At 39.9% G+C, this 125,601-nt stretch overlaps 6 protein-coding genes, 1 long non-coding RNA gene and 1 pseudogene across 24 annotated transcripts in view; 5 read left to right on the plus strand and 3 right to left on the minus strand.

Moving 5' to 3' along the window:
* celsr3 (cadherin, EGF LAG seven-pass G-type receptor 3) overlaps window positions 1–16,977 on the plus strand; it is a 143,429-nt gene extending 126,452 nt beyond the window's left edge. For both annotated transcript variants that reach the window (XM_088331916.1, XM_088331918.1), the window contains 6 exons: window positions 4,105–4,202; window positions 4,581–4,672; window positions 6,193–6,366; window positions 8,930–9,124; window positions 11,784–12,804; window positions 15,144–16,977. In XM_088331916.1, the coding sequence (XP_088188042.1) occupies window positions 4,105–4,202; window positions 4,581–4,672; window positions 6,193–6,366; window positions 8,930–9,124; window positions 11,784–12,804; window positions 15,144–15,171 (1,608 nt within the window). In that variant the 3' untranslated portion in view covers window positions 15,172–16,977. The remainder of the gene's footprint in view (window positions 1–4,104; window positions 4,203–4,580; window positions 4,673–6,192; window positions 6,367–8,929; window positions 9,125–11,783; window positions 12,805–15,143) is intronic.
* Window positions 7,922–8,051, minus strand: LOC148369754 (U2 spliceosomal RNA; annotated as a pseudogene).
* A 4,001-nt stretch (window positions 16,978–20,978) lies between the features above and the next one.
* On the minus strand, window positions 20,979–33,509 carry LOC148369755 (uncharacterized). Its single transcript, XM_088331927.1, has 4 exons — window positions 33,231–33,509; window positions 26,350–26,402; window positions 26,111–26,279; window positions 20,979–22,982 (listed from the first exon to the last, which is right to left on the minus strand). Exons 1-4 carry the CDS (start codon window positions 33,433–33,435, stop codon window positions 22,660–22,662), a joined length of 750 nt encoding a protein of 249 aa, XP_088188053.1. The 5' UTR covers window positions 33,436–33,509; the 3' UTR covers window positions 20,979–22,659.
* A 2,009-nt stretch (window positions 33,510–35,518) lies between these two features.
* On the plus strand, window positions 35,519–44,959 carry wdr6 (WD repeat domain 6). Its single transcript, XM_088331919.1, has 6 exons — window positions 35,519–35,726; window positions 37,028–37,189; window positions 37,293–39,924; window positions 40,014–40,091; window positions 41,069–41,185; window positions 43,964–44,959. The coding sequence occupies exons 1-6, from the start codon at window positions 35,657–35,659 to the stop codon at window positions 44,853–44,855; spliced, it is 3,951 nt and encodes a 1,316-aa protein (XP_088188045.1). The 5' UTR covers window positions 35,519–35,656; the 3' UTR covers window positions 44,856–44,959.
* A 1,296-nt stretch (window positions 44,960–46,255) lies between these two features.
* LOC148369757 (uncharacterized) lies at window positions 46,256–52,235 on the plus strand. Of its 2 annotated transcripts, XM_088331929.1 has the most exons (4): window positions 46,362–46,475; window positions 49,205–49,265; window positions 51,098–51,343; window positions 52,030–52,235. In XM_088331929.1, the coding sequence occupies exons 2-4, from the start codon at window positions 49,217–49,219 to the stop codon at window positions 52,233–52,235; spliced, it is 501 nt and encodes a 166-aa protein (XP_088188055.1). In that variant the 5' UTR covers window positions 46,362–46,475; window positions 49,205–49,216. The 2 variants fall into 2 exon arrangements, with proteins under 2 accessions (XP_088188054.1, XP_088188055.1); XM_088331928.1 differs by lacking the exon at window positions 49,205–49,265 and having other exon boundaries at window positions 46,256–46,475.
* Window positions 52,236–55,116: 2,881 nt separating this feature from the next.
* On the plus strand, window positions 55,117–85,313 carry slc26a6.1 (solute carrier family 26 member 6, tandem duplicate 1). 6 transcript variants are annotated; one of them, XM_088331921.1, is made up of 19 exons: window positions 55,117–55,209; window positions 55,286–55,443; window positions 57,472–57,611; window positions 59,100–59,210; window positions 60,992–61,125; window positions 62,278–62,442; window positions 67,288–67,440; window positions 67,577–67,659; window positions 72,513–72,660; window positions 72,886–72,999; window positions 73,092–73,169; window positions 73,287–73,382; window positions 73,497–73,603; window positions 73,869–73,938; window positions 75,389–75,478; window positions 75,549–75,701; window positions 81,655–81,709; window positions 83,226–83,350; window positions 85,159–85,313. In XM_088331921.1, the coding sequence occupies exons 2-19, from the start codon at window positions 55,304–55,306 to the stop codon at window positions 85,180–85,182; spliced, it is 1,986 nt and encodes a 661-aa protein (XP_088188047.1). In that variant the 5' UTR covers window positions 55,117–55,209; window positions 55,286–55,303; the 3' UTR covers window positions 85,183–85,313. The 6 variants fall into 6 exon arrangements, with proteins under 6 accessions (XP_088188047.1, XP_088188046.1, XP_088188049.1 ...); XM_088331920.1 differs by having other exon boundaries at window positions 55,130–55,209; window positions 55,304–55,443; XM_088331923.1 differs by lacking the exon at window positions 83,226–83,350 and having other exon boundaries at window positions 55,130–55,209; window positions 55,304–55,443.
* Window positions 85,314–86,683: 1,370 nt separating this feature from the next.
* Window positions 86,684–116,437, plus strand: LOC148369759 (solute carrier family 26 member 6-like). 3 transcript variants are annotated; one of them, XM_088331930.1, is made up of 19 exons: window positions 86,684–87,154; window positions 90,131–90,288; window positions 92,621–92,731; window positions 93,064–93,239; window positions 94,321–94,485; window positions 97,039–97,191; window positions 97,277–97,359; window positions 97,437–97,584; window positions 98,936–99,049; window positions 99,684–99,761; window positions 102,026–102,121; window positions 104,592–104,698; window positions 104,804–104,873; window positions 105,873–105,965; window positions 109,939–110,052; window positions 110,140–110,280; window positions 112,652–112,706; window positions 112,854–112,975; window positions 115,939–116,437. In XM_088331930.1, exons 1-19 carry the CDS (start codon window positions 87,027–87,029, stop codon window positions 115,960–115,962), a joined length of 2,136 nt encoding a protein of 711 aa, XP_088188056.1. In that variant the 5' UTR covers window positions 86,684–87,026; the 3' UTR covers window positions 115,963–116,437. The 3 variants fall into 3 exon arrangements, with proteins under 3 accessions (XP_088188056.1, XP_088188058.1, XP_088188057.1); XM_088331931.1 differs by lacking the exons at window positions 86,684–87,154; window positions 90,131–90,288 and adding an exon at window positions 91,344–91,529; XM_088331932.1 differs by lacking the exons at window positions 86,684–87,154; window positions 90,131–90,288; window positions 92,621–92,731; window positions 93,064–93,239 and adding an exon at window positions 91,286–91,529.
* On the minus strand, window positions 110,128–121,659 carry LOC148369760 (uncharacterized). Of its 9 annotated transcripts, none has more exons than XR_015850044.1 (6): window positions 121,547–121,659; window positions 116,437–116,484; window positions 116,038–116,087; window positions 112,817–112,970; window positions 112,635–112,732; window positions 110,128–110,270 (listed from the first exon to the last, which is right to left on the minus strand). It is a non-coding gene; the product is annotated as an uncharacterized LOC148369760 (long non-coding RNA). The 9 variants fall into 9 exon arrangements; XR_015850042.1 differs by having other exon boundaries at window positions 112,635–112,748; XR_015850046.1 differs by having other exon boundaries at window positions 112,635–112,722; window positions 112,788–112,970.
* Window positions 121,660–125,601: the final 3,942 nt, after the last annotated feature.

The raw sequence follows: 125,601 nt of genomic DNA on the forward strand, positions 1-125,601 counted from the left end.
CTCCAAGGAGGTTATTTACTATTCTGATATCTGTGTTGGCTAATCTCATCATCTGCACTGGCTTTACTGTGCTAATTCTCTCCATCAAATCTCCCATCCATCTCCCCTGTCCTCTCATTCTCCTTTTGCCTCTGGGATTCGGCACTGACCCAAATACAATAATATAGGGTTCGTGGTGCATTGTGCGTTTTTGCACGCATGCACACACATAAGTGCATGTTAGCAACAGTGAAGTTCACCCAACCTTTTAACCTCCATTCCCATCACATTTCTTCTCGTTAGATTTAAAACGACGATACAGTACCTCTCCAAAGCTATTATTGGATCCACAAAACTGACCGTGAATGAAGCGCTCCTCTGTCCTACAGTGTGTGTGCATTATAAATGATCTGCTAGCGCTCCGGCTCATTAAATATGAAGGAGGAGTATGATGTATGAATAACTGAGGTCATGTCAAGATTTATTCTGTCTTACTTTCAACAGCTTCAGTCGTAGCAACTGACAACTAAAAAGGGATTTGTTTAAAGGGAAGTGGAAATACAGTATAGGTATTGCGGTTTAAGGGTACCAGAACAGCCCGCAAAAAGTGAAAATCCACGAATTAGTAATAAAATACTGAAAGTCTACAGATAAAAACACAGGTCACAAGATTGCAGTTGAATTAATGGACTTTATTGTAACTGCACAAAATACTGTAGGAGGGCTTCCCCTTTCAGCGCAAGAAAACATTGTAGAGAGTGACTGTCTGGTGCCTCAGGTATCCTCGGATTGAGCCAGGTCTCCGTGATGATTAAAATCCAACTGTCCCCAAAGGTAGCAGTTTCCCATGACTTGTAGCTACAAATCGTGCGTTTCAGGGGTAATTGATCTGGCGTTGGTGAGTTACAGGCTTGGGAGGGGTGGCTTATGAGGGTTGTCACTTAACTTAGCTGTAGCAATAGGCTGGACCTGCAGCCTCACTATTGCCTTTTCTTTGGACCTGATAACAACCCATGGAGCACCCACTGGTGATCACCATTTATTTGCCCTCTTCAGATTTTCTTATAGTCCAATTTATTTAAAATTTAATTTCAACGTAACAAGTTGTTAAAATACTAGCTCAGCTGGAGCTGTGCTCTGCAGTCTTGGGGGCTTGGGTGGGGGGTGTTTTGGACACAATGACTTATGCGCCAGCCCCGCTGTTTGACTGTTAATATAAACTAGCCTATAACAGTTGCTCACAGCCAGTGATCCCCACCCAACTCACAAAACCTACCCTAACTTGCCTCCTTGCTATCCACAGTGCAGTGTACGATGACATCAATGACAATGAAGACAATTATATCAAAATCGGCAAAGCAGTGAAAACCGAAAAGCAAGTACTAAATCAGGTTCATTCAAATAAACACTTCTTGTTCAACTTGGACTCCAGTCACAATAACATGAATCACATTCCAATCACAGATACTTGAAATGTAGTTATACAATGCGTAAACCTATGTCATGTTATGTTATTGCTACAGTACAACCCCTTATATTTTTGCTTCTTGAGCAGAGATAGGGTGAAAGGCGTAGCCACGGGCCGATTCAGTTCCATGGGAGCCCTGGCTGCGGCTTTCTTTGTCCCCATTGTTCAGAAGCAAAGGCCAGCCAGGGCAATCCAAGTTAGTGAGCCCGCTTTGGGCCCTCAGTCCTGGAGAGAAGAAGGAGATGTTCGAGCCTGACTTTTGAATGCGGTGATGTCATCGGTCACTAGAGGCATGTCCTGTGACCTGTTGAAAGTTCCTGTTGATGCTTTTCAAAATAACATCCTCCAATTGATTGAATTATAGGAAAACATAATTCGGACACGCAACAAATGACTCTTTAGCATTAATCATGACGACACACATAGGAAAATCATGAATCTTCTGATTCCAAGTTAACACTTTGTGGGCTCAACTCTTGACTATACAGCTGATGAGTCTGGTCACTTCCTGTAGATGAAAGAAACGTCTTTGTCTGTGATCACAGGTGGACCCTTCTGTGCATCAGTGTGTGAGTTTGTGGGTCTTTGAAGGTTCCTGCTTGTTTTGGCAGTCTGTGACTGAAACAGGTTGGGGGAATGTGTTTTCAGCTAGGTATTTCCCCAATGCCAGTTTGTTGTTTTGACTATTATTTCGCACTGTTGTTCTTTGTTTTGGCTACTACATCATTGTTGCTATTGCCCGATCATGTTGCTGATCTTTTATTCCAAAATTCTTCAGGGTGGATCTGCCTTTGTAACCTAGAAGATGTAATAATAAGAAAGGGTTCAGGGGAAGGCCTTTAGAACAGGTTAGACTTTCTTATCTGAAAGTTTCTCTTCCTGTCCTCCTTGCAAGTTCAAAACTCATTGATGTCGTCTCTCCTTATTTCGAGTATGTGCTAAACTTTAATTTTAAACAAGTGACCATACCTGAATCTAGAAAATGCAAATCTCCACTTCTTCTTTCTGCGCATGGACTCCTGCATTTCAATTTTCTGAAATAATGATGTCAATCCATCAGATTTAAATGGTAATTTGAATACTCACACAATGCAAGTCTCAATGTTGTATAGCAAATTTCGCAGTACATTTACCTTCTCACTAATCCGAAACTTCAATTGTAAATAAATCCTTTATTTAATGAGCACAGTGAGTACTATCGCAAGAAGAAGTGTTGGGAATGATTTCCTAAAAAAATGGTGTGTATTGTATAACTTGAGATTTTATAAATATAATAAAAGGTGTGCTTTGGCTTAAAAAAGTGGAGGAACACTAGTTTAGTAGACGCTGAAACTATGGAGACAAATCATCAATTCATTTTAAGGTTGCAATAAAAAAACAGGAGAAGACTCAAGACTCAAGATGTAAAAATCAAGGTCCTCCTCTAAGCACTCTCTTTTGCATAAAATCATCTGGGTCACAAAATGCAGATCAACACTTATAGGTGTGGAGATCAAACCACTGCCACATAATTGTCAGACAGTGACAATGCTGAAAATAGTGCACAAGTGCTCAATAATTGTAAAAAAAAAAAAACTGGCATTCTAGGCAGTCTTCTTTGTATCTATTCAATAGTCAAAATAGAGATCAGTAGTCGAAATAGAACCACCCTGGCATCATAAACAATCTTCCTTGCAAGTGTTTAATTGTCAAAATGGAACCACTTTGGTATTAGAAGTATTTTTTATTCAAAGCATATAGACCAAAAACAAATGTACTGTATTTTCCGCACTACAAGGCACACAAGATTATAAGGTGCAACCCTCAAAATAGTGGACTAAACTGTAAGGCGCATAAAATTTAAGTAAGAGCTTCCATATGTACAGGTTCATATTAACACGTGCTGTTGACCAAATCGCAAACAATTGTTTGAAATGGGAATCAAACTGGAATAGTAGCGGTGAGATTGACAACACATCACCACGAGACCACCATTGGTACAAATGTCATATGACACATATCACACTATTTTTATTCTAGGGCCACAACATTTATTTGCATGGTTCATTCTGTGTACGTAAATAAAAGAGCTTATGCAGTATCTTGGTAAAAGATGTTGTTTTCTCCATTCTCTAACATTTGTTGGTGAAGAAGTGGAGCGACTCTTTAACCTATCTCGTTGCTATATGGCATAAAGTATATGCGAATAAGCGTTCCTGGCACTGTAAATAAAAAAAGTGTGACCATGGGATGAGATCTAATGCCTTGTTAAATGTTATTTATACTACTGTTGACCTAGTGGAGAAGTGTAGGCGCTCTTAAAGCCACTGCTGAGGTTCAATTCCCAACGCGTATAAATTAAGGCTGCAATGCTTAGCGACTTGATTAATCATTGCACAATCATTTGCTCAAATGTATTCTTGTAAACCCTTGATTTATAATGCATACCTTCAAATACTATATATATTTTCAGTCTTACACCCTGTATTCTGCGGTATATTAGGCATAATCACAATTTTCTTGCCGAATTGTTGTTTTACGGCACGCCTTACATTCTGAAAATTAAAGTAACTCTAATTTCAAATGAAAATTAAATGATGATCTTCTCATAATGTATGATAGAATTAAGAATCGGCTGAATTTCTTGGGTACATTAATTATTCGCTTTCAATTTGCAGACACCGAATCCCTATCACAACGCTTCCCTGCTGGAGCAGAGCGGGTTGCATCGCATCACCCTGGGAGCATCCACCATTTCCTCTGTTAGTTCAGCCAGGTACGCAAGCACATCATGCAGCGTAAATACAGAAATACAATGCATCAATCATTCATGTGGAGCTAGGCCTGGTTCCAAAATGTGAGGCAGTATTGCTTAAGGGAGTATATACAGTAAATTGCATCCATTAAAAGCCTGTTGTCCGTTTTGTGGGTCAGTGGGGTAAAGTGAATACATGTTGGATAAAACGGTGAATTGTATCGAATGTAGAGCGTCACTAATGTTGCCCGGAGTGCCTTTTCTTTTGTAGCTCGCTGTATGTCTCCTTGTTTGTAAATTATTTGTTATATCGGTGCAGATGCCCTCTATTAGTCAGCATGAGTAAACATGCAGTGCATGTATCACAGTGTCCAGTCATGCTCCTTGTTTACCTTTTAGAGAGAATCTTTTAGCGCGTCAAACTCTGGAACAAAACGTCGGTCAAACTGGGGCAACGGACCTGGACGTAGCCATGTTCCACAGAGATGGAGGTGAGTGACCCCAACCCCAACGCATACCTGTCAACCTCAGCCAATTGCTCCCCTCATTGATGATATGAATCCCCCTTATTAAGCAATGATGAACTTTTCAAGCATAACGCGGCACCTGTTTACTCACAGCATGACAGACTATGACAAATAAAAACAAAGTCAATTTGTGTAAAGCAAGTTTTTTAAGTACCAGATAAACATCAGAAACAAATATTTCAGCAACTCTCCAATTTCCCCAAAAGCAGTGGATTTCGTTTTTCTTATTATATATAGATGTATATTTAAAGAAAGAAAAATCTTTGTTCAAAATCCCTGTTCTGGTGGCAAGGATGTCTCTCAGCAGCTTCTGTCCCCTGTCCCGACTGGAATGAGGTCCCTTGGTCGCTTCTCTTTCCTTTACCGGTGGTGAAGGTCCCTCGGTCGCTTCTTGTCCATGTCCTGGTTCCCTGGAGCTTGGAAGGTCACTTGGCCACTCTTGGCCCTGTTTTGGCAGGGACAGACAAGAACCTTCGGCCGCCTGTTCCGGCAGAGGACTGTCTGCTGCAGCCTATGTTCTGGCTTCCCTGCATTTTGGTCCACCCTTAAAACGTGACCAGAATAACATTTGTATTAATAGCAATAACAATAATGATAATGCAAATAACAATTAGAATAAGCCTTAATCAACTGTTTAATGTCTAGACCACTAGGAGTGTAAATAACATGGGGAAACAATAGATTTTATCTCACCATCACACCATTTTTATACACGTATCATGTTGAACCATGTTGTTTTGGCTGGAATCTTTCCTAAAATGTTCCATTACAACTCGGAACAATGCGGCAAGTCAATGATATTTGTCGACTGATCAATCATTGCTCAATTACTGTTATATATTACCGTTATATACAATCGTTAATCCTCAGTGTAAACCGGACCCAGACTGAGAGGTTTCTTTGAGTTGAATAAATCAGATGAAAGTAATTATTTTTTTCTTTCCGCGCGGCTTGTTACCAAAGGGCTCACGTCCCGGTACCCCTGAATATGATATTCTAAAATTATTGTATCGCAGCAAGGCTTTAGGGCAAGGACCTTAGCTTGGCCTTTTGGCTAAGAGTAAGTGTCCCGGCTCCTAGGCTTTGTAGCGTATTATGAACTGACCGATAACGGATAATGGATAATGAATAACGAAGATAGAACAATAACCCTTAAAAACCCCTTAAAACCCCTCTGCGGCCTGGTGGTCGCAATTTGAAATAACCCAAAAGAAGTTTGAAATATAACTTGACAGGTATGCCAACGTGTTTCAATAGTTGCATCAACAAGTTGCATTCATTAATGTAGTCAAGTCATGTTTATTTGTATAGCCCTTAATCACAAGGAGTCTCAAAGGGCTGCACAGACCACAGACTATTATGACACCATCCCTGATCTAAAGCCTACATGAGGGCAAATAATACATATATATTGTCAACAACAGAAACATTTTAAGACAGCGGGATTCTAAATAAGGTATTTTCTCTGTTTCTCTCCTGAAAAGGTGAGGATTCTGACTCAGATTCAGACCTCTCAATGGAGGAAGAGCGCAGTCTATCCATCCCGTCTTCAGAGAGCGAGGACAATGTCCGTCTACGCGGGCGAATCCAGCGACGTTTCAAGAGATCAAACCAAGGCGAGCGCCTTCTCACTGAGCCTGCCAACAACGGTACCAAGGGTGAGTAAATTGCTTACTTTTATAATTATCCTATCCTTTATTTTCTCTACATTTAGCCTACAATCTCTTAGAAGAGAAGATTCCATCATATTTTCCTTTCCTTTCCGACCATGATAAGGTTAACCTGTACATACAGGATAACCCTGCAGGTTAACAGGTTAGCCACCGTGACCACAAATGATAGGAAAAACTCATACTGTCAATTCAGGCCACATGATCAGTCAAAGGGGCTCTGTAGAATGTAAAACTACTCTCTACAGCCCTCTTCTGGCTTGTGTCATAATTGCAGCCTCAGTTAGCTTGTTTATGATGCGTGTGAAAGTATGTGCAATTCTTAATGCTAGATTAAACTTATTTGTTCATCTTTTTGGGGGTTTGGTTTGGCTTTGGACTTCCTGGAATGAGCATTGCGTCACTCTTCATAACATGCCTCAGCCACCGTTCCTCGAACCTTATGTGCTGTCTAGTCATCATGGAAGGAGGATTACCCCATGTGTGCCCCTTTTTCAAGATTTTCCTTGCCCTCGTGTAGGTTTCAGATCAGGGGATGGTGTGTGCAGCCTTTGAGACATTTTGTGATTGAGGGCTATAAAAATAAACATGTTCTGATCGAACAGCTTTTTTTAAAAGTAATATAAAAGCAGATGGGCACAGTGGAAAATGCAGCATTAGGGCTCTTTGATCTCAGTTGAGCATCCATCCATCCATTATCGTCACCGCTTATCCTCAGTAGGGTCGCGGGGGTGCTGGGGCCCATCCCAGCTATCTTCAGGCAGTGGGCAGGGGACACCCTGAAATGACTGTCAGCCAGTCGCATGGCACACAGAGGCGGACAACTAATTCAGACCTAGGGACAATTTGGACTGGCCAATTAGCCTGACATGCATGTTTTTGGAATGTAAGGGAAACCGAAGTGCCCGGAGGAAACCCACGCAAGCAAACGCACCCTACTTTAAGTATTATGTTAGTTATTTTTCTAAAAAACAAGATACATATTTTGCAAAACTTGAAAAAAAGGTTAAAATAAAGCAAAATCTACAATTACAGATACATTATTAACTAAAATGGGTAACCTGTATCACCTCCTGAGCCACAGGTCACCACATATGATGAGAACAACTTTATACTGTCAATTCAGGCAACATGATTATTTGTGTGGTGGTGGCAAGAATTAACAATTTTTAATAGATAGTGTGCCTCAAGATTTTTAAATGACTCAAAAAAGTTTGAGAAACACTGCTAGAAACCATTCAACACTTACACCAGCTCTTTTTTGTCTCACTTAACCCTTTTCGTAGCAAACAAATTTTACATACAAATTTTAAGTGTGGTAATTAAGATATTTAAGAGGTAATATATTTTTATTACTTTAAGTCACTTAAAATGTTTAGTGGGGGGGGGGGGGGTTAGGGTTATTATTCTATCTTCGTTATTCATTATCCATTATCCGTTATCGGTCAGTTCATAATACGCTACAAAGCCTAGGAGCCGGGACACTTACTCTCAGCCAAAAGGCCAAGCTAAGGTCCTAGCCCTAAAGCCTTGCTGCGATCATTGCGAATGCACCGTTCCCGGAGGTACTGCAATACCGGGCCGATGCGTGGAGTGGACAGAGCAAGCTCTTATTCCATCTCCGGATTGCAAAAATCAAAGATCATGGCTAAGTCAAAAACTATAGAAATGATCCCTAAGAGTATAGTCTCCTCATAAACATTGGCGTGTTGACGGTTGGCATCAGAGCTATCTTAATAAATATGTTTTTTAGCATCACAGACACTTGAAATTCCCACGACAACTCATGTTCTGACGTTTTCGAATCGTGTTAGGTGTCGGTTGCCAAAATTGCACGAAAGGCTTCTTTAGTTAAAAAAAAATTAAAAAATCCTAGCCATTTCTGCACTCTCCAGTTTCAAACTCATTCTGGTGGTTGCACAAATAGCTCAAGCACCATCACACGCCCGCCTTGAACAATTGCTGGCTTATCAATTCAAATTCAAACACAAAGTGTACCAACCACAAGTCTGGATTCAAAAACTGAACTCATGCACGTTTCGAGATTTTAGTCAATCCGTATGGGAAACATCCGTTTGAAATAAAGACGCTCACACATGCGTATTGCGTCAACGTGCAAAATTTAAAAGATAACGCTTTGTTTTCTGAAAACGAACTTGCGCAGTTATGTCTGTAGTTCTTCTACAAGCCCAGAAATTGTTTTACTGCAAAATGGGCAAAATCCCTTGCGAGCCTTTCCTCTCCAGGCCAACATGTTTCCAGCCGGTCTCGAACCGGGGAACTTTCGTGTGCTAACCACTGTAGTATCCCATTGCTTCAATGTCTTAGAATGGTCAGCAAGTATATTAAAATTCAGGACATTCTAGACACCCCATGGAAATGTCAACTCTGGTCTTTTTCTAAATGCATTGTTTCTGAATTGAAAATAACATATTCAAAAAATACAAAAAATCCAGACAATATAGCATGAGGGTTGATAAATTAAGTCAATCGTTGTTTTGTGTCCGATTATGTAAACAAATTGCGACTAGTCATGTATCGTGTTTGACAGATTTGGATGGCAACGACCTCCTGTCTTACTGGCCAGCGTTGGAGGGCTGCGAGAAGCATTCTCTGCAGAAGTGGGGCTCTGAGCGCCCTCTCGGGGCCGATTACAGCAAAGACGCGGCCAACAATAACCAAGCCGACGCGGCTCTCACTAGCGGGGACGAAAGCGGCCTCACACAGCCCCATAGGCACCGAAAGGGTGAGTTCATAACTCATCAAATAAATAACCCCTAAGGCTAATATAAAGAAATGATTTTTTTGGGGGGGCGCAATGGTATAGAATAAATTAAAATCAAAAAAATATGACGAAACGCTGTCCTACTTATGAACGATGTTCCAGACGATCGTTCGTAAGTTGAATTTGTTCCTAAGTTTCTTCAGTACTGTATTTTGTATGGAATGAATGTTTATAGTTTATATACATACCTATGTTTAAGACTTGTATTAGTAACCTGTATTGTTTTGTACTCAAAAATAATCATTTCATAAAGTAATATGCTCTATAAAGATGAATAAAGTTAAGTTTATCTTACTTCCTCCTCCGTGGTAAAAAGTGATTCAACTATTTCCTCAACCACATCAAGCTTTCTTATTCCACTTTTATTTCAAATGGAATGGCTCCTCTCTTCTTTAAGCTTTGCACCAACCATATTAAATGGATGCACGAGATATTAAACAATAAAAATGTCACATTTCTTAGCGCGCTGAACATTGTATAGATATAGACAGTATAGAATGTTTACACCCAAACTAAGAAGGGGAAGCGGGTGGATGTTGGGTGACCTCTCACGGCGCCACCACACGCGTTAGCGGCGGAAAGAAGCACTACAGTAATGTCCTGTACTCTGAAAAAGGTGCACACAATACAAAATCTAACTTACAGCAATGTCCGGATATTTTTAGACATTCCACATTTTTTTTCCGCATTTACCATTTTATGTAAGTCGAATGGTCGTAAGTAGGGGAGTGTCTGTATTACGTACCGTACTTATAAGTGTATAACCTTGTCAGGTTCAAAACGATGTCCAGATGAAAGAAGAGACTTTTGAGCTGCAATCAAACTTGTTTATTAAAGAAAAGCAAGCACATTGAAACAAGGCAATATTGCATTCTTGGATTGCTATGTAATAATCCCACAGACTGAAGCTTGAGCCTCTTTGTTATTGTGTTTCATAGATTTCTGATTGAAGGATTGAATAAAACATGTGCACGTAAGCACATTCTGATTGGTTTAGGCAGGAATCACATACTTAATTGCAGTGTATAATTTTGGTTGCTAGATGGCTTGAGAGTATAATAAATGATATATCACAGCAGTTTATTGTTTGCACATAGATACACATAAATTACCAGTGGCCTCCAAATTGTAGAGACAACGCTTCTTTGGCCTGGGAAGCTCGTGTTTCTGTCTTTGAGTGGTTTGGGTTAGCCGAAGGGAGTTCTGTGCACCTGTTTGATAACAGATCAGAAGCCCGCCAGTCACCTCCAAATTGTAGAGGCAAAGAACCTTTGGCTTCTGAAACCTACTCTCCTGACTCTCAAGGCGCTTGTGAAATCCTAAAACCACACACTTATTGAGCATGATAGAAATATAAATGTAAAAGTATATATTGGATAGAATATAGTATAAAGGCACATTTAGACCATAATTTCCCTTACAAATGTGCACCCCTATGTTTTGATTAGAAATTGGTCAAAAAATGTGTTTCATTTTTTTCCCAGTAGGAACTAAGCATTGAAAGTGACAAACGTTGTTGACTAGTGTGGCCGTCTTAAAATTATTCATTGACAATGTCAACCAAAAACATGATACCAAAATGTCATTTAGAATATTTATTTGATGTCCTTCATAGTCCGAATCAGCATCAGAGCTACAAAAGAGTTGTTTCCTTCGTCGTGTTTATATCTTTTGGGAAGACTTCCTGTTTTCTCCTTTCTCTAACATTTGTCACTGGCACAATTAATTTCTGGCAATCTGCTAGATCTCTGTGAATTTCAACATGATTTGCAACTTGGAGCTTAGACAAAAAGTGATATTCATAACGTTTCCTTTCGCAGCCCAAGATGCCATCTTTTAAAGTACAAATATATCATTAAAATTGTGAAGAATACTGACTTAACAGTTTGAACGTCTAGATATTAATGGCACAAAAGAGCAATGCTTGCATTGCTTTGTGGGCAAGGTGAGGAAAGAACTCAAGAAGTGTCTTGCCCCTGCGCACGAGCCATCAAAAAAATACTGTACTTATTAAAAAACGTCCACGCATTCATCTTTGATTTGAATATCATTACTAAAAATAGACTGTATGTGTCTTGTGGGTCGAAATATGTGGTTGCAGTTAATGTTTCGTGAATGTGGCGAGCAATGTTTTTGGCTGAATTATTGTTATAATTGCGCAAATGCGGTAACATACTGTAAAACCTTGTGGATATCGCGCAACCAAACTTTGAGTTCCTTTAAGGTAAAAAATAGATAAAAAGTAGGTTATACATGAATAATTCCGGTATATAGTGACGTTTTAATAAATGGTCATACAATATGGTTAAACTGGAACAAAAGAGTCACATGGTTCTGTTCATAAAATAAGTTAAGAATCAGATACAAGTGTTTACGGAACAAAGTTACCAATATGTTTTCACTTCAGGCTTCTAAACTTCTTCAAAACAGTTTGTATTTATATTAAAACCAGCAAAAGCTCCTTTCTTGCTCAGAATCCTTATTTTGTAAAAAGAAATTCAAAACATTAATCCAATAGATCCATTTACCTCCTCAAAAATTGTAGGACATTTCTAATTTATCAAGCACACCAATTTCAGAACTTGGACATTGACACCGAGCATATTAATTTTTTGTATAGGAATCCTCAAGAATCGCCTCGGCTGTCCACCCACCCTCCAGGGTCTTTCAGCAGTTGGCCGGGGGGCCAGCGAGCTCAATTGGTACCGCACCTCGACCCTGGGCCATCGAGGAGTTCCTGCAGCCTCCTACGGCCGCATGTATTCGGCCAGCGCGGGTACGGGTTCCCTCTCCCAGCCCGGTTCTCGCTATTCATCCAGGGAGCATCTGGACTCGCTGGCCAGGAGGCAGCTGTCCCGAGATCCTCTTGGGAGACAAACTGTCGGGGGCTCAAGGGACCGGTTGGACTCTCGGGGATCTAGGGATAATCTGGACCTCTTACCCAGGAGGAGAGAACTGGGCCAGGGAGCAGGGCTCGCGGGGTTGGCCCTGGATCACCAGCGAGTGTCGTCATCAAGGGAGAACCTGACCTTCTCCAGGGACAGACTGGACAACCATCATTCTGGCACAATTCACGCCTCGCAAGAGGACCTGAGAACCAACGGGGGTGGGACTACAGAGGGAACCCTGAGCGGGTCCAGATCTCAGTTGAACATGCAAAGTCGGCGACAGGCTTCTTCTAGGGAACACCTGGCATGTACAACAATGAGCAGTAAATCGAGGGAGCAGTTGGAAGCCAATGGTGTGGGAGGGCAGTCTCAACCCTGCAGGGAGTGGCTACGCTCCCTACCACCTCGCCAACCTTCGCACCCTGACAAACCACCACCGTCCTCCCCACCTCCACCCATCTCAGAGGAGCCCCAGCAAGACCACTTACCTCACTTACGAGGACGCCCAGACTCCGCATGTAGGTACCCCGGTCAGACGACCACGCCCGACTCGAGTACGAACCCTCTGGGGAGACACCATTCTAGTGAACACCTGGATATTCTCTCGTCTATCCTTGCATCTTTCAACCCTTCTGTCCTCACCCCTCCAAACACTGCCTCCCCCTCTGGGCCCAACGGCTCTGCCCGTTGCCCTTCACCATCCTTGCCACAGTCTACCACCACCCACAGCATATCTGAAGCTCCTGACTCAGAGTAAGTTGTCATTTTTTGGAATCCTTACACAAATCCTGAAAAAAGTTAACTTTATTATAAGTGGAGGGATTTTTTTGAATTGGGTATATGGGTAAAATTAATCGAAAGTCCTGCACAAAGCACTTCAAACTGTGGGGATGGACTGTGTTTTCAGTAGTTTTCAAGTCTGACGCAAACGTAGAGTGGATGTGGGTGTATGGACTGTTGAAGTCGGGGAAAGTCTGAAACAATAATTAGTTATTGTTCTTGATTTAAACAGTAAATCTGTTACCGCCCAGATTACTGACACCAAAAAGTAGCGCGTTACTCTGAAAGTAACTATCTAGTTAGAAATGACCCCACTAAAAATGTTTCAAATTAGCCACATAATAAAATAAATGGAAAAAGCGTACACCTAACCTGTAGTGAAGCTTGTGCAACCTTGACAGTTTGCAAACAAACACTTTGCTGAGACATCCCATATTCATCTCGTCTCTGGGCTTCAAACCACTCAAAGGTCTTTTCCTCCATTTTCTTGGTACTGTCCAAGACGTTTACTTTTTTTTCAAAGACGTGGTGTATTGCAAAAATAATATTACAAATAAAAAGACCACAGTTTAGCACTTTTACTGTATATTCTGTGCTCGTGTTTGCCCCGTTGATATCATTGTTCCTGTATAAACCACACCCCATGCGCTGCCTATTATTCACTACTGTTGACACCCAACTAAATATCCGCATGCAAACTGACCACTGATTTCTGTTTTTTCGACTCTTAGATGTGAGTATATGGTAAGGAGAATATCATGACATCAATGGAGAGAAATTCATTGCTCTCGTACTCTGTGCTTGAGAATGGCATACTCAGTTGTACTGTGTATGAAAATATCAACATGCCCAACCTTCACAAAAGTTGTTAAGAGTTTTTCGATCGTATGTAACATCGAGACTGAGGCAAGATCAGTTAGTGATTAGAAAATCTTGTAAATCATGCTCTGCTTTTATTAAGGGAGTAAGGCATTATGTTGTAATGACAGTTAAGTTGGGAGTATTTTTTAATTGCTATACTTTTTACTTTTACTTTAGTAGATTTGTGAAGAAATTATCATACGTTTACTTCGCTACATTAAGCTATATTGAAGCAGTTACATATATCACTGTACATCCCCTCCAGCGCACAACTAATGGATTAGTGATTATCCAAAACCTGAAGCTTAAGAAAATCAGATTCTCTTAAAAAATCCCGGCAGGGTTTTCTACTCCTTTGAGCTGCACCCACCTGCTCTTTGTTTATCTTATTTTATTTTTGATAAACATGTAGTGTATATATATATATATATATATATATATATATATATATATACACAGGCAGCGTGGTGGATAGCACGTGTGCGGCACAGTTCTGAGGTCATGGGTTCGACCCTGCGACCCTACTGCGGATAAGCGGTGCAGATAATTGATGGATATATATATATATATATATATATATATATATATATATCAGCGATTGGCTGGCAACCAGTTCATGGTGTCCCCTGCCCACTGCCCGGAGATGGCTGGGATGGGCACCAGCACCCCCCCCCCCCCCCCCCCCGCGACCCCAATAAGGATAAGCGGTACAGCTAATGAGATGAGATATATGTATATATATGAATAAAATGGCGTTATTTAATTTACGAATATCAACTTAAGAAAGTTCCAAAGTCAACAACTGTAAACTCTGTGTAGTTTCACTTTCATGTCACTATACATTATTTGGACGTGAAGTGTGATACCTCCGTCATTCATAAATATTTTTTGACTTCTAACCACTCCAAAAGTTCAGTGGCAACGAACCGAGCTACGCATATGTGTGCGATATCAGCAATCACCATCAAGCACCATGGAGCTGCAGTCAAACTGCATTCAGTCGTTTGCAGGTAAAATGATCGTTCGGGGTTTGTCGCCGCCTGGCGGTGTAGCGGTGTAAGAATTTAACAAAAATGTTAACTTTGCATACACTTGACTACTGAACTGAAGGGAAAAATACGGAAATCCTGGGAAATGCTTTATAGTATACCAGGATTATGATATATCAAAAATAATATCATGGACCCAAATAATGTACGTAGCATATTTTATGTATAGTATGTGGTTGGCTCCCACAAGCAATCACAGCGCACTGCTGTTTTTAACATGTTTTCACAACACGAGGGAAATATTTTTCAATGCACTCTCAGATTGAAAATAGAAAAAAACGAGGGTTAAACATGAATGTGTTTGTTTATCATAAGGATATATTACATGCATGTTTTTTTTCACAATGTAAAGAAAGTACGGATATTATTTGAGTTCATCTTTTATCTTTTTTCCTGTCTCAGAACCAACAGAAGCGAAGGCCAGTCTTGATGAAAGCCTCCGCTTTTTTCGATCCCATCCAAGGACGAAAAGAACCAACGAAGGCCTAAAAATACAACTGCGGACACAGATGACATCGAGATCCAGGACGCTGACTCTGAAGATCGAGCCTGACAAAAAACATGTTTACGAAATATCACAATTTCTCAAATGTATTATACGTAATCCATCCAAAGGAGGAATATACTGTACATAGTAAAACACTTTTATACATTTTGTATCTTTTTCATTGGAAACCAAGAAGTCTCTTGGGACGTTTTTTTTTTTGTAAGGTCCGTCTGTGTGAGTTTGGTACGAGAGAGATGTTATTATTCCACAAGGAAAGCGTTCCCCATCAAATGTCCGTGGTAAATGCAAATGGCGGAACGTCTTCTGAGGTTGTAAGACAAAGTTGGAGGGATATGGTCAAAATGTTAACGGCCGTCGTTCTCCCGAGCGAAGAGATTCAAACGCAATGAGATGATTGTAACGAAGACAACTATGTTGAAGGCGCCGCGAGGTTTCAGGGTTTAAACATTAAAGGTAATCCCAAATTCTTAAACGTGCATAATGTGAGTAATAGTACATCATTTTAGCATAAAATCTCTATAGGTTTCATCGGCATATTCCAGTTATTTTTCGAGGTAAAGCATTTTGAAGACATTATGTCTCGTTTTAGTCATCCTAAGCTGTGATGTCATCACAAGAACAACAGCACCCTAACAAGCCAGTCGCCATATTGTTTGAAGTGTCGAATAGGAAGTTTTTGTTAATTTTGCCAAGGCGTTGTGTTGCAGATGGATGCATAGTACAAGAAAGGGCAAGCATCCAAAAAGGGGCGAAAAACACACTGAGAGCCGCCAATGAGGGCTAAATCAGGACCAATTAACGAAAGGCGATCGCAGCCTCTGCGGAAAAATGCGAGCCTGGTTGACCACAAACATGCGGTGAGCAGCCAGCCAAACTGGGAACCAACAACAGAAAGCTGCTACAGCGAACAAACGCAAAGCCGACTGGGAATGAACCAAGGGCTATCTGGCGAATAGCACATTGTGTGCAGCCCACTAGTACAAACTGGAGGAAAACAAAACAGGAAAGCCCTTGGTAACCCCAACGCTAACGTAGAGCTAGCCAGACAAAATGACAAACAGTGACAAACGCGGTGAAAAAAACAAACGGAAATGAGCAACATGCAATCACTGTTCGCTAAAATCGCCGTCTGTTTCGGAGCTGGCCTCACATGTTGTGTTAACGGGATTCGCCATTTTGAAAGTGTTGTGTTCTTTCAATGACTTCACAGCCTTACCTCAAACAAGCCAAATAGGTCAACTTTGAGACTAAATGTCTTGAATATTTTGCAGCATATTAATGGGGAGGGACACTACACATTCTGTCGTTTGGGAATACCTTTAAAGCTTCGTCACAAGTTATGTTCTGTGATGTAAATTGCGCTGTTAAATGAATGTGATCATCTGTTTACCTTTGGTGCCTGGACCGTGTCCGTGTATGCACGGTTTTAAATCCTTAGCCTGTGAAAAGTGAGACCACTTGCCTCTCTGTAATGTTGAGCCACAGCAAAAGGGATGTCAGGTTAAAACACTTGTGGACAAATATGTGTTATTTTCATCTGCACTCGTTTGGACACGGTCTTTTGCTTCATTATGTGTTTGTAAAATATAAAGTATGCAACCCTTTTTTTTCATTTTTATCCACGCTTATAATTTACCTATCCAGATTCATATTGTGGATTACTTCGATGGAAATGAGGACATACCATTGTAATGGTTTGGGAATTAAATACTTTCGTTATTTAAGTCATCTCGTGTAGGCTTCTTGATTGCTTTCAAAAATCAGGTAAGTAGTTACCTTAGTTTCTATGCCACAAACTAGTGTTGCCCAAATTGCACCCTGGGGGCCACTAGCGGCTCTCCAACCACGTTTTAGCTGCCCGCAAATTGTGTAATGGTGGCCTGTGCAACCCTTTAGGACTTTGGGATTAGGAGCTTAACAAGTAAACAGGACTTGATAAAAATGTTGGGAAATATCCAAAGATGCAAATCACTACGTAGAATCTTAAAAGATTTTTTTAATATACAAAAGACATTTTTATCATATTCTAAACTAACTCGAAAATGCTATTTGGGGTTGTATTTTTTTTTTTTTTTTAAGTGAGTAAGAAATTCAAATATCAGCATTCTTTTTGCATCCTTAAACTTTTCCATGTGGCCATGGGAGGAAAATTCTTCGACATCTTTTTCTGACTTAAATGGACATTATGGACTCATCCGACAGGATGCCGAGGCGTTCCCAGGCCAGCATAGAGACAGTATCTCCAGCGTGTCCTGGGTCGCCCCCGGGGCCTCCTGCCGGTGGAACATGCCCAGAACACCTCCCAAGGGAGGCGTCCAGGAAGCATCCTTATCAGATGCCCGAGCCACCTCAACAGGCTCCTCTCAATGCGGAGGGGCAGTGGTTCCCTCCCGGATGAATGAGCTTCTCACCTTACCACCAAGGGAGAGCCAAGACACCCTGCGGAGGAAACTCATTTCAGCCACTTGTATCCGGGATCGTGTTCTTTCGGTCATAACCCACAGTTCATGACCATAGGTGAGGGTAGGAACGTAGATCGACCGGTAGATCGAGAGCTTTGCCTTTCGGCTCAGCTCCCTCTTCACCACGACGTACCGATACAGGGTCCGAATGACGGCAGACGCTGCACCGACCCGTCTGTCGATCTCCCGTTCCATCCTACCCTCACCCGTGAACAAGACCACAAGATACTTGAACTCCTCCACTTGGGGCAAGATCCCATCCCCAAACCGGAGGGAGCATGACACACTTTTCTGGCTGAGTACCAAGGTGATGTTCCTCATCCCTGCCGCTTCAGACTCCGCTGCGAATCGCTCCGGTGAGAGCTGAAGATCACGGCCTGAGGAAGCCAACAGCACCACGTCATCTGCAAAAAGCAGTGACGCAATGCTGAGGCCCCCAAACCGGACTCCCTCCCCACCAAGGCTATGCCTAGAAATTCTGTCCATAAAAGTTATAGACAGAATCGGTGACAAAGGGCAGCCGTGGCGGAGTACAACCCTCACCGGGAACGAATCCGACTTAATGTTGGCAATGCGGACCAGACTCTGACACCGGGCATAAGGGACCGCACAGCCCGGGTAAGACTTGCGGAACCCCATACTCCCGAAGCACCCCCCGCAGGGCCTCCCGAGGAACACGGCCGAATACCTTCTCCAAGTCCACAAAACACATGTAGACTGGATAGGCAAACTCCAGTACCCCTGAATAGACATTACCAGGGAGGCTGAGAAGTGTAATTCGATTCCCCTGTAGTTGGAACACACTCTCCGGTCCCCCTTAACTTAATTCATCAAACAATAATAGTCAAGTCAAGTCATTTTTATTTGTATAGCCCTTAATCACAAAGAGTCTCAAAGGGCTTCGCAGGTTATTACACAGACTATTTTTTTCAGACTATTATTACACCATCCCCTGATCTGGAACCAACATGCGGGCAAGGAAAAACTCAAAAACCTCAACATGAGGAAAATGAAGAAACCTTGAGAAGGAACCGCACATGTGGCATCCCCCTTTCAGGATGACCAGACAGCAAAGGATGTTGCAATCACAAATAATACAGAAATATTGTTCAAGAAAAGTATAGGTCATTCATATGCTATAGAGTAGAAGTGTGTTTTAAGCTTGGATACAAACATTTCCACTAAGGTTGCAGATCGAATCTCAGGGGGAAGAGCATTCCACAGCACCGGTGCCTGGATGGAGAACGCTCTCGAACCAGCGGAACACTTCTTGGCTCTTGGGATCAACAGAAGACCGGCGCTCTCAGAATGAAGGCTTCAGACCGGAACATAGGGGGAAATCAGATCTGAAAGATATGAGGGAGCAAGTCCATATATGATTTTGTATAATACTAAGAGAACCTTGAAATCACATCTTAAGCTAACAGGGAGCCAATGCAGGTTAGCCAAAATCGCGTGATGTGATAGGACTTTTTTGTCCTAGTTAAAAGCCTAGGAAAAATAAGCAAAAAACATGAATTATCAAATAAAGTAATCCCTTGCTGTATCGCTGTTTACTTATTGCGATTTCGCTACTCTTCAGATTTTCAGTGTGCATTGTGTTCTGCATTCTGATTGACTTAACAGGAAGATGCTTTCTATCGCCAACAAAACTGGACTTCTTAACACGGTAAAGTTGCTCCGGAGCCACATGCAGGTCTTTGGCGCTTCCTGCACATTTTCAAATGTTTGATAATGGGAAAATATATAGAACTGGAGCGGAATGGCAGATGGGTGGTTAGTGGGCAGCCTAACGGTGCAGAGGTTCAGGGTTCAAGTCCAGCTACCGCAACCTTTGCTTGTTGACTCCATACATGCGTTTGTTTCCTCCAACATTCCAAAAACATGCATCTCAGGTTAATTGGCCAGTCCATATTGTACCTAGGTGTGAACGAGCGAGTCTCTGTGTGCCCTGCGACTGGCTGGCAACCAGTTCAGGGTGTCCCCTGCCCACTGCCCAATGATGGCTGGGATGGGCTCCAGCACCCCCGCGACACAATTGAGGATAAGCAGTGCAGATAATGGATGGATGGAACAGAACTAGAAGGTAAACGCAGGTTTCCTAATGTCCACACGATGACAGCAAAGTATCATGTAAAGTGGATTGTGTTCTTGATTCATAAAGTTGTTTAATAAAAGGCAAGAACAGAAGTTATCTTTGGCTGGATTTTTTTTTTATAAAGTCGTTTTGTTTGTTAAATAAATACTTGAACGTGTAATTTTATTCTTTAGTAATAAATACATTATTAGATAAATAAGTAAATGAATTATGGTTTCTATTTTGCAGGTTTTGCGGGACATTTTATGCAAAAAAGAGGGTCCACTATAAACATGCATTTTTTCCCAATATTGGTAGGCCAACGCTTTTGTGTTTAGTTTACATCATTTGAGACTCACCTGCAGGCGGCCAACATGATTGTTTGACATCTTGCTCTTTAGTAGGTTGATTGTTCGGATTCCCTAACCACTCGGGTCACAGGGGCACCGTTTCCTGTGGTGTGTCCTGGGCAAGTTCAGCCTGGTCGCACCGATCCCTCTCCAGGCTAACATATGTTTCCACCCGGTCTTGAACCGGGGATCGTTCAAGTGTTAGGCCAATGTGCTAACCACTTACAGATCAAGGTACACCAAACCAATGAAAAACCTTGTGAAAGGGTGAGCGAAAAATGAGAATTAAAATGTTGCGGTTTGGTTACTGAGTCTTCATAGTTTGTAATCTTTGTGCTCTGTAGCACTTGTTTTTAGTTGTACTACACAATAATGTGACATGCAGTGGTCAAATATTACAGTGATCCTTTCGACATAAATATGCAAGTAAAGATCATTCGACACGGCAGATGAGTGGTCAGCATGTCAGTTCAGTGGTCTGGGGTTCAAATCCAAGTCCCTGTGTGGAGTTTGCATGTTCTCTTCATCCGTGGGTTTCGTCCCGGCACTTTGGTTACCTCCCACATTCTAAAAGACATGCATTTCGATTGACAGGTCCAAATCGTCTCCATAGTGCCCTGCAAACAGCTAAGGGCTTGCTCTGCCCACTGCCCGACGACAGCTGGTAGGACATGAAAATGGCTCAGGGCTCAAAAAGGTGAGAACGGTGTGGAGGAAATATCAGATTTATGTTCGTATAACGCGCACCCCTATTTTTTCTTCTCATCAAGTCTGTACAATTTTGTTCGACTTATTCTCAGCTCAAACTAACCAAAGTAAGTGACAAATGTTGAATACATGTTGCCATGATTCAAATCATTTATTGACAACTATGAACACAATAACAACATAAAATTTACAATGTATTCGGTTCATGCCCTTAAAAGTCCAATTCATCATCAGATACACCAAAGAGTTGTTTCCCTCGTGCTTTTTTATGTTATTTTATAACTTTCAGGACGACTTTCTCTTCTCTCCATTTTCTCACATTTGTCTCTGGTACGTGAATAAAAATAGTGTGACAAACAAAATATAATGTGCTTTACACACGAATAAATAAAGTACTCCTGCCAGGGCATACAACACTGATTTTAATCCAAACGCACCACCTAAAACACCCAATTCACTCAAAGAAAACTCTCAATAACCCCCTACCCGATTTAAAACATTTTCGCCTCGAATCTGTACAAGTCACGTGGGTCACCCTTTATGACTTTAAGACACTTAATTTCTCCTAAAGGTGAGAGATTCTCATATCTGTGGGACAGGAAAATCATTACTGCCTTTGTGGGTAGAATGTGATCCCTTCAGTCCATTACTTATAATAGTCTGAAGTTCATTAATGGGGGCTAAATTTCAAAGACAAACCTATAAATGTTATAATGTAGCCTTAAAATGCCTTTTAAATCCTCGACATTGACATAAACTCGTTTTGTAGGTCATACATCTACGTACAAGCTGCAATGTGGGATTGTAAATATATAGCCAGAAGCAAATACGACATGATGCTGCACTGTGCACTCACACATAACATTGACCCCGATGTAAACCGTGAAAAGCAGCTCAGTTAACGCTCAGGCCGTGCTAAGTCAGAAAAAATACCTCTTATGTCATTCTACTAGCTTGTTAAGACAGCATTAGTGCAAGCAGTTGGGTCCCTTTGTGCCTGTAAATTACCAATCCAAATCATATTTTTTAGGAAAATGAACCTACTGAAAGTTATTACTCTATTTTTTATCCTCTAAGAACTCCAATTTGAAAGTGTGTCTCTTAACCCAGGGTACTTTAGATACTGCACACTACGGTGGACAAGATTGGAATCGCATACAGTAATTATAGGTGTGCGTTACTACACAAGGTATTACAATTTATATACCTTAATATTGCAATGATTCATCAAACAATATACGTTGCGGCAGTGAGAGAGCAGACTTTGTCGCTAGACCAGCAGTGATACAGATGACTTAAAAAGGGCATTGGAGTTTCTCTCATTAGTAATCTAGTTCTCTTCGTGGTGCCAGAAACTAATGTTAGAGAATGGAGAAAACATTATTTTTTCCTTAAAGATATTAAAAAAAATTATAATGTCCAATTCATCACCTAAAACACCATCAAGTTGCTACTCTCGTAGTGCATTATCTGCATTCATTCATGTTTCAGGTCAGATTTTCTGCTTTTGCCGATCTCTAACATTCGTTCTCTAACACCCGTTTCTGGCCCTGTAATGAAAACAGTGTTATCATAAGATCAAATGCGTTGTCACCTGTATCACTAGTGGTAAAGTTTTGAGACTCACCCTGCGCAACCCGAGATTGATTCCATGCACCCTAGAGTTCGTAAAAATCAGTAATTTGCCGTCGAAAAGAAAAGAAACATTAAATTCATAAAAAAGGTAATCATTGTACCATGTTCTTATCTCGCAATCATTGTCTTTGTGCAGTTAGGTACAAGACAATGTTTTTTATTTACGGAATTAAGTAATTCATCCCGTAGGATCGGCGCCCCTCTCGTCGTCATCGCTGCTGCTGCAGGAAGACGGCGGCACGGGCTCCCCTAGCCGCTTTAGCTTGGCTTTGTAGTAGTTTTTCTTCATCCTGAAGGCTTTCACCTTCTGGCGAGTGGCTCGCGTCTTCTCCCTCATCAGTTCTTGCTCCCAGTCAAGCACCTTCATTCTGTTTTCCCACTCCAGCAGCCTCATGTCTTGCTGCTGCTCCAAGACTTCTGTTCTCTGCTGCTGTACCGCTGCTTCATGGGGACGGTTTCTGGCTGAAGGGACGAGACGCTGGGCAAGGAACCCGGACGTACCTGGGAGGGGAAAAGGACACTTATTCAGAATTTGACACAAGTCTTAGGAGCACTGAGAGAGTTGCCCATAGAAAATAAATGATTCACTCATTCAGTGCCATAATGTATAAATACATTTTTAGAAGCATTGTTCTTGAGTGGCAACACGGAGTTTTTTTAAATTGTTTGATTTAAAAATATATATATTATAAAGGGTTTGGGTTCATCAGTGTAGAGGAAATCCATTGCCCCAAAAACATTTGCTCTAACCTTTTCCAACCACAGACTCGGCCAAAACAGGGAGGAATTTTAATAGACCCACAATTCGTTCACAAGATGTTTCCTTAAGTGCAAACAAGAGCATGTTACCACGATGCTCACGGACAGACATGTCCTTCATTTACAGGAAGTGATCAGACTCTCCAGCTGTATAATAAAGATCAGAACCCCACAGTGTTCATTTGTAATCAAAAGATTAATAATTTGACTAAGTATGTCACCAGAGATTTATTTCGTTGTGCCCGAATGAAATTCACCTATTATCACTCAATCAACAGGAAACTAACAGGACATGGCTCCAGTGATGAATGACATCACCTGTATTTAAAAAGGCAGGTCGCCTGCTTTCTCTCTTTTTTCCTGGGACGGCGAGGCCAAAGCGGGACCCTGAATAGCCTTTTTTCCCTGGACAATTGGGACAAGGCTGAAGCCAGGGAAGCCAAGGACCGGGAGCAGCGAGTAGTTACCTCCTTCTCCCTCTGGCTAAATATGGAAAAGTCCAAAGTTCCATATAGGAATCTTCTCTCAAGTGATGCTTCCTCCGAGCAAAGGTAACCCAAGAAAAATATTTTTCAAAACAACATTTTTTCACTTGTCATAAATACCGTAAAATTCAGACTATAAGGCCGAGACTTTTGCCCCCAAGCTTTCAAGCCTGCCGCTTATGCAGTGATGCTGCAAAGTTATGGCAGTCAGAGGCGGAAGAGCAGTAAAGAGTGAAATGCATGGAATATATGTTTCGAGGAAAATGTAAGTTCGATGCAACTTCAGCTTTGTGCATAAGTAAAACCAGCATGGACAGACCCTCACCATGGAAAAGGTGTCAATTGAAAGAGGAGGGCTATCTACCATATTGGGAATAATTTTGCGAGTCTCTTTATTTGTAAACTAAGAAAATATAGCAAAACCAACAGATTATGAGAAGCAACGTCCAAAGAAGAAACAAATATTTAAAACGTTTTCTTATTTATCTGTCGGCACTTTCATGAGTAAATATTGTACATGGTTGGATTCCATGTAACAAAGCCCTTTTCGGGGACATTCAAAAAACTTGGACGGCCATGCGATGGACTGGTGAGTTACCTCGGCTTTATAGTTTTCGGGTATCTTGTTCCAGACTGATGGTGATATTTCTCTGATGAGTACATTTTGAAACCTTCCATGCCAAGAGTTGGCGTTTTCCAATGATATGTAATGTGACATATTTCAGTGACAGGTGACAACTTAAAAACATGAAGCTTTCTTTTGAGATATTCTATGTTTATATTTTCTGTAGGCCTTCAATGGGGCAAAATGGCAAAAATTGGCTGGCACTAGCTCTTCTCATTTGAAACATCTGGCATTGAATGTGAAAAACATAGATCCACGTAAAGTTTAAACCAAGAAGGACTATCTGCACACGGTGTCCGTGTAGTCGTGTGAGCTTAGTCTAGACTCACAGATTCTATTCAAATGTAAAGGAACTATATCACAGCAAAGATGTATGCTATTTGTATTAGCACTAAAGTTGAGAGTGTTTTTTTTTTTTTTTAAAGAGAATAATCTAATTATTTTATGTTTAGTTTGACAGTTTATATGCGATCTTCTGGTGCTAAAGAGTAGTTTAAATAATCAGTGACCCTCCTCTTTGTTGGTGAACCGAGTGAGTTAAAGAATTTCCCAAATTCTAAAACATGCTATATGTGAGGAAATAGAACATGGTTTTGCATAAAATCCCAAGAGAGAGAGAGAGAGAGAGAGAGAGAGAGAGAGAGAGAGAGAGAGAGAGAGAGAGAGAGAGAGAGAGAGAGAGAGAGAGAGAGAGAGAGAGAGAGAGAGAGAGAGAGCTTTATATCTATAAATATATGGCGAATTGGTGGTTAGTGCACAGCCCCACGGTGCAGAGCTTCAGGGTTCAAGTCAAGCGACAGCAACCTCCCCATGTGGAGTTTGCATGTTCTCCCCGTGTCCGTGTGGGTTTCCTCCAGGCACTCTGGTTTCCTCCCACATTCCCAAAAACATGCATTCCAGGTTTATTGGCCGGTTACTATTGTCCGTAAGTGTGAATGAGCGAGTGAGTTGTCTGTCTATGTGTACCCTGCGACCGGCTGGCAACCAGTTTAGGGTGTCTCCTTCCCACTGGCCGAGGATGGCTGGGATGGGCTCCAGCACTCCCGCGACCACTGAGGCTAAGCCGTGCAGATGATGGATAGATATTTATATACATTATATAATATATATTTTTTTTTTTTTAAATATATATAATTATTTTCCGAAAAAATGCATTCTGAAGACAGCATGTCCTAACTTTGGCTTCCTGAGCTGTGATATTATGTTAGGAACAGCGGCACCCTAGCAATCGGGAACCAACAACGATAAATGACAACAGCAACAAAAGCAAACCTGGCTGAGAATGAACCAATGAACACAGCAGGCTGGCCAGCTAACCAGTCAAAAGACACACTCTGCAGCTTTTGCAGGTTGAAGCACGCAACTCGGACAAAACAGCGAAAGGGTAAGCAAACTCCCAATGTATTCAAGCAAAAAATAGCTCTATACAATTGCTGTTCACTGATCACCGTCAGTTTCAGAGCTAACTCGTATGTATTGTTAATAGGATTCGCTATTTCCAAGGTGATGTATTCCTTCGATGATGTCAAAGCTCTACAGCAAACGAGCTAGATGGGTCAAATTTGAGACCAAATTACTTGAGTCCCCTGGTGCATTAAGTATTTTGCAACATATTTAGAAAATTGTGGGGAGGAACACTACTTTTTCTGTGCCCAAATAAAAAACAAGTTTTTTTGTGAATAACTTTAGATCCACATTTTCAAAATCTGCTCGCAATGGAATTAAAATCGTATTTGGGCGGAAGAGACTCGTTTTCTAACCTGCAGCTGTGGAGTGGGCAGCAGGGTAAACTGGATCCTGCATCCCTGTTATGTGAAGACTGGGGTTTGATGCGGGGCTATGTAGCAGATCTGACCAGTCTTTCCCTGGTAGCCTGTCCATTTCTTGATTCTGTAGGCAGATGGCTACGTGCTCCATGCTGTCTTCAGCCTGTGCATCAGATCACTTTTGTGTTAAATAGGACTCCGTATAGCATTGTTGTTGGAGCACTTTCAATTACCTTAATCAAGGTGCCATTCATCTGCCCTGTAACATTCATCCTCGTCAAGTTACCTGTTTGACAGAACAAGAAAGGGGGTAAATGTGTTTGTTTAAACCAGTTAACCATAACTCTGACGCCACCTTGTGGTATTTTGAGAAAATAGGGTTTAATTGGTCCCAGCCAGGGTCTCTAAACTAGCATTCTTCAAAAATATAATGTTATTATTTAATATATGTAAACGTAAAGTTAATCTAAATAACTTTAGGATTTCTGGTGATATAAAAGCTAGCAAACGCCATGGTGTGCTTGCTGGCATACTTTTTTATTTGTCCTCTCACTCGCTTTTGGACAATTGGTTGATTGCGTGATTTTGTCTCCACTGCTGTGCTGATTTTGTCCACTGGTCAGGGGTAGGAAGAGTTTCTTATTATATGAATGATCGCAAATGCCATGGTGTGTATTAGTGCTACTTATCTTACAAGAGTTTTTTTTTAATTATACCTTACCAACAATGAGGAAACATTATTCACCAAATTATTAATTGATTTTAAAACTATTTATTATAACGTTTATTGCTCTAATCCATGGTGAACTTTTACCAAATTTAGATTTTCAAGTTGTTCATACTAGGCAACTTTAAAGTCAAGCTAGGGCTGTCACGATTATGAATTATTGGAGACGATTAATTGTCACACAAATGATCACCATTGACAAATATATTGTCTAATTATATATATATATATATATATATATATATATATATATATGATCTGCTGCATTACATGCTATGCTACTATGATATTTTCAGCTAAATATTACATATGTACACATGGATGAAGAGAAATGTAGTGGTCAAGAAATAATCAAAAAAACCTTATCAACTTAACTTTCTGCTCCTTTAATTAAAAAAATGAAAAAATGCAGGATTCAAGCCTTTTAAGGTAAAACCTTTTGAACAACAATACACAGGTGAGGTAACAGATATTGAATTGATTGATACTTGAATTGAGCAAAAAAATGAGGTGCAAAATGAGGAAAAAAATGCTTTAATTTCAACACACATTTAAAGTGATTATGGCAGAGCAGCCAATACCTGTCTCTGCTCTTCTTCAAGGTGATATTTTAACACATTTAAATTAATGCAGCTAACAGCAGCAGACACATGTCTCTTTTCTTAAAAGTTCTGAAGACTTTGAAAACATACACTGGTAAACAGCTTGGGTCCGGAGTAGGGCTGCACGATTTTGGGAAAAAAAAAACAATTACGATTTTTCAGACAAGTATTGAGATTTTGATGCGATTTTCGATTATTTTTTTTAAAGTGCATTTTGTTTACTAGTTTTTTTGTCAGTACTAAATCATATAGACATGCTTAACTTTAAGAAAACAGCGTTCTCTTCTGGGGAGCTTTGTTAGGGTTGCTGTCTGTTGATAATTTTTTACCTATTGATTTATCAATCAGGCAGCACGGCGTCGCAGTGGTTAGCGCGTGTGCGGCACAGTTCTGAGGTCATAAGATTGAACCTCCAGTTTTCTCCCACATTCCAAAGACATGCATGTCAGGTTAATTGGCCGGTCCAAATTGTCCCTTGGTGTGAATGAGCGAGTGAATGGTTGTCTGTCCCTTGTGCCCTGCGACTGGTTGGCAACCAGTTCAGGGTGCCCCCTGCCTGAAGATAGCTGGGATGGGCTCCAGCGCCCCCGTGACCCTACTAAGGATAAGCGGTGCAGATAATGGATGGATGGATTTATCAATCGATGAAAGTACAGTACCTACCTACCTGTGAATTGCAATAGATAGCACTTCAAGGTCATTAAAATAAATACATATCACAAAATATAATTCGAATTATTTATTTGGACATTTCTTCATAACCAATGTCAACCTCTAACATAAATAACATTTGAAAAAAGGAAAGAACATGTTTTAAAAGGCCAAGAACATTTGCACACTATAAAAGATCAACTTTGCGCACTTAAAATAACCCACACCAACCAAAGTATACCTGTATCATTAATAACATTGGAAAAAATGAATTTATGTATTTGGAAGAAAAACCTAATTGCGATTTTTCCAGACCTAAATTGCAATTTGAATCCGATTTTCTATTGAGAAAAAGAGTACATTTTCTGTGCTAGTTTTTTTTTTCTCAGGGAGAACATAATCATAATGACATGCAAACATAATTTAATCTATCGTGCTTAGAGACAGAGAGTTACAAAATATCAACTGTAGATGCACAAATAAAAACTGAGTTGCAGTTGAATCAATGGTCTTTATTAAGGTCTAAAAACCCCATTGAAAATTAATACAAACTATGGAGACACAAAGTGACCGAAATGCATTTTATCTCCCGATTTCTTGCACAACTTTTTTGAGCTGTTTGGGTAGTTGTAGCAGCAAGGTGGCTGTCAATTAGGTCATTGTATGTAAAAAAAATGCCAATTTCTTGACCAAGAAGTCTTTTTTTTTTTTAAATACACGTCTATATCATAGGCTGTCTGATTTGGATTCTTTTTCAAATCGATATTGTTCTTATTAACGTTTTTTTTTCTACGTAGTTCAGTGGTGAGCACATACGCCTAACAAGCGAAAGGTCCCCGGTTCAATACCGGGTGGGAAACAAAGGTTGGCCTGGAAAGGGATGGGTGCCACCAGGCTGTACTTGCTCAAGACACACCACAGGAACTGGTGCCCCTACGACCCGTGTGGTTAAGGGAGCCAACCAAACAAACAATTAATACCACTGGGCCCTCAAACCATAATCCCACAGGTTGTAATTGGCTCCTGGGATGATAGTTTAATACTTCTGCCCTAGATTGTTCACCCGCCATGGTCTCATAAAATTATATGGGGAACAACGTGTAAATGCTGTCAGCCCGATCCAGCCCGAGAGTTACTAGATAAATTCTATCAAAGGTTCTGACTTTTTAAATAAATACAAACTAAATGCTCTCTCCGGTCAATAGAGGCCAGTGTAGAGTTTGTATAGCGCTGTGAGTTAGTTTGTGAATACAGACGCTGCCCAATTTACGAACGAAATTCCGGACGATCGTTTGTAAGTTGAATTTGTTCGTAAGTTGCTTCAGTGCTATGTTTTGTATGGAATGCATGTTTAAGCTTTATATAAGTATGTCTAACACTTGTATAAGTAACCTGTATTGTTTTATACTAAAAAAAAAAAACATATAAAATAATACGCTCGCTAAAGATAAAGAGAAGTTTAACTTACTTTTGGAAGATGAGCTTTAACAGTTAGGCTACTTCCTCCTCCGTGGTAAAAAGTGGCCGGAAAAAAGAAACGTTCCAGCCATTTTCTCAACCGCATCAAGCTTTCTTATTTCACTTTCATTTAAAAAAAAAAACGGCTCGCCTCTTCTTTACACCAACCATATTGAATGGATGCACGGGATATTAAACAATAAAAATGTCAAAGTACATAGCGCGTTGGAGATTGTATAGACATGGTATAGACCACAGTTGTCAAACCGGCGGCCCGCGGGCCAGGTCAGGCCCGCTAAGGGATTGAATCCGGCCCGCGAGACAACACTCAAAGAAGCGCAAGAGAAAAATGAGCTGCAGGTTGAAATATGGCAACTTGATGTTGCCAAAGATGCCCTCGAACAAAGATACTGTACTTGTATTTATTTTTCTCTCTCTCTCTCTCTCTCTCTCTTTCTTTTCCACCCCTTTTCTCCCACTCTCTGTCTCTTTCACTCTTTGTGTCTCTCTTTTTCTCTTCCTTTGTTGCTCTTTGTCCTTTCTCTCTCTATGTCTTTTTAACTTCTTTTGCTCTGACTTCCTTTTTTCCTTTTCTCTCTTCCTACCCTTTGCACTTTCTTTTCTCTTTTCTCTCCTTCTGTCTTTCTATTTCTCTTTGGATTTCTTTACTCCTCTCCCTTTCTTTTCCCCCTCTCTCACGACTTTTTATCTTTTTTTTCTCACGCTCTCTCCCTCTCTCTCTTTTTCTTTCTTTGTCCCGTCCTCTCTCCTTATCCCTCCCCCTTACTCTTATTTATTTATCTCTTTTTCTTTCTCTTTAATCCACTCGTCCGGCCCCCGAGAGAATGTTTCGTGTGGCCCCCGAGTTAAAATGAGTTTGACACCTCTGGTATAGACAGTATAAAATATTTACACACGAAATAGGAAGGGGATTTTTTTTTATTCCTGGATGCTGGGTGACCTCTCACAGCGCCACTGCACGCCTGAGGCGTGTTCAGGAGAGTGATCAGACATGTAGTCTCTTGATAATCGCTTGCCGCGCACTGCTGAACGTTTTGTAATCGCTCACTGTGATTGCCTTACTGATCCAAAATGGCCGACGACAGTAAAATGGATTTCGTTCTACAGCTTGCTTTGAGCGAGTTGGCTGATATGAGCGACAGTTCGCATATTGACACAGTTAAGGTTATCCTAAACGCAGTGGAAGGGTCATACCTGTCTTGCATTGTTCACAAACATTACCAGGCAATGTAAGACGATATATTACATCGCCAACAGCACTCGTCAGGGTGAGATCCTCCATCTTCTGCACTGTCGACGCCATGTTGGAAATCAAAGTAAGCGGTCTTTCTCCCGTGATTACTCGGGCACGCGAGCGCTCAATAATCACTGGCCGTTCAGAAGCTAGCGATAGCTCGCGATAGCAATCACTCACTCTCCTGAACACGCCTCTGTAGTACTACAGTAATGTCCTGCACTCGAAAAAAGGTGCACACAATACAAAATCTTGGAGTACAGCAATGTCCGGATATTTTTCGACATCCCGAAAAAAATGTTCGGATCTAACGTTTTGCGTAAGTAGAATGGTCATAAGTAAGGGAGCGTCTGTATATGTATACATGACAACATTTTGACATTTTAAAAGCTGCAGATTTTATTGTATTTTGAAACACAAAACACAAACCATCTCCAGAATAATTAAAACAACAACAAGTGTTTGTTTAAAACCAAGTGATACGCTTTCACCAAAACTGATGTCTAATGCGATCGTAAGACGCACATTGACCTAGTCCCGCATCAAAAATACTTATGTAGAGTCAATATTTTGGTTCAAATTTGGAAAATCGGTAGATTTTTATCAGAAGGCAGGAGAAATTTAAAGGAAAATAAGTGATAGTGTTGGTAGGTAAATGGACTGTATTTCTATAGCCCAGGGGTTGGGAACCTTTTTGACCAAGAGTCACAAAAGTAAAAATATTTTTAAAAAATTTTTGAGAGAGTCACACCAAATATTTTAAGACAGAATTCAACAAAACCGCCAAAGCCGATTCCCAGACACATTTTATTTCACTGGTGTGGCATTTGACTACTTAAAATTTGTCTCCCACCCGCAGTTTTTTAAGGCTTATTTTGACCATCATTTCTGTTTTCAATAATGGTTTCAAAACAATGTGCAAACAAAGTTCTTCTGTAAAAATGTCACAAAATACTGCAAACAATAAGGATATTGTTGTATTCACCCTCGGTGCTGACTGCACTGAGAGAGAGAAAGAGAAAGAGAAAGAGAAAGAGAAAGAGAAAGAAAGAGAAAGAAAGAGAGAGGGGAATGTCTTGCGCTGTGTGCAGAGAACTGCCCACCTCAACCACTCACCCAATCAAATTGTGTTTTTGAGTTGTTTTTTTTAATATGCATTTATAGTTTGATCATTGGGTTTTCATCATAGAGTATCCCAGCAGTGAACATACAAAGTTCTATGAGCTTCTTTTTAAAGGTTTTCTTAGTGACCTACTGCCAAAACGTGGTATGTTGTTGTGTGACTATAAAGTGCAGTTGAGAATGTGCCCTATATATATAGAGGACTGCATCAATTTTGTAGTTAGTGTTGTTCTGTCTTCGCATGTACCAAAATCGATATTAAATCACTCAACTTAGGAACGCCACAGAGAAATATGAATAGTTGCATTTTATCTCCGAACCATATCTAATCATGAAAAGAGCCTTATATGGCTCGCGAGGCATAGGTTCCAGACCCCTGCTGTAGCGCTTTAACCAGTTACTGAAAGACTCCCAAGGTGCTTTACAATGCACTCCACACTTACCCATTCACAAACACACACACCGATAACAGAGGCAGCCATGTACACCTACCTTCTTATCGGGGGCATTAAGGGTTCAGTGTCTTGCCAAAAGACACTTGATATGTCAAATGTATTGTGTTTTGAAAAGATTCATTTTCATCTGTGATTTTAATATGTAGGGTAGTTTACTAATGTAGGATAAGACATAATGCCGAAAACCAAAGCTACAAATTTGGGGTCAATATTATTTTACTGGGGCGGCACGGCAGCGGAGTGGTCTGGACGCCTGGGGCACAGTTCTGAAGTGATGGGTTCAAAACAAGCAACCAGCCTTCCTGTGCGGGGTTTGCATGTTCTCCCTGTTCTTGTGTGAGTTTCCGAGCGATCCGGTTTCCTCCCATATTCCATAAACACGCATTTCAGGTTTACTGGCCGGTCCAAATTGTCCCTTGGTGTGAATAAGTGAATGTATGTCTCTATGTGCCATGCGACTGTCTGGTAACCAGTTCAGGGTGTCCCCTGCCCGCTGCCCGAAGATAGCTGGGATAGGCTCCAGCACCCCCGCGACCCTACTGAGGATAAACGGTGCAGATAATGGATGGATAATTTCACTGATCAAGCCAGAAACCCTGGATCCAGCCCTAGCGTCATAACTGAGTAGATGCCAAACGCGTCCCAACATTGTACAACTTTTATCTTACTCACCATTCATTGTAAAAGAGATTCATGTGCCAAAGACTCTTGGAACACCCTGCAATAAATACTCCTAGCTTACAACACTTTGTGTGGTTATTTTCTTTAGACAAGCAAATATTATTACTATAACTCCGCCTGGTTTTTGCATCAGATTGATGATTGCGTGAAAAGCGGTTTTTACCTTGCTCGAGGTTGCGCATCGCCGCTTTGTGGCCAGCTCCTCCTGCATGGCTAGTGAGAGCAGCCTCGCCCATATTCTGAAGTTTAATGTATTTACAACAGGCCCGACATCGCGCGAAGTAGATGTCCTGCGTATCTTTAACCAGCCAGTCTTTGTAAGCATCTTTGAAAAGCCAAGCTTCTTGAAATTTGCACTTCCCAGGCATTGTTTTCTTTCTCCCCTTTTTTCTTCTTCTTCGTCTTCTTCTACTTCAAGTTCAACAGGGGTCGGCAGCATCATTTCGGTTCATTACCGCCCTCTATCTTCACGGATTCTCTCCGCTGTTCCACTCCTCAAATTCCATAAATTCTATTAAATGGACAAAGTGTATTATTTCGTGCATCCTAGTGAAAAAATACATAAATATCTTTTAGCCCCTATTTTTTGTTAGCGACCTGTTTCACGGTTATAAAATGCCCATTAAATTAATTACAATGGGAATATATGGTGAAGGATTTTATACATTTGACTATAAAGGATTTTATACGATTGAATACAAGTTACATTTATTGAGTGCAATGAAGATTTTCACCGAGTAGGCTTAAGTTCAATGAGCAGTGAAAGTTCAGGGCACCCTGGTCTGGTAGGAAATATTGTTTACAGGAATGGCAGGAACTGACGTAAGATAATCAGCGCATCCAGAGGCGGAGGGGCCCTGATGACGGAGGACGGCAGGCATTGTTTTGATAAACGCTTTGTTGTTTTGGTTAATTCCAGATATCGCGGCGCTCTTCTCTGAGATGGTGGAACCTAGGGGGCTTCCCTGGCAAGCCCATGGGAGGAGCCGGCACACCAGCTTTCGGAAAGACATGGGCCGAGAGAAGAAAGGCTGAAGACTTAAGAGGAGGCTTGACAGAGACTCCGACGATACTAATTCGGCTATTCTATGGAGTGCATTTAGTTGAATTAATAATTAAATTAAATCTGCCCCCGTGTGAAAATGTATTTTTTATTTTTATTGTCTTTTATCTTTTCCATCAAGAAACGAGCGTGCATTGTTGGGTGAATGTAGATTGTGTTTGGTTAATGTAGTCAGATAACTAATTCGAACAATTTGGTAAACGATACATTTTGATATTAATTCCCGACAATGGTTACAGATGCATATAGTGTTCGTTATGATACTCCAAATAGTTTTGGTATTCAGGACTTAGTTAGACCCCTGGTCAAAAATGTCCCACTTATAATGGTTAGTGGTGCCGATTCCTAACATGAGGGTTCAATAATATGCCAAAAACATATGAACTATCATTTAAAAATGCATTTCTTAAAAACACCTGTTGATTAAGAAATGAGCATTTAGCTGAAGTGATATGATCCTCACCTAGAGGGAGCTGACATGTTTGGCCGCAATCTTGCTGCTGAGGCAACCCTGAAAAAGCACTTATTTTCTTCTTTTTTTTTCTTTTGCACATCATTTTAATTATTTTTTACTCATTTTCAGTGTTATTTTTGTTATTTTCCCCTTTATTCTCATTCATATTACTTTTTTAATCCCCTTTTTGTTTGCCCTTCATTTTTCTCTTTTCTTTGTCTCTTTTTCATTTTTCTTTCTTCTTCCCTCTTTCTTTTTTACTTCTTTTTTTCTTTTAGTTTTTGTTTCAGATTTTACCTACTTTTTCTCCTTGGTTTTCTTTCATTTTTTACTTTTACTTTCTTGTCTTTCGTCGCCAAAGGCTAGGCAAAAATTGTGGTAAAATGACGTGTTTCGGTCACTTTAAGTCTCCATAGTTTGATTTCTTCTTTGTGCTTTTTAGCACTTGTTTTCGGTTGCACAACACCACAGAGACATCAGGTGGTCCAATGTTACACACTGCCCCTTTAAAACAGTCCCATACTCCTCAAACGTTGCAAAATAATCCTTTGTTGGGGCCTGTTATCTAAATCCAACAATCCCTTAAGTGACAATTCCTTTATTCATTTTCACATCCCTTCTTCATCTTCTCCTTCTGCATGTCGTTTTCTAAACCAGCTTTTGGCTTAAGTGCAGATTTTTCGTTGCTCATAAAACAATTTATTTGTTCCCAGACTTAGAACATATATTTACAGAAAATATATACACACGTATTGCATTTTGTTAAAAAAACACCGCATCGTGTGTTTCGTTTTAAGAATACTCAAAAGCATCATAACATGGCGCAAACCTCACACGTGAGTCGTTGTGGCCAATAGAAATGTAGCTACTGTTTTCCAGCCAATCAGTAACCTTCAAGAAGTCTGATTGGACGACACGCGGCTAGAACGGAAGACGGGCAGAATCACGTAGGACCTTGTATGAGTAGTAGAGGAATACTGGAGTGTTAAAAATTCTATATTTATCATGTTCCATTTGTGTATCTATGGCGGCTAACAGATTTGCATGTTTTTCCGAAATCGTTGACTAAGATATGGAGACGGCAGCACTGGTAGCCCCTGTCACGGCTTTGGAATTCCTTCACGATACGTTTCTACTGACAGGTAGGCTGATACGTTCAGAGATTTAATACAGTGTTTATATACTAATGTGCCACGAGACCTTGACTTGTGTGCCGGAGGAAATGTTCCTAGTTTTATTTTTTATTTTTTGCAAAAACACTTTCTTCAGTATATTTTCCTCCCTCCCAGTGATCAGCCAAGTAACTAACTTTTATCAGTATCAGTAGGTGACAGCAGATGACCTCTTTCTTTTTTTGGCGTTTTGGTCATGATCCCCAAGGTAGCACAGGGAAATATATTTAATAATGTGTTTTGTTTTATGAAGCTGTTTTGGATGAAATCGAATAAGGTACACTCTTGCAGAAAGTTTTGCTGATTTAAACTATCTTCTTGTTTTAGAAATCCTTATGAAAACAGAAAGTACTAAAACATGTTTTTGCTCCTCTAGCAGATCAGCCCCAAAAGGTGTGGAATCAAAGAACAGCAATATGATTGGCAAATAGTGACAATGATGTAAACGGCGCATACACCCTTAAAATATTTTAAAAAGTCAAGTCATGTTTATTTGTATAGCCCTTAATCACAAGGAGTCTCAAACAAATGACTGTGCGCAATGATAGCCAAAATAATGAAAAATGATGTGCAATAATTGTTAAAATACTCAGCAACCCTGGTATCCCAACCACCATATTCTTCATATTAAGCAAGCGGAAAAAAACAAATCGCAACAACCATTCAATTATTTAATCATCATAGGTTTTGCTCTCTCAATCTTGCGCAAGTTAAGTACTCGCTTTTTGCCTTCACCTTAAGAAAAAGCTATATACGGTATGTCGCCGTTAAAAAAAATAATAATCGAAATATAAATTAGAATATAAAACAAAGCTATCAGGCGTGTTTGTCATTTGTACATAAACCAATATTATTCCTTCACATCTTTGTGAATCAGGAAGTAAATCAAAGCTTCACTAAATGCTACTGTATATCAGATTCAAACCCATTGACCCTGCATGTCATTGTTGAAAACTGTTGTCTAGTTTGTGGAAGAGGCACATTTAGTTTATGATATATAATTTTTAAATTCACTGTTTTAAATTGACAACATAAAAGCGTTTTTACTCATACAAATTTTTAGTATTCTAATAATAATAATAATAATAAATCGCAGGTTAGTAGTAGTTTTTATCATGTTGCCAAGTATCGGGTTGCAATATAACCCAAGATGGAAACCACTGAACTTGTTCAAACATTTTGAGTCATGAAAAATACGGATTGAAATCCCATAATTTTGTAAAAGTGTTAATTTTTGCAAGGGTGTTCTGACTCTTCAATCATCTTCCCAGGCGAGGGTCCAGTGCTGACGGTGTACAGTCTTCAGCATGAACCTGAAGCACGCACTTCTGTGCCTGTGCTTCAACAACATCGCATTCATGGAATAAGGCCAAATGTCTTGTCAACTGTTTCAAGACTGAGTTTACACACAGAAAGTTTCAAAGAAACAAAAGGTGAAGTTAATAATTTCTTTCATTTAAACATGCATTTTGGTAGTTTGGGTATTCAATTTCAACAGAGCATTACAATAATGATTGCCCTATCCTAAATCCCCAGGCCTGAGCTCTACCCCTGAGGCAAACTGCTATGACCTTGCTGTGTTTGGTGGAAAGGCTGTCCGATTGGTTCGACTTCATTTGGATGTTTCTAGTCCACAACATGCACACTTAGAGATCCAGAGTCCCCTTGTGGAGCTCCAGGACTGGGTTCTGGATATCCGCTGGCTATGTGAGCACCAGCGCTTTCTCCTGTGCGCAGCTGTAGCCCACAACAGCGTCCTCCTCTTGGACATTAGCTCAGGGGTCACTTTGGCACAGCGTTCATGTCTAGAAGGATGCCTGCTCTACTCTGCACTTGTTGTTGTGCACGAATCCTGGGCAAACACCGTTCTGGTCGGAGGAACCGTATTTAACCAGCTCGTTCTCTGGAAAAATGGAGTGGAAGATGCTCATAAAAAGGCTCCCGTGGAACGACGTTTGCTAGGACATACTGGTGTAATCTTCAGCATCTCTTATCTTCAGGAGAAAGGATGGCTAGCCTCAGCTTCAGATGACCGCAGTGTTAGGCTGTGGTCTGTCGGTGCTTTAGGGGGCTCAGGAGGGAACTGTGGGAACGTGAATCCAGCTTGCTTGAGAGTGCTTTTTGGACACCAAGCTAGGGTCTTCTCTGTGAGCCTGTCTTCAAGTAATGTGTTTAGCGCTGGGGAAGATGGATCTTGCCTAATTTGGGGCTTGGCTGGCACAGTACTTCAAACTTTGAAGGGACATAGAGCAGGTGGGATTCGAGCTCTGGCGGTCAGTGCGGGAAGAGGCGACACTGGTCGATGGGTGGCAACAGGGGGAGCAGATGGTGGGGTCCGACTATGGAAAGTTGAAGACAATCTGGAGGAAGAGACAGAAACAAAGACCATAACGGACCTAGAATTTTCTGGTGGGGGTACACCTAAAGTAGTTTGTGTCATAGAAGGCAAAGTCCATGATCCAAAATGGACCCAATGTGTGATTGTGGTTTGCACAGACCAAGGATGTGTTTACCAGTATGGTAAAGGTAACTGGGAGTTGGTTTGGCAAGGCCCATCAGAGTTTCATTCCTACTGTGTGATGGAAACTATAAGTGTTCCAGTCCAAGACTCAACTAGAATAACTAATTTATGTGCTGTTGGGAACCTCAGTGGAGGCTTAAAGGTCTTCACCATCCCTTATTCCAAGAATGCGTTTGACCTCCAAGCTGGATCAGGAAAGATTCATACCCTTACTTGGCATCAGTGTGACAAAAGTGTGTATTTGCTTGCGTCGGGTGCTGAAGGAAAAGTCTATCGTTGGTGTATTAATTTGAGATTCAACAAAACTGGTTCTTTATCTTTTGGGGTAAAATTCTACCCTCTGTTTGTCTTACCTGTTTGTGCAAAACGTTGGCTGACTGCAGCAGTGTTCTTCCCCTCCAAGGAAAAGGCTTTGTGGGCGTGTGGGGATAGAAGAGGGTCATTGCTTTTGTATCAAGAAGACTTTTGCCAGGAGGACGAGGAAGTTTTAAAGGGTTTTGCTCAAGCAAGTAAGAAAATTCATGAGACTGATGGAACACTGAACGAGACATCAGAGAAAGAAGGAGGTTTGATGTTGTCTCCCCTGAGCTGCTTGTTCGGGGTGCATGGAAAACAAGGTGTTACATCAATCTGTGAATATAACGGTCTTCTCTACAGCACTGGGAGAGATGGCTTTGTGCGTGTTTTCAAAGTGCATCACACAGGAGAGAAACATGTGCAAAGTCCTCAAGGCCTCCTTCAGCTAAAGGTTCTACGAGTCCAGAGGGCTTGCAAAGGGATGGAATGGTTGGAGAGGGCCTTAATAATGGATTCTCACTATTCTCCAGAGAATGGAGGTATAAATAAACTTAATAACCAAGATACAATGCAGGGGTCTCTTATAGAAAATCCTCTGGACCAAAAAGGTTTAACCAACGACGACAAAGCAGCAGAAGCCCGTTTTGTCATTTTTGGCTTTCATGCCACCCATTTTGTGGTTTGGGACCCGATAAGGCAGGAGAAACTGTTTGCGGTGCCTTGTGGTGGGGGCCATCGTTCTTGGAGCTTCTGGCCAATCCACAATGGGGTTTGGAACGGACACGGAGTTTTTGTTTTTATTAAACAGGGGTGCGTCTTGACTTCCAAGCCCGTCTTAGGGTCACCAAGATGGTCGGGCAAGGCAGTACGGAATGAAGGGTGGAGCCTAAGAGAGGGTATCCACGGGAGGGGGATTGGGTGCGTTTGCCGACTCGGGGACATCTTGGTGCAGAAAGAAACAGAAAAGAACCCTAATGGGATCGAAGTTCAAGGGAAGTGGGAAATCATCGTGACGGGTGGGGAAGACACAAGCTTGAATGTTTTGGCTGTGGATCCCAATTGTGGTAGTGTCAAAATTCTCTTTGTGATTACTGACCACATATCAAGTGTACGCACCATGGTGGCACTTAGTCAGCGAGGCAAACCCCCAAAACCCCAGTCTCTCTCCGCTTTACTGATATCTGCCAGTGGACGGGCTCAACTCCAATGCTACCAGCTGTGGATTGGTTCTGACGAACAGAAAATCAGTCCTTTCTGCCAGATGACGCAAATCGCCAGTCATCGATTGGATGAACACTGGGAGCGGAAGCGCAACAGACACAAGATGGTGAAAATGGACCCAGAAACAAGGCACGTCATCAGATCGATTCAGTGTTATTATTATTATTATTTTTTGTAAATGCTATTGAAAACTCATCTCATTAGTGCTGTGTTTTCAGGTACATGTCAATGGCAGTGGTTGACCAGTATTCAGATGCTGTTCTTGTGGTTCTTGCCTGCAGTGACGGGGCTCTCAGGTTAGTGATGTTGCAGAAACATGTATTCATATAACTTTTTTGCTTCACCGACACAAAAGTTAGGTGCACCAAAACGTTTAACTGTATCATATTCAAAAGTGCAAATTATGAAATACAAATTCCTGCCGGCGTTTTGAGATACTGTTGACGGTTATTCAAATGCGCACTGTGTATTATTTAACCCCTAGATGTCGCTGTATTGTGAAGTGTCACTGAAAACGAATACAGTACTCAAAAGGATGAAGACAATTACAAATTACTTCTTCTTCAAGTTTAACGGCCGTTAGCATCCTTCACTTTGGAGCATTTATGCCTCTAAAATACATAATACGGAGAATAATTAATTGCAAAACACACAGGGAAAACAAGGAAGGTAAAGTCACAAAAGAGACAAAGGCAAAAAAGAATGCACGCTGTACAAGACGGCAGGTAGACTTACCGAACACAGTGTGAGATGATCAAAGCCTCAGACAAAACAGAAGTCCCTCAGCAACATGGTAAGCAAAGTTCCAATTACTACAAGCGGGAATGAGTGCTATGTATTTGCTGAGCACTACACTCGCTGTCTTTTTTTCAGCGCACAATCTTTTTGGTTCACATCGTCATTCAGTGACGTCACAGCTCTAGGTGATATGAGATCCTTGGCGCATGAAATATTTTGAAACATGTTTGAGTGATTGTTTGAACACTACACTGTGCGCAGTTGAAAAAAAGAGATGTGTCTTTTGTGTAATCCCTTTAAGACTTTATAATATGTGTCTGTGTTTACTGTATTCAACAAACCCCATCCGTAACCCTCCAGCATCACCTCCAAAAGCTGGAAGAGAAAAACTGATCCTGTAGTTATTTCAAATTTGCATCTAAAAGTAAATAATGATCATATACGTATTAGTCTTTTGATCTGTATATATGGTATGCTTTTGGGCATTTTGTTTATGTTAATGATGATCTGTCTCTATTTTTGCTGTTTTTTCCAGATTGTTTTCTGTCTGTGTAGTACAACGCCAAATAGATTTGGTGTGGGAAACTTTTTACCACCGGCGTTGTGTGCTTAGTGTTGCTACCTGCTGCCTTCAGGACGGAAAAGGAAACAGGTGAGAGAGTGAGAATTATTTACGGTATTTTTAATTTTTTTCATCAAAATTGTTGCTTTTTTATTAGTATTGTAAAGTGTTCATTGAAATGTTTTTTGTTCATACTGATCCCAAAAGTATTAATTGATCCTGATGCCATGCACCGATACCACCAGTAAAAAAAAAAACTTCCCTTTGCAAAAAAATCAAGCAATATTCATTTTTCTCTAGAAAGCGCTCTTGGTTTAAACCCAAAAGCTAGTTAAATATATTTCCAGTGAATCTTTAAACAAAAAGTTCCATCTGTTGAGTGTTACAAATATTAAAGTTAGATTCATACCAATTGTTAAATCTCGTACTGTAAATCTCTTTCTGAATTTTGAAATACCATCTTCAATATTTGGCAGATCTGATCATTTTTTCCCCTTAATAATGAATTCATTTAATAGAACAAATTTCCTGATTTGGCCTCTAGAAGGCAGTTAATTCTGGTATATTGTACATATGTGAGAAGGAGTCACCAAGAATCAAAACTATCCGGTAGGTGAGTGGCTAAACAGATGGCAACGGATGATTGAGAATAGTTTGCGATGAGAACACTGCAACACCACAAAGCAACTGCTTTTTCCAATACAAAGTACTTATGAGGAATACAAATGAGAAGAGCAATTAACAGTAAACTATTTAGTGCAAGACGGTTAAAGCTCAACGGGAATATCACCTACCACCCCAATGGTACACCTAATGATGATATTTTTGTCATCGAATTACCTTATTTTCTGCACTATAATGCGCACTTAAAAACCCTAAATTGGACACAAATGTATAAGTACGCCTTATAACCCGGTACGCCTTGTATGCCTTTTATAACGCAGAGTACAGTGGATAAGGTTGGAAATTTCATACAGTACTCATAAGGTGTGCTTTACTACTTCCATATTGGATTGATAAATCTATATTGATCGCTTACCCGAATTGTCATACATTGAATGCAATGGGATTCGAAACCAGGTCATGGCGGTGAAGGCGCCGACTCGTTGCCACTAGACCTCCTGTGGTACAAATGACATTCTAAAAGGCATTTGGGCTTATCTCCTTATCACACATTTTTTTACTCACAGTGCCAGAAACACTGATCCCCATGGTGCATTCTGATAACGTTGCGAAAGACAGGAAAAGAAAACAAAATACTATACAAGGGCTTTCACGTGCATATACATATCAAACTGAGAGGTTATTAACATACAGGTGAAGAATTGGAGAGCCTGTTGAAAGGGACAGTGTGTAATATTTAGTGCCTCATAGTGGTAAAAAAAAAACTATTGATCTGAATGGTTGGATCCTATAACCACAAGTGCCCGTAGGGGCACCATTTCCTTGTGTCTTGGGCACAACACAGTACAGTCTGGTGGCATCCATTCCTCTCCATACCAACATATGTTTCCACCCGGTCTCGAACCTGAAATCTTTCGCGTTTTAGGCGAACTATCATACCAATGTTAATTTTTGTTAAAAAAAAAATCAAACGACCAGAAATGTACATTTCTTTTACATAGTGGAATACATACATAGTAGACGCCACCAGGTTTGAATGGCATCTAGCTGCTATGCAGTGATCATTTGACCTGCTGCCTTCCGGCAGACGCTACAAGTCGCACAAAACAAAAACAAACAGACACAGAGATAGTTTCTTCCCCAGAGCCATCACCACCCTTAACACACACTGCACAAAAAACTGAAACTCTTGCAAAGGCACTACCTCATACAGATGTGAAATTGTACTCGTGCCCATGCTTACTTTGCACAATGTTGCCTATTTTGCACTACTGCATATTGCACTAATACGATCCCAAAACTGTATGTAAACACCCAATGTAAATATCTTCTGCCTCTAGATATCCACCCTTTCTTGTGTAAATATTGTGGAAATTATCTTTTATCTTTTTTGTTTATTTTTTCATTCTCTCAGTAAAATGTCGAACTGGAGTGCCACGTCCACTTTCGTTGTCACAATATGTTCAACCCATTTTGAAACAATGATAATAAAGGTATATTCTATTCTATTTGGCAATGGGTTTTCATTTACATTAGACAGCAGTCCCCTCTCGTGGTCAAATATTACACACTGGGGCTTAAACCTTCCAGAATGCACTATGCAAGTCAGTGTTTTCGGCATTGTGAGTAAAAGTACTGTGCTAATCAGATACGTTCTAATACAGTTTCTTATATCATCTGTACCACAGGTGGCTTAGTACAGGGGTCCCCAATGTAGCGCCCGTGGGCACATCAGCTGGCTCTAGGGGACACCCACCTGTCCTGAAAATAGCTCACCGGTGCTGATTCATAGTGATTTTCTAGTAAAAAAATACTTTTGTGGTTGACTGCCTATTAATCCATACTTCCAATAAATAACATGGTAATAACATACTAACAACATAGTAATAACTTGCTGAATTGTTATTTTGGAAATACATACTAAATTGGTGGCCCTTTACGCGATTTAAACCCTAAAAGTAGCTCTCATCTTGAAAAAGTTTGCAGATTCTTGGTCTAGTCTAGTGGTTAAGTATTGGTTCTCTCACTGCCAAAATCTGGGTTTGATTCCAGTTGCAAATGAAGTTTTGCAATTTTAACTAGCGACACTACTCATAGCAAACAATGATATATGCCATATTTATGCCATAAGTTCGGTGCGCCTTATGCAAGAAAAATATACAACAAAATAATTTTTTCGAGGTTGCGCCGTATAGTGCAGGATATACGGTAGTTCAATTGATCAAAATGTCCGTTATTTCACAGGCATACACTGCTCTTCAGTGCTGCAACTGATGGCAAGATAGCAGTGTGGGATTTGACTCGATCAACCTCAGGCGATTCAAGCGATGCTCCATCTCCATCATTGACCTTCACTGCCCACCAGAGTGGTGTGAACTCGTTAGCCGTTTGGACTCAAACACAAAGTTGCCACGAGGACGGTTGCCTGATAAACGTTGCGAGTGGTGGTGACGACGGGCAGTTGACGGTTTCGGCCATCAGAGTGGACTACATGGACGATCGTAGCAGGACAGGAAGCATTACTGACGACCAGCCGCAAAGCCATCTTGGTTTTTACTTCATCTCCCAATTGAATGTCCCTTTGGCACATGCAGCACCTCTTACTGCCCTGAAACTCCTCAAACCGGGCTTGATAGTCACCGCGTCCTGCGATCAGCGAGTCTGTTTGTGGGAGCTAGGCAGTAGTGCCATCAAACACAGAGCGGCGCTGTTCTCCCATGTTGCAGATGCTGCAGGACTTGTGGTGTGGGAGGAGAAGGTAGCAGTTGAAAGGATGGAGGCCAAGTCTCCCGCTCACGAGGTTCTTTTTTATGGAAGGGCAGAAGGTCAAACGGATTTAGACCAAATGGAAGGGAGGCCAGCCAGTGTGGGCCCTTTTGTCCAGGAAGGTTCAAATGGGTCATGGGGAAAGACAAATAATTCAAAAGAAGAGACAGACAATAACAAAGAAATAAAGGCTAACAACGAAGATGAAGATGAGACCATCACGAATATTTACCGTGAGAAAAAGGAAGTGATGGGATGGGCTCTAGTCTGTGGCCAAGGCTTCCAGCTGTTGCAAATTCAAATTAAAGACGAGAAAGACTTTAGCTCAGATGAAAGGAGGGAATTCGACGAGAAGGATCAGACTCAATAGCTTTACATGGCTTATGCCATTAAGGCTTGTGCCTCTAACATCTAAACGTTTTGATTCAGTTTTATTTGTTGCCTTTTTTCAATAAAGGTAATTTATTCCAATAATTGTTTTACTAGGCAGCTATAAAGTTTTTTTTCATATTATAGCTTTAGACCATATGTTAATAATGTGTGTACAGTATTTACTGTTATATTACGCCTATATGTGGTCAGAATAATGCATAACATTCTTGGTGCATGCAATAAAATAGTGTGTTTGTGTGTGTGTGTGTACATTATAAATATATATATATATATATATATATATATATATATATATATATATATATATATATATAATGATAGGAATCAAATCGACTCAACTATTTCGAGGCAGTATTTCTGTAATTTTAGCTTTTTTTTGTTCTTTGATTAGCATTGTTTATCATATTTTAGCCTATTGTGTCCTTTGTTAAAAAAATGGGTGCTGCTTGGGCTGATTTTGGGGATGCCCGAGCATCCTCAAAACAGGCTAACTTCGCCAATGGAATAAATAAATACAGGCTAGTTGATTAGGCTCAGTTTAAGCAAGTCTGGCTGATGACAAGTTTAGTCTCAGTTCGTTTTTTATTTTCTCTTATTTTTATTTTGTTGATCCTTCAAGAAAACCATACTTCTCTCTTTGACAAAGAAATCGATGAATGGGATTAGGACCAAAATATACTGTATCAGCTTTGCCAAAATTGATGGCATCTTTGCACGTTTATGTGTCACTTTTTAGAATCTCAAAATTGGCTTTAATATACATATTCCTCAAAACTCTGATGGCCATTTGACAAGCATTTGTAATTGGCATATTTTGTTGGGTTGTACAATTCCAGTCCGGGAGCCACCAGGCTGTACCTGCCCAAGGCACCACAGGATAGGGTGCCCCTACAATCCTAGCGGTTAAGGGATCCAACTAACCAACAATTTACCATAACATTTCTTTTCTCGCCATTTTCTCCTTTTTAACCACCAAACCATTTCATGCCTGCAATTGAGCCCCAAAAAAGTGATTTTTGCACTTTTGGTGTTAGAGTGATGATAAATTATCTTTTTTACCGTTCACGTTTGGCAGGTTGGATTAAAAATGGTGATGTGCATAATTTGCCCACCTTTGGACTCAATTTTTCGCAAAGCAGTCTTAACATGGTGGGTCAGAGTCTGTCTGTTATGGTGCCAACTAATTGTGCCATTAATATTTTAGTGTATTAAACCCATCTCCCGTTACCCTTTTGTCCACAAGCCTTTAACCAAGACAGAGGGGAAAAAATGTGCAGCAACTATAAAGACTAGCCGAGAAATGAATTGGTACTGCTGTATTTCTTACAAGTGTGTCGCCAAAAAAAGGCTTCTTTCCTCAATGTCACGGTCAATGTGATGCGAGCCCCAGGGTTAAATAGTGGGTGCATTATGGGAACACGAGAATCAGCCCTCAGCATCACTGTTGATGTTGCTCACAAAGTCGCCCGAGGGCGCGCTGTGAGGGATGTGGAGGATCTTTCCATCCCTTCCACTTTTCATTTGTCGTCATTTGTCTTTCCTCAGATAAGAGAGCAACATCTGAAAGCTGACTTGTTCCATTTAACAAGCTGCAAAGGTAGACTCTATGATACGCTATTGTAGTATTTGCTTGCCTAGATTGAACTTGTGAATATAGTGAGCTGTGCAACTGTTTTACTTTTCAGATGTTTACATTTATTGTTTGTGGATTCAGCTGTATTGTCCAACTCAGCGAATAACCCTTTCTCAAAAATCTTAAATTCTTACACTGATTTTAAGCAGTTTCTCTGACTTACATGGTAATTGCTTTCATGAGAAGACTGTATTTAGCAGTGTGCCCCCCTAAGGACAGCTGAGGTGCCCGCTCACCAGAGCTGGGTCATTGAGATTTTTTTTGTAAAATTATTTTAAGTGGTTTACCGAGCTTTTGTAAAAGTACTTTCAATAAGAAACATCGTAACAACATAGAAATAGCATGACAAGTTGTTATTTTCCCAATGCATATCAAACTGGGTGCTCTTTGTGCTATTTAGTGACAAAAAGTAGTTCTCAGCTTGATAAAGGTTGGAGACCTCTCCTCTGTATGCCTCCTACTTCTTCCAATGAGGGTCTGAGTTCTGGTTGATGGTATTTTTACCATTCATCTTTTCATAAAATCTCCAGTTCAGACAGTTTTGATGGTTTCCGAGCATGGACAGCCTGCTTCAAATCATACCATGTATTTAATAATAATAATATGCAGGTCTGGGAACTGAGATGGGCTATTCAGATTGTTTTTCTTCACGCACATAGGGCGCACCATGTTAAAAGGCTCATTCTCCATAGCTGGTTCTATTTCTGTACTTATTAACACATATACACGCACTGGCTCATTGGGTACAAGTTCTGTGCGACTGACCACCTTACAACCACACAGACAAGCATACAAGTGTCAACTGGAGCAAAACTGAGTTTGGTTATGCTTTATTTAAGCATTGATCACAAAGTAGAACACTCTGATAAAAACTTGTCACAGTTCGTTTGTCAGCTTCCTCCAACTCACAAACCTTTGATTTATTAATCTTCAAATGTCTGGCAACTTCTGTTTTCATGTACCGTTTAGCATAGAAATCAAGACACCATGGCGAACGAAAACACAGAAAGCATCTAAAGGAGGGAAAGGGAGATTGTGGATTTCATTCATATTTGGGGGACAACGGTCTTCAACCTCCAGTATAGCAGAATAACTTTCGAATAGCAAGATACACTACGGCGTTAGCATCCATGAGCACTTCCGCTTACAATGCATTGTGTGTCGAGTCACGCGTCCTCTTCCACACAAGCGGGACATGATGGCAATCAAACTAGAAATGACTCAAAGTCACAGGAGACCCATAGAAGTCACATTTAGTTGGAAATGAGAATGATATTGTGAAACATGGGATATCTCCCAAAAATGTTTTCAGTCTTGACTTGGTTCAGGCTCGAACCTGTGACCCTCTATTCACAGGAGGGGGAGCCCAACCCTAAGGCCACTAAACTGGTCTCCATCTAATGCTCCGTTTGAGAGACATATTGAATGATATCCGAAATCTGAAACTCACACACGCCTCACTGGTGTGAAAATACAAAACTTGTTCTTCCGCATGAAATCCTCAGTTGAATTTGAGCATTTTTGTCTTGTTGAAGTATCTACCTTGTGGCACTTCAACTTTGACTCTTGAACATTGTAAGTATCCACTGATACTGATTCAAATCCAGGCGGCAAAACACTTGAACACAGCCCCACAGCATGATGGAACAACCACCGAAATGTACTGTGGCTAATGCTATTGTATTTTATTATAAACCCTTAGCAGACCTACAAGCACATCTAAAATCATCTTTTAGAGAATTGTTTTGCTCTTTCCAAAAAAAATATCGACGGTTAATCGTTTGATATTACCTTTGACTCAATGGTGATGCCTTTACTTGATAAAAAGTTTTTGGGTTTGGACATTTTTCACCACCTGTTGATGAAAATCATGCCTCTCACTGGCAAAACACCTACTAGCTCTATGAGTATAACCTGTGGCTTGGAACTTTTATAGCATTAATGTAAAATCTCAGGTGTCTAAATGTTGTTGTTTTTTTAAATATGTTGTTATAAGTATTTTTACACAATAAACACTAATTATACGACTAGCACTACTGAGAAAAGAAAATCACATACAAAAGTATGCATAGCCTTTGAAACGCTGGTCAAAAGCTCCAAAACCCTGTTTCTTTTGGATACGTCTCCTTTTTGATTTAATGATTATTCCTCCCTTGAACCCATTAGGTCCTATTAGGGACATGTTTATAGTTTCCCCCAAAAATGCTCTCAGACAGTTGCCAGCAGATGATGTCAAGAAAATGTACAGTTCTTCTGTAAATTGTTCTTCATTTACATTCTATTAAGGCTTGTCCTGCCAAGTTATTTTTTAGACTAGATACGTGCTACATGAAGTTGCTCTTTATCCAAACTGGTGGCTTTTTCAAGTGAAGTCAAGTCATGTTTATTTGTATAGCCCTTAATCACAAGGAGTCTCAAAGGGCTGCACATAAGCATGACATAATTCTCGAGTACTCCCCCCAGCCCCTATTCCTTGAACCTAATGTGTCAGACCTAACAGCTCTGTTAAAAGTAAGATAAAAGCAAATAGGCGCAGTGGAAAATTTAGCAAACTGGCTCTTTGAACTCAGTTGGCATTGTTAAAATATACTTAATCGAGGAACTATTCAACTTTTTAAAGACAGCTTAAATGCCACACCCCAACTTTAACATGCCGAAATTTGTTAATACTGTATACTTACTGTTCATTGCAGTCTTCCTTGAAGATGCCAAGTCAGCTTCCTCCTCTGATTGGCTCCTCCGGGAATACAACAGGTGAACTCAATTCGTACAAGTTCATTTTAAACTTCAGGAACATTTCAAAGCTCCTCATATAACAGGGGTGGGCAAACTACGGTCTGTGGGCTACATGCTACCCGTCAGGCTTCTTCATCCAGCCCGGCAAACGAAAATGGTCAAAATATAGTGACAATATATGTAATTGTAAATAAAGTGCTTCAGGTAAAACAATGTTTTTTGTGCCCAAATTGATGTTTAACAAAAGTAAATGTTAATTTTAGTCCTAACAAACAGGGGCCAGATATATATTTTGCTTTCATTCTGAAAATAATAAAAGACTACGGAAATATTACAAAAGTTTACCACAGTAAAACCACAATACAAAAATAATAATACTATCATTTCAATAAATGCTACATTGATACTACAAAAATACTACTCCAGAAGTATTACGACAGAAATGCTAAAAAAAATTGCATCCACAGTAATACAAGAAAATGTACTAAAAAAAAACAACGATGAGGAAAATATCCCCAAAATACCACAGAAATACTCAAATTTATGACAATGGAAATAGTACAGAAATACTAGAAGAATACTATTGTGGAAATACTTCAAAAATACATCTACAAAAATACTACAAAAATACCACTACAGAAATATTATGACAGATACACTGCAAAAAATACTACTACATACTGTAAATACTAAAAAACACAAACACAGAAATATGAAAAATAATAGAGATACAGTGCAAGCAAATCTACTTTTAAAAGACTACAAAATACTACAATGGAAATATTAAAACAATACCACAAGAAAAGTACTGTGGAAATACCCTTAAAAATGCTTTTACAAAAATAATAGAAAAAGACCACTCCAGTAATATGATACAAAAATACTACTATAGAAACATTATGACAGAAATACTACAGAAATACTACTACATAAATACTACAGGAATATGACAGAATACTACAAATTCTGCCATCCACGATCTGCACCGCTCATCCTCAAAAAAGAAATTTACCATGGAAATATCCCAAGAATACCACACAAATACTACAAAATACTTCTATGAACATACTACAAAAATACTAAAGCATAAACACTACAATAATACTACAAAATGTCACAATAGCAATACTACAAAATTAATACAAAAATACAAAAAAAAGTATTTTGCTTTAATTGTGAGACTTCCTGGACCAAAATGATGAAACTATTCTATTAAAAAAAAAATATATACATCTATATATATATATATATATATATATATATATATATATATATATATATATATATATATATATATATAGGCAGCACGGCGGGGCAGTGGTTAGCGCATGTGCGGCACAGTTCTGAGGTCGTGGGAACCTCCTAAGTGGGTTCAAATCCAGCTCCCGGCCTTACTGTGCGGAGTTTGTATGTTCTCCCCGTGCTTGCGTGGGTTTCCTCTGGGTAAAAACATGCATTTCAGGTGAATTGGCCGGTCCAAATTGTCCCTAGGTGTGACTGAGCGAGTGAGTTGTCTGTCCCCGTGTGCCCTGCGATTGGCTGGCAACCAGTCCAGGGTGTCCCCTGCCCACTGCCCGATGATTGCTGGGATGGACTCCAGCATCCCCGCGACCCTACTAAGGATAAGCGGTGCAGCTGATGAGATGAGATGATATATATATATATATATATATATATATATATATATATAAACCATTTGGGTGTCTGCATGTGTATTTATTTATAAATGAAAAAAATGGACAGGCCCCTTGACCAAATGTTTGAACTCAATGCAGACCACCACTCTAAATAGTGTCCCACCCCTGTTATAGGATGATCTGAGTCAGCTCTATTTTACATTTGGGTTCCAGTTATGCCTCATTCCCGGTCATGGACTCTTCAGCGTAGCAAAAATAGAAAGCCGAGCCCTCAGAAGAAAACCTCTGCTTGTGAAGGACGACTTCCTTTCCTCAGTGGCTCCACGCTGGGACCCTGGAGAACCCATCTTCTCTCTAACTCCTCATTAGGATCTGTTCATGGATCCCTCTGCTCAAAACCGCCTCCCCCTTCATCATCGGATCACAACCAACTGCTGACTTCGAGTTTCAGCTCACAATGTAAAACTTAAGAGATATACAAATGCCCTCAAATGAGCAAATACACTGGTACCTCTACATACGAGCTTAGCCAGTTCCGGGAACGTGCTCGTTGCTCCAACTGCTCGTGTAACGAGCAAATTTTCCTGATATGCAATCATTAAAACTAAATTCCCGGGTCGAGCGTTCCCAAAAGGATCAATTTGAACCATTAATCGTCATATAACACTTCTTCTGAATCACTAAAAACACATTCAAATAGTAACTCATAAAACAAATAAGATTACATTCATGCAATAAAATGCCGGTTTATTATGAGTACTTACCATGGAGAAACTCGAGTCTTGGTAACTAAGGTACGTGCGACCTGGTGGGCGTGAATAGGAGATGCTGGTGCGGGGAAAATAACGGCGATGATACTCACTTACAGCAACTTAAACTATCATGACTTTTGTTTTCCCTGTTTCAGTTTTCATTCATCACTTTCTTATGCTCTTTTAGCTGGACTCACACCGCTATCACTTTCTTCAGGTCTTGAGAAAAATAAAATAAGATAAACGTATCTCTGGAAATCTATCTCTAGCAAGCAGGATTTTGCTAAAAAAAAAACTTTTGTATCGAAATTCTCGTGTGTAGAGGTTCTCGTAAAAAAAGAGGTACCACTGTACTCAAATTGATATTGTCTCTCTATCTCTCTTTACATGAAGTGTTGGAAGAATTTAGTAGCCAGGAGAAGATACGGGCCCAGTCGGTTCAGCCAACCCGCCTCCCTCCAATGCTTCCTATCAGCGATCTCAGCTTCACTCGCAGTTTTACTTTCTCGTTCTTTGAGCTTCCTCTTCACCATTCACCTCCATGGCGACCGGAACGCATGAGAAACCTGATGCAGCTTTTGAGGGAGACATACTACTGATCCGCTCTGTGGTCTACCCCCAATAAAAACTACTACAACAAAAATACTGCGGTCTTTTGTCCATTTCTGAATCACTTAATAACTTTAGAAAAAGTAGGGGTGGGCTGATCGATCCATGTGTCGATATCATCGATACTAAGCAAGTACTCTGATGAGGTGCTTTAGATACGTCACCTCTCCAACACTTTGCTGCAAGCGTTGTGTCTCTATGTAGATAGCACAGCCCTTGTCTCTCTTACCCGGTGCCCTCAGCCACTTTCTGAGTCCATGCTAGTTTAATTGACTGACAGGCGCACTTTTAGCACCTCTCTTTAACTGGACTGCTGCATCTTGCAGATCATGTGGAAAAGGGCCAAATCTATGGGTGACCCCTTATCAGAAGCTAAATATGATATCTGGAGGGACCAACTTGGGTGCCGAGGTGCTTAACTTGTTTGAGTGTTTGGGCATTTGGGTTGGCCATGGTACAAACATTTTGTGTGTGTTTTTTGCTACTTTTCCCCTTATTTCTTTTTTTCATGTGTGTTTGTCTTGCTGTTGGTCACCCCTCTTGAGGGACATGACCAGGGTAGATAGAAAGATAAAAATATGACAGCGGCAAACAGGAAGTGCAGCACAGTGAGGAATTACAGAAAACAACAAAGCCAGGTGTCATTTGTGTGGTAAAGTGGTCTGCTACCGTGGCAAATTTCTGTAAACACTTGAAAAAACTTCTCTCACAAAGAGCAACGAGCAGCAACCAAATGTGTAAACGTGTTACTGTTCCTGAACAAAAACCTGTAAATCCATTGCCACTAAGCTCGTTACATTGCTGATTTTCTGTTTCAACTCTCTTCAATTTTGTTCTGTAGCAGTTGTTGTAGTAGAAGTATTTTTTAATTTCTATACTTTTAAAGGATTTTAGGTCGTATTGTGGGCAGCACAGCGGCGCAGTGGTTAGTGCGTGTGCGGCACAATTCTAAGGTCTTGGGAACCTCCTGTGTGGGTTCAAAACCAGCTACCGGACTTACTGAGCGGAGTTTGTATGTTCTCCCTGTTATTACGTGGGTTTCCTCCGGGCACTCCGGTTTCCTCCCACATTTCAAAGACATGCATTTCAGGTGTATTGGCCGGTCCAAATGGTCCCTAGGTGTGACTGTGCGAGTGAGTTGTCTGTTCCTGTGTGCCCTGCGATTGGCTGGCAACCAGTTCAGGGTGTCCCCTGCCCACTGCCCGATGATTGCTGGGATGGGCTCCAGCACCCCCGCGACCCTACTGAGGATAAGCGGTGCAGCTAATGAGATAAGATGAGGTCGTATTGTTTACACTATTTGCACTTTCTCACTTTATTTTCAAAATACTGTGTAATGGAAGGTACTGTTGACATGTTGAAATTTTTTATAATTGTCTTTTCGTTACGTAGGTTCTTTTTTATTTGTCTCTCATGGCTTTTGTTCTAAAACAATTGTAAGAAATATTTCTACTTTTTTCCTAGTGTTGAAGTTCGAAATATTGTTAGGAGGTGTGCTTACAAAAACTAAAATATTTTCTCTATAAAAAGGGACAATGTGTAAAAATTGACCACTAGGTTTTGCTTTTTTGTGTACTACAACCCAAAACTAGAGTTAAAAAGCACAAGGAAGAATAAAAACCACGGAGACTCAAAGTGACCAAAATGCACTCTCATTTTTTTCCCCGCCTTTCACAAGGTTTTTGGTTTTCGGCGGATATCCGTACCAGCAAGACTCTAGGTGAGCCTTGTATTCTATAGAATAAAACCACATTTCAAGTGACAAGTATTTTTGAAAACTGCACATTTATATGATAGTTCTTGTATTTTTGCTTATTATTTAAAGAAACATTGTATTTTTCTTTTTTTCTTTTAGGGGGAGATAAAATAATGCACTTAGTTTAAAAAACTCAGAAGAACCTTCATTAATAGTCTTTTTTTTAAATTAATGATTAAAAAAAAATAATTATCACCCGCAAGTGGTGGATAAGTGGTTTGCGCCTTCTGAGGTCATGAGTTCAAATCCAGCAACCATCCTTCCTGTGTGGAGTTTGCATGTTCTGTTCATGCCTGCGTGGTTACTCCGTTTTCCTCCCACATTCCAAAGAGCATACATGTAAGTTTAATTGGCCGAATCCAAATTGTCTGGTGTGAATGAGCGAGTGAGTTGTCTGTCCTGCGTGCCCGGAACTGGCTGGCAAATACTTAGGTTCAGGGTGTCCCCTGCCCACTGCCGGAGATTCCTGGCATTGTCTCCAGCACCCCCGTGACAGTACTGATGATAAGCAGTGGAGACAATGAATTATCACCCACGAGCAAGGGTAGTGACAAAATTTTTGTTGGGGATCTAAGTTATGAATATCGGTGTGTGTGTGTGTCTGTTTTTTGTTTGTCTGTTCGTTTGTGTCTTTTCAACAAAAGAAGAGAGAAGTTTAGATACAACCATCTTACACAGGCAGTCAATAACGTTACCTTATAAGTGAAAAATGCCCTAAAGCTCACTGAGCACTTTTGGTTTTGTAGACAGAAAGGCCAAGAAAGCGATGAATGGACTTACCCCCTTCCCCCATGCTTCGTCACGCGCCCCCTGTTTGATTTCCCAAAGTGGTGGAACAAATGAGTATTTTTTGGTAGAGGCGGTTGGGAACAGAGTGTGACATACATGACGTCTTTGAAGAGAGGTGGGCTTAACATGAGCTCCTGGTATGTTTTGGCCTTCTTTACTTAAGTGACCAGAGTGGAGCTTTCGATTCATTTCCTAGCAAAGCACAACAGAGGCAATCGAATCCTGAACCGTCCGCCGGGTTGTAAACACTCTGCAGCGTACACAGCTCAAGGCTTCACTGCACACCCTCCCCCACTCACGTGTCTTTTGCTCACTGGTCTCATTTCGGCATGTGAACTGCATTTGCGAGGATCGCTCCAAAAGGTCATCATGTCTTCTTCCTTTGCTGGAGCTGCACAATCTCTCAACCCACTCGCATGGTAGAAAAGAGCATGAAGACACATTTAAGTCCCTCATTTATATCAAATATCTATTCAGTGTTGTTTATGGTTTAAGCACTTGACCTATTTTTAGATGGACCTAAGTGAGCAAAGTGAGCAGCGTGTTACCATGTATGGCCCCGATGAGGCCCTGGATGAGGCCAGGCTAGAGGCGATCGGGCAGCGAGTAGAAGCATCCGCCTCCTTCTTGGATTGGGTGAAGCCGCGATGCCGGTGAGTTAAATGATGACAGGTTCACTGCATGCTTTCGTTCGGGACAATGCTTCTCAATTATATCCTGTCCTGCCCGCCCATGAAAGAAGAAAACCGTCAATTTGTCTCTTAAATTGTTTTAAGTACACCTCTATGTAACAATTTTAAAGATATATTGTAAGACAAAATTCAATAAAACCGCCAAAGCCGATTACCAGCATATTTTCTGCAGCATATTTTATTTACCACTTATAAATTTACCACTTAAAATGTCTCTCATTCCTATGGTTGAGTGTTGAGGCTCAATTTGACAGGGTGTGGACAAATTTCTCTTTGTCAATACTTCACAAAATACTGCAAACAAGGATACCAAATATTTACCTTCAGCGCAGTGTCTCTCTCCTGCAGTTTCCATTTGAAAATGTAAAACAGTGTAGATTTGAATAATTAGCAAAAATACACGAACTCTTACATAAAATTCCATATGAAAAAAATAATCCTACTACTATTAGTATTACTACTCCTACTTCCACTACTAATATATCAATAAACTGACATGCCATGGGCGTAACCTCAAGCAAATTTAAGCCAACTACCCCCAAATTATAGCATTTTAAAAACTCTCTTTTGCTTAATAAAGGATAGGATAGGCTTGAATATGATGAAAATTGCTACATTTAAAAAAAATTCAAACATAAAACAAAATAAAAGTGTGAACAACGCAGCGTTGGAAAAAATGTTCAGTCAATTTGATTTCTTGCATTGCTCAATTATTGTCTTTTTCCATTTTTTTCGCTTGTCTTTTCCTCTTCGTATTTTTCTTTCTTTTTCTTTATCTTCTTTTATGTTTCTTTTTTTTCCCATTCTTTGCACAAGGCCAGGCCTAAAAAGTTGAGAAGAAAATGGTCCAGTTTGGTCACTTTAAGCGTCTCTAGTTGGTAAGATTAATTGTGCTTTGTTGCACTTTTCAGTTGCACTAAACAAAACAGAGACATATAGCGGTCCAATACTACACACTGTCCCTGTAAGTCTATAATTTTCGTTGTACATAATCAGTTCAAAACAACTATGAAAAGTGATTTCACGTTTGTCCCCTTTTTTTGTTAGTTTGGCCTAAAAATGGTAAAATCAAGAAAAGGCCGGTTTAAAATACAGTCCAAACGCCAACACAAACCCCCAAAAAGATGAACATTTTTTAATTTGTACTCGAGAAATGAGTTTAATGAGGCTGCGATGGTGACTTTAAGCCAGGAGATGGTGGCAGTGGGTAACAAAGTTTCAAATTCTGGACAGAACTTCATAATGAGTTTCTATTTATAGGATTTCATAGAGATGTACAACGTAACCGTGTCTGTTTGGTGTAACACCATGATAGTCAACAATAGTTGGGACTATACCCTATAAATTCTTGACCGAACCATGCATCTACTCCGTTACTTTTGCTCCAAAAAACTCATTCACCACAAAAGACAACAAAATTTGTTGAAAACCAGTTTTGAAATCAGTGCTCACGACAGATTTGGACGTCAATCATCCACTTAAGTAAGCTGGCTAAGAAGTGTTAAGCGAGGTTTAGTTTTGTCGAAAAATGATCACGTGTTTTGAATTAAAACTTTGATACCGTTAACGACTAAAGACGTGAAAAATATGTTTAAAATTTGTTGCCATTAAAAGCTTTGGATGCCAATCCTTCATTTTCCATCTGAATAGGTTGAGAAAGGTTTAAGTGGAACCATCCCATATGTTCATCACTCTGTTTTCCTCATTACGAAAGGTACAAATGTGATGAAAATATCGGATATTGCCTCGAAAGCATTTATACAGGCTACTTAAACAGAAAGTGGAGATTTGCCGACTAAAACCGTCAATGGCATTTAATTCAGAATTAATTTTTAACGTCTCTAGTCGTGATTGGAAGTCAACGAGTTATGTTTGGAATGATAAAGAGAAGATAAGCATGTACTCATAAAAATAACCATACCTGGCTCACGAGCCATACGTTCACATTCCCTGGTCTAGTGTCAGCATTTAAATTTGCGTTTGTTTCAGGTGTTCAGCTTCCAAGTTGAAGGAGACTCTACTGGGCTTGTTTCCCATACTGTCATGGCTGCCCCACTACTCCATCAGAGCAAGCGCAACAGGAGACTTGGTTTCTGGCCTGAGTGTGGGTGTCATGCATCTGCCACAGGGTGAGCAACCATCGACAGGGACAGCACATGATATCATCTAAAAAAGTGGTGTAATGAGTGAATTGTCTGTCTATGTATGCCCTGATCCACCGATCAAATGGTGAAAAAAAAACTCAGGTTAGTTAATTTGTAATCTACCAGACAGAAACATAATCACTGTAAACATGGTACAATGGGATGCAGAATTCAATTCCAACTCCAGTTTTTCCACAAAGTTGAAGACAGTTACCTCATCCATCCATCCATCATCTCTACCTTTGGGGTGCTGGAGCCAATCCCAGCTATCTCCAGGCAGTGGGCAGCAGACACCCTGAACAGGTTGCCAGCCAGTTGCAGGTCACTGATACGTCATATACAGATTAGTATATGTATGATGATATATTTCTGTAGTACAGTGGTTAACACATTCATCTGACATGGTTTGAGACCAGGTAGAAACATTTGTTGGCCAGGAGACAGGCCCCACCCAAGAGACACTACAAAAACCCCGTACGACCTTAATGGTCAGGGATCTACAGCATTTTTCAGATCTTCCACAAACTCTGGACTTTGGCTGGGCCATTCTAACACATTTATATTATTAGTTTTAAACATTTCTGTTGTAGATTTTGCTTTATGTTTGGAGTTTGCCTCTCAGAAGGTAAACATGCACATATTCTCAGGTCTTTTGCAGACGCCAACCGATTGTCTGCCAGAATCGCCCAGTATTTTGCACCATCCATCTTCCCATCAACTGCAATGATCTTCCGAGTCTTTGTTGAAGAAAAGTAACCCCAAAGCATGATGCTGCCACCACCATGTTTGTGATCTGCAGTGTTAGTTTTATGCCAAATGTAACGCTTTGCACTCAGCCCCCCAAAAAATCAATTTTGGTCTCATCTGAGCACCTTGTACCACATGATTTTTGTGTCTCCCATGTGGCTTCCTGCAAATGCCAGCCGGGCCTTTTTATAATATTCTTAGAGAAGGGTTTTCTTCTTGCCAATTTCTGTAAAGGGCAGAGTACGACTCTTGTTTGCTTCTTTGATTATTGTTTTGTTCTTTTGTTGGACCAAAAGTTTAGAAGGATGGCCAGGCCTTGGTAGGCTCGCAGTGGTCTCTCCATTTTGAAATTATTGCTCGCAAAGTGCTACGTGAGATGTGTAAATGTTGCGAAATCTTCTTGTATCCCATTTCTGCTTTGAACTTTCCCACAACTTTATCCCGGACCTGCCTGGTGTGTTCTTTGGTCTTCATAATGGTCTCTGATTTCAGACTGGTCTTTATAATGCTGTTGCAATGCTGTCTTCATATTGCTGTCTATAAGTTTGAAGTCTGAAATTTGGCGGTATGACAAAAAAGTTCTAGGGCCAATACTTTCGGTAGGCACTGTATATTTTGCATTTGGATAGTATGAAATGTAATATTTATCCAATTTATTGTTTGTGATCACGAAATTGACAAAGACTGGAGCAGATATCGAGACAAGTTTTTTTCCAATCTTACCAGGTATGGCCAATGCCATGTTGGTCGGCGTCCCTCCAGTGTTTGGCCTCTACACATCGCTCTACCCGCTGATCATCTACTTTGTATTCGGCACCTCGAGACATCTTTCCTTGGGTGAGTGTTAATCTTCATCATACATGACAACAATTTCCAAGTTTTGTAATATTGAAACGTGTCACTGCATGTACAGCAATGATTGTATAATTTCTTACATTTTTATTATTTTAGTCATTTCTATCTCCTTTGCCTATTTAGTTGTAATTGATGCGCTTCATAATTGTTTACTTATCTGAGAGTACCGTAAAATTCGCATCTGATTGTAAGTCGCACCCAGTACATTTTCAAAGGAAAAAAACATTGTGTACATACATAAGCCGCACCTGACTATAATCCGCGTGTTCCCACATTGAAACTTGAGATATTTATAAAGGAAGACAGTACACAACAAGAGTTTGAGTAATATATTGTACCTTAACCACTCCCGGACCTTTTCAAAATATATCACAATCAGTCCAAAACTAGATACCCGAAAACTATAAATCCGGCGTAACTCACACCATTAAGTCCCCGGGCCGTCTCCAGCTACTTTGATTGTTGGTAAGAATGGCTTTGTTACATCAAGGACAATCCATAGAATCCAACCGTGTAAAATATTTATTTCAAAACACACGATAATGCCGACGGCAAATAAGAATCCGCCTTTAACATTTCTGCTTCGTTGGACGTTGCTTCTTGCAATCCTCTCATTTTCGCCATATTAGTTCTGTTTGCAAATAAATAGAATCGTAAAATTATTCCCATTATGGTTGTTAGCCCTCCCCTATGGATTGACACCTTTTCTATGAGGAGGGTCTGTTCATGCTAGTTTTATGCATGAAACAATGCATGAATTAGCCGCATCGCTGCATAAGCTGCAGGGTTGAAAGCTTGGGGGAAAAGTCACGGCTTATAGTCCGAATTTTACGGTAATTGATTTCTTCATGATACATCCATTCATTCAGTTGTTATTCAGTCTCTAGGTCATAGGTGTCAAACCAATTTTACCTTTGGGGCCACATGCTAGAAATGGATTCTTACAAGGGCCAGACTAGTAAACTAATGAAATGAAAAGTGCACCTTGGTTGGAAGGCTGGGAGTCTTTTCGGAATGTCACAATGAAATTATGATTTAGTGATGTACGATTTGATTATGTAACGGTTATTTTATTAACCTTACTAAGATTCAATCTCTTGCAGTGTTTATCAACTGTGTATTTGTGAAAAAAAAAGCAGAACAACAATTGAAATAAAAATTGAATACAAACAATTTAAATGATCCATTTAATGATTTAAAAGTCATTCTGATTTTTCTTATTTGCAATTAAAATGTTGTGAATTGTCTCTCGGCATTGTCTGGCAGGTCACATTAAATGATGTGGCCTGCCATAATTGCCCCAGGGGCCATGGGTTTAATGTCTTCTAGGTTGTTTCAAGTGGTGATTTTAGTTTGCAGTTTGGAGAAGAACCTTTATTTGATCGGTAGTGGCCGGTCATGACAAACGGCTGGAGTGAAATAGGGTTTTCTTCAACTAACTCGAAAGTTGTGTTTTTCTCATAGCCCGCCCTTTTAGTATAAAAGTGATTGTCAGACATTTTGACTGTGTAGTTGTAAAAGAAACAGATTTGTTATGTTTGTCATTTGTGGCCAGAATATTATGTAATAAACACCTCAACTGAGCTGCTGATCTCCCATGCTTGTTTCACTCGTCAAACAACCAGGATGTTAAACGTAGTGAAAGAAAAGTAAATTCTCTTCACAATTTAAACCCCTTTTTACATCGTATTACAAAAAACTACTTAATTTAGCAGACATGTGACTTCAACGCTTACCTGACTAAACGGTGTATTGTGTCTCAGGAACCTTTGCTGTCCTTGCCATAATGATCGGGTCTGTCCCTGCAATTGTGGAGTTACCCGATGACGATCCCGATGCGGTGGCAGTAAAAGTGGACATAGCTGTCCAGCTTACCTTGCTCTGTGGTCTCATACAGGTAAAACACACAAATGTACATGCATTTACCGTACAATTTATCCTGAGTCTTTTATCTTGTTGTTTACTTGAAAGCCTTTATTACGTGTTTACCCTTGAGTGCCACGTCTAATTTGGATTCACTGCGTTGTTATCAATGATTCTAGAGACAATTTAAAGTATATACAGTTCCCTTTGTTTTCCGACACTCATAAAAGACTCCATTTACCTGGGCCACTACTTCTCTGACCTGCTACTTTGTGTTTGATGCTACAGCAAGGATTTCAAACTAGCCCCCAGGATGATGGTTTGATTCCCCCGTTAATAAAGACAGTGTTTTGTATTTGTCCACTAGATGTCGCTGTAATATGTAATGCAACCAAAAATTAATCCAAGAAAGACTACAAACTATGGAGACTGAAAGTGAGCAAAAAGCACCCGAGTTTTTTTTTTTTGAAAACTCCATTTGGCCCAACCACACCTGGGTACTAGCCGTGGCACCCCTGTGCTACAGCTTCCTTAAAAGGGACATGGTGTATTATTGGGCACCTCCTAGTGGTGAAAAACGTAAATCATTCCCCCGAAAATATGTATTTAAATATTAATCTGAAAAACATCAACTGTTATGTAGGCTAGCCTAGGGGGAGGTGAAATGCTTGTGCGCCATCATCTTGGTAGGGTACCCCCAAAACAAAAACCTTATGAAAAAATGGGAGAAGATAAATCATCTGATTTGGTCACTATGACTCTCCATAGTTTTTAATCTTCCCTGAGCTTAGTAGCACTCGTTTTCAGTTCCACCCCACAATAAAGCAACATCTAGTTGTCAAATATTACAGTGTAAAAGAAATACTAACAGGCTCACTGCTGCTAAATGTCTTTGCACTACTTTTTCATTGCACTATTGTTCTCATGCACTAACACTTTAGGCCAGTCTCCAAGCACTACCTTGTAAATATCTTGTCTTTTTATCTTACTTTTCACTTTTAAATTTTGGCTACGTTTTTATCCTGGAGTGCAGTACCACATTGAACCTTGTGAACAATGCTAGCCGTTTTGTTATCAATGACAATTAAGACAGTTCTAATTGTAATTGCACTTTTAAACCCATTCAATTGTTTTATATTGTTAATTCTCCGTAATGTTCATGCATGTACGTATTTCTCCAATCCAGCTCCTACTGTTTACGCTGCGCTGTGGATCGGTGTGCCGCTGGTTGTCCGATCCTCTGGTCAGAGGTTACACGACAGGCGCTGGCCTGCATGTCATTGCCATGCAGTTGCCCCTCATGACTGGAATACATGCACAGAGACACACCGGACCCATGGCCTCTGCTTGGGTTGGTTGCAATGACACAAACACGCACAAAACACACTTAGACTGCTGGAAACTTCCGCTAACTATCTGACCTCCAGTCCTTCAAAATAAGACACCACCTGATTGAACCTCACCAAATAATCTTAACCACAGAATGATAACAAATCCAAATCAATTCAAAGGGATCTATATTTGTGAACTTAAATGAGGATTTTTGCCGTTATTGTCCATCATAGAGGTCTCCAACTTGATGACTTCAGGCCCCATGTGGCCCCTTGAAAATGTCTGAAAAGAAATCACCAGGGAATTAAAAATTTGGTTGACTCCAGAAATCTTGCAAACGGCCAAACAAAGCTAGTAGAGAGTTCACGCCTCGGTCAAAAAAAAATTAAAACAATAAAACAAATCATTCTATAGGCCTTATCTTATCAACAAATACAATAGAAATAAATACATGTTGCTATATTTTTAACTTTTTGTATTGTATTGTAAAGAAAGCAACCCCTAAAAATGAAAATTCTGTCTCCACTTAAACTATTTGGCAAATGTGACTGTTGTATATGTGCAATTTTCCTGGAAAAAAACATGTGAAAAATTTGTAAACACTCAAAATAAGGAGAGAACACATCAATGGATCTCGAACTTGCAATGAAAACTGGAGGGAGAGCCCAAACTTACGAATAGAAATTCCAACCTGTTCTGACAGCGAGCCCTTTCTTTTTAAAAAATCTTCTAGGTTTCAAAAAGCAGATCCTCCCTAAAAGGTGTGGATTCAAGGAACAGCAACATGATTGGCCGAAAGTAGTTAAAATAATGCACAACGGTGTGCAATAGTAGTCAAATAACAAACTGGCATTCTGTGCAATCTACATTGAAGTGATGTCCAAAATTAAAAACAGAATAAACCTTTCCCAGGGCTTCTCCTATTTTTACTTTATTTTAATTTTCCACCCATCCATCCATTATCTGTATCGCTTATCCTCATTAGGGTCACGGGGGTTCTGGAGCCCATCCCAGCTATCTTCGGGCAGCGGGCAGGGGACACCCTAGACTGGTTGCCAGCCAGTCGCTGGGCACACAGAGACAGACAACCACTCACTCACTCATTCACACCTAGAGACAATTTGGACCAGCCAAGTAACCTGACATGCATGTTTTTGGAATGTGGGAGGAAACCGGAGTGCCTGGAGGAAACCCATGCAAGCACGGGGAGAACATGCAAACTCCACACAGGAAGGTTCGATCCCATGACCTCAGAAATGTGTTGCGCATGCGCTAACCACTACTCCGCCGCTCTACCCTATTTTTTTTAATTTAATTATTATTATTATTTTTTTGGGGGGGGTTTAGTTTTATTTATTTATTTATTTTTTATCCTGTGACAGGCAGATTTGGCTTCCTTTCTGGTATCCTCCCCTGACACCCATTGTAGCTTGCGCAAGAGTAATGAAGAACAATAGCATTTCTTCCTCTGTGTGTTTCCTTTTACATCAGGGTTATGAGACGAGATGCAGGTCAAAAAGCGGTGGAGATGTTCCTTCAAAGGTTTTTTTCCAGAATGTTTCAAACTACAGGCAATGGCTGTAGGAATTAAAAAATGCGGCGTGGTTTACTATCGTTCTTACACAAAAAGGGCAGTCATTAATATAATTGTAAAACGATGACAAAATTAAACCATAAAGGGATCCCACGGTTAAATAGAGAAATGGTCTATTAAGGATAGTCTCGTCATCCTAGGGGAAATCTTGCTCAAACCGCTCAACATTAGCCTGAGGGAATCAATAGCATGTTAACACGGACAAAGGCAGCACTTTACCTAATGTGATTTTCCGCACTGCCATTTTGAACTGATTACATCTTCTCATGAGCTGAAATTGGTGTTTCTAGTCCACTCAAAGGAGTGAAGTGTTCGAACTGAATTTGGCACTTTTGACTATAAAATCAAACACAACTGAAGTAACATGATTACGAGTAAATAAATGAAGAAGTTATAAATCAAACAAATCTAAAATCATGACCAAATATGTCAGTTCTTTCTTCACCTGAGAGACATAGAGCATTATACGCTGTCAGGTGCTAGTTGTTATCTTTACAGGATGGCCACTCCTTAGGGAGATTAGCAACAACCATGAACCTTCTCTATTTCTTGACACCACAACTGATAAATTCAAGGTCTTTTAAGTGTACAAAACATTTTTTTACACATTCCAGTGCGATGCAAATTAATTTTTTAGCTTTTAATTAGTGGAAATGCAGCATTGATCAACTCTTCCCATCCCCCATGCAATGTAAATCAAATCAAATAAAATATAGAGGGTGGGTTCTGGGTGGCTGTATACCTTAACCGCATGGGTCGCAGGGGCACCATTTGTCACGACCCAGAATGGAGTCTCGGACCCAATTGCGTTCGTTTTAAAGGAATCTTTATTGGATTGAGCTGACAGAGCTGGCTTTGGAAGCCGATGGTTGTCGGTCGCTAGCAGCGTTGGACGGAATGGCAGTTCCGTGACAGGTAGGCAGAATCAATACGTCTTAGCGGGCAGGTCGATGGCCGGGGCAGGAGAGTAGATTGTAAACGCGGGGCAGAAACAGGTCGGAACCGAAGGCAGGAATCAAAACAGGAGAGTAGTCTTTGGTACTTGGTAATCTGGCAAAACACACAGGAACACAAAGGTACGGTCTGACGTCCTTCTCTGGGCGCTGACCGCTTAAGAAGAGAACGTCAGCCCATCAAAGAGCGCGCTCCAGCGCGCCAAACGATTGCCACAGGTGTCTTCACTATGGCAATCATGACACCATTTTCATGTGGTGAGTCTTGGGCAAGTACACCCTGGTGGCGCCCATTCCTCTCCAGCCCAACAAATGACAAAAATATTATCCATAAAATGAGTTTATGGAAACTGTATGTGTCTAACTCAAGGTATTTAGAGGTGGGTGAAAATATGATTTTATTGAATAGTTTATGCAGAAATCAAATCCTCAATTTATTGTTTATAACAAACATGTGCTGTTTCTTTGATGGTTACAGAATGGAGTTACTGTCAGAGCCAGAACAGGAGGAGGGCCCGGATGCGTAACATTTACTCACAAGTTTATTGAGAAATAGAGGAAAACAAACGCCAGCAATCTGGTGCTCGCTGGACAAGGGAAGCAAGCGGCTCACGGATCGGAGCGTGATCTGAATGCGGAAGTGGGTCTCCCGAAACGGGAGATCGAAGCGTGGTCAAACAGGCAAAACGTGTCGATAGCCGGAGCGGGAGATCAGAGCGTGGTCGGTGGTCAGAAACGGGTCGCAGCCGGAGCCAAACGGGGAATCAGGAACAGACGAGCGGTATACGGGTGAAAACGGGACCGACGGGAGCCAGAGTCAAAGTGCTTGCCTTGCGTATGAGGAGGTTCGCTGACGGACTGACAGGGAGTGACTGGCGCACTGGGTATAGATGGAAGGGGAATTAATCAGGCAACAAGCAGCCACTGGCCCCAAACGAGCGGGCACAGGTGAGGGCAATGAGTAATCATGACAGTTACGGTAATTGGAGAACTATAGAAAATCATTTTTTGCGGGGTTTATATCCTAAAAGGAAGTAGTGAAATCTGTGAAGACATTGCCTTTATTTTGTACATTAAATACTGTACATTTAACTCAAAGAACAAAACTATTTCCAACCCCTCACCACTAGTTACAATTTTCATTTAGATTAGAAGTTACAGAAGATTTTCCTCTGGACAATTTATTTTTGGTTACTAATTTTACATTTTTCTTTTTAATCATTGATCTTATTTGACCTAATTTTCCTCTGATTTCTATTACAATGTACATTTTTCAAAATGCATTTCTTGTCCATAAATATTTATTTCCAAAAAGTGAAAGGAGGATCAGCAGACAAAAAAATCTATAAAGTTAAATAATAGAATAGAATAGAATAAAATTGAATTGAACTGAATTTAACTGAATGTAACTGAACTGAACTGAATTGATTGTCATTGTAACATGTCTAATGCACAACAAAATTCAAACGCGCCATTCTGATTGTTATCATTCACTTTAAGTAAAAAAGAAACACAGTGCAAAATAAAAATTTTGGGGTAATATTATATCCAAAAATATATAAAGAACTGGCTCTGCGACTGTTCATGCTGTCCCCTGCCCACTGCCTAAAGTTAGGTAGGATGGACTCGGGCACCCTTGCGATCCTACTGAGGAGACCACTTTAGAGACCGACCTAATGACTTGTAAAAGATTTCGATCCCGGCCAAACTTGATCGGGTCTGGGAGAGTAAAATGTCTTGCAAGTAAAGCTGCTGAGTTGGAAAAACAAAAATGTCTAGTCAGCTTTTTTGGGCAATTTTCACATTTGGGGTAACCTACCCCTATGCCTGTAAAAGATGGTGTTGATAGTCAATGTCGTTCTGTCCTGGGAGAGTGGATGGTCGTTCTAGGAAAGATGCTGAATTGACAAAACCAAAAATGCTGCTTCAGCTTTTCGGAATTTCCACCTCTATAGTGACCTACCTGACTGCCTGTGAAAGATCATGGTCATATATAAACGAACAGATATAATTTTATATACGTACTTCAATCCCAAACAAAAACATGAGCACCACCCTCGCTTTGCCCGAGGGGAATAACCCGGGTTTTATGTTACAGCAATGAAGGTGATTATTGCCTCTAAGTGGAAGCTAATTTTCAATCTTATATTTTGTAACATCTTCAAACCAAAAAAAGCCCTTTGCTGTAGTTTTGGGTATTTGTTTAAAAACACAATTCTCGAAGGGAACGTCGTTAAGAAGATTAAAATGTTGTAAGCCACTGTGTTGGGAAGCCTCGTGATAGCGTTTGAAGTTTGATGATGTCCTCCTCTACCAGACTTTGTACGACATCATGTGTGGGATCCCCACTGCCATACCAGGAACTCTGTCAGTCACTGCGGTTTCCACGTTTATACTCGTCGGAGGGAAATTGCTGAATAAGCGTTTTAAAAGCAAGCTCCCTGTGGCCGTCCCTTGGGAAGCCATACTGGTGAGCAACACATGTTGGATTACTACTTATGTGTAATGAGCTGCTTAATTCTACAAAGCTGTGTCAGAGCTTTAACCTGCAGTTGAACTACTTTATGTGATTATAACCAAATCTGTTGTTTTTGGGGGGCCCACAGATTGTCCTTAGTACTGTGGTGTCGGTGCAGATGGACTTGGCTGGACAACACAGAGTCCATGTGGTTGGAGACATTCCCTCTGGGTCAGTAGAATAATGGTATTGTCTTTTCTATTCATTGTCTCTAATACATTACATCAATTCTATTGTTATTGTGAATTGGAATGAATCACACAAACTTGGAACAGAGACAATAAATGGCAGCTATATGTTTACTGACCTATATTTCCTCTTCTGTTATTCTCATGTCAGACCCCTCGTTTCTAATATCATATTTGTTTAGTAACCTCACAGAGCAGAGGTGTCAAACTCAAATGGAGGGAGGGCCAAATAAAACAAAGGCCAGACTGATCGAATGTTGATATATAGTGTAGCTCCGTGATGACAAAAAAAAAACCTCCAATTCCGGACGTTGTTGGTGGCGATCCGCAGCTCAAATTCACTCATTGTGGACGATGGATCTGGCATTGGTTGAACATGCTCGGGAGCGCTGGTCTGTGTGGTCGCCTTCTTAGCTCAGACCCGACTGTCCGCCTTTTCCTTTTGCTCCGTCGTTGTCGGCAGGCAGATCACCCAGGGAGATCTGGTGGCCTCTGTATATCCCTTGGGATGTAGTGGATATTATTGTATATGCGAAGGGAGTCGAAGGGAAAATATGAGGGATCAGGGGACACAAGTCTTGGCTTTCCCGACGCCGCATTACATCACCGGCTCGAACGAGACGAAGACTCCGGTAAAAACAGGGGTTGGAGACTACGCGCTACAATAACAGCCGAACCATTGACACACACTGCTCACTCGATATGGAGTTTCTAGCAGTATCGTGCAGACCCTTCTATGTACCGGGAGAGTTAACTGTGGTCTTTGTGTTTGCTGTTTACTTTACACCGCTACCGTTTCACCGGATGCTAACGTTAGCATAGCGCTAAATCTCCTGCCCGCTGCTATCATTAAACAGCAGCTTGCACACCCCAACGGAGCTTTATCGTCGACGGCGACTTTAATCGGGCATGTTTATGGACTGTACTCCCAAATCCATTCAATTGTGGACTGAGCAATTCGGAAAAAACACTGGACTATGTGTAATGTAAGATCAAACATCAAACATTCCGGTTGTATCCAGCAACAATGCATTCAATAATTCCAAGTTGTCTGTCAGTTTCCTTTCGTTGCTTTCCCTTTGGTAGTGCTGCTTCCAGGTGTATGCTTTCATATTTACCCACTGCAATTTGCTTACCAGGAGAAGGTGGGAGTAGAGGATGCTATATTATACATGTTACACCGATCCCTCTCTCACCTGGATAGGGCGAAGGGGGCTGTGAGGATTACATTTTTGGACTTCTCTAGTGCCTTCAATACCATACAGCCTCTGCTACTGAGTAGGAAATTGACAGAGATGGGAGTTAGCTCACACCTTGTAGAATGGATTACTGACTACCTGACAGGCAGACCGCAGTATGTGAAACAGGGGGGCTGTACATCGGACACCGTGGTTAGCAGCACAGGATCTCCGCAGGGGACCGTTCTCTCTCCGTTCCTATTCATTCTATATACATCGGACTTTAAGTACAACTCTGAGTCCTGCAATGTGCAAAAGTTTGCCGATGACACTGCGATCGTGGGATGTATCAGAAACGGGCAGGAGGAGGAGTACAGGAAATTGATTCACGACTTTGTCCGATGGAGCGACGCAAACCACCTGCACCTAAACACCACCAAGACCAGAGAGATGGTGGTGGACTTCAGGAGAACCAGAACTCACCCGGTTCCTGTAACCATCAAGGGAGAATGTGTAGAATTTGTCCAGACCTACAAATACCTGGGTGTGCAGCTGGACAACAAACTGGACTGGACTGCCAACACAGAAGCTCTATGTAGGAAAGGGCAAAGCCGACTTTACTTCCTCAGAAGGCTGGCCTCCTTCAACATCTGCAAAAAGCTCCTGAAAATATTCTATGAGACAGTAGTGGCAAGCGCCCTCTTCTATGCGGCAGCGTGTTGGGGAGGCAGCGTCAAGAAGAAGGATGCCTCTCGTCTCAATAAACTGGCTAGGAAAGCGAGCTCTGTTGTGGGCAAAGAGCTGGACAGCCTAACAACAGCAGCTGAGAGACAGGCACTGAAAAAGCTGAGGTCAATCATGGACAATCCATCGCATCCGCTTCACAGCATTATCTCCGGACAGAAGAGCAGTTTCAGTGACAGACTGCTGTCACTGTCTTGTACTACGGACAGACTGAAGAGATCTTTTCTTCCTCATGCCATGAGGCTCTTTAACTCCACCCGGCAGAGTAAAGGCCCACATTAAACCACACCACCTACATTGGATCTTACTGCATTATGTGTTCTGTGTAGCACTATTTAGTTAATCTATATAACATGCTAAACTGGGCATTTGCACGTCACACTGGGTATTTGTATATTGTTTTCTTTTGGCTTTATTATTGTATTGTTCTCAGCTCAGGGATGCTGCTGGAAATGTGAATTTCCCTTAGGGGATGAATAAAGTATCTATCTATCTATCTATCTATCTATCTATTTAACCTATCACATTTCAGCCATTACTTGTTACCAGGGTGTAAAATCTACCCGGAGGCCTTCACAATCAGTTTGCAAACCCTGCGGCATGAAATAAGGTTGAATAGAGCTGTTGATTTATTCAATCAGAGTTAGCAGAGCCAAGGCCTTCTAACAGGCCTACGGAAAGATTAGTGCTTCCGCATACTATGTTTGGCTAGAGGGCAATAACAGAAGTATTGCAACGAAAAGGTTAATAAAACTATTTCCGTGTCCACTGCTTTTTTCTAACGGACTTTTTCGTCCCTAAATCAAATAAAAACGTATAACAGAAATACGAGAGGATAGGTTTGACTTTCCGCATTAGCTTCGATGACGTTGGAAAATCATTTCTTGATGGGACTGAAATGTATGGAAAATCTGTATGACAGAGTATTTAAAATGATCTTGAGGAAATAAAGGATGTATTTTGTGCAAAGATAAAAATGACTGTGGATGAGTAGAATATGAATATATTTCAAAATAATATTGCACACTTATGATGATGATTAAAGTATAGGTTTTTGATCCATAGAATAGTTATTGAGGGTTGGATTGATTCAGATGTAGCACTACTGAAGGCCTAGGTTTAAAGGCACTGCCAATCGCTGTATTATAGAGACCAGGTGTAAACATATGTTGGCCTGGAGAAGGTGGGCGCCACCGGGCTGTACTTGCCCAAGACACACCAACGGATATGGTGCCCCAACGACCCTAGTGTTTAAGGGATCCTATCCACCTAGTAATTAAAAAAGTTCTCGGCTTGAAAAAGGTTGGGTACCACTGGTCGAGTGAACCTAATTCAAACTACTGAAAACCCCCAAAAAATATTCCAATATGGTCAGATAAAAAAGCAATCTTTTCTTATGGCTCTGTCCGTAATATTTAGTTTTTAACAGGCACAAATCACACATTTTCTTTAAAAAAAATCTCCATAATATGAACATCAAATGAAAAAAGTCAGTATTATCCAGGCATAATCAATTTGAGAAAAAAATGGGAGAAATCTACTCTAAAGAAAAAAAACTGCCATTTTCTATCATCAACTCATCTGAATTATTTAAAAAAATATATAATTTACTTGAAAATAAATATAATAAAGTGCAAAAATCTATTAACCATTAACAACACTCCTCAAGGAGTAGCAAAGCATATTGAATAGAATACAAAAAGATTCATGGTTTATAATACAATAATGGATCAAGAACATCAAAAAACCTTGACTTTGACATAAGTGGCTAAAAATGGATTTATAGAAAATGGTTGGTCATGACAGTGACACAAAAATTTGTAAATCCTTTTTAACAAGGGACTTGAAATGATAACACTACCAGGATAAGAAATGTTCTAAAATTAGAAACTTGTTTTGAAAACGTGTTCATCTGTAATTTGAATCATGCAATACGTTAAAAAAAGCAGAATGTATGGCAATACTACTTATTTGCCTTTCCTTTTAATCTGATTTAATAAAATTTAGAGGACCAAGACATTACTTTCTTGAGCCTCGAGAGGAAAAAATATTTTATATTGATTTGGCGTATGAAGATAATCCCTCATTTCAGTTTACTGTATTCAGGCTTTTATGAAGTAATAATAGAAAAAATCTCTCTCGCTCTCTCTCTCTTTCTCTCTCTCTCTCTTTCTAATATATAAAACTCATCTCCAAATGTCTCTGACTCAACATTTTAACTTGTTACTAGTAACAACATAGTAACATATACATCACTTGTTCGTGGTATTTCTACATTTTCAGTCATGTTGGCGTTTTACAACATTTTAGGGAAAAAACAATAAGATTAAACGGCTGATTGTTTTTTGCCTAATGTCTGAAGAGAGGTCAACTTTTGTTTGTAACACTCGGGTTGTGAGATGACGATTAAACGTTGGTGTTGTGCAGTTCAGTTTTTTTATCATGATGACACGACCAATCAACGGAATATATTCCGTGCTATTGAGTACAGAACAAGCCTGTGTGGTTTCACAAAATGTGCAGTCAAACGGCTGATTATCACTTCTATACCAATAGGGACGGGTTTGACAAAAACAAAACATCAGTGGTTCAGGGGGAAAAAATCCCTGCATTCCAGTCGATTATAATGGCCATCTGAATAATCGGTCTGATTGTAACACAAGCATAATATGGCCTGGAATCGTTTCACTGAAATAAGAGGGGTTAATGAAGAAGACTCGGTATGCCTTTGAGTATTTTTTTTTTCTTCTAAAAAACATGAAGTAGCTTTCAGCAATTTATAAAGGTGCAACATACAACCCCATAATTGCATAATTGTGTTTAAATGAGTTTGAATATTTATTATGAGCAATAATCAGATGTTTGAGTATTGTAATCAGCGATGTTCAATTTGTTATTTGTTGCTCTGATGCAGGATGTGTCCACCCATCGTCCCTTCCCTCTCCAGAGTCAGAGAACTTTTCATTCCAGCACTTTCGGTTGCTCTGGTGGGCTTCAGCTTCCTCACAGCCATGGGCTCAGTTTTTGCCCAAAAACATGGCTACCACTTTGATTGCAGTCAGGTATACTACTAGTGAAGTAACTCTTGTGTTTTGTTCCATAATATGATCTATTCCATTCAAACAATGTGGTCTCAAATGGAAGACTTATAGCCAGATAAAATCTTAACTCAATACTGATTCGTTTGAACAAACAATCCTTCAAATTGTTCTAACCTGAGCTGCTCTATTTTGAAACGTCATGAATATCATTTTGAGTACAAGCCATATTTGTTCTTCTTTACCAAGGACCTTCTGGCTTTGGGTTTATGCAACTCCATTGGGGCCATGTACCAGTGTTTTGCTGTCAGCTGCTCCTTCTCACGCAGTATGGTCCAAGAAAGCATCGGTGTCAAATCTCAGGTATATATTGTTGCTCCCCAGGATTGTTATTGAAAGGGCAATATAATACATTTGAGTTCTTTTTCATTTGAGTCTTTGGCTCTTCTGTTCAGATGTCAGGTTTGGTATCAGCTATGCTGATTTTAACAGTTTTGCTAAAGATTGGTCATCTTTTCGAGCAGCTCCCCAAGGTAAACTCATTTAATTGTGGAATTCATACAAGTTCTGTATGCTCTGCTGAAAACAGCATGCATGAACTGTAATTACTCTAACATCAATAAGTAAATTAACTAAACATTGTGTTCTAGGCAGTGTTAGCTGTGATCATTGTTGTGAACATGCAGGGGTTACTGGCACAGTTCAAAGATGTGCTTTTGTTATGGAAGTCTGATCGGATCGATCTGGTACTACAGTACACTCATACACAAACATACTGTCCTTAGTACAAACACAAACTTGTACATTTATGCATAAACATTTACGCTTTGACTTCTGAGTTTGATGTGTCTGTCCTCTAGCTGGTATGGTTGGTGTCACTGACTTCCACCTTGGTCCTTAACCTGGACCTGGGTCTAGCTGTTGCCATACCATTCTCTCTGCTTATGCTAATCCACAGAACACAACGGTCAGTTGTTTGTTTGTTTGTTTTGTCTTATTTCCTAAACAACAACGTATGATATTAACACAACCTACACTCATTATTTTTAAGTGACAAATGAAAGAAAAGGATCTTGGTCAAAAATTAATGAGGGCTGAAATGGCCATATGAAGAAATAAATCTATAAATCAAGAAACAAAATTGAAAAAATAATATCAAAAGTAGCATTTAAATGTGTTTGTGCTTTTATTTTTCATTTTTCCTAATTTTATTACTGTACATTTTCTTGCAGGGCCTCCACTGCTGTGTTGGGTCAAATTCCTGGTACAGATTGTTACAGAGATGTGCTACTTTACACCCAGGTCTTTTTGTTCTTTTGTTGAATACCGCTTTTATATTGTTTTAAACTATTTTTTATAATCCAGCAGTTTTTGTTTATGTAGATCAGTCTCATAAGATAAAAGAATAAAGTAATCGCTCGGTTATGGCGGTTAATGGGGACCAAAACCCCCCGCGAAAAAGTGAAAATGGGAATCCGAATTGCAGTTGAATGAATGGTCTTTATTGTCATTATACAAAAGTACAACAAAATTGGAGGGCTACTCATTTCAGTGTAAGAAAATAATTTCGTGAGTGGGTGCCGAGCTGCACGCTTGCATTGGGTATCTTCGGATTGAGCTAGGTCTCCGCGATGATTAAAATACAACGTTCATAGGTCGTTCCTTTGGGTAATGGATCTGACGTTGATGGGATACAGGCTCGGCAAGTGTAGCTTAAGAGAGTTCTCTTGTAGCCTAGCTGTAACAGTAGGCCTGACCTGCATCACCACTATTGCTTTTTCTCCCAATTGCCACCTGAGTCTCTTCCCAAACCTGATAACAATCCACAGAGCACCTGCTGATGATCACTATTACTCTGTGTTCTTCTGACTTTCCTCATTCCAATTCGATTGATTGATTTATTTTCAATGTAACGAGCTGCTAAAAGCTAGCTCAGCTGTAGCCATGCTCCACAGTTTAAGACATTGACTTGTGCACATGCCCCTCTGTTTGACTGACATCATACAGCAGCCTATCGCAGTAGCGCACACCCGACACAAAAATCCTCCCTAACCTGCCTCTACGTTCTGATCAAAACACAATTCAATTTATTTTTTATCAACGACAGTTAAGACAATTTAATTCAAAATTTGCAAAGCAGGGAACCAGCGATAAACAAAGCGTGAAGTAGCGATGGATTACTGTATTTGGGTCAACATGTCGTAATACCATCTAGATCAAAGGTGTCAGACTCATGTTGAGTCCTCAAAGAGCCCGGTGCAACATGTAAAATATAAATTCATGTTAAAATATGTGTAACTTCTCCTTCATGTAAAATGACTCCGAATTTATGAGTAAAATCACAAAGATAGTTGTCTTGAAAAAAAAGTAGACACACACACGGGTATATAATATGTTGCACACTAAATATAACAGAAATAACAAAATCTTCTTGGATCTTTTTGAGGGGATTTATTTATTTCACTCATTGGCATTGATATAGAAACACTGTCATGGAGTGGCACTGAGCCATGACTTTGCAGACATTGTATTCAGCAGGCATTGTGGGAAATATGATCTATTTATTGTTTTAGATGCCAAGACATTTAAATATTTTGCGGGCTACATACAAGTATGTGGTGGGCCACATTTTACCCCTGGCCATGAGTTTGACACACGTGATCTAGATTAAAAGATATCCATAGAATTGCATTTCTGATCATGGTGTCCTTTTGGTATTCGTTGAAGCAATTCAAATGTGTGTTTTTCTCAGGCAAAGACAATTCCTGGAATTACCATAATCCTTTGTAGCGGTCCAATATATTTTGCAAATTCTGAATTGGTCTTCACGGAGATCAAGAAGGTGTGAAACATACTCACACACACACATACTCTGTCCTGAAAACCTCCCCAATTTTTTATTGTATTTTCAGACGGTAAGTCGAGTTCAAGGGGAGGACCAAGCCAGAATCCAGACCGCTGCATCCTGCTGCTCAGACCAGGCTCAAAGCTGCAGCAACTCCGTGATTCTCGAGCTCAGCTCAGTCAGCTTCATGGACTCAATGGCTATGAAAGCACTTTGCAAGGTGATCTATCGATTGATTCCATATTGATTTTGTAAAAGCACAGTCGAGGCTATAAGACACAAGTGACCTCCGCCTTTTGGCTCGAAATTCAATCAGCCACCAAAAGACAACAGTAGGTTTTGGAGAGAAATAAGATATGGTTAAAACAAACACAAACACCCAATATTAATGGTGCAGGATCAGAGGGGAGATCCTAAGGCCAAGCACGACCTGACCTGAATTTCAGCCCGGGTCAGGCCTAAAATGCCAATTATTACGTTCGGGTAGCCCTGGTCTTCTCTTTCACTAACTTTTCTTGTTTTTTGCTGACCAAATAATGTTTTACTTTGTCTTTTTGCCTTTCTCCCTCCTGAAGTGCCACATTAGATTCTTAAAGACGTACTGCTTCTGTGGTTTAAAGCTAAATTTTTCAACTGCCGTAAAATCTTCCTGTCAACTCTTTACAAAAAAAACAGTTCATGATGGAGAATTGTCGGTTAATGTAACCTCTGCAGACGGGGAAGTATAAAATATGTAAATGTTTATACAGTCCTGTTTAACTTTGACCTCGTTACAAATAAGGCTTTCATTTGTTCTCATAAATCACTTCTCCCCCTCTGAGTCCTCAAAAATAAAATAAAAAATTGCAGGTTGGCTATGGACTCGGTCCTGCAAGGATAATTGGTTGGGCTCAAGCTGGGTTGTGCTTTAATAGACACGGGACTGGGCCAGGCTGGATTTTTTTACTCCTGATTTTACCTGTACACAGGATGCATAATGATTCGGTTGGATTCATTATTTTGAAAACTCCTTATCTTACTATTATAAAGAAAAACTTTGCTAATGTCAAAAAAGCATGTAGAATTTGAGTTAAAAGTTTGCAAAATACCAACCATACAAAAGGAAAGACTTCATAGCCTTCTCTTGCTTCAAAATTAATGTTAATTTTCTCATTTTCCAGGTTGTACTTTCTTTTTTACAATCATAAGTACTAGTAAGTAAAATCATGTTTTTAATTTTATAAATACAGTTTACTGTATTGTGGTATTTATCCTTAGGAATTTGAATCAGATTTCCTTATTTGATTTAGGAATAAATCATTGTTCACGAAAGCAGTCAGAAATGGTTTGCTTTGATTTTATTATTCCTATTTTTTAATAGCAAAATTATTTTTACATCTTAAAAACATGGTAAGATAAGCACCTGGGACCCACTCTTTGCCTTTGAAATATGTAAATTACTTTTAAAGCGGGTCCTCTTATCTTAATGCTTACAACAACAGCATGTTTGGTATTCATCGCCATAACTCAAATTTATTAAAAAAAATAAATGGAATTGCAGTTACATAATTAGGTTTTGGGGGTGGACCCATGTAAAGGGAAGCAGGGACTGAAGAGGGGATGCTAAAAACATAGATAAACATATTTAATAACATAGCCAACAAAGAAATAAAAAAAAAAACAAGTTGTCACAAAACAACGAACGGTCAAACCTGACAATATCCAAACCAGAAACAAAGACCAAACCGGAAATGGAAACGCGAGGAACAAACAGGGGTTAAAAAGAAACAAATACAATGTCCAAACGAAGCAAAACCAGAAACAAAGACCAAAATTTAAAAGTAAGGAACAAGGTAACAAATTGTAAAAAATTGTAACAAATTGTAAAGACGTTGGCACTCAACTACTATACTAACAAAATATCACCAAACAAGAAACCAAACAAAAATAAGAGAAATAAACCGGTGCAGCAGTTGAGGTGCAAGGAAAAATGTAACAAACAAAAAAATAAACATTTGGGCGCAAATCAACTAAAAAATGTCCAAATCTATCTATCTATCTATCTATCTATCTATCTATCTATCTATCTATCTATCTATCTATCTATCTATCTATCTATCTATCTATCTATCTATCTATCTATCTATCTATCTATCTATCTATCTATCTATCTATCTATCTATCTATCTATCTATCTATCTATCTATCTATCTATCTATCTATCTATCCATCCATCCATCCATCCATCCATCCATCCATCCATCCATCCATCCATCCATCCATCCATCCATCCATCCAACACACACATTTTTGGACCATGGCCAACCCAAATGCCCTTACACCCAAACAAGTTAGGCACCTCGACACCTAAGTTGTTCATGCTTTCGTCCCTCCAGATGAAAGGGGACACAAGAAAGCGTCACTCGGGTCAGGGTGACACAACACACTCTTCTGTTCAACAGCAGGGCCCGACAGCTTTCACTGGTTTATCCCTGCCGCATCATACGGGTGCCCAGCCCATCCTTTAGAACACGTTCACAATCCCACTATCCTGTCACAACACCTCTCCACTCCTTCTTATCACCAACAAGAGCTCTAGCTTCCATCATATTTAATCCTCTTTGCTGCAGTGCACTCATAACACTATCCATCCACGCCAATCACGGCCTTCCTCTTGGTCTCCTCCCATTTACTTCAGCTCTGTAGATCCTCTTCAACATTCGCGAATCATCCATCCTCTCCATGTGTCCAAACCAACCAGGTACTCTCTCATCCACACGCTTGCTCAGTTCCACTACTACTCCAGTTCTGTCTCTCACAATTTCATTTCTCAATCTATCCAATCTTGTCACTCTTAACATACTCCTCAAACACTTCATCTCAAAAACATTTAATTTCCTTCTCAAATCTGCGTTCAGGCTCCAAGTCTCTGCACCATGCAACACAGTCGGCACAATCACATTCTCATACAGTTCCCTCTAAACATCCATACTCATACTCTTGTTGCTCATCATTCTCCACAGAGCACCCAAAACCTTGCTTCCTTGATTCACTCTGTGCAATACCTCGCACTCAATTCCACTAACTGCAGCCACATCACAACCCAAGTACCTAAAGCTTTCAACTTCTTCCAGCACCTGTCCATGCAACCTTATTTCTAACGCCATGCCCACTCCATCACGTGAACACTTCATCACCTTACTCTTCCCAACATTCACATATAACCTACGCCTATCACATACTCTTGCAAACTCCATTACCAAGCTTCTCAATGTTTCCTAAGAACCAGCCACAAGCGCTGTGTCATCTGCAAACAACAACTGACTTACCTGCCACACCGTTCCACTATTATCGATCAGCTCTACAAATACTCTTGCATTTACCTCTCTCACAACGCCATCCATGTACACATTAAACAGCCATGGTGACATCACACACCCCTGTCTCACACCGGTCAACATAGGGAACCACTCTCTTGTCTCACTCCCTACTCTTACACATGCTCTGCTGTTCACATAAAAACTCTTCAATCCATCCAACAGCTTTCCACACACTCCATACATTACCATCACCTGCCACAACGCCTCTCTATCAACTCTGTCATACGCCTTTTCCAAGTCCATGAAAGCCAAATAAACATCCTTACCTTTTGCAAAATATTTCCTACACACATGTCGTACCGCAAACACCTGATCCACACATCCTCTTCCTTTCCTGAAACCACTCCGCTCCTCCATCATAATTTCAGTCGTTCTTCCTCTCACTCTCTTAATCAAGACTCTTCCATACAGCTTACCTGACACAGACAACAAACTGATACCTCTCGAATTGCTACATTCATTCTTATCACCTTTACCCTTATACAATGGCACCACACATGCACTACACCAATCAACAGGAACCACACCACTTAAAGGCATACATTCAACAAGCGTGCTAACCAGTCAATCATAACATTGCCACCTTTTTTCAAGCATTCAGCAGTACAACCATCCAACCTAGGTGCCTCCCCCTTTCATTTCTTTCACTACATCTTGCACCTCCCATGTTTCCACAGGCTTCACATTCAAATCACTCAACACAGGCATTCTGTCCATACCATCGATCGCCTCGATTCTCACTTCTCTCCCATCATCCAAATTTAGCAACTCCTCAAAATACTCAGCACATCTCGTCCTGATTGCACTACCGCTAACCAGCAATCCTCCGTCCTTATCTTTCACTTTCTCGTCCTTTTCAGACTCGCTCTTTCTTACTCTTTTCACTTCTTTCCAGAACATTTTTCTCCTTTCCTCAAAATTCACTCCTATCTTTCGACACCATTCATCATTTGCTTTCCTTTTCGCAGGTTCCACTGACGCTTTTACCAACCTTTTCTTCACTTTATACCTTTCATACGCATCACCACTCTTATTTTGCTCCTCAAAAGCACGTCTTTTCTCTGTCACGGCCTCTGAGACCTCATCGTTCCACTAATGACTTTCTTTCCTCATACCTCGACCAACTTTTCTCATTCCACACACTTCTTTCGCACTCCTCAACACTGCCTCTTTAAACCGCTTCCATTCCATTTCCACACTCTCCATTTCTCTTGTACTAATCCGTTAGTACTCTTCCCCTATCCTCTCTTTAAACTATCTTTCCTTTACTGCTTTATTCAACTCTGACATTTTCACCTCTTCCCTCACTCTCTTCTATTAACTAGCCCTCCACGATCCATCTATTCTCAGTTGTCCTTCCACATAAAAATGATCAGACATACCACTCATTTCACCTCTGTAAACATGCACATCCAACAATCTGCTTAACATCCCTTTCCTAACCACTACATAATCCATCAGTGCTCTGTCCACCAGCTCACCACCATCCACTCTGACAAAGGTATACTTATTCACGTCCCTCTTTTTAAACAATGTATTTCCAATTACCAACTCATTTTACACACATAACTCAATCAATATCTACCAATCACACTTTCAACCGTTCCATCACCAACTCTAGCATTCAGGTCACCTAGTATTACCACTTTCCACCCTTCTTTCGCACTTGCCCCACAGTCGGACAAATCCTTCCAGAACTCCTCTCTCTCCTCAGCACTTCTTTCTGAACCAGGTCCATATGCACTTATAAACATCCATACTTCTACACCCCGCTTTAACCTCACCCACGTCAATCTAGAAGATATTTCTTTCCACTCCACCAGTTTTTCCTTTGCTTTCTCACTCACAAGCACAGCCACTTCTTCTCTAGCAAGTCCACCTGTAACTCCAGACTTTCTACCATACATACATCCAAGCTGTAATTCACCCTTTCCTTTCATCTTTGTTTCACTCAAGGCTAACACATCAACCTTCCTTTTGGTCATCATCCTTTGGAGCTCCTCCTTCTTCCACTCAGTCGCTTTACTTCCACATCCTCTCACATTTAGTGACCCTATAACTAGGGTTTGCGAGACTTTTCGGTCTTCCGTCCCCCTTTCTTTACCTTGCTGTCTCTTAGGGAGTAGAGATAAAGAGTAGAGGATCCCCAGTCCCCTCGCTCCCTCCACTTTAGTCGCCTCTTACGACACGCAGCAGACCACGGTGGGAGAATTCTCTTACCTCTCACAAGGAGAGGGCCCCTCACCACCGGGCCATAAAAATGTCCAAACCAGAAACAGGAAACTAAAGCCTATCAAATGTAGCAACGACAGTGGAAATTAAAATTACCCGACGATGTGTGCTGTCCTAAATGTTGTTAGAAACGGTTAGGGACAGATGTGTGGTGATTGGACACGCCTCTGCCCAGTTTCCTGGTTGTCGCCCTCTGGTGGAAAAGCCAGACCCTTTTAAAGAGTTTTAAAAACATAATTACAAGAGTTTTTTTATTTCACTTTGATGAGAAGTAGCCAAGTGGTTTGATTTATTAATTTGTTGACTATCAACCGATGCCCCCTCTCTTCAGCCCTATTCCCCCTATTCAAAGGCTCAAAGGTCACCTCACACCCTCTTTTATTGGTGCTCTGTTTTGAAGTCACGTCTCGTAATTAATAATTAAAATATCTCACTGTTACAACTTACTGCATATCACCTCTTTCGCTTTGCCAATAAGCCAAAAAATAACTCTAAATGTTACGTGTTAGATTCTGCTTGAAAATGAATGAGTAAATGAACAGCATCCTCTCTAAACTCGTCTTTCTTTTGTGTTTCCAATAGCTCGTGCAAAACTTAGAAGCCCAGAATCAGCAAGTGTTTCTAGCCTCGTGCCCAGGTCAGTTTAATTGCATCTTTTCCTTTTTTTTTTCTTTTGAACTCACGTGTCCAAGCTAGTACACAAACACACCCATTTCAGAGGCGAATATGTTGCCTACAGTGTCGGGTACGTTACTGTAAAAAGACTCATTAGTTAGGTTCGAGTTACTCTGTTTAATAAGTAATTGCATTTCTTCCCAAATCAAAACTAATGCATTACTCTGAAAGTATCTAGGTTAAAATTAACGCATATACTCACATTGAAGCCCACCTCCTTAAACTTTTTAAAGTATATGTGAGAAATGTGAGTCTTTCTAGGCCGACCTGTTGCACAGCTTCGCACTTCGTAATAGACTTCAAGTTTTTTGGGTTGATATTTTTAATTTTTTTCTCAAGAATACTTGGCAGGCAGATAGAACTTGAACCGCTTAATATAATCTTTAGAATATCAAAAGTATCTTATGCATTAGCAGTGGCGCAACAACAGCTTCTTTCCTATAAACCCATCACAGCCCAAAAACTGATATTAATGTATTGGAAAGGAAAAGAGGCGCCCACAAGGAGAAGATGGCTGACGGAACTGACAGACACGCTACACCTAGAGAATATTCGGTCCACAATAAAAGTCAAAACTGAAACATTTGAAAGGATATGGGAACACTAATATCCTTCCTGAAACAGGAGCAGAGCTCCTAAACTCTTTATACTGACATTGATAGCGCTCGGGGAAAAAGTGGGGGTTGTATTGGCGGGGTTGTTTTAGGGTTCGAAACAAACTATTTAAATTATCCAAATTATAAAAGAAATAGAAGAAAAGGTGTACACCAACCTGTGGAAGCTATGAAGCCTTCATATTTCTTGGCTTTTGAAATCGTGACATATCTCCTTCTCAATTTCTAGGTAATTTATTTTATATCTTAAGGCTTGTTGTATTGCAAAAATATTTATACATAGTAAGACCATAATTCTGTGCTCTTTTACTGTAAATTCATTGCTCATGCCTGCCCCATTGGTTTTGCTGTTCCTGGATAGGCCACACTCCCTCCCCACGAGTTGCCTACTATTCGCTACTGGTGACACACAACCAAAAACGTATGTGTGTATAAACTGAGCCCCTGGTTTCAGTATTTTAGTTTAGAGTTATAAATATGGCTTGGATGCGAGTGTGTATGGTGGGAAAAATATCAGATAATCAGTGGGGAGGAATTACACGGCGTAACTGTATTCAGTTGTATTTTGTGTTTTGGGCAGGAAAAGCAATTGCCAAATCGCAGTAGACATTTTGATTCGCAGTCTGCTTTGAGAAAGTAGCAGAGTAACGCACCATTTTGTGACGACAGTTGAGTTAAAAAAAAATCGGATCAATAACGCGTAACAGTACTCATAACCGAGAAGTAATTGTGTTCTTTTTCCCCGTGTAACTCCCGACACTGGTTGCCTACAGTATATGTGTTTTTTTTCCTCCTTTGATTTTTGATTGTGTGACATGAAGTGTTTATGTAAAATAAAATATGTGGTGCGCTCTGTATCATTAGAGAGGCTTTTAAGCCAGCTCAGGTATCAGGGCTGCATCCCCAACAGTCTGCCTAACTCCTCCATCTTTCCATCCGTTCATCACGCCATCCGTCGTTGTGTCAACAATGTGCCGGTGCTTCCTGAGGTGTGTTTGACTTCATCCATAAACTCTTTTTGGCTGGTTTCTAGGATTCCTTTTATGATCTTGAATGTCAGGGCGAGTCACTTGCCATGTTATATATTCTTTTATAATTTTCCACACCAATTGCAGGAAACTGATTTGTGTTTTATTCAGCATTCCACTGCGCATTACTTGATTGAAATATAATAATCCCTCGGTGATTGTCCCACCGTGAGAAGTGAAAATCAGCGAAGTAGCATTGCACCTTCATAAAAGCACCCAAGGGTCAAAGTTACCTCGAGATGACGTCCTTAACGACTAAGACTGTACGAGTCTAAGTAAACAACAACTACAGATAAACAGATAAAGCAATTTGAATTGAATGAATGTTTTTTGTCATTATACAAAAGTACAACAATATTGAAGGGCTTCTCCTTTCAGTGTAAGTAAGTGATTTAGAGAATGGCTGGCAAGCTGCACGTTAGCATCGGGTAACCTCAAATTGAGCCAGGTCACCGCAATGTTTAAAATACAACAGTCCCAAAAGTAGCGGGTTCCAATGAGTTGTAACTCCAGTTCCTCCGTTTCATGGGTAATGGATCTAACGTTTGTGGGATACAAGCTCGGCAGGGGTGGCCTAAGAGAGTTGTTAACCTAGCAGCAGCAGTAGGCCGGACCTGTTTCATTGCTATTGCCTCTCCGGACACCGCCTCAGTCGCTTCCTGGACCCAATAACAATCAAAGGAGCACCCACTGGGGTTCACCATTTCTTTGCGCTCTTCTGGCTCTCCTTAGAGTACGATTTATTTGATGAATTTCTTTTCAATGTAACAAGCTGCAGAAGCTATTAGCTGCCCCTAGTCCTCCAAGTTTATTTTGGGTGAACACAGTGACTTGTGTGCCTGCCGGCTTATTGAGTAACAGCATACTCCAGCCTACCACAGTCACGCACAAAGACAATAATGTCCACCCAGCAGACCCTCCTTAAACTGCCTCTGTCTTAGCATTTACTGTGTGCGTTCTGCTCCATACACAACGTAGACTGCGTTGATATATATGAACATAAAGACGATTCAATTAAAAACCTGTGAAGCAACGAGCCAGCATTACCCTAGATGCAAAGTAAAGTAGGTACTTAAATGCAATCAAGTATCAATCAGTGAATCAAAAAACTTTGGTCTATTTACTTCATTTTTTTAGGCAAAAATGTGAAAAATATGCACAGGTCGTCTTGAGTCTGTTATAGGTTCTCTGTTCTGTTCTTGGGGGCGGCAGTAGCTCAGGAGGTAGAGCGATCGTTTTAGGATTAAAGAATCCCAGTTCGAATCCCGGCTTGTCCGTGTTACATGTCGAAGTGTCCTTGGGTAAGACATTGAACCCCCAATTACCCTCAATAAGCACGTTAGCGCCTTACATGGCTGCACAGATCACGGCCGCTATTGGGAAATGTGAAGCACAATTTATAGCGCTTTGGGAAGTCATTGACTTTAAAAGCGCTATATAAATGCAGATCATTTCATTTCATTTCTCTTGTAATAAGGAAAAATACGAGCGTTAAGGATTTGTTTTGGGGGGGGGGAAATACTGGTAAACATGACAGGACACTAATTGTCAGTATGTATTTATTTTTGCTGTGGTGAATACAATTTGTAATTGTAAATTTCCAGCTTTGTTTTCAATCACAGAATTTCCTACGTTGACATTTTTTGTTTTATTAACATGTCTACCATAACTATTCAATATTTTAAAGGTAACTTATCCTATTCACTTCTGTTGGAGCCTATCCTGGAAGATTTTGTTTTTTTTTAAATTCAGGATTTCTCTTTTTACAGGGTTTCAAAGCTGATGCAAGTTAAAGGAGCTGTACATAATTATAAACTTTGTTCTTCAATGCCACCATATCGTCGCCTAAAGTCATGATTGTTGTTGTAGTCAGCTCATCCATGATGTGCGTGCAAGCATGTGCATTTCTTATTCGAATAAACATGTTTTTCTAACTTTCTTGGCGTTTGGACTCTACTTAAAGGAAGCTTTTTTTTTTTACATTAACAATTTTCATGCTACGCTGACGATTACATTAAAAAAAACTGCAGGGACAGACCTACGGCACTCTTCAGCACTACCCACCTACCTTTCCTCAAACCTAATGTGTTATGGCCCAAACAGCTCTGTTGAAATTAAAATAAAAAGCTCACTTGAAAATAAAACATACGGCCTCTTTGAACTCAAGTGGGCATTGTTAACACATGCTTAATAGACAAAATACTTTCAACTTTTTAAGGAACCCTCAAACGAGGCACCCCATCTTTAAAGTTGGTTATTTTGTGGTGCATTGGACATCAAATCAATTACAGTTTAAAAGTATGTATTACTAGTATTTGGTAATAAAACTACTTCTTCATTGTATGCTCTAAAATATCAGTGTTATATCGGAAATATTTTTGAACATTTATTTTGAGATTTACTAATTATTTTGCTGAAATAAAACATTTTCTTGGCCAATTCAAGGGGAATGTTTTTTTTTTGTAATCAGGCAGCATGTGGCAAACATCTTTTATTGTCATTGAAAAGGAAATTTGTCATTGAAAAGGAAATGTATACTATATTTTTTTCTTATCATTAGAAGTTAATGGAGTGCAGTTATAAATTGTCATTATAACCCTCAGGCAAAGTAAGGTTGGTGATAATATTTTTGTTTGGGATTTAAGTATGTTTATCTATATATCAGTTTGTTTATTTATTCGTCTGTTTGTGTGTCTGTCCACCCACGAAGGGGGGAAAAGAGCTAAGATATGACCACCATCTTTCACAGGCAGTCAGGTAGGTCACTCTAGAGGTGGAAATGCCCCAAAAAAACTGAAGCAGCACTTTTGTTGATTCAGCATGTTTACCAAAAGACATTCCACTTTCACAGGACAGAACAACATTGAATGTTACCACCATATTTTACAGGCAGTAAGGTAGGTTACTCAAGATGTGAAAAGTACCAAAAATGCATTTTTAGATTTTCTGACTCGCAGCTTTCCCATAAAGACATTCTACTCTCTCAGACCAGAACAAGTTTCACGTCCCAACGCGGGTTATGCTATCTTAGCGCACAGCCTTTGTAGTTGTTTTCTGTTTTTGCCTTTGAATGAAAAGGTAGTAGTGCAAACACCAGCTTTTGACTCTCTTACCGTTTCTCCTTTTCAGTTAATTGTTATCCGTTTTGAAAGTCTTCCAGCCGGCATCACAATTTCTTTCCTGCAGTGTAATGATTGGACAAGAAACAACCCTGACTCCAGTGGCTGACTAATCTAATCTCTCACTGATACGCCATATAACAAGGACTGGAGTGGAATTGTGCTCAGCTTTTTTTTCCTAAGGAAAAGTAGATGAAGAGCTTCACCGCTTCGATCGGATGGAAACAAAATTTGAGCGAAAGGCAGAGAACGGATTAGAAAATAACAAGGATTCTTTTGTCTTCAAGAGGATTGAACACACTTTATTTTATTCTGTCTGATCATCTCTGCAAACAAGCTTGTGAGCAGATATGGGGAAAACAAACTGAAGACTCCCATTTTGGGGACTTTTTTCCTTTTAATTATTAATGGAAGGTACACCAGGAACACACAAAGTACAACAATAGTTGCTACGGTGGAATTTTTTCTTTGGTCAAACTCCGTCAGGTGTTTTTTGAAAACCGTCTCTGTTATCAGTCATGGCAGAGAGGGGAGAACTAGTCAACAGAGTCCACAGAGAAATCCTGGATGAGGATGCTGTGGAGAAACTGGCAGGGGCTTTGCCTCCACAAATTCCTTTGTGTGAGAAGGCAAAAACATCACTCAGGTAGTCTTCATTCATACTCTTTCTAATTCTAGACTTGGACACGAAATATTTATAGAAAGATTGGACCACGAATCTTATTTATCGATTTATTTTGGAATTTTGTTGCAGCTAAACGTGATTAATCTATTTACCATTTCCTTAGTTTCACAGTGCAGTATTTTCATTGCACTATTGTAACGCTTAGGGGTAGGTGATACCGAGATTTATGGAGCCGATTCTATACAATCTTCTGCCTGACAGGCAGGATGTAGCAGCAGGCCAGGTAGGCTAAAAGCCAGTCAGTCACAGACTCAGGCATAAACACAGAGAGTGGCTGAGGGTGCTCAGTAAGAGAGAGAACGGTTGCTCTATAAGCGGTCCTTTGAGGAAATTGGTAGAGGAGTGAAGTAGCGATTCGATCCAAGTACTTGCTTAGTCTCAAACGTATTGATATTTGGATTGATCCGCTCACCCCGAATTATCAAAACAAATCCTACCATCATGTGAAGAAAACTGAATGCAGGCATATCTAAAGACCAGCCTCTGTGCCAGCTATGGCCCGTGATCACATTTTTACTGGTCCGCTATCTCTGTCATGTAATGTCAGTAATGTTGCCAGTAATGTTGACCGCAGTATGAAATACATTTGTACTTAAGAGAAAAAATATATAATTTCACCACATAACGGCAGTAGCCTCTTGGCCACCTTGACCTATGGCTTTCTGGGATCATTTTAGCACACCCCATTTCCCACATGGCGACTGTGAATAAAAAAAGGAAAGTTGGTTGTGAGCAATGTTCCCTCTAATTTTCCACGGGTCTGAGCGTTCACAAAAAGTCGGTGAGCAACGCTTGAAACAACAGTGAGCAACCATAATCCCAAGTGTGGCAAGATAATTAATTATCAAACATGTCCAAAGCTTGACATCAAGTTACATTTTGCTGAGTTTCCGACAATGCAAAACTATTTTTCTCTTTTGAATGAATTGACTCATGTACTATTTCAAAGGTTGTACGGCCTACAAACATAGTTTGTTCTTACAATTCTTTGACAAGATATCCATTTCTTTTTTTTTTCCTGATACATTTTGTTGCATAATATTAACATTTTTGGGGGCTTATTTAGTCAGTTGTAAAGGCCCGGTCACACAGCCTTTCACGGGCGTATCGAGGCTGAATCACGGCCAGAAATTTCTGCCCGTAAAGCAGACGCGGTAGAGAATGTGCAAAATTGGCTAAACCAGCTGTTTACCCGTGGTATGCCCGCGAAACAGACGCCGGCGACTGCTCTGCGTCCTCATCGCGGGTAACCGCGGCTGCATCGCGTTTGACCGTGCTTACACGCGGTACACACGCTAATGCACGTGATAACACCGCGATACAGGAGCAGAACAAACGTGCTATGACCGTGCTCCACCCGCGATTACCCGCTAAAATTTCGTCTCCTACCCGCGTGTAACCACGTCTTGGCCGCGGCCGTAGCACGTCCTAGCACGTTCCTACCGCGTCTTTACCTCGTGTGTGCCACGTGTGCCGCCCGCGGTTACCCGTGGTCTAAAGTTTTGAGCAGCGCAAAACTTTTTCGCGCGGCCCACCGCGTGTGAATTTCTTACCGCGTGTAAAGCACGGCTGTATCTGTATCGCGATCTCAAAGCGTCCCACAGCATCTGCTTCACGGGCAGACATTTCTGGCCGTGATTCAGCCTCGATACGCCCGTGAAAGGCTGTGTGACTGGGTCTTAAGATACAGAACTGTACTCAATAACATTTTTTAGTGGAAGTACAATGTTGGCAGCAACGTTCACTTGATACAATTGGAAATTATTAGAATGCAACACAAACTTTTTCTTCTTTTTTCTCTGTTTTTTTCTACTTTTGTTAAAATTCCTTTAAAAAAATCTCATTGTGTTTATTTTTTGCGAGCTGTTACTTTTTTTCTTTTTGTTCTCTATTTACTTTTTTCCTACATTTTTTTTACATTTTTCTTTTTTTTCTGGCTTTTTTTCAAAATGTTTCCTTCTTTTTTTCTCTTCCGTTTGTTTCTTTTTTTCTCAGCTTTTCACTACTTTTTTATTTTGGTATTTCTTTCTTTTTTGTGCTATTGCCCCCTTCCTTTAAGTCATTTTGTGCATAATTTTACATAATATTTGGTCATGTTGGGATTAAAGAAGCAAAAACAACCCGAAGAGCCGTTTAGGATCCGAAAGAGCCGGTTCCTTTTAGTGAGCCCAGCCGAAGAAGCCGGTTCCCTGACAAACTCTACTAACTTTACTCAACTTCGTTCTCCTTCGACTCGACTTCAAAATACCGCATTCAGGACAAAACGTCACTGGAACCCGTGTATTTTTACCTTCATGCACTGTAACTTTGACCTAAGTCACTTCTTAATTAGTAATTTTGAGCCCTCATTTTTGTGCGCTGGCTAGATTTTCTTGTGCGCTAAGAATGTGCGAGCAGTGCGCAATTGTGCACGTGCGCAGCTTAGAGGGAACACTGGTTGTGAGGGCCCCCACTTCCAGGACAATTGGAAATTGTAGTATTTTTTACTCCGAAATCACAAACAACTGCTTAATTTGTCAAGAGACTGTAGCTGTTTTCAAAGAATATAATATCAAGTGTATCAACTGTCAGACTAAACATACCGACTGAAACAAGCTCATTGGAAACAAACGCTGTGAAAAGGTGATAAACTGGAAGCTGTTTAAACAACACAGCAGCACTTTTTCACAAAACCCTGCAGGTCAAATGAAAATGCTACAAAGGCGAGCTACTATGTCGCAACACTGATGCCTAAACACTGCAGCAAATCTTTCATGGAGGGTGAATTTATTGAAAACTGTTCAAAGACTGCCAGGCAGAATAGTCGACCCTCACACATTTTACCTTGTGGCCCAAAAGTTTGGACACCCCTGCCTTAAACAATAGTTTAGTTCAGAGTTGGCCAATTAAAGTATAGAGTTACAGGAAAACAGCTGAACTATGTCTGATGCCCCCCAGGTCGAATCTTCGTCACAGGTGCTCAAGCTCTAGTTTCAAGCGCTCCCTACTTAGTAGCATCCCCGTCCTGTCATGGTTGCCTCGATATGCCGTCAAAGAAAATGCCCTTGGCGACTTCATCTCCGGGCTCAGTGTGGGCATCATGCAGCTGCCTCAAGGTTAGACTTGCATACACTACATCAAATGTGTGAAACTCAAATGTGGCCCGCCACATCATTTTATGCGACCCGCGAGAGCTAAAGATGTCAGAGCTTCTAAAGATAAATAAATCAAAGGAATGCTTTGACCAAAAACTGTATTTTCCACAATGCCTTTTGACTGAGTGACGGCTCAGCGCAACTACTGTACATGAAAATGTGTTCAAATCAATCTCAAAGAGTGGAATTGAGGAATGAAGTACCCCAAAGTGTCACATTTTGATTTAATATACATTTCTTTTCTTTTGACTGATTCGGGGATGAACAAAGTATCTATCTATCTATCTATCTATCTATCTATCTATCTATCTATCTATCTATCTATCTATCTATCTATCTATCTATCTATCTATCTATCTATCTATCTATCTATCTATCTATCTATCTATCTATCTATCTATTTAGGTTGTTTTCAGTTTTTATACATGTACTGTATATACACGTATGATTCATTTTACAATTTTGTTTTCTTCAATCATCCCTGTTATGTGTTTTTGAAAAAATATTTCTTTCCATTTTTTTTAACCCATTTTTACCTGGATTTTTTACGGCTACGGCTAGGTTAATTTGGAAGTTTTATTTAAAAAAATTACAATTTATTTTACTCTTTTCTTTTTTACAAATATTTTTTAATTCACTTAATTACTTTTTTCAGTTTTGATATGCACTGGAGATGAAAATTAGAGAACACTTTCCAAATAATTCAATAATTCTGAACAAAATGCCATCTTCACTGCTCAACAGTTTAAAGCCATTTTGTTGGGTTCTCTACCATGCTAATAGAAAACCTGTTTACAAAATGGATAAGGTATTTTGCCAAAAGTGGACTGAACAAAATAAGAGAACACTTTCAGGTGCCTCCTACTTAATGGTGCTAATCTAGCACATGGTGCTAATTTCCTTGATTATCTGTCAACCGGTAATTAACTGGCCCTCAAACTGTGAGTTTCGCTGACTTTGCAAGATGGTGGGCTACTCTAAAGTGACTGGAAACCTCCAGCAGGAGGTTATCAGCAATGGCAAGACAAGTTGATCGTTCCAAATCTGTTATTTCAAGAAAATTGAATCCTCACAAAACTACACTCATTCAAGTCGTCCACGGAAGACGTATGCAAGAGAGGACATCTCACTGCCAAGGATGTCAATGGGTAATCGTTTCCACACTTCAGCTGGAATTGCTCACCAGTTCAGTGCTAGTCATGGTAAGGAACTGTCTCACCATTTAAAATCACTTGGATTGAAGGTCCACACTGCAGTGGCCAAACCTCTCGTTAAAAAAAAAAAAATCATGAAGCTACACTGAGTTTTGCTAACGAGCATGTTGTGTGGACAGAGGAGAACTAGTCCATAGTTCACTTCAGTGATGAAAGCAAATTTCATTTATTTGGGTCTGATGGGAAGCATTATGTTCGGGGACACTTTGGACAAAGACATAACTCACAGTGAAAGGTGGAGGATGAAGTGTTTTTGGGCCATGTTTTTTTGCAGCAAGATTTGGGCCCCTTGTACAGCTACATGGCCGAGTGAATGCAAATGTGTATCAGAACCTTCTTCAACAGCACATGGTTCCTTCCTTGCGCTCATTGCCCAATCAGCCTGCAGTATTCATGCAGGACAATCCTCAATGTCACACAGCAAAACGGGTAAAGAATTTCCTTGAAGTTAAAACCTTGAATTAATGGCATGGTCTGCCCAGAGTCCAGATCTTTACCCAATAGAGAATCTCTTGAAAATCTTTGGTGACAAAGTTATGGTTGAAAGAAAAAGCTACAATCACCAAACTGTGGAGGAGGCTGGAAGAAGAATGGGCCAAAATCACACCAGCGCAGTTAGGGAGACTTGTGCTATTCTGTGACCAGAGATGTGTGAAGTCATCCACAGCAGAGGCCTGTACACTTCTCATTAATTGCTTACTGTTGTAACCTTCACAATTGTTTCCATGCCAAAGGCATTGTTCTTCTTTGATTTTGAACAGTGTGTTCTCTAACAAAATATATTTTCTTTTGGTAAAATGCCTTTAATGTTTTTGGGGGGGGAAGTGTTGGAGTACCCTGATGTTGTTCTCTGATTTTGATCTCCAGTGCGTGTGTGTATATATATATATATATATATATATATATATATATATATATATATATATATATATATATATATATATATATATAAGTGACATCAGGTCCTTTGAGGTCAGCCATTCTGCAAATGTGTCTCTTGGTAAAAATGAGTTTGACACCTTTACACTACATAGCAGTCTGTCTCTTTTATGCTTGGTTCACCTCCCGTTTTCCTACAGGTATGGCGTACGCCTTGTTAGCAGCTGTTCCTCCTGTTTTTGGCCTTTACTCGTCTTTCTACCCCGTCCTTATCTACTTCATTTTTGGCACATCCAAACACATCTCGATAGGTTGGTATTTTCCAGACTGAGTTGTTCCAAAATCCTTATGTACATTTAGGCATCAATGATGTATTCACAGAGAGGCAATGAGCAACACCAGATTTCCATTCTACTGCAGATGCAACATTTTGATCTTTATGCCCTAATAAACAGTGTTGGGAACTTTACTGAAATGAGTGACTAGTAACTGTATTTGTTCAGTTTTTAGTCTAGTGGGACCAATGATATATCCTTCTTGGTAAATCCTCTCGGTTACCTTCTGCTCTGCCATATCTTTGGAAATTCTATGTTGAGAAGATACAGTATTTTGATTATGAGTTGTACTCTTCTCTCTCCTTTAGGAACATTTGCAGTGATTAGCGTAATGCTCGGTGGGGTTACAGAGAGATTAGCCCCAGATTCAAACTTTATGATCATACAAAATGAGACCAACATTACCATTTTGGACGTCTTTGCTCGTGATGCCGAACGAGTACGAGTGGCTACTGCCGTTACCTTCTTGACAGGATTATTCCAGGTTCAGTATTCGTTTTCACACCCGGTTTAAACCAAATTTATGTATGCTGTTGTAGGGATGTCCCAATGAGGTTTTTGAGACCCCATGTCTAACGCATTGTAATGGAACAAAGTGGATCTGGTACTTTGTATATATTTAGAAAATAATGAGCAAATGAGGAACTGATCTGCCATGTCCCTTAATTTGTTATTGTACCGTATTTTCCGCACTATATAAGGTGCACCGCATTATATGTGTTTTCTGATATATTTTTCATATGTAACATGCACTAAAGTAAGGTTCATGGAATTAAAGTGATGGTAAAATTAAAAAAATCTCAATGACCAGTTTATATTTCCCTCAAAGACAAAAACCGTTACCATATGCGATATCATTTAACAATTCTAACAAGAAAACGTAATATTCTACAAAACAATTACCTACCGTAAATAAAAATCTTCATCCAAGTAATCACAATACTTTTCATTCCAATGGACAAATATTGTCCAAAGCAACAAGAAATAGGATTTGCAATAAGCATGTTAACCACGAGTGCACAAGGCGACCACCTCTCAAAGGCAGAACAGTAACATATGCAGTCTTATTTAATTGTAACTGTGTATTTACAATATTATCAAGTATATAATGCCCAACGGATTAAAAAGTGTGGCGGATTATGAATTGCATCGGATTATAAAGCGCACTTTCAAATCTTTGGACTATTTGGGGGGGGGGGTGATTAGGTGTGCCTTATAATCAGGAAAATACAGTATTCACTTTAAAGAAAAAGCAAAACAACTTTTAGGCCTAGGCAAAAGCTCCAAAAAGCCGACATACTTTCACATTTCCTCTGTATTTCCTTGTTTGGTCAATTGTAATTGATTCAACTCAGCAAAATGAAGTCAAGATGCAAAAAGAGCTCCCTCTCTGTTCTTCCGCGTAACTACTAATCTAATGAAACATTGCAAAAAAAGGGTCATATTTATCTGAGGCATAATTGGAAGACAACGTTCAATACCGAACTCGTCACCTTGTGATTGCACTGGCTATTCCCATCAAGTGATCGTGTTTTGATCTCTATCTTGTTGTTCATTCTTTATAGATCCTGCTCGGCCTCGTCCATTTTGGGTTTGTGGTGACCTACCTGTCGGAGCCTCTGGTCCGAGGTTATACCACAGGCGCTGCAATCCACGTTATTGTGTCCCAGCTTAAATACACCTTTGGAATCAGCCCATTGAGACACAGTGGACCCCTCTCCTTGATATATGTATGTTATACTGTGCATAGCGAAAGCACTGGCCAGGGGTCAGCAATAAATGATTGGTGAAAAATTAATGCCATTAATTGCGAAAAATTAATGGAATGGTTGCTTAAATTCATAAATCCATTTATTGCAAAATTTAAAAAATTAGCAATTATTGCAACCCATTAATTGCGAAAATATTCGGGTTTTTTGTTAGTCGATTGCGTCAACAAACGTGCAACTTTTCACGCCGCGCGAGCATTTCGTATGCGGTCAAGGTCACATACACGCACAATCGGGACAGTGCATGCATACGCGTAAGCTACCGTGCTTCCCCCATTATAAGACCCACCCTGAATATAAGGCCCAGCTTTTTATGAGAAATGAAATTCAACCTTCCTGCAAATAAGAGGCTCATATTACCTATGAAAACCGTAGATATCAACGTTATTTAACAACGGCAATGCTTTTCTAAGAAATTTTTAGCGAAAATGTATTACTTTTGCACATATTTTTATTTCAAAACCTCAATTTTTGACGATGATTTTGAAGTAAGGCCGGCCTTATATTCGGGGAAACACGGTAGCTGTACGTACATAGTGTGGTTGCAAAGCAGCTTTTTATTGGTCGGGACAAAATCGGGCTTGTTGATTGGCTCACGTTTTGCCTCAAGCACGTACGTCGTGGATGCCCATACGCACACGTTGTACACCACTACTACTACGCTGTATTGATTGTAATCTTCGCACGGTTATGGGACCGAAGGAAAAAATGGTTAGATTAGATTAGAGGGACCAGTTTGTTCGACCATATTGACACGGCTAGTATACCATTAAATTACCAATTAATGGCTAGAAATCCAATAAATACCCATTAATTGGCCTTGCCGCAAAAAAATTAATTTTAATTTTTTCGCACTTAAATATTAATTTTTTTTCCAAAAATCAATTACTGATGACCCCTGGCACTGGCCCTCCAAGAGCTTTTTGTCACATTGCCATATTTCAGGCTTCAAACTTTTGGATAATAAAAACAACTTCAAATATGTTCTATTAATTGAATCAATAACATGTGAAAAACAATCGTGAAGTGGAGCCAAATTATTTAAACATTTTATATTATATTTACAAAGAAAAAAACCAACAGGTGTTACAAACATATTGGCCTCCTGTTCTCTTGGCTTAGCCAACTGACTCCAGAAGTTCCATGATGACTTAAATGACTAATAATGACATACAGAAAGCACCAGTCTCAGTTTAAATGCACCTCTCTGTGATGGGCTCAGAGGTCTGTGAAAGGAGACAGCGGAGAACAGTCAGCAGTACTGAGTCCAAAGAACACACCAAACAGGTCCAAAATAAAGTTGTGGAAGGTTACATAGCAGAAATGGGATACAAGAAGATTTGCAACATTTACGCATCTTCTGAAGCAGTGTGCAAGCAATAATAAAAAAATGGAGAGAGCATAAAACCACTGCAAACCTACCAAGACCAGGCGGCCCCTTTTAAACTTTCAGCCCAAACAAGGAGAAAACTAATCAGAGAAGCAACCAAGAAACCCATAATCACATTGGATGACCTGCAGGCATACAGAGCTGAGGTGGGACAAGAAGAAAGCCCTTTCTGAAAGAATACCAAAAAAGCCACATGGGAGACACAAATAACATGTAGAACAATGTGCTCCAGTCAGATGAGACAAGTACAATTTTGGCTGAATGCAAAGTGTAATGTTTGGCTTCAGAGTAACACTGCACATTGTTGTGAAAACACCATCCCTTCTGTCAAACATGGTAGTGGCAGCATCATACTCTGGGGTTGATTCAGCAGGAACAGGGAAGATGTTGCTCAGGATGGGTGGATGGATAGAGCCGAGTACAGGGCAATTCTGGGAAAACACTTATTGGAGTCTGCAAGAGATCTGACGATTGGGGGCTGATTCACCTTCCAAAAGGACAACGACCCTAAACCCAAAACACAATCTACAATGGAATGGTTTAAATCTAATAATATAAAGGTGTTAGAATGGCCCAGCCAAAGTCCAGACCTTAATCCTATAGAGTATTTGTGGAAAGATTTGAACAAGGCTGAGCACAAACAATCACCATCAAACCTTAAGGAACTTGAGTTGTTTTTTAGGACGAATGGGCAAATATTTCTGTTTCAAGATTTTCAAAACTTATAGAGACATAGCAGCGAAAGGAGGTGTCCGAAGTATTAACTCAAAAAGGGACCAATATGTTAGCAACACCTACTTTTCAATTTTGTATTTGTTAGGACAATACAAATGGTCAAATAAATTTGGTTTCTTTTCACGACTGTGCCTCACATTTTGTTGATTCATAAAAAGTAATTCAATTTTTTTTTAATCTATAACTTTGAAGCCTGAAATATGACAATAAATCAAAATGTTCTTGTAGGGGCAAAAGTTTTTTCAAGACACAGTATTATTAAGCTCACATGAAAATGTGTTTTGAGACAATACCAGTTGCATTTTGAATCGAAGTTTTAACAAACATTTACAGTACAGTGCATTGACATTGTTTTTGTAGCTTACTTTATCTTATCTGTTGTATTACAGACAGTGCTGGAGATATGTTATCTCATTCCACAGACCAATGTCGGGACTTTGGTGGTCAGCATTGTTGCCATTATCGGCCTCATAATTGCCAAGGAGCTCAATTTATACTTGAGTAAAAAAATTCCTGTCCCAATACCTGTGGAGCTGCTTGGTGTGAGTATACATAAACTCTTGTTTTTTTTTATTCAATAATAGGAGCTAATACTTTTAATATTGGATTAACCCACCTGTACTTAAGATCACCATTGCAACATTGGTTTCTTGGCAAGTGGATTTACAAGCAAACTATGGAGTGGATGTGGTCGGAGAAATTCCATCAGGGTCAGCAACAATGTTTTTAATTACCGCCGGGATCTTTTGGTAATATTTTCCTAGTTCTTTGTATTTTTATTGAGCAGCCTCCAGCCACCTGTCATGCCGACTGCCTCGCTCTTTAGTCAAGTGATTGGGGATGCCTTTGCCCTCGCTGTGGTAGGCTATGGCATCGCCATCTCTCTGGGGAGGATCTTTGCTCTTAAATATGGATATAAAGTGGACAGTAACCAGGTAGGATGCAATCTTTGGATCTCATCTTGGATTCTCAAATATGCAAAATGTAAGGAAATAGTACATGCATTTAATCTATCTCTCTGTCCCTGTCTCTGTCTCTGTCTCTCAATATTTCATTGGTATATTCAAATTGTTTTCAAGATGCATTTTGAAGACTGCATGTCTTGTGTTTGTCATCTGAGCTGTAAAGTCGTCGAGGGAACACAACAGTGGCAAGCCAGTTGCCATATTTTTTACGGGTTAATTAGTCGAAGAGGTTACAAGTGTTTTGAACAAAGTCCTGGTAGTCTTTGTAGGGAATACCTAGGTGTTGTGTTGCAGGTGGAGGCAATAATGGTACAACAAAGGGCAAGCAGCCAAAAAGGGGCTAACCAGCAAAAAAAAAAAAAAACTCATGGGGAGGGGCTAATAGGGGGTTAACCAGGACCAATCAATCAAAGGCAGCTGCAGTCTCGGCAGAAAAACACGTGTTTAGCCAACCAAAAAACAGTGAGAAGCCTGACTAACAGGGAACCAACAACCAAAAGCTGCTATGTCAATGAACACGAAGCCAGCCGGGAATAAACCAAGGGGCACAGCATAACCAGCGCTAAGGCCAGGCTAGCCTGCCAAACAGATGGTTGGTTGCCAACGAGCACCAACCAGGAGAAAACTAAACAGGAAAGACCTCAGCAGCACCAACGCTAACGGAACAAGCCGGGCAAAATTATACCAAATGCAACACACATGGCTAAAAACACTAACCAATAGCCAAAATTGCCTCCTTAAAAGGTGGCGAAGGTAAACAAGGCACGCTCTCAATAACAGTAGCAGGTATATAAAACCTATGCAACCTTTGGAAGACAAAACCAGCCCTCAGCAAGAGGGTAAGCAAATTTCTAGTTTCTCCAAGCAGAAATGAGCGGCATAAAATCACTGTTCACTACAATCGCGGTCTGTTTTGGAGCTGGCCTCACATGTTATATTAATGGAATTCGCCATTTCGAAAGTGTGGTTTTCCACCAATGATGTCACAGCTCTGCAGATGGGCTCCAGCACCCTCGACACCCTACTGAGGATAAGCAGTGCAGATAATGGATGGATGGATGTTCAAAGAATGCCAGGCTGAATAGTCAGCCCGCACACATTCTCAACTTTGAGACTAAATTTGATGAGTTCTCTAGCACGTGGACAATTTTTTGAGTACCTCCGGCATGTAGAATAATTTTCAACGTACAGTATTTGCATAATTGTGGGGAGGAACAATACACATTCTGAACATAATTGGAAAAAAAGATCGGGGGCAATATCTTAAAGGACAAGAAACTGAACTGACTGACCCAATATGTGTTTCTATTTTATGCCTAAGGAATTGATAGCCCTGGGGCTCAGTAACTTCATTGGGTCAATGTTCCAGTGCTTTGCCGTCAGCTGCTCAATGTCCCGATCTATGGTTCAGGAGAGCACTGGAGGGAAAACTCAGGTAAGCAGTATACTTCATTTTTATTTTTGTTAATTCTTTAGATTGACAAAAGTGTTTCTTCTGTTCTGTTTCAATAAAACTTTATCCAATGTAATTGAAGTCATTACATTGCAACGAATCAAGTTTAAAGCCTTGGTAGAGGTCTTACATAGTAACACAGCCCTTACAATCCCACAGGATTTTGTATTTTTGTAGTTATATCTTTTTTAATTTTCTCATGGTATTTTTTTCAATCATGCTGGAACAAACAACACGTCAAAAAATAAACAAATAAACCTATAAAGAAAAAAGGACCGGCAGGTTGATGCTAAATTCTTACGAAACCTGTCTCCAAAATAACTTTGGAAACTTTTTCTATAAATCATATAAACACATTATCATATTTGGTATCATTATAACCCTCATTTGTTAGTCCATTTAGAAATAATAACATTGTATGAATCATAATATATATTTCAAAGTTTAGTACCAAGAGTGATTTACACGGTCCTGACGAGACCAAGTGAGAGCTCATGCCCAACAGATGAACCTGATCAGACGTACAATTTATCATATACTTTCAAATAAGGGGGAAATGGAAGGCCTGATTGATGCATGTGGTGGTTAATAAATGTGCGATCTCTCTTTGATGCAGGTTGCTGGGGCACTTTCAGCCATTGTGATTCTTTTCATCACCCTGTGGATTGGAGCACTGTTTGAAGACTTGCCAAAAGTGTGTGAGTTATGTCAATTGTATGTCTAACGGGCAAAATACCCTATTCAAGTGAAATGTGGGGCATTATCAGAAAAATAGATGCTGTGTATTTTAGAACACTGTTTTATGTGAAAGGCGAAAAAAGGTATTTAAACTTGTGCCACATCAGGCAAAGAAATACAACAAATTATTGCCTGTTTTCTGTTAACATGACCTTTAATTTACATCATGTAGGTTTCAGATCCGGGATTGTTGTAAGGGTAGTATGTGCAGTAGGAGCGGGCGATAATGGGAATTTTGTTATAGATCCAATCCAAGTTAAAAAATGGTGATTTTGATCGATCCTGATCCGATACGATAGTTTTTGCTTGTAATTGTCATGATCTTTGAATAATTGAATCCCCTCTTCAGTTAGTTTATAATTCTGTTTATAAAACTGTTTTAAGCACTACAACGTTTCCTTTATTAAAAAAAAAAACATTGCAAAGCCTAACAGTAGAAAAAAATAAATACAAATACTGTATCTCTATTGCAACTGTTACAGAAGAAAAGCAAAGCGATTAAAACAAAAAAGCAGCAATGTAACAAAAATACTAATCCTATATAACAATGTCAACCGGAAAACTAAAATATGAATTTTATATGACAATATCAAGGAGAACTAAAATAATAAAGTAAAAGTAAGTGTCTGTTGCTTCTCAATGGCTCTGTTGGCAGAATGATGGCGGATTTACAGCGGTTTTTAGGAGCAGTAACATTTTTACATTCTTGGTTGCAGCTCATTTCTCTCTGCTAGGTTAGCTTTTTTCATGAGTTATGATGTTGCCACAGTAGCAGACCACTTTACCTCACAAACCTAAACAAAATCTGGCATTGACCTTTTCTGTAGTTGGAAAAAAAGTCAACGCAGGGCACTGCACTTCCTGTTTCTTTCTGTTCTTTTTAGCTTCTGTTTGCAATAGTTCTGGCCCTCTCTTCTCCATAGCAGGCAGAATGCTGCCATAGTACTAAGAGTCAGTCAGCACTCAGGCATAAACTTAAAGAGTGGCGAAGAGCGCTGGGTAAGAGAGAGAAGTACTGGGGTGGGATTTGGGGTGGGGTTTTTGGTTTCTCGTCCACATGAACCCTGTCAAATATTTATTTATTGCCCGAATGAATGCCCTGAATTTGTTTATTGTATATGACTGTCATGCAGTGATGTACAGTGATGTCCTTGTCTAGTAAGGCACAGTTAAATCTTGAGATAAACAAACCTACTGCAAAGCTTATTCATCATTTGATTGGCAATATTTAACATGTTTTATTTAAAAAACAGCATTTTTACATAACACTAAATAAACTGTTGCATCAAAAATACACTTTTTAAAATGTTATTGTTTTAACTACTTATATTAATCAACATCTCTTGCCTTGATTGAAAGTCCAGCTCTCGCTTAGTATTTGAATGGTAAATGTAAAAATTCCGCATTTTCGGAAAAAGAAAATCTAAAAATTGTGAAGATCCTGGAGAATTTTTTTTAACACTGAATGTATTATATAATTTTTATTTCCATTATTGCGATGAGGCACAGCATGCAGTCAAGTCAAGTCATGTTTATTTGTATAGCCCCTAATCACGAGGAGTCTCAAAGGGCTACACAGACCATCCCCTGATTTAAACCTACATGAGGCAAGTAAAAACTCAAAAACCTCAGCATGAGGAAAATGAAAAAAAAAACGCACATGAGGTAATCCCCCTTCCAGGATGACCAGGCTGCAACGGATGCTGCAATAACAAATAATACACACATTTTGCCAACATGAAATACAAGTCATTCATAGGCTATAGAATATAAGTGGGTTTTAAGCCTAGATTTAAAGAATTCCACTTTGGTTGCAGATCATATGGCATGTTTCTATGAAAATGTATTGCGTGCAATTATTGCAAAATTAAACCTGGAATGTTTGCTGGTATCTGAATGGATTTTAAAACAAACATCAATGAAAATCACAGTCAACCTTGAGATAACATGAGAGGCGTTTGACAAAGGTGCATGATGAACAACATTCCAGTGTAGCAGCAGCCACTCTTCCCAACATTAGTCACATAAAAGCTGGTCATTCTGTTGTCTTACAGACAGTGCAGATCATTTTCAAGGATCACATGGAGCATTGTTTTTGGCACCATATGAATCACCATGTTTCAGTATTTGACTCATAATTTTTCCTGCAGCGACAGTCAGCAAATCTTGTATGTACGTCTGTTTTTGTTTTATTTTCCTTGTGTCTGTTTTTAAATACAGGCAATGCTTGCTGCCATCATCTATGTGAACCTGCATGGAATGATGAAGCAATTCATGGACGTGCCTGTGCTGTGGAGAAGTAACAAGACGGACATGGTGAGTTGGGAAGTAAAAGCAGGGTGGAAACACTTTTGCAAGGAAAGTAAATCCATCCAACCATCCATTATCTACATCGCTTATCCTCAGTAGGGTCCCGGGGGTGCTTGATCCCATACCAGCTGTCTGCAGGCAGTGGGCAGGGGACACCTTGAACTGGTTGCCAGCCAGTCGCAGGGCACACAGAGACAGACAACTCACTCGCTTATTCACACCTAGGAACAATTTGGACCGGCCAATTAACCTAGAATGCATGTTTTTGGAAGGTTTGACACATGACCTCAGAACTGTGCTAGGTATGCGCTAACCACTGCCCCGCCATGCTGCCCGGAAAGTAAATCATGTTGCAAAAATTGATTGGGACAAAAAAATCGCCTTCTGAATGGCTTGTGAGAATTTTGACTTGCTTTACCTATCAGAGGGTGTACAAAAAAGTAATATACAGTATCCCCAAGTAAATGTTTTTTGAAGCGTAGTCAGAATGTTAACCAGCAATTCTAAACATATGGTCCTTTTTAAGGTGCTTCGTAATCCAATGATGTGTGGCGAGATTCGTGTCTGGTGGGTCACACTCAAATTTACAAATAATTGAACCTACATCTTATTCATCAATCGAATGGCAGAGGAAAAAACTGCAATAAACAAGAGCATAGAGAAATCATGTCATTGTCTAACCTTAACTTATAAATTAAGTCTATGCACTCATCCGTTTTAATAAAAGCATCAATAGGTAATCCTCCATTAAGCAAAAAAATAAAATAAAAGTCCTTTGAACCGGAAAAAAATTGACTGTATGGCTTGACTATCTATTAGCCTGCTTATACTAGTGTTTGAGGCTGAGGTTTTTGCCGAATCAGAATCTTTGGATTGATTATCGCTCTCTGCCATGAGGCAGGAGAATTGCATGCCTCACTTTGCATTCAACACAGTAATACGTTGTATACTGCTGCTCTTGAAAAAGTTTAATGCAACCAGAAAATAACTGACTGAAGGGCTTGACTTTCTAGTAGCGTGCTAATACTATTGTTTGGGATGAGTTGTGTGGCAAATCAGAATCCTTGGGTTCATTATCGCTCTCTGCCATGAGGCAAGAGAATTGCATGCCTCGATCTGCATTGGCAGACCTTCAACACAGTAATACATTGCATAGTGCTACTCTTGAATAAGGTCCATGCAACCAGAAAAAAACTGACTGGATGGCTCAACTTTCTGTTAGCCTGCTAAAACTATCATTGATTCTCCAGTTCAGGACTGAGGTGCATGCCAAATTAGAATCCTATGTTTCACTCTTGGCCTCTGCCATGAAGCAGGAAAATAGGGGCCTCACTCACACATACGCAGACATTTAGCACAGTAATATGTTACATACTAATTGTATTAATAATATGCATAATAAAATGTGAAAATGAAAACAAATTGAAAAAAGTAATGACAAAAATCGTGAAGTTAAATGTAAATGAACTATAACTGAATAAATATAACTAATATATTTTTTATTTGACATTTCCTTGATGACAGGTGAGAAACAACCTCTCCTGCGTCCCCTGACTACACGTCTCTTACAATTTCTTCAAATATGACTCAGTAGCTAGGTTAAGTGACCATTTACTGTTCCAATAACATTATACCTTCCACAGAAGCAATCGGTATAGGACAGCATGTTCAGCCTGGGGGCCAGTTATGGCCTGTGATCAAATGTTTACTGGCCCACAAGAATTCATCCCAACAAAATAAATAATATGTGATTGAAAATAAAAAAAAGGAAGGTTGTCTGTGAGAGCCACCGCTTCCAGGACAGTTGGAAATTGCATGTTTTTACCAAAATCAGAAACAACTGCCTAACTCGCCAGGAAACTGATGCTTTTTTCCAAGAATATAGTATCAAGAGAAACTGTCAGACAAAACATGCTGACAACAAAAAGCTCATTGAAAACAAACGCTGAGAAATGGTTAAGTAACTTTAAGCTGTTTCAACAACACAGCAGCACTTTTTCACGAAACCCTGCGGGTCAAATGGAAATGCTACGAAGGCGAGCTACTTTGTTGCAAAGCTGATCGCTAAGCACTGCAAACCTTTCACGGAAAATTAATCTAAGACTGGTCAAAGAATCAGGAGTTTCCAAAAACATGCATGTCAGGTTAATTGGCCGGTGTGACTGGCTGGCAACCAGTTCAGGGTGTCCCCTGCCCACTGCCCAATAATAGCTGGGATGGGCTCCAGCACCAATTTTTTAGGGACCTTTCAAATGACGCACCCCACCTTTAAAAGCTCAGACAGAGATTGTGTGATAAATGACAAACTCAAGGCAAAGTTGCTAACATGAAACCTGTATGTGTAATTTTTAAAGTGATGTAAAGAAAACTAATTCAAACATTTTTTCCTAGTCATTTATATTTAATAGTAAATTTCGAACTTCTGATTGTGGACTGACAAGAATCTAATGAATCATTTTAAATGTGTTTTTCCCAGTTGATCTGGGTTGTGACTTTCCTCCTCACACTGCTGTTAAACCCTGATCTTGGACTTGCTGCCTCTATCGCCTTCGCCATGCTTACTGTCATTTTCAGGACACAATTGTAAGAAATTCATATTCGAATCATCATCTGTTATTCCTGCCAGTTACCTCCAAATTGTCAACCGCAATAGAGTTAATAAACATGTTCCTTTGTGTTTTTCATCAGACCTAAGTATTCCAAGTTGGGGCAGGTTCCAAACACAGATGTCTATAGGCCCCTGGAGGACTACACTCAGGTAAGAATTGTATTTATTAACTACTTGAAAAAAAATGTATTTCAAGTGGGTAATTTACAGTAACTTGCAAAAGTATTGCCCGCTTAAGAACTTCAACATTACAAAAATAATTTCAAAGAATCAACAACTTGTAAGACACAACAGTGAAAATATACCAAATGTATTCAACATTTAATGTTGTGCTAATTAAAACAAAATTGAAAAGTAGGCATTGCAAAAATATTGGCCCCATTACTTTTGTTGGAACCATTGTTCATGTTGTAAATACCTGTACAGTACAACCTACCAGCTACCCATTTTACTAGCCATGCCTAATGAGTTAGATTGTAGACTGAACAAACACTCATTGATCGTCGGAAAAATTAGTACCCGAAATACTGTAGTGCTCCCACGGATACAGTATTCTGGGTAATTTTTCTTTTTGCAGGCTTGTGGGGAATTCTTAGTCCTCAGTCAAGCTGTTAAAACGCTAAACCATTAAAACACTTCACAATATATACTAGGGCAGTAATGCACCAAAGAGATGGATTCCATATGCTGTTAAATTCCAGGAAGAAGAAAGAGAATGTATACCATTTTAGTCTATTTTAAGTTCAAAATCATTCGACTCAACCAGTAACTGATATCCACGAATCTCAAATTGATCACAAAAGGAAATCAGTGATTTAAACACACTTGTTTTTAGGGGTGATGAACACAAGTGAAGAAAAGCAGTAACTGAGGCAGTGGTGCTCAAATTAAGAATGTTATTTTTTACAAAACCAGGTACCTCGGGTATTTACTCTTAAAGATTCATTGGCAAAGTCGGCTGTATTGTCGATTCTGCAGCTTAAACAGAGAAACAGAAAATTCTCTCAGCCCACAGTGTAAATAGACAGTGCGGATACAAAATTTATAATGGTGGTCATAATATTGTTTCTTGTACTGCTCAAGTAAATGTTCTGAATACCGTGGTAATTGTGTTTTCCCCCTCCTCTCAATTCATCTGATTTGTCTTAGTTGATAGAAATTCCCGGTATTTTGATTTTCCGATCCTCCGCCACGCTCTACTTTGCCAATGCTGAGATGTATCAAGATGCTTTGGCCAAAAAGGTTAGTGCCCACACTCTGAATTGGTACAAAAAATATTATCGACATTGAAACACTTACGACCACATTTTATTCATCCATTCATTTTCTGCTCACTTAACCTAACTAGTTTGGTGGGGAAACCACATATCTTCACTCAAAATATTGCACACATCTAAAAAAATAAGTACTGGGATGAAAATAATAACCTTTTTGTCTTGCAACTTTGAAATACCCTACACAATTTAATCACATCAAACATTTTGTGAAGACACCTTGATGAAAAGTAAACAAAAATACATCAAGACCATAATATGTAAGTCCATGCACCAACAGTCACTCATTTACACTGAAGTGTTTGCATTCTTTAAAAAATAAGGTTTCTAAAAGCCATTGGCGGGCTCTGCATTTCACACCTAGGCCCCCAATAATGCTACATCTGAATCACGTCAACCCTCAATAACATTTACTCCAGCTACAGCTCTTAAAAAGCATCAATAATCGTACTCATAGAATTGCACTATTATTTAGGAATAAAGCCACATTTTACTCACCAAAAATCATTTTTATCTGTGCTCAAATTCCATCTTCCTTTCTTATCAAGAATTGCTTTTTTATCGCCATCAAAGCTGATGCTGAAAGTTGAGCCTGTCCTTTCGTATTTCTGGCATGAGTTTCTGTTCGATTTAGGGCTAAAAAACCCAGTTTGCCTGGAGCAGTGGACCCTCAAGGGTTATTTTCCTTACTTGTTGTGATACTTCCATTAGAGCCCACTAATCAGTTTGTGAAACCAATGACGTTTCATTACACCTTCCAAAAGGCCCTATATCAAAATCTGATTGGCTAAACCAACAACTTTTTCAACATTAATATTATGTCTTGGGCCCTGCAGAACTGATTGAGAAGGCCCTTGGGTACATTTCTAACCCTGGCAACAAGTAATGGCTTGAATATGATTCGTTAAATGCTGAAATATGAAAGCGCAAATCTGGAAGCCGCGCGACCAGGGAAAAACAACACAGGAAAGCTGTCAATTTGGAGATATTCAAATAGTATTCGTGGACAAAATATAAGTAACAACACATGTTTCCGATATTTTTTAGGCCAAAAGAGAAAGCCTTCCCGGCCTTGATAGCCCACCACTGCTAAAAATGTTCAAAATGTCATCCAAATCTTTCCTTTCATTGCATTGCATTTGTTTCCTAAAGGATGAGAAACAGATCCAGGACTATTGTGTTTGCAAAAAGACCATGTTCTTAATTTGGTTACATGTCAACTTCTCAATAAGACAAGAGATTAGCTTTTTTTGCTTCCCCATTGTGGAAGCACAAATGATAGGCTTTCACGGAAATGTCACTTGCTGTGAGATGAATGAGGTTGATGTTGTTTTCATTTGGTGCTTTCAAGGAAATGCATGAATACATCCCTAAAGTACAGATAGATTTTCACATTGTTATTTAAACATGGTTTAAAAAAAATAAAAAAATGAGTATAACACTTGACGTCTATTTCATAGAGGTTTCATGAGAACTAGAGAACGAGGTGTAACTCTTCCATTATCACAAAGAGATGTCTCTTGAGATCTCAACCAGTTACCATAGTAACTCGTCCTCTAAACTATGGTGCTCATTAGCAGGTTTTTCCTCAATGAACCCGAAGTTTTTTTCCGTATCTGCCCTCTTTCAGCCAGACGAGAGGATTGCCTTCCTTGTTCAGTCGACTGGCATGATTGTTCATACCGTCACATAATTCTGCATTCTGGTATAATGAGGGGCCCAGCTCAGTATGCATAATCCTTTTATTGATTTCATCCACATTTCATGCTCTGAGTCAAAAAGGCATCCCTCTACTGCCAGGTTGCCATGGTGACACATTGAATTAGGGGTCCATTTATACGGTCTTTTTTAAATGTTGGGTGTCCTCAAAGAGTTGAAATTTAAATATGTTCTCGATTAAGTTTGTGTTAACAATGTCCAACTGAGTTTAAAGAGCCCGTATTCTATATCTTTCATTGCGATCATCTGCTTTCATCTCATGTCTATCGCGGCTGTTTGGGGCGAAACACATGAAAGAATATGGGCTGGAGGTAGTGCTGGAGAGTGATGTCATGCTTGTCCCTGCAGAGTTTTTTGGGGGGGGATTTTAAAATGTATCAATTACTAGCAGTGTTACATAACAGCGTTTTATTCTTTTCAGTAAACGTGTAATCTAATTATATTTTCCTCCATTACAACGCAGTTATCGTTACAGTTGGATAAAAGTGGTACATTACTTTGGCTGCACAACAGCAGCATGCACTCGAAAACCTGACGCTGGTTTTCCACTCTTCTCAGAGTTATTAACGTCACGTCTTTTGGGATCATGTCATCATTCAAAATAGTGACTACCATATAGTTAGATAGCGATTACGAATATAGTATTTACTACTGCGCTGAAAGAAATGGCGAATGAGTGCGGAGTTTTGAAAGCACCCGACTCGTGTTGCTCGCGAGGGAAACGTCTCTTGCGGAAGTGAGCCAAGGGAGCCGTTTCCCCACACATAGACTTCCTCTGAGTTGCATAATGTTACATCATAAATGGTAATGTGGAGATTAAAGCAACGAAAAAAATCTGAAGAGCCAGTCTTTTTAGTAAGCCGAGCCAAAAAAGCCGGTTCCATAATAGTCGCAATTCCAATCTCTACAGGTAAACGCGGTGTTTTGTATTTGCTCTGAAATATTCAAATTCTTTGACATACATCAACTTATTTTTAAGGCAACGGAAGTAGTTAATTTCCCTGTTAATTAGTTACATTTACAACCGAGTTATTCAGTCGTGAGTAACTACAACTAATTACACTTAAAATGTGTCTCCCTCCTGCAGCTACTTAAAAGTGTTGCACCTCATTCTTGTCCTAAATAATGGTTTCAAAACCGAGTTAGAGCAAAGTTTTTTGTAAAAATGTCACAAAATACTGCAAATGAGAAAGCTACTATTATATTGGAAGAAGAGAGCACTTGTACTATTTGTGCTACCTCTCGGCTAATCAAATTGCTTTGGGTGCTTTGCTGGCGTTAACGAGTATGGGTGTTTACCTTTTGTTATTTGGGTTTTCATCATAAAATGTCTCAAAAGTGAACATGTATCTCGAAACAAGAATCCATCGCTTCCTGTAGTTGAAACTAGGCCTTATATATACAGGACTGAACCCTTTGTAATATCAGCGTTGTCATTGTTTTGCATGGTTTACAGTTGTCGTTGCTAAGGTTCCAAAAGAGCCAGATTTAAATAGCCATAGATACCCAACCCCTAGATTAAAACTTCAGCTTCCTTGCTTTATACGGCAGCAGGTCGCTGAGGTGTGGCACCAGCAGGCCATATGCAGGCTCCTGCAGTTGATTGAGCTCCCGCTGCTTGAGAATTCACTAGAGGGGAAGGACATGTCACGGAGTTCTTTATCCACTACACAGCATTATCTCCAGACAGAAGAGCAGTTTCAGCGACAGACTGCTGTCACTGTCTTGTACTACGGACAGACTGAAGAGATCTTTTCTTCCTCATGCCATGAGGCTGTTTAACTCGGCAGAGTAAAAGCCCACAGTAAACCACACCACCTACATTGCATATTACCGAATCTTATTGCAATATGTATTCTGTGTAGCACTATTTAGTTATTCTATATAACACACTACAGTGGGCATTTGCACGTCACACTGGGTATTTGTATATTGTATTCTTTTGCTTTATTATTGTATTGTTCTCAGCTCAGGGATGCTGCTGGATATGTGAATTTCCCTTCAGGGATGAATAATCTATCTATCTATCTATCTATCTATCTATCTATCTATCTATCTATCTATCTATCTATCTATCTATCTATCTATCTATCTATCTATCTATCTATCTATCTATCTATCTATCTATCTATCTATCTATCTATCTATCTATCTATCTATCTATCTATCTATCTATCTATCTATCTATCTACTGTGTAATTGTCTTTTGTTGTGTATTTTAGTTTGGCTTTGATATAACCAAACTCCTGTCAGCAAAGAAGAAACTTGAGGCCAAAAGGAAGAAGCTTGAGAAACAAAAAGCCAAAAATTCAGCAAACAACAATGAGGCAGGCACGGTGAGAATATCAAATGTTAACAATCAACATACCTCTTCATTTGTTGTCATTTAGAAACAAAAAGAAACATTTTATTGCACTTTTTAGGAGGTCAATCCAGGGAATGAAAAGAATGTAGCCACCATTTGCGTTGATCTGGAGCCCGATCCCTCAATGCCCCGAGCAATCATCCTCGACCTCAGCCCGGTCAACTTCTTAGACACCGTGGGAGTCAAGACCTTGCGTGGGGTGAGGACAAAAAAGCATGCACTTTCGAGGAGACAAAACCTGGTGTTATGTCAATCAAGGGGGAAATCCCAGTGTTGTTTGTGCGCATTCCTTGAAAAAATTAATTTGTAACAATTGCCGTTACGGTTTCCCATGAAATACAAAAACCCAAAAGTAGAGCATGCTCTAAAAGTAACTTGTTAAAAACCTAACGTATAGACTCGCATTGATGCCGACCCCCTAAAACTGCTTAGATCAGGGGTGTCAAACTCATTTTATCTCAGGAGCCACACAATAGAACAAACATTCTCTTGGGGGCCGGACTAGTAGATTAGAGTGAAGGAAAAGAAAGAGGAAGAAATAAGAGAAAGAGAAGGAGAGAAAAGAGAGGGTGGGAGAAAGAGAGAAAGGGAGAAAGAGAGAGAGGGAAAGAAGAGCGAGGGAGAATATGAGAAACAAAAGAAAAAAAGAGAAAAAGTGAGAGAGGGGGAAAGAGAGAGAAAGAAATCCAAAGAGAATTAGAAAGAGAGAAGGAGAGGAGAGAAAGAGAGAAGGGGAGAAGAGAAAATCAAGATAGAAAGACAGAAAAGAGTCAGAAAAGGAAAAAACGAAGAGAGCTAAAGAAGGTAAAATTACAGAGACCGAAAGAGACAAAGAGGAACAAAGACAGAGAAGAGGAGAGACATAAAAATAATAATAATTTCCTTGTATTGTCATTCTGTGTAGAGAGTGAAAGAGAGAGATAGAGAGTAAAAGTAAAGTGTTTGTGAGAGGCACCTGGCTTTGACAACATCAACTGGACATATTTCAACCTACTGCTCGATTTTTCTCTTGCGCTTGCCTCAGCGTTGTCTCGCAGGCCTGATCTGGCCCGCGGGCTGCCTGTTTGACACCACTGACTTAGATAATAGCCACTTCGGAAAAGAAATAGAAGAAAATGTGTACACACACGTGAAAGTAGTGAAGCCTTCATATTCCTTGTGTATTCTTGAGAGATTGCGAACTCAAATTTAGTGGAGACATTCCACATGCTTTTTTGTCAATAGGCTTCAAACCACTCAAAGATTTCCTCCTCCATTGCCGAGTACTGTCCAAAATGTTTCCTTTTTTTCAAGGCATGATTTATTTTCAAAATATTTAAAAAATAAAAATACCAGAATTCAGAACACCTCATCTCATCTCATCAGCCGTACCGCTTATCCTCATTAGGGTCGCGGGGGGGCTGGAGCCCATCCCAGCCATCTCCGGGCAGTGGGCAGGGGACACCCTGAACTGGTTGCCAGCCAATCGCAGGGCACACAGGGACAGACAACTCATTCGCTCATTCACACCTAGGGACAATTTGGACCGGCCAATTCACCTGAAATGCATGTTTTTTGGAACGTGGGAGGAAACCGGAGTGCCCGGAGGAAACCCACGCAAGCAACATACAAACTCCGCACAGGAAGTCTGGAGCTGGATTTGAACCCACGACAGGTTCCCATGACATGAACTGTGCCGCACAAGCGCTAACCACTGCGCCGCCGTGCTGCCCAACACGTTTACTTTAAATTTTTGTCCTGTAAAAGCATTGTGCATTTAAGCTCACCCCCTGATTTCAGTATTTTATTTTGTAGTTTTAAATACAGCTTAGAAGTGAGTATTCATGGTAGGGAGAATATCAGTAGGGAGAAAATCTTACTCTTTTCTCTGGACGCTGCCACCGTAATTGTATTGAGTTGTACTTTGCAGGGCCATATAAACATGGCAACTCCACCAGAGTGAGGTGATTAGCCACAATTAATTTAATTGTATTAGTTTTACATCAAATGTATATATATATATATATATATATATATATATATATATATATATATATATATATATATATATATATATATATATATATACATATATATATATATATATCTACCCTGGTCATATCCCTTGAGAAGGGCGACCGACAGCAAGACAAATACATACACAAAAACAAAGAAAAGGAAAAAGTAGGAAAAAAGACAAAAAAATTGACCATGGTCATTATTTTTGTGCTATAATGAAACACGAATGTGATTCTGGTACCGCTAGTTCTTAGGTAACTTTGTGCACCAAGAAGCACGTTATAGCGAGAGCAGGAATTGTTTTAATGGCAATGGTATAATAAAAGCTACGGCGGGCTACCGTCTCCAATCATGCCCAAGTGTTTTTGGTTTAAATATCTTACTTTGGCTAAGAATTATTATAAGCATTTTTTGCGAGCTAAATAAACAAGAATAGCATACACAGATTCTGGATTTTTAATTAAACTCGCCATTTAATGTGGCCCACAAAACATTTAATTAACACTACTGCTGGTCTAATGCAACAATCTCATGCAATTTTTATTTTTTTCTCACCATTTTGTTATTTTCAGATTGTCAAAGATTATGGGGATGTTGGCGTTCTGGTGGTGCTTGCATCTTGTCAATGTAAGTTTCCTGGAACCTGAAGAGAACTGTAAAACTGAACAGCTGACGACATACTGTATTTTAATGCACACTATCGATTACCACTCCCGGTCGTCTTTCTGCTTTGTCACCTGCTCTGCCGTCACCTCTATCATTTTTTTTCTCTAGCTGGCGTGGTCAATAATCTGCATGCAGGCGGTTTCTTCGACGGCAAAGCGACTTCACCAGTCTTCCCCACAGTCCATGACGCTGTGCTACACTGTCAGTCAGTGCAAAAGTACAACCCTGAGGTAATGCAAAGCGAAAAGACATGATAGCAACACCAACCGAAGCTACAGCTTTACCACGTTGAATCTAATTGGAATTTAAAGGTATTACTATATTCTTTAACATGCAAAATGTGAGGAAATAGTTGACGTTTTTGCATAAAATCTATTTATATTTAATCGGAATACATCAATTATTTTGAAGACAGCATGTTTTGTTTTTGTCATCATGAGTTGTGACGTCACCAAATGAACACTTTAGCAAGCCAGATTGTTTTAATAATTAGTCGAGGAGTTTACGAGGGTTTTAGGCAAAGTTTTGGTAGTCATTGTGGAGAATGCCATGGGCTTTTGTCACAGGTAGATGTAGTGATGGTTCAACAATGGGCGAGTGGCCAAAAAAGGGCTAACTGACAAAACAACAGTCAGAGAGCCACCAAGTGGGGGTTAACTGGAACCCATCAATAAAAGGTAGCTACAGCCTTGGAGGAAAAATGCCTGGTTCGGCCAAAAAAACACGCAGTGAGCAGCCAAGCTAACCGGGAACCAACAATGAAAATCGGTAACGGCAACAGCAACAAACACGAAGCCTGCCGGGAATAAACAAACTAAGGATCACAACAAAGCTGGCACTAAGCCAGGCTAGCTAATAAAAAGAAACACATTGAACAGCCAGGCTAACCAGGAACCAACATCGTAAGGCGGCAACAGCAAGGAACATGAATAAACCAAGGGACATGGTAAAACTGCCGCTAAGGCCAGGCTAGCGAGTCAGACAACACTCGTTGGGCAACCAACAAGCGGCAACCAGGACCAAACAAAACAGGAAAAACCGCGGCAGCCCCGACGCTAATGAGGTGCTAGCCGGACAATGTCATCCGAACCGCAATACACGCTATGAAAAACACAAACAAATAGCTACACTTGCCAAAGAGGCGAAGGAATACAAAGAATACACGCTGTCACAGCAGTAGGTAAACTTACCCCACAGTTTCTCTAGGTTGAAGCATGCAACTTGGACAAACAGTCCCAAGCGACAGGTTAAGTAAAGTTCTTCCAAGCAAGTATGCAATTACTGTTCACTACAATCTCTGCTTATTGTGGGGCTTGCCTCACATGTTTTGTACATTGGATACGCCATTTTGAGAGTGTTGTATTCCGTCAGTGACGTCACAGCTCTGCAGCAAACAAGCCAATTTTGAGACTTAATTTCTCAAGTCCCCCAGCGCCTGGAATATTTTGGCTCTTAGTCGAGGAATGGTTGGAATGATCATACAGAGGAATACTACGCGTTCTGTGCCTGTTTGGGAATACCTTTAATGCCTTGAACAATATGACATTATCACTTTTTAAAATCTCCTCACAACTCTTCCATGAGGAATTATATCGAATAGCTTCTCGTGGAAGAAACATCACTCATAATCTGTCAGAACCCGAACAAAGGGTGGACCCAGACGCATAACGTTTTCACGCAAGCTTTAATTTACGGGAATGGACAGTAATTCAGCAATTCGGCGATCGCTGGGCAGAAGAGATCGAAACATATCAGGACAGACGGGATTGATACCAGGTACAGGAATCACAAGCGAGATACCAGACAGGACGGGACAGATGGGATCCATAAAGTATACTGGATAGAACAGCAAGATACCAGACAGGACGGGACAGAAGATTGATACAGGATACTGGTTACACCAGCAGGATACCGGAAAGGACAAGACAGACGGGATCAACACCAAATACTAGATACACGAGCAAGATACTGGACAGGACGAGACAGACAGGAACGATACCGGAGACTGGAGCAAGATACCGGACAGGACAAGACAGGCGGGATTGACACTGGATACTAGAGACTGCACAGATACTGGACAGGACGAGACAGGCGGGATCGATACCGGATACTAGAGACTAGAGCAAGATACCGGACAGGGCAGGACAGTCAGGATCGATACTGGAGACTGGACCAAGATACTGAACAGGACGGGACAGGCGGGATTGATACCGAATACTGTAGACTCAAGCAAGATACCGGATAGGGTCAAAATACAAGTCTTTCAAGTGCAGAGGTTCGTTGACGGACTGACGAGGAGTGAATGAGGGCACTGAGTTTAAATAGGAGGGAAGCCAATCAGGCAACGAGCAGCAGTTGGTGCCAAACGGGCGGGCCCAAGTGAGAAGTCAGGGCAATGGGCAACTGCGACAATAATCACCCCAAAGCTAAAATTAATTAGAAACAAATATTGAAAATGCATCTTAAAGGTACTTCAGAGTATCATGACATGAAACACATAAAAACCTTTTCAGATTGCTTGATCTTTAATATTATAATGCTTTTAACCCTGTGAGAGTATAGAAAACCAAAAAAATACTTCTTGGATAGTGTTATGAGAGGGCTTTGAAAATGGAATAATTGCAAAACCCTTTTTTGAAAAATTCTACAAGAACTTGTTTATATTACGACACTGTATCAATGAGGTAGTAGAATTTCCTGTTGCATAGTTGCATTCATTGTCAGAACAGATAGGTGCAAATGTTTATACTTTAGTAATAAAAAATACCTGCATGATTGATTGCTTTATACTTTATATAACACAAATAATAATTCTGAAGGTGATGTTGTTTAGCCAAAGTTTTGCAGATTGTGAAAGTTCATCAGCTGTGAATTAGGTTTTCGATAAAAATGTCCTACTGAATGAATCGTTGTGAGTCTGAATAGGACTATTTTAATATACATAAATTCAACAACAACAACAAACATTTCTAATACTTTTTGAAAAAAATGAATAAAAATTTTGTTATTTCACAACGCTGGGTCTTAACAGGTTTCTGTAGTTCAGGTCTAACGTAATGATTATTCACGATTCTAATTGGATATTATTTTCGGTAGGCAGCATGCAGCAGCATACCAAACACTCACAATATATACAATTTTAAATCAGCGAATGTACATCCTACAGAGTGGTTACAGTTTTCATCTTTTACAGGTGATCGTAGCAGCACGTTTGTGAGTGTCCTGTAAGACTTTACGCTATATAATGAAGATGAAAAACGTAAAGGCTAGGAAACTCTCTGGACTCATTCACCTGAATTGGACTCCAATGGGCAACTGGACCAGATTGATGGATGATAAATCCTGGAAGAGAAACAAATCTTTGAAGCCATCATTTTATTTTATCTCTGTACAAAGGCTTAAACACAGGAATAAGATAAGCCTTGGTTGTCTCTCAGACAAAATGGTTATCTGCCATTAAAAATACCTTTAAGATTCTTGACACACATAAAACAACAGTTGTTCATCACACACTTGGTCATGTACTGCTTAAAATCACAACTTAGAAAATAAAAATCTGCCTTCATAGAAAGAGGAGTGACTGAATGCCAAGTCATTTTGGGGGCAGGAAATAAACTAAATACAGTAACAAAAAGGACAAGGCTTGTACATTTTTGCCATATCACATGTTATATGAATAAACAAGACATACTGAAACCGTGTTGTGGGCCATCGGGTCCTGCAAGGCCTTCTCCTGGCCCTAAAAAAGATCAGAATCATGTATGCTAATTATATTTTGTCCATGAAGACTTATTAAATAATGTCAAATTGTCAGTCATCTTCCTTTTATTGCTTTTCCTTTGGTTGCACTACTTCCAGGTGTGTGCTTTCATATTTAAGCATTTGACCAATCACATTTCAGCCATTATTTGATGCCAGGCTCAGAAATGTACTCCAAGACCTTAAGCATCAATTCTGAAGGCCCAGCGACATCAGTGTCAATAAATCTGTTGCTTTAGCCAATCAAATTTTGACTTGACAGAGCAAGGCGTAACAAATGTCAGGGGTTTCACAAACTATGATTGGACCTACCAGTTAGCCCTGATTTTAGCCTGAATGGAATAAAAATGTAGGCCAGAAGTACAAGAGGACAGGTTTCGACTATCAGCGTTAGTTAAGATGGCAATAGGAAAGAACTTGATAGAACTGAAACGCACAAAATGTGTAAGAAAATGTAATATAAATCTTGAAGAAAGAAAGGAGGCTGGTTTTTATGCATGAATAAAAAATATATTGGGTGAGGTAAATATGGCTATATTCCTAATAAAAATACAATTTTATATGTTTTTTATTGATGTTTTTTTCATGTGTCACAGTTGTAGCTGTAGTCAGTTTTTTAGCCACACGAAGTTATTGAGGGTTTGATTTATTCAGATGTAGCACTTCGAAAGGCCTGGGTAGGAAATGCACAGCCCGCACTGCTGAAACCTTGTGAACTGCTTTCCAAGAATTTTTTTAGCATGGTGGCAGCAGTGTAACGAGAGGATGAATAAAAAATGCGACTGCCTCCTCGCCCCATTCTTTTTAGTACGAACAAATCCACAACTTATTTTTTTACATTTTTAATCTGTAAATGCTTTTGAGTTTCCTTTCTTCTCGTAGTCTCTATTGTTAATGAAATGAAATGAAATGATCTGCATTTATGTAGCGCTTTTCAAGTCAATGACTTCCCAAAGCGCTTTACAGTGTGCTTCACATTTCCCAATAGCGGCCGTGATCTGTGCAGCCATGTAAGGCGCTAACCTGCTTATTGGGAGTAATTAGGGGTTCAATGTCTTACCCAAGGACACTTCGACATGTAACACGGACAAGCCGGGATTCGAACTGGGATCCCTTAATCCTAAAACGATCGCTCTACCTCCTGAGCTACTGCCGCCCCAATTGTTACCATTATATGCGTCAAATTTAGGGCCCAGGGCCAAATGTGGCCTGCCACTTCATTTTATGTGACCCGCAAGAAAATGTTGTTGCATTGCGTCAAAGACTTTTACATGTCCAATGGATGTTGCCAAAGCCAGGCGTCAATCACAAAGCACCCACTGTAGTTGTATTTGTTGACTACCATTAACCAGAGAACATTGAGAAAACCCATCTAGATGTTATTTTATTCAAGCAAAAGTTAAAGGCAATACGAAATATACAAAATTTTAAAAAGGGGAACACATGTGTGTCTTTGCAGAAGATTACAGGTACATTGTGTAATATTTGAACTCTAGGTGTCACTCCATTATATACAAAAAAAAAGTCCTACAAAGCAGACGCTAGAAGAAGTGAATGGAGAGTCCGGTGACCAAACTTACCATTTTCCTCTGATTTACTAGACTAGCCTTGTTAGCCAAACCTTGTCGAGATGTTCTCCAGCACGCTAGCCTAATGCCATTGCACATGACTTTCAGTAAGTGTATGTTTTTTTAAAAGAAAAAGGCTATTGTTTTTAGCTACTACTGCGGAAAATTGTGTTTATTAATACATTAGAAAGCTTTTACTCTGATACAGATTTTAAAACAATTTGACGACATATTGAATAATTTGTACGTTTTTAGCAGTGTTGCAAACATGTTATTATGATATGGCATTGAATGAGTGAATTACGCAAATGCTGTCCAATTGCTTGATTTAAAATATAAATAACGCCGTTACATAACCCTTGGCACACCTGACGCAACTCTCTCCACACTGCCTTACTACGCCTTGTCGCAATATGGGGCTGTCTACAAATACTCATTCACCAGATGCAGGAACTGGGTTAAGTGGCATCCTCAATGTGTGGACAAAGATCTGATCAAAGCCAATTCTGCCATCTAGTGGTGTATTATCATACTGAAAGACATCCCTAGCGGCTTAATACATAACGATTAGCAGCACCAAACCCTTTATAATAATTTAAAAAAGCATTAGCAAGAGATCGCAGTTTCGAATCCCGGCTCCTCCTCCGTGTTACATGTCGAAGTGTCCTTGGGTAAGACACTGAATCCCTAACGCCCCCAATAAGCAGGTTGGCGCCTTGCATGGCTGCACGGCCGCTGTTGGTGTGCGAGTGTGTGAATGGGTAAATGTGGAGCACATTGTAAAGTGCTCTGGGAAGTCTTCATTGACTTGAAAAACGCTGTATAAATGCAGATCATTTCATTTCATTTCAAACAATGAAGAGGTAAATTTACGTTTCGGCACTAAGGTACATTGCTTTGCAAACATGTTATTATGATATGGCATTGAATGAGTGAATTACGCAAATGCTGTCCAATTGCTTGATTTAAAATGGACATCCCAAACTGGCTTTCTATCCCATCTGAAGAAAACATTTAGCTACATGTGGGTTAAATTCTATGATGAAACAGTCCTTACAATGACCGCCCTGAGAGAAACTACATGTGTATTCAAAAGTTGCTGATCCACAGAGTAATTGCAGGCCATAATAAACGATTTATTTTAAATTTTCATTAAAAATTATATAATGATTTGATTAATAGGGAAAATACATAACTATCTTATAAACTTGCATTTTATAAAATATTATTTGGTCTAAAAATTCTCATTTATTTTACATAACAAGAGGCTCACTGGATTGTGCAACAGCTTGCTATTTTGGGTAGCACAAAAACCAAAAACCTTGTAAATGTTTGCCATATCAAGTGTTACCTGAATAAACGGGACTTACTGAAACCCAGTGGACTGCTTTCAAAAAAATTAGGTCATTATGATGGCAGTAATGTAACAGAAGGATAAGTAATAAATATGATTTTTTTTCCATTTTTATTTCCCTATTTCTTTTAGTGCAAGCAGAAAGCCTTTCCTCTTTTCTTCTGAAAACCTTTCTTGTTTTATCTTCTATTGAAGTCTCATTCACAAGCATTTAAATAAATTATTCACTCCTGCTGACGGTCAGAGATTCACACGAAAGAGAAAATCTTACTCCATTTGCAGATCATCTTACTCATTTTATTTTTCAATTATTGGACTTGTCATAATGTTAAGCATTTGCTCATTTAAATAAATGTTCTTTTTGTTTTTCAGAAAAAAATATAAGAAAAACAAGCTTAATTGTCTAATGGATCAGATGTCTTATAAAATTGAGCAATAAACAATTATTCAAAATGAGAAAAACTAATGTTTTTTTTACAGAATCCTACTAATTTTAAGGTTCATTTATAAGTTAAAAGAGTGTAAAATAGGCTTAAAATATATTGCACTAATATTGTATTTTATTAGATTAAAATGTTATTATTCTTTTTTTATTATTTGAAAATTATTAAAATATATAGTAGTTATATTGTATTTGATTAATTTGAAATGGTATTGATTATCATTATTATTATTATTATTTTTTGTTTACATGTTATCTGGTGCTTGCGTGGGTTTCCTCCAGGCACTCCGGTTTCCTCACCCATTCTAAAAACATGCAAGTCGGGTTAATTGACCCGTCCAAATTGTCCCTAGGTGTGACTGAGCAAGTGACTTGTATGTCTCTGTGTGCCCTGCAACTGACTGGCATCCCAGTTTGGGGTGTACCCTGCCCACCGCCCAAAGATAGCTGGGATGGGGTCTAGCCCAACCATGACCCGACTGAGGATAAGCAATGCAGATAATGGATGATGGATGGATGATATCAAAAGCCGTACATGAGTTACTGATCCTTACTTTTCATTTTTATTTTTGAGACTAGGTTTAACTTAATGCAGGTTCGTGGGACACTACAAAACGAGAGACAAAACAATTCTAGCATACTGATTTTTTTAGTATGGGGCATGTCCAATTAAAATACCTTGACACCATTTTTTCAAAAGTACATTAATCACATAAATACTGTGTAATTGCTTGATTTAACGCATGCACCCTCGTGACCCTACTGAGGATACGCGGTGCGGATAATAGATGGATGGATGTAATTTTTGTCTTTTGTTGGTTTTGATGAGTTATCATCAAAGAAAGAGCATTACAAATACCCTGAACATTTTGAGTTGTTGGAAGTCAAAAACAAAACAAAACAAAACGTAAATGTTAAAGTTATAACACATCAAATGCGTGGACATTCCATGGTCAAAAAATCTTGAATGTAGATAAAGTTATCTCTAAAAAAGACCAAGTTCATATAAGCGTTGGAAACATTCAGAAACTCCTGTGTTAATATTTAAACAAAGTAAAAAAAATGCTCGAATAATATGGGTATTTACAATTTGCTGATCCAACAGAGAAATTGTGGATCATTATAGTTTTATTTTAAATCAACCAAGTGTAAAAGCCGCTTACCCATGTTGGTTTGAACAAATGTATTGACACTAATAACAGCAAACAAACAATGTGAGGTTTGGACAACCCTTCTCGACAACCTTAACAGCAATCAAGCATATTCATAATTTCGTTATGTCTGGCAATATGACGTTTTAACATTTTTCTGACATTTTTAACCTTTTTTTTATAGCTCGGTTTGAACAAATTTATTGACACTAATAACAGCAAACAAATAATGTGAGGTTTGAACAACCCTTCTCGACAATCTTAACAGCAATCAAGCATATTCACAATTTCGTTATGTAACATCTTTGTTAGTGTCAATAGATCCGTCCAGCCCAAACTCGATTGTTTTTTGGTCTGAACAAATCCACCGACACCAACAGCAGCAAACAAACACGACAATCTCAAAAGCAAACAAGCATATTCACAATTTTGTTATATCTGACAATATGACGTGACAATATGACGTTTTAACATTTTTTTCTGACATTTTCAACATCAATTAAACAATTTCAGAGTTTTTTGCTTACCCATGTTGGTATTCAGTCGCCTCCTATGCTTCTAGCCACTCTATAAATTTAAATAAAATATGTGCCTATACTCTGGAACCGAATCCTGGTAGAGTATCCCCTCTGAGAAGGACATAAATCAATTACATCACACTGCCCAGTGATGTCACCACCTCAAACCCATGTGGTGATGCCACACCCTGTGTTTCTACAGCTGCTGTGACACAACAACTGTCATCATTTGAGAAAGGCTTAGAAAGAACTTTTAAATCCTGGAACTCCCAGCCTCTTCCAGCAGGAGTGTATTGTAAATGGGTCTGGTTCAAACAAAGCGGATCAAAACAGAGGAACCAAAGGAACCATTGTCACATAAGTCATATGGATACACATATCTTTTTGTATAAATGGACTCAAATAATTCCTCGCCGCACCGTGCAAGTAGCCGAATAGAGCGTACGTCCAAGTCAGTCAAGGTGACAGATCCTCATGACGTCTCAGAATGTATAGAAACACATGTAACTCACACAACACAAATTGGAGGAGAGGACTTAACAGATATTAAGAAGTTTTCCCTTCACTATGAAGAACAATTGGGTAAGTGAGAGTGTCGACTGAGTCTAAGGTAGACCTGGGCACTCTGGTCCTCGCATGATTTTGGAGGTTTTGCTTATTCAACTCAGGTGATACAAATGATCAGCTTGTTAGCAAGCTAGCAGTAACAGCTGTATTGGAGCAGAAAAAAACAAAAAACATCAGGCAGGACATGCCCCCCTCGAGGACCGGAGTTGCCCAGTCTGGTCTAATGATTAGAAACAATAACTTTAGGCCATAATCATTGACACCACAAGATGTGTTCTTTACTTCTAATACAGACGCTCCCCTACTTACGAACATTCGAGTTACGAAAAACAGTAGATATAAACATATGCTGGGGTAATATTTGGCTTAGGTTTTGTCAGGTTTTCTGGCTGTATTTCAGACCGGCAGCGCTTAGTGACCTCAAACAAAAAGGCAATTGATTGATCAATGATTCACAGAACATTGCTATAAGTTAGATTTTGCATTGTGTGCACCATTTTCCGAGTACAGGAAAGTATTGTAGTGCTTCTTTCCGCCGCTAACGGCGTGTGGCGCTGTGAGACACCCAGCATCCACCCCGAAGATTAAATCCGTCTTTCTCTTCCTCATCCGTGTATAAACATAATGCACTGTACCTTCAGCGCACTAAGAACTTTGGCAATTTTATTGTTTTATATCTCGTCCATCCATTCAATATGTTTGGTGTAAAGTGTAAAAAAAGAGGCGAGCCGTTTCTTTTGAAATTAAAGTGGAATAAGGAAGATTAATGCGGTTGAGAAAATGGTTAGATCGCTTTTTTTTCATCCACTTTTTACCACGGAGGAGGAAGTAGCCTAACTCTTGAAGCTCATCTTCCAAAAGTAAGTTAAACTTAACCTTTTTCTCTTTATAGAGCATATAACTTTATGAAATGTTTATTTTTTTGGTACAAAACAATACAAGTTACATATGCACGCCTTGAACATACTTATATAAACCTTAAACATACATTCATTCCATATAAAATGTAGCACTGAAGCAACTTACAAAAAAATTCCACTTACGGACGATCATCCGGAATGTATCTCGTTCGTAAGTAGGGCAGCGACTTTTTATGTTTTTTTTAATGAATTAAGACTTCAGCTTTAAATTCAAGAGAATATATTTTGTGAGGGAATACAACCACCCAAGCCTTCTGTTCACAATTTCCCCTGTTAAAGTAAAGATATCAACATGCTAATTAAATATGAATTCTGAAATGTTGGTGGTTTGCAAAAAAGCAGAGTACACATTGCACAGAAACAAGACCAACTGCTGTTATGCAGTGGTCGGCAACCACTTACCATGGACCAGTACCAAGTCGAGGATAGTTGGATACCATGCCCAGCAGAGAGAAAAATAACTTCCATTGATTTTTAACTACTGTTGTTTTACTGACACTGTTATGTTCCAGAACCGAACTTGAACCGGGGCTTTGAGGTAGTACAGTACGTTTGAATTGAAATCAGTGTGGTTCGCTCGGGTGGGCGTAGATACCTGTCAGTCGCTAGAACTGTCACATTTGTAACAAGGATTCCCGTCCGCTGGCGATACAGTGAAAGATGAATCAAACCAAACTTTTGCACTAACAGCTACCGCGGAGAACGGTCAACTACGTCATGCTAAAATGATTGTAAACCAACTTACCGGTATGGAAAAAACTTTTGGCGAAAGGGGTTAGAGGATGTATGGTTCCCTAAGTCAAGAACACGACACAAAGACCACCTAACACCAACAAATTTTGTGGGGTTGCTCAGGAGGTAGAGCGCTCGTCTTGGGATCAAGAAATCCAGGTTCGATTCCCGGCTTCTCCATGTTATATGTCGAAGTGTCCTTGGGCAAGACACTGAATCCCTAACGCCCCCAATTAGCATTGCTGGTAAGCGCCTTGCATGGCTGCATGGCTGCTATTGGTGTGTGAGTGTGTGTGTGAATGGGTAGGTGTTGAGCACATTGTAAAGTGTTTTGGGAGGTCTTCATTGACTTGAAAAGAGCTATATAAATGCAGACCATTTACTATTTATTTTAAATTACTTCACACGTGGATCGACGTGATATTTTGCGTTAAACGTTATGATAGTGACCAGAGTGTGTTGCTATTAGCACGTCAGCCACACAGTTCATAGGGCCCAGGTTCTATTCCAGCTACGGGCCTCCTTATGTGGAGTTTCATGGTCTCTATTTGCCCTTGGGTACTCTGGTTTTTTCCCACATGCCAAAAAAAAATGGCTGGCATAGGCCCAGTACCTCAGTGACCCTCATTAGGGTAAGCCTTTGGGATGAATGGGACCTTGGTGTGATGTTATGATGACATCTAAGTGTTCCTCATGACAGCAAAGTCGATTTACGCTCATTATAATTATTAATTTTGTTATTGTTATAATTATTATTATTTGTTTTTTTCAAAAAAAGTACAAACATGTTTAATGCAGCCCTTGAGCAAGGCTGTGAAATATTGTCAGACAATGAACTGGTCTGTGGTACATAAAAGGTTGCCGACCACTGTTGTAATTCACTTTGCACTTAACTCCATTTGTTTTTCATACAATTATTTATGTTAGTATTGTAAATGTCTTTGTAGAAGTACACAGAGAGGAGTCGCCTTCATTCTCTGTGTCCAGTTCTTCCAGAGTGTCAGTCAGATGGAACCGAAGGAGACAACTCCAACATGGAGCGATTCCTGTGTCTACTAAGCATGCCAGACCAGTTACATTACCAAACGAAAAGGCACAAGTGGATGAAATACGAGGTAGATATGGTGTTCAGGATTTATCTGGATCAGCATCTAGTAGAGATCGCATGCCTGGAAGCAGCCCGTCAAAATGCTTTCAGGTTAGTGGAACCAGTCGAGACTACATATCTACAACAGTGAGAAAAACAGTAAAACAATTTGGGCAACATTCTCGGGGTATGTCACACACTCATGGAATATATGCACCAGAAGATGAGCCACATGAAGAGATTCATGGTTCTGCATGTGAGGGGACATCGAAAAATACTCATTTATCAGATACAGTGACAACGCATGATTCAGTGGCAGGCTTTAATGATGCAAATATTTTGGACCCATCGGATTTCAAACCGAGAACCTCCATTTCATCTATTGGAGAGGAAACACCTGTGTCACTCATGCAAAGAAAAATTTACTGTTATACAAAGAATGTATTTGAACTCATGCAGCCACATGAATTTTATAATCCAGAAACAACAACAGAAACTACAAAGACAGAGACTACAAAACTTGAGACAGTAGACCAATCTGAAGTAGTCACTGAAGTGGAAGAGGATGAAGATTTGAGTGAGTTGTTGTCAGTCCAACCCAATGCTACAACAGTAAACAACACAAAGTGCTCACTAGAACCTCATCGAAAAAGCCCGTCTGAACAGTTTCAAAATGTAGAAGACGAATGTGAAGTAGTTTCATCACCTCTGGAAGAGATTATTTTGACAGATACAATCGACTCCTCTCTGTCGTATAA

Source organism: Urocampus carinirostris, chromosome 3 (assembly GCF_059441175.1).
Source record: "Urocampus carinirostris isolate Australia breed hairy pipefish chromosome 3, RoL_Ucar_1.0, whole genome shotgun sequence".
NCBI classification, from domain to species: Eukaryota; Metazoa; Chordata; class Actinopteri; order Syngnathiformes; family Syngnathidae; genus Urocampus; species Urocampus carinirostris.

Bases quoted from the DNA above. Each gene is read 5' to 3' on its own strand.
- LOC148369759 (XM_088331930.1), top strand. From the start codon at position 87,027: ATGGCAGAGAGGGGAGAACTAGTCAACAGAGTCCACAGAGAAATCCTG. The intron at 94,486-97,038 runs GTATGTTATACT...GTTGTATTACAG, and splicing joins GACCCCTCTCCTTGATATAT to ACAGTGCTGGAGATATGTTA. The intron at 97,360-97,436 runs GTCAGCAACAAT...TTTATTGAGCAG, and splicing joins GTCGGAGAAATTCCATCAGG to CCTCCAGCCACCTGTCATGC.
- LOC148369757 (XM_088331928.1), top strand. From the start codon at position 46,256: ATGCGAGCCCCAGGGTTAAATAGTGGGTGCATTATGGGAACACGAGAA. The intron at 46,476-51,097 runs GTAGACTCTATG...TTTGGGTTCCAG, and splicing joins CCATTTAACAAGCTGCAAAG to TTATGCCTCATTCCCGGTCA. The intron at 51,344-52,029 runs GTAAAACTTAAG...CTTTACATGAAG, and splicing joins TTCGAGTTTCAGCTCACAAT to TGTTGGAAGAATTTAGTAGC.
- wdr6 (XM_088331919.1), top strand. From the start codon at position 35,657: ATGGAGACGGCAGCACTGGTAGCCCCTGTCACGGCTTTGGAATTCCTT. The intron at 37,190-37,292 runs GTGAAGTTAATA...CTAAATCCCCAG, and splicing joins AAGTTTCAAAGAAACAAAAG to GCCTGAGCTCTACCCCTGAG. The intron at 40,092-41,068 runs GTTAGTGATGTT...TGTTTTTTCCAG, and splicing joins TGCAGTGACGGGGCTCTCAG to ATTGTTTTCTGTCTGTGTAG.
- slc26a6.1 (XM_088331920.1), top strand. The intron at 62,443-67,287 runs GTTGGTTGCAAT...CTCCTCTACCAG, and splicing joins GACCCATGGCCTCTGCTTGG to ACTTTGTACGACATCATGTG. The intron at 67,441-67,576 runs GTGAGCAACACA...GGGGGCCCACAG, and splicing joins TCCCTTGGGAAGCCATACTG to ATTGTCCTTAGTACTGTGGT.
- LOC148369755 (XM_088331927.1), bottom strand. From the start codon at position 33,435: ATGCCTGGGAAGTGCAAATTTCAAGAAGCTTGGCTTTTCAAAGATGCT. The intron at 26,403-33,230 runs GTAAAAACCGCT...TCTGTCAAACAG, and splicing joins GATGCGCAACCTCGAGCAAG to GTAACTTGACGAGGATGAAT. The intron at 22,983-26,110 runs GTTAGAAAACGA...TTCCCCTCCCAG, and splicing joins TGCCCACTCCACAGCTGCAG to GTACGTCCGGGTTCCTTGCC.